The sequence below is a fragment of the Zootoca vivipara genome, chromosome 13, assembly GCF_963506605.1.
Source record: "Zootoca vivipara chromosome 13, rZooViv1.1, whole genome shotgun sequence".
Classification (NCBI taxonomy): domain Eukaryota; kingdom Metazoa; phylum Chordata; class Lepidosauria; order Squamata; family Lacertidae; genus Zootoca; species Zootoca vivipara.
In genome coordinates, this window is record NC_083288.1 from 43,422,800 (window position 1) to 43,566,978 (window position 144,179).

General features: G+C 41.4%; 6 protein-coding genes and 1 pseudogene across 6 annotated transcripts; 3 read left to right on the top strand and 4 right to left on the bottom strand.

Moving 5' to 3' along the window:
- Nucleotides 1-5,974: 5,974 nt before the first annotated feature.
- Nucleotides 5,975-12,712, bottom strand: LOC132592981 (vomeronasal type-2 receptor 26-like; annotated as a pseudogene).
- Nucleotides 12,713-20,160: 7,448 nt separating this feature from the next.
- Nucleotides 20,161-28,799, top strand: LOC118078237 (vomeronasal type-2 receptor 26-like). Its single transcript, XM_060281306.1, has 6 exons — nt 20,161-20,255; nt 20,547-20,838; nt 22,266-22,397; nt 26,123-26,350; nt 27,321-27,461; nt 27,900-28,799. The coding sequence occupies exons 1-6, from the start codon at nt 20,161-20,163 to the stop codon at nt 28,797-28,799; spliced, it is 1,788 nt and encodes a 595-aa protein (XP_060137289.1).
- Nucleotides 28,800-36,204: 7,405 nt separating this feature from the next.
- Nucleotides 36,205-50,785, bottom strand: LOC132592982 (vomeronasal type-2 receptor 26-like). The gene is made up of 5 exons (XM_060281307.1): nt 50,666-50,785; nt 47,411-47,638; nt 44,862-44,988; nt 43,825-44,108; nt 36,205-36,816 (listed from the first exon to the last, which is right to left on the bottom strand). The coding sequence occupies exons 1-5, from the start codon at nt 50,783-50,785 to the stop codon at nt 36,205-36,207; spliced, it is 1,371 nt and encodes a 456-aa protein (XP_060137290.1).
- A 3,570-nt stretch (nt 50,786-54,355) lies between these two features.
- LOC118078238 (vomeronasal type-2 receptor 26-like) lies at nt 54,356-62,689 on the bottom strand. Its single transcript, XM_035102011.2, has 5 exons — nt 62,610-62,689; nt 61,169-61,460; nt 58,745-58,972; nt 57,600-57,726; nt 54,356-55,257 (listed from the first exon to the last, which is right to left on the bottom strand). Exons 1-5 carry the CDS (start codon nt 62,687-62,689, stop codon nt 54,356-54,358), a joined length of 1,629 nt encoding a protein of 542 aa, XP_034957902.2.
- A 2,255-nt stretch (nt 62,690-64,944) lies between these two features.
- Nucleotides 64,945-72,479, bottom strand: LOC118078239 (vomeronasal type-2 receptor 26-like). Its single transcript, XM_060281308.1, has 5 exons — nt 72,177-72,479; nt 71,098-71,736; nt 69,204-69,431; nt 66,911-67,037; nt 64,945-65,837 (listed from the first exon to the last, which is right to left on the bottom strand). The coding sequence occupies exons 1-5, from the start codon at nt 72,477-72,479 to the stop codon at nt 64,945-64,947; spliced, it is 2,190 nt and encodes a 729-aa protein (XP_060137291.1).
- Nucleotides 72,480-83,873: 11,394 nt separating this feature from the next.
- LOC118078240 (vomeronasal type-2 receptor 26-like) lies at nt 83,874-91,209 on the top strand. Its single transcript, XM_060281309.1, has 5 exons — nt 83,874-84,035; nt 84,449-84,892; nt 85,700-85,927; nt 88,244-88,417; nt 90,337-91,209. The coding sequence occupies exons 1-5, from the start codon at nt 83,874-83,876 to the stop codon at nt 91,207-91,209; spliced, it is 1,881 nt and encodes a 626-aa protein (XP_060137292.1).
- A 3,437-nt stretch (nt 91,210-94,646) lies between these two features.
- LOC118078241 (vomeronasal type-2 receptor 26-like) lies at nt 94,647-116,494 on the top strand. The gene is made up of 7 exons (XM_060281310.1): nt 94,647-94,961; nt 96,270-96,662; nt 99,520-99,747; nt 105,289-105,415; nt 106,173-107,067; nt 115,444-115,735; nt 116,354-116,494. Exons 1-7 carry the CDS (start codon nt 94,647-94,649, stop codon nt 116,492-116,494), a joined length of 2,391 nt encoding a protein of 796 aa, XP_060137293.1.
- The last annotated feature ends 27,685 nt before the right edge of the window (nt 116,495-144,179 follow it).

Sequence of the window (144,179 nt, forward strand, 5' to 3'; positions counted from 1 at the left end):
AGAAAAGTCCTGTTTACGAAGAATTTGGTTTAAGAACTCCGCAAAACCAGAAATAGTGTTCTGGTATGCAAACGTTACCATCCGAACGGTGGATGGGCACCAGCCGCAGGAGGCCTCATTGGGGAAAGTGCGCCTCAGTTTAAGAATGGTTTCGGTTTGAGAAAGGGCTTCCAGAATGGATTAAGTTTGTAAACCGAGGTACCACTGTACTAGAAAGAAAGTAAAATGTATTGTGGCTAGCTTTTCCAGGAATGTGCTTTTAAACTTGTACATCCTAACTAAGGGAATGTTTGGATTAGGCTTCAAACCAAACCATATTCATAACAAAGATGTTGTCTATTTCTGTATTAATTAGCTGGAGCATTTCCCTAAATTCCACTTTCTTAATTATCAAAATTTCTGCTAAAGTCTGTAGAACAATTGCAACATCAAAGAAAGATAGCAAGTGTTTGTCTAATGCTTTGCTGTCCTGGTTTCTAGCTCACCTTAACAAGCTGTTTCATGACACAAATGGTCCAAGAATCTATTACCTTTTAGACCGCTTTAATGAATCTATTTCTATTTTATAGTATACCTCTTTGCCAGTCACCACTTACTGCTGAAGATATCCAATAAATATTCCATGTGAAATGAAGTCAATGTGTGATTTCTTCACAACATTTTGTTGCCTCTTAAGGTGCAAAGGCAAGTAAAAGCAGAACAACTGCTTTTTTTAAATTGCGTGCTGCTGTATTTCAGTTTTCTTTTAGAATTAAGTCATTCAAGATAAGAATGATTAAAACTCTAATTTCACCTTGAATTCGTTTTCATCATGGAATGATTTAATCACACACAAACACACTTTGCATACATCCCTTTGCCAGTGGCCATCTGTGGTGAGTATATATATATATATATATATATATATATATATAATGTGAGAAACCAAAGGAGATGAGGCCTGCCTTTTTCAGTACAAAGTATATTTTCATGCTGTTGAGGATGGAGAAGCTCCATTTGCTGGATTTCTGTCCATATTTCCCCTCTTAGCTGATATTGTTGACTGTGAGATGTCATTTTCAATAAACAAAGGGCTCTGATCCAATCATTACTACGTGCCTTTGTCACCTGCCTTTAGAAAGTGTTCTGGAGTGCATGCTTTTGCATGCAGAAGCTCCCAAGTTCAATTCCTGGCTTTTCTGATACGCTGGAGAATGACTGGTGGTCAGTCTTGGCAATTCTAAACTAGATGGTTCAATGATCTCACTCAGCATAAGGCAGCTTGCTATATACAAATATTATTTAGCATGATCTTTAGTTACGATTATTTATTCCCTACGCTATGAACACAACTTTTCATTCAAGGAACTTTTCATTCAAGGACAGGATGCATGGTTCTCCCCTTGTGGGAATTTGAACTCAAGTCTCCACAATCAGGAGTGAAGAAACTAATGAAAATCAAACCAATGCACAACAGCAAAGAGAGGCACGCATGTTCATTCCCAAAGCAACTCAAAATAGCTCCTACAGAAAATCAATAAAAAAGACTAAGTCAGCCCTAAGCACCTTTCTGTAGAGGCAGTTTTTATCCCTGGCACCTAACAGTCTCCAGAGTTTGATGGCTCTCCATACAGCAGACAGCAGACAGAGTTGGTGTCAGCAATGAAAAACGTTATCTATAAGGATTACACTGCCAATCTTCATGAAGACCTGAATAATATTAGTGATTTGAGGAGCACATATCAGGCAAGGGACATACAGAAGGAACAAATAAAGAAGTGTGGAAGGAATTCTATACCACAAGAAGATAATGAAACGAAGTGGATAATGAACATTCCAATAGTGTTCCCTGCTAAAGAATCACTAAATTAAACTAAAGACTTACAGTGGGATTTCAGTCAAGACCAGAGAAGGGTGTTGTTTGAAGAGGACTGGTTGGGAAAGGTAATGGATATGAGACACCATCCCACCGATGAGGAGATCACCTGGCTCATACCACTCGTGTGGAATATGTACAGGATCATTTCTGGTGCATTTCAAAGCGTGCATTTTGCACTCTATGTTTGAAAGCAGCAGGAGAAGCAGAAAAAACATCCCGATGGCAAATTTCCCTCCACAAATAGATTCACCAGCCTATTGTTAACATCAGCCTCATTTGAATAAGATGACTTTGGTGGCAGCTGACTTTGACAAATGAGCTCTTTAAAAAGGCAACTATCTACTTTATAGAATCATAGAATCATAGAGTTGGAAGAGACCACAAGGGCCATCCAGTCCAACCCCCTGCCAAGCAGGAAACACCATCAAAGCATTCTTGACATATGCCTGTCAAGCCTCTGCTTAAAGACCTCCAAAGAAGGAGTCTCCACCACACTCCTTGGTAGCAAATTCCACTGACGAACCTGACCTCAGCACAGTTATAAAAGCATGCTATGAATGCCAGTATATAAGCACCAACATAGAGAAAGAAAATAAGGTGATCAAAATGGCAGGGCCCTGTCCCTTTTCTGACCCTAATCTTAGAGGTCTATGGAATATTGCAGTATTTATAATCATGTTAGACCTGGGATTTTCCTGCTGCCTTCAGGAGAGTCAGTGGTGCTTTGAGCATGTGAATTGATTGTAGTGTTTTTGATAATTACAGGTCAAATAATGGCAGAGAAAGGAATAGTAGTGAAAGTCAATTTCAAATTGACTCATAGTGACTGTAGGGATTAAATGAACATGGAGCCAAGAGTGTGTTTAGATGTATATGCTACAATTAACCTTTCCATCTCCTAGGACAAACCTGAAATTGTGTTTTGTGTTTTGTTTTAATCCACTTGGTGAGCAGACCCAAATTCACCCTGCACTAGAATGTAAACTAACATTTAAAACAAAATAATAAATTTGTAAGACACCTGAATTTGGGCATAAAAGTATTCATCCCCTCTGCCCCTGGATATCTGATTCGGAGCTGTTGAAATATTCTCTGGGATATCTAAAACTGAAGGTACCCTATTTGCTATCTTGTGGAAGAGACCACAAGGGTCATCCAGTCCAACCCCCTGCCAAGCAGGAAACACCATCAAAGCATTCTTTTCATATGGCTGTCAAGCCTCTGCTTAAAGACCTCCAAAGAAGGAGACTCCACCACACTTCTTGGCAGCAAATTCCACTGTCGAACAGCTCTTACTGTCAGGAAGTTCTTCCTAATGTTTAGGTGGAATCTTCTTTCTTGTAGTTTGAATCCATTGCTCTGTGTCCACTTCTCTGGAGCAGCAGAAAACAACCTTTCACCCTCCTCTATATGACATCCTTTTATATATTTGAACATGGCAATCATATCTCCCCTTAACCTTCTCTTCTCCAGGCTAAACATACCCAGCTCCCTAAGCCATTCCTCATAAGGCATTGTTTCCAGGCCTTTGACCATTTTGGTTGCCCTCCTCTGGACACGTTCCAGCTTTTCAGTATCCTTCTTGAGCTGTGGTGCCCAGAACTGGACACAGTACTCCAGGTGAGGTCTGACCAGAGCAGAATACAGTGGTACTATCACTTCCCTTGATCTAGAGATGCTATACTCCTATTGATGCAGCCCAGAATTGCATTGGCTTTTTTAGCTGCTGCATCACACTGTTGACTCATGTCAAGTTTGTGATCTACCAGGACTCCTAGATCCTTTTCACATGTACTGCACTCAAGCCAGGTGTCTCCCATCCTGTATTTGTGTCTTTCATTTTTTTTGCCCAAGTGTAGATACCAGCCAGATGGGCGGGGTATAAATTATTATTATTATTTATTAATATTATATTCTAGTTAATTTGAAGAGAGGAAGTGACATGCATGTTTGCTGCATGCTAACTATTCTATAGATATTGGCACAGATATATCTCCACGTAGGCCCATATCCAAAATAAAGAGTATGTGTTTCAAAGGATTATCTCATTATGTGATTACCACAACAAATCAAATCAAACTTTATTTGCGTAGCCAACAGGCCATAGCATCAAAAGGACAAACACCAACAAAAATACATTACAAATATGGTTACCAATAAAACCTATTAAACCTAATAAAACCCATGGTAAAAGCTAGGTTACGATTACCAAAACATATTATATCTCATTGTTTTTCTCCAAGGGGCTCAAGGTTGTGTACATGGTTCTCTTCTTTGCCATTAATCCCTACAACAATCCTGTGAGTTAGGTTAGACCAGGCAACCCCAAACTGCGACCCTCCAGATGTTTTGGCCTACAACTCCCATGATCCCTAGCTAAGAGGACCAGTGATCAGAGATGATGGGAATTGTAGTCCAAAACATCTGGAGGGCTGAAGTTTGGGGATGCCTGAGAGGCAGTGACTAGCCCAAGGTCACCCAGTGAGCTTCATGGTCTAGTTGGGATTCAAGCCCTGGTCTCTTAAGTCCAATCTGATACTCCAACCACTATACCACACTGGTTCTCAGTGGATTTAGACTTGTACTTCATAAGAATGGACAAATTTGGATCTTGAGCTCAAACCATAATGTTATGATCTGATCACATACTGTACAATATTGTCAGGGTTGGAGTCAGATGCAGGTAATCAGGGAGAAGCAGAGCCAGTTGTCAGTGAAGTTAACTTTTTATTCAAGGAAACAACTCAGCAACATTGCCCAGCAGGTCTTGCCCCTATGAAGCAGTTGCCAGGACAGATGGTGCCGTCTTCCATGCTTTCTAAGTTGTCTCCTTGCCTGGCTGTTTCCCACACATCAAACTGTGTCTGCATACTTCTCTGATCTCCTCATTACTCTGTGCATTCTTGGAAAGCAGGGGGAAGGGAGCTTGTCACAGCAAGAGGGGGAGACTCGCTGGATTCTTCAGCAGTCACTAGACCCCCACTCCTTCATTTTAGATTAATTTCTATATACCACCCACCTTCAAAGTAGCTGAGTTTGGGTTGCATCACTTTCCCATGCTCCTTCCATCTTCACTATAATTTCATTATCCCAGCAACCTGAAAAGTCTATTCCAGATTTGTCCAGTCCCAGCTTTCCATGCTGATGTTGGGATTCCTATACACTGGCCAGCTACGCAGCTTGAGCCAGGCTAGTGATGTTATTGGGTCTGTTCCCAGGAGAAAGGAAGTCCTTATCTCCTGGTGCTCACATGATGTTTTTCACTGTACTGTGTACACTTTCTCTTTCGGCTATGCAAGATGCCAGACGCTACGCTGCATCTCTCTCTCTCTATAATAAAGTAGTTAGACACTACTTATTGATTCCTGTGTGTTGTTCTTCAAACTGAAGGCACTCGCTATTTGCTGCACTCACGGACTCACATTAGCCGGGTGTGCTCTGGCTTCTGTTAGCTGCGTGGGGCAGACTCACGTCTGGGCCCCGGCTATGAAATGCTAACAGCTGATACATTGCACTAGCTCTCCCATTAAAACACAGACTAATTGAAACAGTCACATATTAGCTAGATGCCATTGTTAATAGAAGAACAAATGACAGCTTTGCAATATAAACCTGTTAATGTCATTCAAAATAATCCTTGTGACATAAGAGCAAAATAATATCTTGCGTAGTATAATTTATATGATGGAAAGTGCAGTTCTTGGTGGCATCTAAAGGTACTGAGTGTTGTAGAGAGGGAGACTTGCTGGATTCTACAGAAGTCACTAGACCCCACCGCTTCATTTTAGACATGATTAATTTATATAACGTTATACCACCCAACTTCAAAGTAGCTAAGTTTGGGTTGCATCACTTTCCCATTAATAAATTATTATTGTTATTATTATTATTATTATTATTATTATTATTATTATTATTATTATTAAGTAATTTTGATAACTACATTGTAGAGAATGATTTCTACAGATGATTAAAGGCACATTTTGTTGTTCAACTCAGGCTTTGCAACAATCAGGTTGAATTTAAGGGGAAAGAACAATTTCTGTCATGGAACAATTTGTCTCTACAATAATTGAATGAAATCGTTTTATTTTTTTCATAAATTGAAAGAGAATTTCATCTGCTGTTTATACATTTTTTTTGTATTAGCTGCTCTCTGGTGTTCATCTCAGGTCTCACCAGAATGATGTAGCATTTGGGAGAAAAGATGCAGCCCAGTAATCCAGCACTGGAAGCCAAGATGGAGAAGATCTCCACAGCTACCATGTACTTTCCTTGTGTGCTCAGGTAAGTAGGAAGAAAGGAGACCCAAACACTGCAAAATAACAGCATGCTGAAGGTGATGAACTTGGCTTCATTAAAAGCATCAGGTAATTTCCGGGCTAGGAAGGCCACAATGAAGCTGACAGTGGCCAGGAAGCCCATGTAGCCCAAAACACAATAGAACAGGAGGGCAGACCCTTCATTACAGAACACAACTATTTCATCAGTCATTGAGCTCATGTCCAAATCTGGAAATGGAGAAGAAGTTGCAAGCCATAAAACACAGATGCCCACTTGAATATTGGAGAAAAAAAGGACAATGGAATAAGCCAGTCTTTTCCCCACCCAGTTCCTCATCCTGGATCCTGGTTTGGTAGCCATGAATGCCAAAACAACAGAAATGGTTTTGGCCAAGATGCTAGACAGGGACACAGAGAAGATGATACCAAAAGCAGTTTGTCGGAGAAGGCAGGTTGCCTCAATAGGCTTTCAAAGGAACAGCAAGGAGCAGAGGAAACACAGGAGGAGGGAAGTGAGGAGAATATAGGTGAGGCTTCTGTTGTTGGCTTTGACTATGGCAGTATCCCGGTGCTTAATGAAGATGACCAGCACCAGAACTGTGACTATAGACAACAAAAGTGCAGAGATAGTTGAAATGATGGATAATGTGTCATCAAAAGCAAGGAAGTTTGGAATCTTAGGGATGCATTGATTCTGTCCTCTGTTTGGGTAATAATCCTCTTGGCAACTGACACAAGTTTCTTCATCTGAAAAAGTAAATTAATTATGGCAAGCTAAGAACAATCAAGACTGTTTTCAGGATTCAGAACTGTCTTATCAGAAAATGATCCATCCTCATTTATTTTAAGCAATGAAAGTTTTAAAATGTTTATGTCCAAGAGCTTTAAAATAACTGCCAAGCATTGTATATGGATATACATTAAATATATCATTAAATATTAATGATATTTTCTTTTGGTGTGCTTTTTATACCACTTCCACCAAATTTTGTGATATATCTTTATTAAATTTCTATACCACCCTTCATCTCATTCAACATTCACATGGTGGTTTAGAATTTTAAAATAATAACTAGTCCTAAGAACTGAAATTTTGGTACTTCAAAAGTCTGGGAGAAACGCTGGTTGATTTGTTGACATTCTTCTCTAGCTCCCCAAACAACCTCCTTCTTAAAGAAGATAACTCTATTTCTTATCACGAAATGATTTTTTTAAGAAATGAATTTTTTAGAAAGGAAAGCTTGAAAAAATTTCTGACCAAATTCCTTAAACTTACTGCCAAGTGTTGGAGCTGGACATTTCTATATTAATGACATTATATTTTGGAGGAGTTTTAGGATCCACCTCATTTTGTAAAGGTTTGTATTCATGTATTTATTGAATTTCGATACCACCCTAACATACAAAGATCACAATTTAAAAATAATTCCTAATCCTAAACATTGAAATGTGGGAATCATTCCAGCAGTCATCCAAATCTTTGGAGCAACTCTAGTTCATTTGTTGGTACCCTTCATCATCTCTCCAAAAAACCTCTTTCTTAAAAAGAAAAAAAAACTTCAATTTCTGTTCCCTCCCACTCTAGAGCTTCCCTTGTCTTTCAGTCTTTTTTTAATCCCTTGTTATACCTTCCTTGTGTCATATAATGGTTCACAGACTTCCAGCTCCCCTTTCATGTTGATTTTTAGTCGTTTAGTCATATCCAACTCTTCGTCACCCAATGGACCACATCACACCAGGCACTCCTGTCTTACACTGCCTCCTGCAGCTTGGTCAAACTGCTTTCATACCACTAATCTAATACATGAAAAATACTTCACTTTAAACATCTCTGGAAACTATCATTTTCCCAACTATTGTTTAAAGGTTGCATGTGGAATAACACTACTGCTGTACTCTGATATTGCCATGGGTGCATTAAATTTTTGGCAGCATTTGTGGAGGTTTTGATAGGAAAGATCAGCCAAGGGACACATGAGCCATATTATTCTGTATCAAAAAAAGAAGAAGAGGCCACATAAATATATTAAATAGCTGACATATCTGCTAAACAAAAGAAAATTGATATTTGGCTCACATAACATCATGTGTTTTGAGGGGAATGTCAATATTGCAACGTTTTGCAGTGAGTGAGAAGAAAGTATGGTCATGTTAACCGGCTGAGGAACTGGATGAATACACGGCTTAAAACTTTGATTGTCCCCAACTCCTCAGTATGATTGTAACTATGAAAACACTGAGAACAATACATTAATCCATATATTTTTCTTAAAAAAAGAAACCAACAAGATTAATGACAACAAACTTTGGAAAAGCTGCTCACATTTAATTGTGTTAAAATGGATCATTTAGTATATTTTAAGATATTTTAAGATAACATGCCCTACCCTTCTCATTTGAGATCATTCCTTCTGGACATCGAACACAATCATAGCAGCAAAATTTCTTTCCCTCCTTCTTTTTCTTCCCGTAACCAGGATGGCAGATGTCATTACATACTGAAAAGGGTGGCACCTACCCAAAGATATAGGAACAGTTTAGTATTTAGAAAGTGTTTGCAAAATTCATTTAATACCAGAAGATGTGCTATTAAAAAGAGAAGTCAGATGGAATGGAATACAAGATCCTTACATTTAAAGGTGACACATAAAGTGGAAGCAAATGTTAATGTAGAAATGGCTTCCTGATGATGATGATTTGTTATTGCCCACCTGATGATGATTATTTGCTATTGCCCACCTGAGTGAATCCTCTGTGCCATTTTATTCCATCTTCCTTAATGATTATCTTTTGGCTAGGATGAGCCTGATGTTCCAGCCTTCCCACTTTTTTCCTGACATAGGAGTTATTTTGGAAAGTGACCAGATTTGCAATATCAAATCCAGCTACTAATTCTCCATGTTCATTAAATGTAATTTCATCTCCAGCACTGTTGTTGAATGAGATCCTCTGAAGAACTGAGTGCAGCTATGCAGAGAGATAGACAGAACCAAAGTCTTGTTAAGGTGTTGAAATATTCAACCTGAATTTTTCATATACAGTGGTGCCTCGGTTTACAAACTTAATCCATTCCAGAAGTCTGTTATTAAACTGAAACCATTTTTAAACCTAGGCACGCTTTCCCTAATGAGGCCTCGTGCCACCGGTGCCATTCCACCATTCAGATTTCGTTCTTAGAAAGAAGTAAAGTTCACAAACTGGGACACTATTTCCGGTTTTGTGGAGTTTGTAAACCAAATCTTTCATAAACAGGACTGTTCTTAAACTGAGGTGTGGCTGTAATTTTCTTTCATGAATTTATATTTGTTTTTTGTACGAGACAAAGTATTCATGAATTCCAGACTTATGCCATTATGATAGATCACAGTGTGGCAAAACATTAAGAACTGCGCTCAATGTAGACATGATGGTTGATAGTTTTGTTTTCTATGAAAAACTTGAATAACTTCCTGTTGGATTTAAAACAAGAACAGTAACATTTATCCATGGTGGTAATGCTCAGAGTACATTGAACAAGAACTCATGGAAGAGAAATTGGTCATTGGCATTTGGCTACTGCATGCCAAACCATTGCCCTGTGGTTGGGTATTAACAATTGAGTTGGGCTTGTGAGGAAACATTACCTGCCAGGGTTCTACATTCCAATGAGACAATGTGTCCATGAACTCCATCGATCTGTGGTTGGATCTAGAGGACTGCAAGGTATGTAAGGAATGTGCCACAGCATGGACAGCATTATAGACACTGTAGCTGTGGCCGGTCATGCTCATTTCAAAAAATGGTGCAGGAAGGCTCTCCAGCCTCTCTTCTCCGGTACATGTGTTAGGGATGGATGGGGAGCTTGAAAATGAACAACCAAATGCTTGTCTCCAGAAAGTTTTGATAAAACCATCTTCCTCTGACCAAGGGTGGATAGTGTGAAGAAATTCTTGAAAGCCTTGTAGCTCCTTTGAATGAACTGAGAAGGTGATAGCACCATTGAAAGTTTGAATTTCAATATCTATTAACTTGAAAAAAATGAGTTAATGTGAAGTCAATTTGAGCTGTGGTAATCCACACTTTTGCTTCAGAGAGCCTTTTTTTATATTCAAGAAAAAGTCCTTGCATTATTCTGGCTGACCCTATAATGCAGGCCAACCACATAAATGATGAAATTTCTCCATGTACGACAACAGCACTGATATTGCTTACACCGAGGATTGGCCAAATACTCTCCCCATACTTCTTAAATTGATTTAGTGTGGCAACATGTGGATAATCTGCAGCTCTTTCTGTGAATGCTGAGCAGATTCCATTCCTGGAGAGTAATGGCTCCATTATCTTCAAAAACTGTTCCCCATTTTCATCACTATTTGTAATGAGCCCGATCCATTTCCATTTGAAATGGAGAAGCAATTGGACAATTCCCTGGTACTGAAGGCCTTCATTGGGAACCATGTGATAAAAGGAGGGACCAGTGATTAGATCATTCACTGCTGGTTGAAACGAGCCATATGAAAACTGCAACAAGAGAGGAACATCCAGACAATTGAGAATGGGAAAGGAGTATCTATTTGCTCCTTTCCTCATTCTAGTATCATTTATTTTATTTTATTTGATATTGTACTTTTTCATTTAGAATATTTACAAGGCAATTTAATCTCTTTAATTTAAACACTTTTGAACAGCTTTTCAGTAACAATAAAATACAGTGAGTTTCCTCTGGGTATTAATATTGTGAGAGGTTTCTAACTTTATTGCATCTGTAAAAGCCATGAAGTACTTGCAGTTGAACCACCTCTTATCCCTGCCATCTCCTGACTTGTACTTCTTCATAAGCGGTATCTTAACAGTTAATTCCTCCCAAAGCTGTTTTGAGAAAGTCTCTTAGGTAGTTACACATATTGTAATGAAATGCAACTCCAAATATCACAGTTCCTTTTATATTTCTTCATCAACTGGTACTCAAATTGCCCTGGAAAGAAAGGGGAGAATAATGGGACAAATTGCCCTCATATGCAGATCCTACCTGTGGAATCTTGTAAAGGCCCAAGATATCTGCCATGCTTGAAGAAGTAAAGGAACTAAGTCCTCCGATTACTCCAATTATATTTTCCTGGATGCCACATTTGTAGTTAGGGACAAACCGATCTGATTTGAAAAGCAGGTCCAGGGTGTTTCGATAGGTCATTCTTGAATCAGAGTAGCTGTCATAAATGTGGAACCCAAGGGAGACATTGGGCAAGATCTTGGGATTCTCGTTGATCTCATCAACAGCAAACACCAAGGCCAGGATGTGCTGGTAGAACTTGGTCAAAACACTGCAAAGAAAGTCACTTGCTATTTCGTGGGTGCATTAAACATGGCACAAAGTCATTTTAACACTCTATCTACTCTAGATCTCAAAAGCTCAGCTGATAAAAAGCAAGATGAGAAATAACTACAGTAAGTTATACAGTGGTACCTCGGTTTAAGAATAGTCCTGTTTATGAATGATTCAGTTTAAGAACTCCGCAAAACCGGTAATAGTGTTCCGGTTTGCAAACTTTACCTTGGTCTAAGAATGGAATCCGAACGGTGGAAGGGCACCAGCAGCGGGAGTCCCACATCATTGGGGAAAGTGCGCCTCAGTTTAAGAATTATTTCGGTTTAAGAACTGACTTCCGGAATGGATTAAGTTCATAAACCGAGGTACCACTGTACTAGAAAGAAAGTAAAATGTATTTTGGCTAGCTTTTCCAATAATGTGCTTTTAAATTTGTATATCATAACTAAGGGAATGTTTGGATTAGGCTTCAAACCAAACCATATTTGTAACATAGGACTTCTGTCTTCTGTCTTAACAGTTTGTAAACTGAGAAATACAGTGAACAGCACAAATGAAGTATATGCAGGGCTTTTTTTTTTTTAGAAATAGACGCCAGAATTCACCCTGAATGCTTGCCTCGTTCTCTTAAAATAGAAATGGCACCCACCTGAGAGGTGCCGGAACTGAGTTCCCCCAAGATCCTGCTGGGGAAAGACCTGAACATGTAGGAATTTGAACTCAAGTCTCCACAATCAGGAGTGAAGAAACTAATGAAAATCAAACCAATGCACAACAAAAAAGAGAGGCACGCATGTTCATTCCCAAAGCAACTCAAAACAGCTCCTACAGAAAATCCATAAAAAAGACTAAGTCAGTCCTAAGCACCTTTCTGTAGAGGCAGTTTTTATCCCTGGCACCTAACAGTCTCCAGAGTTTGATGGCTCGGCATATAGAAGACAGCAGACAGAGTTGGTGTCAACAATGAAAAACGTTATCTATAAGGATTACACTGCCAATCTTCATGGAGACCTGAATAATATTAGTGATTTGAGGAGCACATATCAGGCAAGGGACATACAGAAGGAACAAATAAAGAAGTGTGGAATGAATTCTATACCACAAGAAGATAATGAAACGAAGAGGACAATGAACATTCCAATAGTGTTCCTTGCTAAAGAATCACTAAATTAAACTAAAGACTTACAGTGGGGTTTCAGTCAGGACCAGAGAAGGGTGTTTTGTGAAGTCGACTGGGCGGGCTACATAATAGATATGAGACACCATCCCACCGATTAGGAGATCACCTGGCTCATACCACTCATGTGGAATATGTACAGGATCATTTCTGGTGCATTTCAAAGCGTGCATTTTGCACTCTATGTTTGAAAGCAGCAGGAGAAGCAGAAAAACCATCCCGATGGCAAATTTCCCTCCACAAATAGACTCACCAGCCTATTGTTAACATCAGCCTCATTTGAATAAGATGACTTTGGTGGCAGCTGACTTTGACAAATGAGCTCTTTAAAAAGGCAACTATCCATTGTATACTTGACCTCAGCACAGTTATAAAAGCATGCTATGAATGCCAGTATATAAACCCCAGCATAGAGAAAGAAAATAAGCTGATCAAAATGGCAGGGCCCTGTCCCTCTTCTGACCCTAATCTTAGAGGTCTATGGAATATTGCAGTATTTATAATCATGTTAGACCTGGGGTTTTCCTGCTGCCTTCAGGAGAGTCAGTGGTGCTTTGAGCATGTGAATTGATTGTAGTGATTTTGATAATTACAGGTCAAATAATGGCAGAGAAAGGAATAGTAGTGAAAGTCAATTTCAAATTGACTCATAGTGACTGTAGGGATTAAATGAACATGGAGCAAGAGTGTGTTTAGATCTGTATGCTACAATGAACCTTTCCATCTCCTAGGACAAACCTGCAATTGTGTTTTGTTTTAATCCACTTGGTGAGCAGACCCAAGTTCACCCTGCACTAGAATAATAATAATAGTAGTAATAATAATAATAATAATAATAATAATAATAATAATAATAATAATAATAATAATATACTATTTATACCCCACCAATCTCGGCGGCTCCCACCAGGATATTAGAAACACAGTAAAAGATCAAACATTAAAAACTTCCCTAAACAGGGCTGCCTTCAGATATTTTCTAAATGTCAGATAGTTGTGTATTTCCTTGACATCTGATGGGAGGGCGTTCCATTGGGGGGGGGAACGCTCCTTCAGGTATACTGGCCCGAGGCCGTTTAGGTAAATGGTATTGGTAGCAAAAAAGAGAAAATTAAACCTGAACAACAGCATAAACAAACAGGGAACAAATGAACATATAGAAAATTAATACAGAAAATAGCTGAATTACAAGCACTAGAAATTGGGAGATTATCTATCTCCATGCAATACCTAAATCAAAAATTTTATGAATTTGGTGATTAAAAAAATCAAATTATTAGTCCAGAGGGTGGCAACACAAGAACGGGCCTTTTCTGCAGTGTCCCCCCATTTGTGGAATACTTCTCCCAGGGAAGTTCGTCTGGTGCCTTCATTGTATATCCTCTTCAACCAGGCCCTTTGCTGTGTCTACAGGCTTTTAAATGTGCTTGTGGCGCACGTGGGGGGGGGGGGATTTGCTATTGTTTTATTGTTGTTGTTCATTTGTATTTTTACATTGTCTTTTTATCCTGTGTTCTGAACCACCTTAAGATCTTTTAAATTAATGATGATGATACCAACAACAACAACAACAACAACAACTTAGAGACAATTCAATGGAATTAAAGAACATGACTAAAATGGGCCCATTAATTTCATTGTATATAAACTGAGTAAAACAGTTGAGTACCATGCCAAATTCCCTGTTTTTAAAGTGCCATATGTTGCCTGGAAACTTGTGTACTACATTTACTAGCTTTTGGGGCGTCCTTTTGACATTCTCTGCATTTTTCTTCTCATTAGTCATAGTTTAGATGCTGGACATCTCCGTTAAGCATTGGGACACAGCCACAGTCAACACTAACAACAAGTCCTTCACTTATGTCCCCTCATCTCACTTTTATTGTGTTTCCTCTGTTCCTTGATGCTCATTCGAACTACAAGTAAAGCAACTTGTTCAAGTAAAGCAACAAGTTTTGGCATTGTCTTCTTCCATGGCCCTCTCCAGCATCTTAGTCAAAACAACCTGTCATTTGGGCATTCATGGCCACCAAACCAGGATCCAGGATGAGGAAATGGGGTGTGTGTGTGTGTGTGTTGACTTATTTCCTTGTTCTTCAAGTAATAATCTGTGCTCTGTGGCTGGCACACTCTCCTCCCTTCCCAGAATTGGAGGTGTATTTTTTACTGTTGTATTTTTACTCAGTGAACTGCCCAGAGATCTTGTGGTGAAGGGCAGTATATAACTCTAATTAATTAATTAATTAATTCATCATCATCATCATCATGTGCACTCAATGAATGAGGAAATGAATACTGTAATGTAATGAAGGGTCATCCAATGTTCTGTTGCATCCAGGGCTACATGGGATTCCTGGCCACTGTCAGCTTCACTGCTTTCCAATTTCAGCCCCTGGCCTCCCTTTGTGTCACATAAGCTATGAAAGCCGGGTGGATTAGGGGGATGCTATGGACTATCTTGATTTCAGTAAGGCTTTTGACAAAGTCCCCCGTGATGTTCTTGCAGAAAAGCTGGTAAAATGTGGGCTGGACGAGGTAACTGTTAGGTGGATTTATAGCTGGCTGTAGAGGGAAGCGAGAAGCAGATGGTGTTCATGAACCTGCGAAGGAGAAGGGAAAATCTTGCCCTAAACCCCTGCCACCTGGTTGGACATCTTTGGGAGAAGAAAAGGCTAATGGGTAAACTGTGCACAAATCCAGAGTGGAGTCCCTAGGCCCACAGAGGCTTTAAAACGCATATAATTAGAAAATCATTGTATAGTGTCTGGTCCAGGTACAAAGATCTGTTAGAAAGAAAAACACCTAAATGGTTATCACCATTGGAGGCCAAGGTCCGTAAAAGAGTAAACATGGAAACCAGTTGGCCGAAATATAGAGATTTGTTGATTCAAGAAGGAGACCAATTTAAGTTAAAGACCTATGAGGAGTTGAAATGTAAATTAGATGATTGGCTCCAATATCATCAGATAAATGAAGTTTTCAAAATGGATAGATTATTTGGTTTTCAATCAGAGAGGTCAAAGTTGGAAACAGAATTGTTAGAACCTAAAACGAAAATACTTTCCAGAATGTATAAATTGTTGCTTGAGTGGCATACGAAAGATGAACAAACAAAGAATGCTATGATCTTGTGGGCAAAGGATGTTGGTCATAATATTTTAATTGAGTAATGGGAGAAATTGTGGAATGTGAATATTAAGTTTACTGCGTGTAGTTTATTACAAGAAAATCTAATGAAGATGATGTACAGATGGTATCTTACACTGGTAAAATTGGCAAAGATATGTCACAACCATGATAATAAATGTTGGAGATGTAAGAAAGAAGTAGGATCCTTTTACCACATGTGGTGGACGTGTCCACTAGTAAGTGACTTCTGGAATATGATTTACAATGAACTTAAGAAAGTGTTGAAAAACACATTTGTGAAAAAACCAGAAGCATTTCTAGTGGGCATTGTAGGGAAAGAGATTCCAAAGAAAAATGTGTCTTTTTTTCTGTATGCTACGACGGCAGCGAGACTTTTGATCGCTAAAAACTGGAAATTACAAACATTACCAATGATCGATGACTGGCAGATGAAGATGATGGAGTGTATGGAACTGGCTGAGATGACCGAGAGAATCCGCAACCGGGGAGAGGAAACGATGGAGGAAGATTGGAAAGACTTCAAGCAATACTTAATAAAACATGCAAAAGTGATATACTAAGAATAGAATTAGGATGTAAATAAACTGTGGAAAAGTTGAATATGTTAAATGGAGAAGTAAAATTAGATTATACGAGGTGATTAAAATGAGTGAGAATTTGCTAAAGTAGACAAGTGATTAAGAACCACAGAGGAAGGGAACCCGAGGGGGCCCATATTTGCAATGTTAATATTTAAAGAATTTGCTGAATGTTTTTTCTTTTTATTCTGTATTTTTCTCTTTTTATTGTTTGCCTTTTTTGTGATGCTTTTTAGTGCTTTTTCTGTTGTTTTTCTATTCTGAAAACGCAATAAAAATATTTTTTTAAAAAAACAGAGTGGAGTCCCTAAGACAGTTGGATGGCATCTTGTAATCCACCTTCCAGAGACTCCTGCAGCCAAGCTGGTGCCGAACGTATTGCTCTGCTTTCCTTGGGACCATAACAGTGAGGCCAAGGCAGGGGTCTTGCCTTCTGGGCAGCCCAGGACCTCCATAGACACTACCATGCTTGTACCTCAGGGACAGGCCCGGCTCTAGGTGCAGTCCCGGTGGCGCAGGGCCGGTAGGGGGGGGCACTGCACGGCGAAGTTGCGCGGAAGCCGTGCTGCACGCTGCGAGGGCGGGGGCGCCAGAGCGATCTCTGGGCCTCAGCGCCAGGGTGCCCGACCTGCTCGAGACAGCCCTGCTCAGGGAGGTCATTTTTGGGCTGCTAACACAGTGGTTTGATTTCACCCTCAGAGGAGTACTCTAATGTCTCTCAAATGAGATGGATACAGCATTATATCTTCAACTACATGAGCCCAAACATCAGTGTGAGCTCCATTGTGGCCTTCCCATCCAGGAAATTTCTAGGTTTGTTAGACTTCTGAATTCTTACTCTTGAGTATGATACTGTCATTTGTTAAAATCTTCTTTCAGGTGTGTCCTGAAGTTGCCACAGCTTTATTATATACATCTCATTGAACTCAGTTTGCTGGTGGGTAAGGACCAAATAAGGGGTGAAATGATTTGCTTGCCTCAAATAACAGGCTACAGTCCAGGTGATCACAAACAAATTTCAACTTAAAATTGACTCTCTGGCATTTAACAGTCCATGCAAGAATATGCTTGCATATTCTAATCAATCAAAGTTATTAATGAAAGTGTCAGCTCTATGAGAACATTCTTTCTGTTAAAACATGGGTCATGTTTTGTGGAACCTAGATTGATCACCCAAAATTTATTTATGTTTTCATTTATTTCATTCAAATTGTGTGATGGCTACCTCGCTTTCAACCTCAATAGAGCTATTGTTGTGTTTCATTAAAATGTGGTCCAGAAAGCTACAGTTTCCTCATATCAGTAGGAGATATTGCCTAGATCACATCCAAGGGACTTTCCAACTCAATTATTCTAGGTTGTGACAATATGTTTACTCGTGGAGGTCTGGGGAAACATGGGTTCAGCATTCCAAAAACATTGCAGAAGTGATTATCTTCACTGTAATTATAAAAAATTGATATTTTCAGTTCACCTGGCAAAAGCTGTAGTGGCTTTTCAGGTGGCAGTTGGTGGTGGGGAAATAAAGAAGCAAGTGTGAAATGATGATAAGCAACCCAGTGTCCCCAAAGATATATAAGATTAGGGAGAGGAGAAAAGCAGTCTCTGCCATTTGAATCAGCCTCACGCTTCCATTGTCAAGCTTCAAATAGCATCCTTCAGTTTGATCGAATGTTACAAAGTGACCCAGGGAGGTCCATGCATGAAGGGAAGCTACTCATCAGGATGGCGCTTTTGCTGCTGCTCCCACGCATGGTTTGCAAAGTGCATAGTGCTCAGTGCAGAAAAAATGATGCTGTACATATTCCCCATGTGTGGCATGAACCAGGTGATCTTGTCCTTGGTGGAATAGTGTCTCTAATCCATTACTTTTTCCCCAAAGTTCTGTTCACAGAATACCCTTCTCAGAAGTTCATGGAAGTCCCAGTGTAAGGAATTATATCTATGTGACCTTGTCTTAAACTTACTAATAGTTCTTCCTTATATTTGCAAAATTGACTGCAAAAGACTTGCATTGCTTTGACAAAACAGAGGCAGCTCTTTAGAATTTAAAAGCTTTTTGGATAGAGACGGTAACTTTTGTTATGGCCACTGTTAAATGGTTTGCAGTCATAAAATCCCTTCTGATATGCTTTAATTCACTCAGATTTTTATCAGTAGATCCTGATCTGCTTCTGCCCAGCCCAGCTCTGGGCGGCAGAAATGCACTAGCTTTTCTGAAAGGCCATTGAGTTTGACTTGTTCTTTTCCCTTGCCGAGGATACCTCCCCTTTTGATATTGCTGTGTAACTGAATATACTTGGCTGCTTTTACTGCTGAGCAATATTCTTGATTTTATTAATTGGTTTAATCTTGATTGAAGTTTTCTGTTAGGTGCTCTGAAGGTGATAATAACTTAGCATTGTCTTCTTGTAAGATTGCTTCTAGCTAACATTAGTCAGTTGATTTAACAATTAATTGGTCATGAGTCAGCAAACTGTATCAATTAGCATGGAAGACTATGAGTGGTGAGATCTCAGTTCAAATCTCCATTTAGGTATTTGGCTCATTGGATGACTCTGAGATAAATCAGTGTATTTCTTACCTACACCTATTATCTTGAAGATGAGGTGGGCGTGGAAGAAAGGCGGGCGGTGTGTGTGTGTGTGTGTGTGTGTGTGAGAGAGAGAGAGAGAGAAGCCTCAGAATTGGTGTCAAGCTCTAGAAAGCAAGATATAGACACATTGCTTTCATTGCATAATATATTTTTATTTCACCTCACTAAGAGAACATCATGAAAGGATATACTGTAGAATGGAAAGAAAACATTCTTAATGGGAATGGATATTCAATCAATTCATTCATTACTAGAGTTGCCATACACCCTCTTTTTCCAGGACATGTCCTCTTTTTCAGGGGTCAAATCTCTGTCCAGGTGGATTTTTTGAATTTGCCAAAATGTCTGGGGTGCAGGAGTGGGCTATGTTTCATGTTGCATCAGCAGTACTAGACAACCAAGTGCAAAACATATACATGCTGTAAGAGTTTTGCATGATGCAGGAAAGGACCAGATCCTTGTTTTTGTATGAATGTGCCCATTCCCACAGCCCCTCCTCCCCAGGCGCTGGCAAATGTGCCCTCTCTTTTGCTCTTCAAAATAAGGCAACCCTAATTAAACCCTTAGTGTTCTCGAAGCTACCAACATGAGTCTGACCAAACTGTGGGAGGCAGTGAAAGACAGGAGGGCCTGGCGTGCTCTGGTCCATGGGGTCACGAATAGTCGGACATGACTAAACGACTAAACAACCACAAGTTAAACCATATTCCAACTATGAAAAGCAAGACTTTGTGGAGATATTAACACTTTGTTTTCATTGTATGCAATAATTTTATTTGACATCTCCCAAGGAAATACCAAAGGGCAAAGTGATGTACTAAAAGGTAGAAAATAACTGCGCAAATCAAGTAGGAATTTCAGTTCAGTGTCTACACAGCAATGGGGATCCCCCCCCCAAAAAAACAAAGGAATTCAGCTTGTCTTTTGTGCATTGAAATAGGTTTGCTTTCTTGGCATACAAAGTAAAACCAAATGAACATCAATTTGTCCCTGTAGGAAGTACAAACAAAGCTGATCATTTAACATGGAGTAGCAGGACAGACTCAGTGAGCTACATGAAGAAATCCAACACGTTTCAAGCTATAAAAACTTAGACTCTGGTATCTAAGAGATAAGCTGATATCTAGTGGTGTATGGAGTTGACACATTTCTATAGCTCTCAGAAGCACCAGTGGCTTTTTTTTTTTTTACAAAAAGAAAAGTAGCATACTGTATGCCGGAGGAAAAATGGCTGTATATAACTGAAACTGCATTAGCAATAGATAACAGACGGGATACAAATATTGATGGAGAAGAAAGTGAAATTCAGTAAAAGGTTGATCAGTTCTATATAAACAACAGCATGATGTCTATATTCTGATACACACACACACACACACACACACACACACACACACCGGGATTTAAAAGGGATCCAAGAACGGCCAATTTTATAATGCATATACAGAATGTATATATACTTTCCTCCTTTCCAATAGGACTAGCTACACTGGTTGTGCCCTCTCCTTATACTTGGGGGGGATGAATCTCTGAGAGTGATAAAATGATTTGGGGTGCTCTTTAATTCTCGAATGAAATAGCAACTCACCTTATTTACAGTGTGGTGACCAAGTTCTACCAGCACATACTTGCCATGGTGTTTGCGATTGAAGAGATCAACAAGAATCCCAAGATCTTACCCAATATCACTCTTGGGTTCCGTATCTATGACAGCTACTCCCATTCAAGGTTGACGTACCGGACAGTTCTAGATCTGCTCTTTAAATCACATCATTTCATCCCCAACTACAAATGTGGCATCCAAGAAAATGTAATAGGAGTCATTGGGGGACTCAGCTCTGATACCTCCTCATGCATGGCAGATATCTTGGGTCTCTATAAGATTCCACAGGTAGGATCAGAGTATGGGAGCAATGGGGATTTCCCTTAGCCTTTGCTATCATTCATTGCTGTCTCTTCTGAGAAAGATTTGATGATTCCGGGAAATTGAGTGGTATAGTGGCTGGTGAAAAAATAATAAAAATAGCTGTCATTGCATTGGGGTTATAAAATGGGCACAAGAGGGGGAGGGTTCCAAATAATGTGTGTTTGATATGTGTACAGAAGAATTTTTCCAAAGATGATAGCAGTTAATATCTAGGAAATTTGAACCATATGTACTTGCTTGTGAGAGAGAGAGCATGTGAAAGGTTGGAAACATTGTCCCGAAAGGAAATACACATGGGAGATATAGGACTTTATAAATGAAATCCTATATAAATGAGAATATTGAACTTTAGCGGTTATTGAATAAATGATAGCACTTTTTAAATTAAACAAGATGTATATTCCACTTCACAGCACAAAACTATTTAAGTGGTGTACACAGTAAAAGCAGCAGCAACAACAACAACAAAACCCAGCACACAGAAATACAAGCTGTAAATAAATAATATGAATAATAAACTCAATTCATCTGAAAAAACCATCCATAGAAACTCTAAAAAGAATGAAACGTTTTCATCAGCTATTAATCTTCCATAAATAGAATCATAGAGTTGGAAGGGAACCCAATAATCAACTATTATTATTATATTATTATTATAGACAAATTATTGAGTTAAACCTCCCAAAAAGCCATCCTAAGACAAAATGTACTCACAAGGTGCCTAAATGTCAGCATGTGAAGCACCAGTGTAACTTTGGCTTTTAACTGATGCCAGAGAGCTCCAACACTAAAGCTGGGTTTCTAGTATAGGTTGTGTACATCTCTGGGACATACGACCCGCTCAGAAGTGTCCCATGTGAGGGCTACAGTTTACTAGGTGGGGATCTATTGAGTGAAGCAGTCACTTAGATATGCTGGTCTTAAATTGGTTAGGGCTTTAAATGTTGAAAGCAAAAGCTTGAACTGCACCTGCACAGCCACTTGAGATCCAGATATTATGGAGAAATAGAACTATGTGTCATTTAACAACTACCACATCATTTGGGGACAAGACAACTGGGAGGGCCATGGGAATAAAGGTTCGAGCATTTTTGGATGGAAGTAATGATGAAGACTCCTTCCAATTTGAGTTCCATTCTGGGTTGGGGAAGGGACTAGATGAATTGTGTTTATTGGGACAGGGGGCGTTGTGACCCTACTGCTTCTGCTTGATCTCTCATCAACATTCAATACCTTCAAGCATGGTATCCTCCTGGACCATCTCCAGAAGATGGATCCCAGAGGCACTGTTCATCTGTGGTTCTGCCTTGAAATTTACTTAAAGGGACATACATGAATTGAGATTATCTTAATCTCCTGGCAGCACTAAAATGCATGTCTTTTTCTTTTAGATTACATATGGCTCATTTGAACTAGCAGTCAGTGATCAATTCAAATTCCCTTCCTTTTACCACATGGTTCCCAATGAAGGTCTTCAGTATGAGGGAATCATCCAGTTACTTCTTCATTTCAAATGGTCATGGGTAGGTCTCATTGCTACAGAGGATGAAGGTGGAGAACGTTTCTTGCAGACCATAGAGCCAATGCTTTTCCAGAATGGAATCTGTTCAGCGTTCACAGAAAGAATTATAACAAATATACATTTCTCCTCTAACATAAAGGAAATGCTTGATCATGCACGAATACTTTTACCATCCTTCACAGTGAGCAAAGCCAAGGCAGTTATTATACATGGAGAAAGTCAAGCTATCTCATGGTTGGGGGGAAGTTTAGCAGCAACAAAAATAATTCAACAAATATTTCCGCAATGCAAAGAAACTTTATCCACAGCAAAGGTATGGATTACAACAGCCCAAATTGATTTCACAATTCATAACTTTCATGAGATTTTTGAATTTGATATATGGAAGTTCCACGGTGCTATCTCCTTCACAATTCACTCAGCAGAGTTGCAAGACTTCCCAGACTTCCTTAACAATGTAAATCCTTCTTGGGCAAGTGGAGACGGCTTTATCAATGATTTCTGGGAACATGGATTTGGTTGTTCACTTTCAAACTCTACTGCGTCTATGGCTCGTGTACTCTATGGCTCGTGTACTGGAGATGAGATACTGGATAGTATTCACCCATCACGTTTTGAAATGAGCATGACTGGCCACAGCTACAGTATCTACAATGCTGTCTATGCTCTGGCGCATGCTTTACATATCACATACTCATATAGAGCAAACCTGAAAACATTGGCAGTTGAGGACCGACTCTCTCTTCAGTATGTGGAGCCCTGGCAGGTAATATTTGCTGTTACAAAGTATCTTCTTTCCATGGAAGCCTGCATCCTCAGATGTCACTTCCAGATGACTTCTGCATTTAGCATTCATCTAAATTTGTTTGCTCAAAGTATTTGGGGGAAAGGAAGCAGGTTTTTTGCATAAGAGTCCAAATCCACTTTAATTAGCAATAAGTGATTGTATTTCACCTGCAAACTGACAGCATTCTAGAAACACCCTCTGACAAACATTTTTAGACTCAGTATGGCAGCTCTAGAATTAATGTAATCCAGCATAACAACAGGGATGCTTAATGCAGTAAGATTTAAACATGGGTTTATCTGGAACCCCCTTTTTATGACCCAATGGGGAGGTTTGAAGAAGTGGCCTTAGTTGCTCTGAGAACGTTACTGTCAAAGGTCCATTGCACCCAGAAGCTCCCACAGCACATGGGTGGGAGGATGTGGTTGACACATCTCATAGCAGGCAGGCTAGGCAATGAATCGATCCTTGATATACGCCAAGCCAAAAGTTCTGTGCAGGTCTTACCAAAAAGTTGTGCATACCTGCCAAGTCCCGGACTGCAGAATCTGGGACCGGCAGCCGCGTGACATCGGAAGTTGCATAGACGCAACTTCAGGTGTCGCTTTGCCCATCTATGGCCGCCGGCTTTGAAAGTCACATCTACGCATGTCCAGAAGTGCATAGACGCAACTTCCGGTGTCGCTCTGCCCATCTATGGGCACAAAAATGGCCGACACCAGAAGTCGCATCTACGCACTTCCGGACATGCGTAGACGTGACTTTCGAAGCCGCCGGCGGCCATTTTTGGTGCCCATAGATGGGCAAATCAGAGGAAAAAAATGGCCGCTGGCAGGAGAATATAAGGGAGAATAATGGGAGACGAAGTGATACGGGGGACTGCCGGGGAAAGGTAAGAAAAAACAGGGGTTTCCTGGGGAAAACGGGGTACTTGGCAGCTTTGGTTGTGTCCTTGTTCATCCTAGAGAAGCCTCTTTGTCTTGTTATTCCCCCAAATATGCTTGGGGCCTCATTATACCAATACTAGCAGATAGTAACCAGTGTTGCCTGGAAATTCCAAGAAACAACAAAATAACTCGGATAATTGATATTTTAAGTTTCTTAATAAAAACCATGTATATTTATTTTAATGGTCTTGGCTCTTGTATACTAAAAACATTTTTTTTCAACTTTGAAGAAAACCAGTGCAGTCTTGAAAGGTTCAGACTCCCTTCTTCATTGAAAATTGCATTGAATGGTATCGAAACATAAAGAAAAACTAGCTTCTTGGGCACAGAAAATATCGTGCACAATAAGATTGGTGTCCTGTTTCAGAAAAACTACATTTAGCTGTTCAAAGTCTACTCAAAGGGAAAATCCATAAACATAAAGCCTGGTTGAGCAACTTATGAGGGAAGATGTAGATACAGTCCAAGGACAAAACATAAGAATACTGAAAGTCTGGAGATGACTTAGCACTGACAAAATTCAAAAGTCAATGTCAATGTGGATAATGTACCCTCACTTGCAAAGCTTGATTGTCATGACCCTTCCTAATGCTTTAACCAGATAAACACTAGTGGAGTCAGTGATTTCACATGCCCTTTGCCGGTATGTCATTGACCACTAAATCTCTACAGAATATGAGCACCCATTTCTTCTCTTGCTCATGTTCCTACTTAACCAGATTTAATTCTCCTCTCCATATCACTTTGGGAGTTCTCTTTGCAGGATCTTAATCTTTTAAATCTTGCATTGATACTTGATATTGCTCCTGTTGCTCCACCGTGACCTCCCTGCAAATTCAGATACAATAATAGAACCGGAGGCCCCTCGACTGTCTTCGGGTCCAGTGTTGGACCATTTTGATCAGATACTCCCTGCTGATGTGGATAGATTCCTCCGAGCTGGCAGGCCCACTACTTGCCTCCTTGATCCGTGCCCATCATGGCTGATTAGGGCATGTCCAGACGTCACACGGATCCCCCTGGTTGAAATTATCAATTTGTCCCTTGGCACGGGGACATTCCTGAGGGAGCTGAAGGAAGCCCCGGTGTGTCCGCTCTTAAAGAAAACTTCATTAGATCCTTCAGATCTATCCAATTACTGCCCAGTTTTGAATCTTCCGTATCTGGGTAAGGTAATTGAGAGAGCAGTTGCTGAACAGCTTGGTAAGTTTCTGGAGGAAACATCGGCTTTAGATCCATTTCAGTCCGGTTTCCGTCCTGGTTTTCTGGACAGAGACGGCTCTGGTCACCCTAACGGTCCATGAATAACCATAGTTTAAAGGTCCCGGGCCCTAAGGAAGTCAGACTATCCTCCACCAGGGCCAGGGCCTTTTCAGTGATGGCTCCAACCTCGTGGAATGCTCTGTCCCATGAGACTAGGGCCCTATAGGATTTAACCTCCTTCCGCCAGGCCTGTAAGACAGAGCTATTCCGTCTGGCCTTTAATTTGAACTCAGCCGGATCTCCCCATTCTCTTCCCCCTCCCCCCTTTTATGAAGATTACCTGCTCTGGGACCCCACAGCTAATTCTCCCCCGGCCTTCTCGCTGGCCCAAGTAGATCTAATGAAGCCAACTAGCCCTGGTGACTATCTAATGTTCATTGGATAGATTTTCCCCAGATTGATTCTTGAACTTGAATTTTATTGTTATTCATGTTTTTATACTGTATTTTATGCTGCTTTTATGTTGTATTACAATTAAGTATTTTAAATTTGTTGTTAGTCGCCTTGAGCCCTGGTTTCTGAACCGGGAAGGGTGGGGTATAAATAAAAATTTATTATTCTTTATCATGTGTCTCCAGATACCGGTATGCTACCAAACTTCATATTCTGTCCATGGAAAACTACAGTGGTTCTGTCCTACATGAAAACAATTTAAATCCAAACCATTGAACCATCTTGATAGGAATATAACAACACTTTTTGAGTCTGTTTGATTCTCTTTCCATCTAGCTTCACTCATTCCTTCGCAGAACTTCTTTCAACAACAGTGCTGGAGAAGAAATTACATTTAATGAATATGGAGAGTTAGCAGCTGGGTTTGATATTACAAACATGGTCTCTTTCCCAAATACATCCTATCTCAGGGTCAAAGTGGGAAGACTGGATCCTCAGGCTTCTCCTGGCAAAGAGCTCACCATTAATGAAGACAAAATCAAATGGCACAGAGATTTGACTCAGGTGGGAAAGTAAATGTAGAGCAGGCACCCCCAAACTTCGGCACTCCAGATGTTTTGGACTACAATTCTCATCTTTCCCGACCACTGGTCCTGTTAGCTAGGGATCATGGGAGTTGTAGGCCAAAACATTTGGAGGGCCACAGTTTGGGGATGCCTGATGTAGAGTCTCTCAAACATCAGGATCCATGTCTATTTAATGAAATGGGGAGTGGGAATAGAAGTACAGAAAGCACAGGCCAGTATTCACACAACACAATAATGTTTTAGTATTTTAATTTCTGTATGTTTTAAACGACAGTTGCAATTTTTTATTTTATTGTTTAATTTTCTTGTAAACCACTTTGAGGTTTTTTGCAATCAAGTGGCATATAAATTTTATATAATACCACAAATAAATATACAGTGGTGCCTCGCAAGACGAATTTAATTCGTTCTGTGAGTCAATTCGTTTTGTGAAAAATTCATCTTGCGAATCCCATAGGAATGCATTGAATTATTATTATTATTATTATTATTATTATTGCCCATAGGAACACATTAATTGAATTTCAATGCATTCCTATGGGGAACCGTGATTCGCTAGACAAATTTTTCACAAAACGAATTCGTCTTGCGAGGCAACCTCCGATCGCAAAACCCATTTGTCTAGCGGAAAATTCGTCTAGCAGGGCATTTGTCTAGTGAGGTACCACTGTAAAAGTATTAAATTTAAAATTCACAGCAGCATCGTGCTGTGTGGGAAAATACAGTAAATGACTTTTACAACAATATAACATTCTATTCATCTTCAGTGTGTATAATGCTCAATATAGCATGTGTTCCTCCACTGAAGGTATCAATTGTGGACTTCTGGATCTTAGATGTTATATCACTGACCATCTTGTTTACTGGTAAAAGTCTGATGCAAAATGAATTCTCCAAATATTATTTTTTTAAAAAAAAAAATTAAGAAATTCTGTCATTTTTGATAGGTGCCACCACTTTCGATGTGTAATGAAATGTGCCAACCTGGATATGGGAAGAAAAAGAAGGAGGGAGAGAAGTTTTGCTGCTATAATTGTGTTCCATGTCCTAACGGGATGTTCTCAAATGGAGAGGGTAGGACATTTTATGTTAACGTCCGGATTCTTTTTTAAAGCAAAATTATTTAGAGGAAGCATATGAGAGGAATAAATGCAGAGCTGTATATTCATGAAAAATGAAAGATGAGCTTGAAAGCTGGGGGAATGGTCATATCAGGATAGGAAGTCTCTTCATTTGGAACAGGACTATTTCAGGTGAAGATAGGAAGTTGCTAGATGGCTTCAATATAAATGGCTACGGTTGTAATCGTCTCACTTTCCACTCAAATATACATTACTATTCAGATGAGGGAGTTAAAGCCACTGCGACCCAAATATTCTTATGGAGAATTCCAGGTTTGATCTCTGCTATTACTTTTTGAAGCAACATTGTCAGCCAATTTCAAAAGTTTATGTGGTGTATTTTGCTAAGATTCCCCCCCCCCCATCTTTTTAAAGGGTCATGTCTTGCTTGTTGTTTTTTCAGAGATGGAAACGTGTGTCACTTGCCCAGGAGATCAATATCCAAACAAAGGCCAAGATCAATGCATTCCTAAGATACCAAATTTCCTAGCTTTTTATGACACTTTGGGCATTTTTTTAACTTTATCTGCACTTTTCTCCTCTCTGATCACAGTTCTGGTGCTGGGCATCTTCATTAAGCACCGGGATACAGCCATAGTCAAAGCCAACAACAGAAGCCTCACCTACATTCTCCTTATCTCCCTCCTATTCTGTTTCCTCTGCTCCTTGATGTTTATTGGAAAACCTAACGAAGTGACTTGCCTTCTCCGACAAATTGCTTTTGCCATTGTCTTCACTATGTCCCTCTCTTGCATCTTGGCCAAAACTATTTCTGTGGTTTTGGCATTCATGGCCACCAAACCAGGATCCAGAATGATAAAATGGATGGGGAAAGGATTAGGCTATTCCATTGTCCTTTCTTGCTCCAATATTCAAGCGGGGATCTGTGTTTTTTGGCTTGCAATCTCTCCTCCATTCCCAGATGTGGACATGAACTCATTTACTGATGAAATAGTTGTGCTCTGTAGTGAAGGATCACCCACCATGCTTTATTGTGTTTTGAGCTACATGGGCTTCCTGGCCACTGTCAGCTTCATTGTGGCCTTCTTAGCCAGGAGATTGCCTGACAGTTTCAATGAAGCCAAGTTCATCACCTTCAGCATGTTGGTCTTTTGCAGTGTTTGGTTGACCTTTGTTCCAACATACATGAGCACCAGAGGAAAATATGTGGTGGCTGTTGAGATCTTCTCCATCTTGACCTCCAGTGCTGGATTACTGGCTTGCATATTTTTCCCCAAATGTTACATTATTCTAATGAGGCCTGAGTTGAATACTAGAGAACAACTAATACGAAAAATTATATAAATTGCCGACGATTTTGTGATTTCATTCATCTTCTTGGGATTCTATACAGGATCACAAATGAGAGTATAATACAGCAAATTGGGGACATTGTAAAGAAACTAAATTGTTTCAGCATTTTTTGTTTGTTTTTGGTGTTATGAGACCCATTTATTGTATTTTAATTCAAGGTTATTCTGATAAGGATAAAATGTTCACCAACCTCAACTTTTCTATGTAAATAGAAACTGTTCGTCAATGGAACGGTCACCCTCGTGAGGTTGTGGACTATTTATTGGAGGTTTTTAAGCAGAGGTTTGAAGTCATGGATGCTATAGTTGAAATTCCTGCATTGCAGGGGTTGGACTAGATTACCCTTGGGGTCCCTTCCAACTCTGCAACTCTATGGTTCTATGATTATATTATCAGACAGGCTCCACACAAATAATATATTGTATGAAGAACAAGCGGGGTTTAGAGAGGGATTCAGTACCCTCAACCAATGTTTTATGCCAGAGCTTTCCAAATTGTGTGTCACGACATGTTAGTGTGTCAGCTACACTGTGTAGGTGTGTCGTGTGAACACCACTGTCACGGTCACCCTGACCTGCGCAGCACCCCCGGACGCTTTACGGTCTATTGATGACTGCGCCAACAACAAAATAAATATCTGCTGTCACTTAATAAGCACTTCAGACCAGGATAGTGTGAAAGTAAAAATATGTTGCTTTATTGTTCGTACATAAGCGTAATGGTTTCAGTATTAGTCTTAGAATGTTCCAAATTACAGATGTTTCCTATATCGGCCTATTACTTCTAATTTTTAACTATTACTGGCCTTTTACCGCTAAAGACAACTAATTCGTAAATAAGCACACAAACTCTCTATCCTGACTGATTAATAACCCACACCATCTATGTTTCACCTCAATATTTAAAACCAGCTCTCTCTCTACTAATAACCAACCGACTAACTCCAACCAACTACCTCAACTAACTGACCACCAACTCCAGGGGTGGGGTTTTTATACTCTGCCAGAGCCCACCCCCTTGGGTTCTAACAGTTCTATTTTATTTAACCCTTAGTAACCTGGCTTAACTTTTAGGCTGATCACCACGACCACACACACGCCTCCCGTGGCTGGAAAGGGGTTAGTTTAACCTCAAGTTTGGTAGTAAAATTAAACTACTGTGCCAAAAAGTGATGCATGTCTATAAAGTGTGCCACCAACATGAAAAGTTTGGAAAGCTCTGTTTTATGTTGAATCACATCATTAGAAAATTCACCAAAACAATAAGAACGATGTTTTTGCTGCCTTTATTGATCTCTCTGCTTCTTTTGATTCTATTATTCATAGCGGATTGTGGGAGAAACTTCTAAATGCTAACACTGACCACAGACCTCTCCTACTGATTCAAGAATGGTACTATGACACAGAAACGAGGGTCAGAGTTGTTCTTAATAGTGGCTTGTCTGAGGTCTTTAAAACAACCAAAGGAGTGTATTTTGGCCCCTATGTGTTCAATTATTTTTAGTAATATGATTCATCACTTAGCATATGTTTACTCCCCTTCTCCAGCAATTACAAGCAATTACAAGCAGAAGAGTGCTTTGTCTGGTGAATGCAGAGGACAAAGGGCTCCTTTTGCTCTCTCACCTTGATCTTAAAAATCTATTGACAGCTTTTAGTTTGTACTGTAAGTGGGATCATCTTAAAAGATGGTCCCGGTTGCGGGCAGGCCTTCAACCCAGTCCCCCCCCCCCGCCGTGGGCGGAGTAATACCCTCACCCCACGATCACCCCAGGCTTATTGGCCAATCATTTTGAGTGGGGTGATCATGGGGGGGGGGTATAAAAGCGGCATGCGACGTGTGCCAAGCACCTGCTTCGCGCTGCCGAATACCCACCCACCCTCCCTTTAATTTAGGTCTCCTCTGGCCTTGCTTTGGACTTCAGTGGTCATCTGTCTTGGGACGGGGACCAGGTAGGAATTTTTCCATTTGGCAGATTTGCACTAGCCTTTTGATTTTCGCCTACCTCTTATCAGTCGCCACAACTTTGTAAGGTTTGGCGGTTAGGCATTGGCTTATTGATGAGTGGGGGAGGGGAGGTCAGCCATCACCTGCCCCTCCATTGTCCAAGGGTATTCCGTTAAAGGAATCTGGGGCCTGGATCCTGTCTGAAGTCCAGTTGAGGGGCTAGGGCCATGGCAGGCCTCTGGGAACACAGGGAAAGATGCAGGAGGGTTCCCCCCCAAAAAAAGCTTCTTCTTCTTTTGGTGGTTTATCCTTACTGACTTCCTGCAAAGGGGGCAGGAGTCCAAAATAGTATTTTGCCAATGCCTAAGCCGATACCGCTCACATTTGCTTTAATCAATAAAGTTGTGGCCTAAATTTTGCCCGTTAACCTTAAACCAAAATTATGCATCAGTGTGAATTTCTTTATTCTAATGGGGGTTGGCTTAAGGGTCTTGACACGCAAACAGGAAACCTCTCAGTAAACTACCGTGTTTCCCCTTTTTTAAGACACCGTCTTATAACTTTTTTTCCTCAAAAAAACACACGGTGTCTTATTTTCAGGGGATGTCTTTTTTATTATCCTTACTGTTTTTATTACAGTACCTTACAGTTGTTCCGGGCTTTGAACTTGAACTTAGCTTGGTAATATATGGGAAGCCAGAGCAGGTGGAGAGCATGCAACACTGTCCAGGACAGGGGTCAGCAAACTTTTAATGTGGGGGGCCGGTTCACTGTCCCTCAGAACTTGTAGCAGGCTAGACCGTGCGTGCGTGCGTGCGTGCGCGCACACACACACACACACACCCATGCCTTCCTTCCCTCCCTGCGTTCAGATGGAGCAGGCTGGGCTGAGGAGGGGGCACCCCGTCGGCGCTGGGTCTCGGCTTGTGCTGAGGGGCCGCAGCCACCCTGCCAGGAAGGGCCCCTACCCCGGGGTGTCTATGACCATGCTGCTAAAGTGCCTCCGCCAAGCAGCACAGAGTCCTCCTCCTCCTCTTACTCCTCCTCCTCCCTCTTCGCAGGCTCTCTGCTTCTGCAGCGCTGCTGGGCTCTCCGAGCGCTCTGCACTGCAGCAGCCATCAGTTCTGGGCTGCGGGGTGGCAGGCCTCCTCAGCCGGGCCAGGCAGAGGCCCGGCCACTGGCTCGGGTGCTCTGCCCGGTGCAGCTGTGCGCTCTGCGCTGCAGCAGCCGCCAGTTCTGGGCTGCAGGGAGAGCAGGCAGGGCGTGTGCGTGCAACCTGCAGGAATCAATGCGCTCCCAATACGCGTGCAAATGGCCCGGGAGGGCCACCTCCGCCACCTCTGCTGCCAGGTCAGGTCCCCGCCGTAGCTGCAGACTTCCCGCGGGGGCCGCCTGTGAAGCGCCACACCGAGGCTCCCCAGGAGAAGGCGCGCGGGGGCTGAAACCAGAGGCAGCGGGGAGCAGATTCCGGCCCCGGTGATGTCAGGCGCGTGGCAGTCCCCTGAGCCGAAGCGCAGCTCGGGGGACTGGCGGCAGCAGCGGGGCTTCCTCGGGGAAGGCAGGCAGGCAGGCAACAACAGTCCCGGAGCCGAAGCTCAGAGGGCGCTGCTTGCCGCCTGCCTGCCTTCCCCGCCATTCCCCCAGCTGGAGCGCAGCTCGGGGACTGGCGGCGGCAGCGGGGCTTACTCGGATCGGCAGCTGGGCGCCGACTCGGCAGGCCGCCGGATCAAGGAAGTGGCCTGCCGGGTCGGCACTGATCAGTGCTGCGCGGAGCACCCGATCGAGGAGCCGGTCTGCAGAGTCAGTGCCCAGCAGCGCCGCACAGAGCATCGCCTCCTCAATCCAGCACGGCGTTGCTGGGCGCTGACTCTGCAGACTGGCTCCTTGATCCTGTGCTCCGCGCAGCACTGATCAGCGCCGACCCGGCAGACCGCCGGATCAAGGAAGCGGCCTGCCGGGTCGGCACCCTGCACCAGATCGAGGAAGCTTGGGGGGGGGGAGAAAGAGGAAAAAGGTGTCGGCGGGGAGGGAAAACGTGCGAGTCCTCTCCCCTTTCTTTCCTGCTTAGCCGGCTTGCGGGCATTTTACAGGAACAAACAACGTGAAAAGAAAAAAGAGGCAACGAGACCGGTCAGCGGTGTCTCCCTCCCTCCAACTCCCCCCCCCCACCAAATGGAACTTCCCGACACACACACCCCCCTAAACCTTTGGCCAGAGGCGTCCTCGGCCCCATTCCCACCTTCGCTGCTGCATGTCTTATTTTCGGGGTATGTCTTATATTTTAAAAATCTCAAAAATCCTGCCATGGCTTACTTTATGACTACGGCTTAAAAAAGGGGAAACACGGTACCTCAAGAATAAAATCATGGTTTTGGGGGAATGCAGCCGTAGATATAAATAGAATTTGGATCAACATGAATTAGAGCAAACACACTCCTTCAGATAGTCTGGAGTCCCTTGTCGTGGAAGTGGCATACTGAAATGGCAAAATCCAGAGTGCCAAAAGTCATAGCGGCACTGTTGAAGTTTATATGGAGGGTGAACAGTTGTTTGATCTTGTGCTGAACTTTTTTGTAGTATCATGATCCCACACCGTAGCTGCCAAGTCTCCCGTATTCCCCGGGAAACCCCCGTTTTTCCAGCTGTTTCCCACTGGCAGCCTGGATTCCCAAAACCCCCATAAATCCCCTGGATTCTTACCAGCCCGGGGAGGCTCCTTCTGTCTGGAGTATCTGAACATGTGCAGAAGCGATTTCTGGTGCTGCGGCCATTTTGGAAATGGGCAGAGCATGCGTAGAAGCAACTTCCGGTGCCGCTCTGCCCAGTTCCATAATGGCCACAACGCGACTTCCGCTGCCGCGCCGCTGCCGAGCCCAGATTTTTTAATCTGAGAGTTGGCACCTATGTCCCACAGATGTTGTATGGCACTGAAATATGGGCTGATTCTCCTTACCCAATGAAACATCAGCTGTACTTCTACAAATGGAAGCCGGATAAACGACTATCAAGGCAAAGGTTGACTGCACCCAATTCAACTATCTGAAAATACTTACTTCTTTACCCTTCAAGCAATTTCCAGACACGTTCTACATGGAACTGGGGAACAGTTGTTGGAAATCAAACATTCAGTGTAGCCTGGATTATTATCAGCTTTACAAGTTGAACAAGGTTTTGAAATGTCAACTAGGGGACTGGCTCTACTGGACAGAATCCAGAAGGGACCTACAAGCAATTAAATCTTCCAAATGTTCTCCATGGTTTCCACTCTTACATTTTTTTTTGCATTATAGAGTCAGTTATTTTCTAAACTCTTGCCTGTTCCATTAAGATCTACCTTTATTGAGTTGTGTTTCCAAGTAATGACCTCAGCTGTGCCGGATGGGTATTATAGCAAGGTTTCACACACAGATAGACTCTATGCATGTGGGCAACTGCAAGTAGAAGACATTCTTCATTATTTGTTATATTGTCCATTATACAGAGAGCCTAGGAAATGCTTTCCAAACTCCCTGTTTGTTCAGGAAACAGTCTCTCCTTGGCAAAGATTTTTCTGTGGTTGTTGTGCGATTCTAACACCTTAGTGACTCATAAAGTGGCCCTTTTGTGATGGTAACAAGAAAGATTAGGAAGGAGGGATTGGGGTAAAAAATAGTAAATTAAAAGGGGGATTTGGAGGTCAAAATTGAAATACAGTGGTACCTCTACTTACGAATAACTCTACTTACGAATGTTTCTACTTACGAATGGAGCTCCGTCCGCCATCTTGGATGCGGTTTTTTTTTTGTCAGAAATCAAATCAAACTTTATTTGCGTAGCCGACAGGCCATAGCATCAGAATGACAAACACTAACAAAAAGACATTACATATATGGTTACCAATAAAACCTATTAAACCTATTAAAACCCAAGGTAAAAGCTGGGTTATCATTCGTCGATGTCCCTCTGTCCCATGTGTGGCGACCTTCTCTCTGGTAGATTGTTCCGGGCCAGTTAAGTGTAGAGCCCAGCCAAATTGAAAGATTGTGAATATAGCCTCAGGGGGATGGTCAGGACAAGGAGAAAGATAATAATAATAATAACAACCAAATAAGCAGGGGGTAATAAATAAAAATAAGTTAATAATCACATTCCTTAAAGTTTAACATAAATAAAATGATAATAATAATACTTATAAAATCCTAGACGGGGAATCCGGGTCCCTACACTGCTATCATTCAAATAGCAGCTCTCAGTCTCATTGCTCTCTCGATAAATCTGGCAACCTTCTCTGTTATTGAGCTGTTCTGGTTGGCTAAGAGGGATGCGGTTTAGATAGGATTTTTTCTACTTACGAATTTTTATATAGGGTTGCTTCTACTTACAATTTTTTTCTCCCAGTGCATTCCTATGGGATTTGACTTACAATTTTTTTCGACTTACAAATGTGCATTCAGAATGCATTAAATTCGTAAGTAGAGTACACTGTGCACTGCATGTAGTCATGGAGACTCCCCATTTATATTCTTACTTGCAACACATGTTTCTGGGTGTCTAAGCAGAGGTTTTGCATTATATGAATATATTGCCTGTGTTTGTATGGTTTTTGCTAGCACAATAAACTTATTGTTGATATATTGGAAAGAGGGGTGTGTTAAGTGGTGTAGAAATTGTTCAAAGTAAAAAGTAAGCAACAATCCTACCCTCCAGTATTGATGTGCAGAATTTTACTTAGAATTTTATTTCATGCACAATGAATTTTTATTTCATACATGGCTATCCACAACAATTATAACACTCATAAATGTCCCTAATACTTATACTTAAATTATTTGTCTACTCTACCATTCAGCCTCTCACCCAGTCAGAATGGCAGTAGAGTTCTTATGTTCCTATTTCCTACTGAAACTTATATTTCTTTTGCTGAACTTTATATCCACCTGGGAACTTTTCTCTCACCAGTTCTACAACCCCTAAAACAAAAGATATCTGTTTTACAACTCATCCAAAAAACCAGACAAAATTGCTTAAACTGATTCTTTCACATGGTCTCAATTCATTTATACTTCCTTTAACAACAACAACAACAACAACAACAACAACAACAACAACAACAACAACAACAACAACAACCCATCTGGCTGGGTTTCCCAGCCACTCTGGGAGGCTTCCAATGAAATATTAAAATACAATAGTCCGTCAAACATTAAAAGCTTCCCTAAACAAGGCTGCCTTCAGATGTCTTCTAAAACTCTGGTAGTTGTTTTTCTCTGGTGGGAGGGCGTTCCACAGGGCAGGCGCCACTACCGAGAAGGCCCTCTGCCTGGTTCCCTGCAACTTGGCTTCTCACAGCGAGGGAACCGCCAGAAGGCCCTTGGTGCTGGACCTCAGTGTCCAGGCAGAACGATGGGGGTGGAGATGCTTCTATGTAGGATTTCAATAACATTAATGAGAATGCAAATACAACTATTATTTAATTCTTTCTTCGTATAAGATGTTCTCTGTTATTGAGCTCAGGCTTCACCAAAATTATGTAACATTTTGGGGAAAAGATGCAGCCCAGTAAACCAGAACTGGAAGCCAAGATTGAGAAAATCTCCACTGCCACCATGTATTTTCCTCTAGTGCTTAAGTAAGTTGGAACAAAGGAGAGCCAAACACTGCAAAAGACCAGCATGCTGAAGGTGATAAACTTGGCTTCATTGAAACTGCCGGGCAATTTTCTGGCTAGGAAGGCCACAATGAAGCTGACAGTGGCCAGGAAGCCCATGTAGCCCAGAACAGAATAGAACATGGTGACGGATCCTTCATTACATAACAGTATAATTTGCTCAGTCATTGAGTGCATGTCCAAATCTGGGAATGGGGGGGAGTTTGCCAGCCAGAGAATGCAGATCCCTACTTGAACAATGGAGCAGGAAACTACAATGGAACAAGTCAGTCTCTTCCCCATCCAATTCCTCATGCTGGATCCTGGTTTGGTAGCCATGAATGCCAAAACAACAGAAATGGTTTTGGCCAAGATGCTGGAGAGGGCCACAGAGAATATGGTGCCAAAACTTGTTTGTCGGAGAAGGCAAGTTGCCTCATTAGGCATTCCTTCTTTTTTTTTTTTTAAATACTTTATTAGGATTTAAAATTAAAATATAGTCCACACATACTCAGAGATCACAATCATACCAAACATAAGTTCAAATATACAAAATCATATAAATCATAACGTACAAAATCATACACAATCATATAAATTATAATATACAAAACCATATAAATTATGTAATAGTAAAGAAAGAAAGAAAAAGAAGAAGGGGGGAGAGGGGGGAAGGGTACATTGGGAAAAGAAAGGGAAAGGGGAAGGGGGAAAAAGAGGAGGAAAAAGATAAAGGACGACAAATGAGAAAAGAAGAAAAGAGAAAGAAAGAAGAAAGAAAAAGGGAAAACATACATTCATCTCGTCATTCTCATCCAGAAACAATCCGTAACGATGTTATCTAAACTCCCACTAAAGACTCCCACTTATCCCTATTCTCAGATTTCTCTAGATATTTTTTCCTATTACCGCATTCCCCATTAGGTATAATTCAATACACATGTCCAATTTCCATTTCATAAAGTATCAGATTCATAGCATTAATAACATTTAAATTATAAAATAATAGTACTAATAATAAGATAATAAATTTCTCCTTTCCCACATCTCCATATGTTTTATTTTCTTTTGGCTCAATACGGGGTGCTAGAAGTAGACCCAAGACTTTACCATGGGGCACTGTCCCTTCATGTACTCCCCAAATTTATCCCAATTTTGTTGAAATTTTTTTTTAGGGTGACCTCTAATTGAATTAGTCAAGTTATCTAAATCCAAGTAATTTAATAATTTCTCCTGCCATTCCTGTATGCTGGGTATTTCTTTCTGTTTCCAATAGGATGCGATCAGAGTTCTCGCCGCTGCTGTTGCGTACAAGAACAATGTCTCATCCTGTGGCTTGATTGTACTATCTATAATCCCCAGGAGAAAGGATTCAGGGCTTTTCTTTATATTATATTTTAGTATTTTTTTTATTTCTTCAAAAACTTGATTCCAAAATTTTTTAATTCCCTCACAGTGCCACCATGAATGCATGTATGTCCCCGTTTCCCCCCTGCACTTCCAACATAGATTATCTTTGGTCTTATACATCTTGTGAATTTTGACAGGGGTTAAGTGCCACCTATAGAACATTTTGACCATGTTCTCTCTTACTCCCTCTGAGGCTGTAAATTTCCATGTAGTTTCCCATAAGCGTTCCCATTGATCAACCTGTATGCTTTTCCCTATGTCAATAGCCCATTTTGTCATCACCTCCTTGCCCATTTCATCTTTAGTTTCCCATTCTAACAGCAGATTATACATCTTTGAAATGATTTTAACTTCCGGTTGTATTAAGTTCTTTTCCAATAAAGAGGGTTCTTCCAGAAAACCTAATTTTTGTTTGTGTTCTTTAAATTTACTATGAATTTGGTGATATTGATACCATCCGTTTAATTGGTGTTTTATCTCCCCATATTCTTTTAATTTAATTTCTCCTTCTCTGTCCTCTAATAGGTCCCTATAACTTCCCCTCTTTCCCCCAGAATTTAGTTTTTTAACTGTGATTATTTCTATTGGTGATGCCCACCTGGGAGTTTTAGGCTCCAACAATCTTTTATATTTAGTCCAAATTTTTAAGAGAGATCTTTTAATTACATGGTTGTTGAAGTCCTTATGCGCTCTGACCTTATCCTCTACCAGGTAGGCATGCCATCCAAATTTATTCCCCACCCCTTCCAAATCTAATAATTTGTTATTTTCCAATTTAATCCATTCTTTTAACCACACAAAACCTGCCGCATCATGGTAGAGATTGAGGTCGGGCAATGCCAGGCCTCCTCTTGCTTTAGTATCAATCAAAAGTTTATACTTTATTCTAGCAGGTTTGTGTTTCCATATAAATTTCGTCAAATCTTTCTTCCATTGTTGGAAGATATTATTTCCTGTGCCTAAAATAGGGATCATTTGAAAAAGAAAAATCATTTTAGGGAGTATATTCATCTTTACGGCCGCGATTCTACCAAGCAATGACAGATTTAATCGTTCCCAATTTCCCAAATCCTTTTTTATTTCTTTCCAAATTCTAGAATAATTATCCTTTATTAAATTATTTGTGTTGTTAGTTATCCAAATCCCAAGATATTTTGCTTTTTCCACCACCTTTAACCCCACTTTCCCTTCTAATTCGTCAATTTCTTGTTTTGTTAGATTTTTGATTAACATATTTGTCTTATTGATATTTAATTTGAAACCCGATAATTTCCCGTAATCATCTATTACTTTCAATACATGGGGAATGCTTTCTATCGGATCCTCAATTGTAATGATGATGTCATCTGCGAATGCTTTTGTTTTATAAATATTTTCTCCAATTCTGATTCCTTTGGCTTCTTCCTCCTTTCTTAAATTTTCCAATAAAAACTCAAGACTCAGTATGAACAAAAGTGGAGATAGAGGACAGCCTTGCCTAGTACCTCTTTGGATGTTTATCTCTCCCGAGATTTCACTATTTATTATTAATTTAGCTGTTTGGGTCTTATAAATTGCCTCTATTCCATTGTTTATTTTTTCTCCAAATCCGAGAAAATTCACACAATTTTTCATAAAGGTCCACGATACTCTGTCGAATGCCTTTTCGGCATCCAACAGTAGAAATGCGGCTTTTTTATCAATTTTTACACTAAGATGTTCCAATAGGTTAATAACATTTCTTAAATTTTCATGCATGTATCTTTTTGGTAAAAAGCCCGACTGATCTTTGTTTATTACATTCCCTAATTCCTGCTTCATTCTGTTCGCCAATAGGTTCGCAAATATTTTATAATCATTGTTAAGTAAAGAAATCGGTCTGAAATTTTTAATTTGGGTATTATCTGTTCCTTGCTTAGGTATTACCGCTATAAAAGCCTCTTCCCATGTTTTGGGGATTTCACCATGATCAGTGATTTTATTCACCAATAATCTCATAGGTTCTAACAAAATTTTTTCAAACTTTTTGTAGAAAAGAGCTGGGAGCCCATCTGTTCCCGGTGATTTTCCTGATTTTGCTGTCCGAATTACCTTTTGTATTTCCACTGATGAAAAGGGTTCATTCAACGAATTTAATCTTTCTTTATCTATTTTTTTTTAATTTTGATTCCTGTAGATATCTTTCTACTTCCTGTTGATCTACCTCTTCTTCCTTATATAGTTTGGTGTAAAATTGGACAAAAGAGTCCCTGATTTCCTTGGGTTCTATTATTGCCTTCCCTTCATATGTTAATTTGTCTATCACTCTTTCTTTCTGTTTTTTCTTCAGTTGCCATGCCAAGTATCGACCTGCCTTGTTCGAGAGTTCAAAATTCCTTTGTCTTAAGAATCTTATTTTATTCTCGATTTCCTTATCCAATACTTTAGAAATTTGATCTTTCAATAATTTAATAGCTCTTTTTATTTCCTCCTTCTTTTGTATCTTAGCTTTTCCTAATTCTGCTTCCTTCTTTGTTAACTCTTTTAACAAAGTATCCAATATCTTCTCTTTTTCCTTTCTTTTCCAACTACCTTGGCTAATGAGAAAGCCCCTAATCACCGCCTTTCCAGCATCCCACACTACATTTACTGATGTCCCTCGGTTTAAATTTTCTTCAAAGTACTCTTTTAATACCCTTTCCGCCTTTTTTATTATATCTTCATCTTCTAATAAAAGTTCATTTAATCTCCACCGTCTGATTATCCGGTCATTCCCTTTTAATTCCATTAAAATTGGATTGTGGTCCGATATACATTTTGGCAGAATTTCAATTTTTTTGCATCTCATTGCTAATTCTCTAGAGGTCCAGATTAAATCAATTCTGCTTTCAGTATCATTTGGGTGGGAGTAATATGTAAATTGTTTCTCAAGGGGGTGTTTATATCTCCACATGTCTCGTAGATCCAATTTTTCAATCATATTGAAAAAAGATTGGGGTAATTTCCCTTCTTTTTTGCCTACACCTTTACTCAATTTATCCATCTCTGGGGAGACCACCCCATTAAAATCTCCAAGTAGGATGATTTTTTGGTCTATAAAATCCAATAATTTTTCTTCTAATTTTTGGTAGAATTCTATTTTATTTTCATTGGGTGCGTAAAGTCCCACCACTATTATCTTTTCTGCTTTCCCTTGTATTTTCACTATAATAATTCTTCCTTCATTATCTTTATAAATTTGTTCCGGGTTTAATTTCGAATTCACATATAACACGACCCCTCTTTTTTTAACTACATCTGAAGTTATAAACTCCTCCCCCAGATTTTTCTTCACTAGTAGTCTGCGGTGTCTTTTGGTGATATGCGTTTCTTGTAGGCAAGTTACATCAGGTTTCCTTTTGCCCAGTAGGTGTTCAACTCTATTTCTTTTCGTCTTATTATTAAGGCCATTAACATTCCATGTAATAAATCTTAAATCCATTTTTGGACTAGTCAAATCTTTATTCTGTCTTTATTAAGTCTCCTCGTTTGGGAGTATGAGAGATTTTTTTTAAAAAAAAAGCGGGCAAAAACAACGAAGAGCGAGGGGGAGAGAGTTAACTAAAAAAACAGAACAATAAAGAAGAAAAAGAAAAAAATAGATATATATATATATCAATAATGGTCACACATTTCTGCATACAATTTTAAAAATCTCTTACTATACTAGAGCTAATTATGCCTTAAACAGAGTAGGTATCTTCCTTGTTAAATTCCCTTATTCTTCTTCACTTTCCGAACTATGTTTGTCCCCCTTAGCTTCTTTCTTATCTCCGGATTTCCCTCCCCCCCCCCAAGAACTTTTCATATTTCCTCCAGAACTTGTCAGCGTCTAATTCTGTAGTCAGCTTTCTCTTACTTTGCTTATAGGTGAAAGAAATTCCCTCAGGAAATTCCCATTTGAAGTAAATGTCATTCTTCTTTAGTGCCTCAGTCAGGAAGTTATATTTTGACCTTTTTTTCAAAAGTCTTGGTGGTATCTCTCTCATAATTGCTATTTCTTTATCATCTATTTTTAATTTTTGGGTTTTCTTGCGTGTCATGATTTTGTCTCTCAGAATCCTTGAGTTTAAAAAGACTAAGCAGTCGCCTGGCCAGTTGTTCTCGCGGGCTTGCTTCGACTTCAACCTGAATGCCTTATCCAGACAGATGGAAATGTCTTCCTCCTGCAGGTCCATCCACTGCGCCAGGGCTGTAATGATGACATTCTCTATATTTTCGTCTGCTTTCTCCTTCAGTCCCCTGAACCTCAGGGTCAAATCATTTTGTTTAAGTTCTTGCATCGCGAGAGCGTCCAGTAGTGCTTCCTGGCTGTTTTTTAGTCTTTGTATTTCTTCCCTCATTTTTTCTTGATTTCTCCTATGTTCTCTGCCTTCCTCTGCATGCTTTTTAGCAGCTTCTTCCTGCTTGTTTAACCTCGCTGTTAAGTTCTGGATATCCCTTTCCATTTCTTTATTTTTTTCTTGTAGATCCATAACATGTTTATCCAAGTTCTCAATCGCTTTGGTGTTCTCTTCTGTCTTTTTCCAGTTTTCTTCAATTCTGTTCCCCATCTTGTCCATTTTATCATTCAATGAGTCCATCTTTTCTGTAAGATCTGACTTTAGCCCAAGAATCAGTTCCTTTATATCCAGCGTGTCCGTGTCCATGTTTGAACCTCTTCTTTGGGTACCAGCCGGTGTAATAGCAAATTGGTTCTTGATTCTTTTATTCTCACCCATTCTTGGGTGGTATATATCCCCAAAGCTTAGAATTCCAAGTTATAAAAGTCTATTATCCTCACGTTTAATGTGGAAAGAAATTTATTATCAACCTTAACTCTTAGGGGACTTTTAGGGGGGGGGAGGTAGGTTTTTACACTGGTGTCATATCTCTACCACTTAAATCGAGAGGGAGAAAAAAAACAGGTCAGAGAAGGGTTAGAGAAGGGTTAAGTCCACTTTCCCATGTAGAGCAGGAGTCTGGAAAATATGGGCTGGTATAGGCTGTCACTAGGTCTCACTCTTTCCTTATTCTTTTCCCCTTTCTCCCAGCCTTTTTCTTATAGTCTGTCACTCCTCACTCTCTTCTTCCTGCTTCTTTTAACACCAGCTTCCGTTTCTCAGTGAATCAGCAATTTCTCGCCGCCATTAATCTCTTTTAGTCCCATTTTTTTTTTGTTTTTTTTTTTCCGGCAGCGGTACTTTCTTCAACCTCCAATCTCCCTCTCCGTGGTTCAAAATTTAACTTTCCTTCCCTCCCCTTCTATCAGTTCAGTCCTTGTTTTGTAATCCCTTTTGTTGTTCTACTCTGTCCAGCTCTTTTTCCTTCTCACTCGTTGTCTATTCTCTCCGCCCCTCGTCCTGCCTTCTTGCTTCTTTGTATCTCTCTTAGTGTCTCTTTGTATCTCTTAGTAGCAGTTCGTATAGGAAAAAAAAACCCACCCCTCGCACTCCCTTGTTATCTCAGTACTCACAGTCTTTGCGTTTGTCACCTCGTCCTTTCCCCAGAAAGTGGGTACTTCCAGACCAGGCATTCAGGGGGGGGGCGGTTCCTCTTTTCTTAGGGCTCTGTGCTGTTTTATAGTCCCGTATCGCTTTTTACAGCAGTTCACAAGTCCTCTAAGGATAGGAGTAAGCTCCGTTTGCGCTCTTCCCCAGTTCCCGCTTGCCAGTTGTTTTAAGTTCGTTCAGCAGAGGACTTGGCAAAATAAGTTTGATAAAAAAAACTATAAGAATAAAAACTGTGCTTCCTCTGCTCTTAGGTTGCTTTTCCTTGCGTTGAAATGCTGTCGCTATTCCGTGCTCCGTCCTGAGGCAGCTTTTAGAGGGGCGGACATTTTCTAAGCGCCGGGGCTTGAATTTCCTTTCAAGTTTTAAGCGTTTTCTTGCCCCTTCTTCTAGCGCCGCTTCTCGTCCCAGGACCCTGAAATTTTCCTTCAAGGGTTTTGAGGCTCCGTTGCCTTCGGAGACCCCCTAAACCCCTCTAAAATTGGATCGCCACAAGCGCCTGCAGCGATCCCGATGCAGCTCCGGCAGCGAGCAACCCGGAAGTCGCCTCATTAGGCATTCCAATGAATAGCAAAGAGCAGAGGAAACACAAGAGGAGGGAGGTGAGGAGAATGTAGGTTAGACTTCTGTTGTTGGCTTTGACTATGGCAGTGTCCCGGTGCTTAATGAAGATGCCCAGCACCAGAGCTGTGACCAGAGACAATAGAAGTGCAGAGGAAGTTGAAACAATAGCCAAAGTGTCATCAAAGGCTAGGAAATTTGAGATCTTGGGGATGCAGTGATTGTGGTCCTTGTTTGAATGCTGGTCTTCTGGGCAATGGATACAGTTTTCTGGGGAGGGAAAGAGGCACTGTATGCCAATTTTTAAAAAGCAAGGAATATCCAGTAGTTCAGTCTCACCCAGCTCTACAGACATACCAGAAATACAATGCATAAAACTGTGTCCTATCAATTTCATTGCAAAAACAAAGGATTTAAAATTAATGCATATCTGCATAAACAATGGTGCCCAGCCTATATGGAGGGGAGAAATGTAAAGCCACCAACATGCTATACAAGACAGGAGTTACAGGGTGATGAATGACGTAGCTTTCAGGCATGGCTTATTTCTTTTTGTTAGTTCTTTCATTGTTAACTGAGAGGCATTTTTAGCTGATTTGTATGCTTCTTATTGAGGGCAGTGTAAAGTGTTTTACATTAATGGCCTAGATTTGCTCAATGGCTGAAGAGCTTTTTTCCACAGTTTTTACTGTAGATGTTGATGTCTTTGGCTAGTGCAATAAACGTTTATGATGGTGGTGATATATTGATGCTAACATTTTCACCTTATTTGATAACATCCATTTTTTTTCATCACAATGATCTGAGATCTTGATGCTAAAATGTGCTGCCCATGTTTAGAAAGAAACATTCCTCGTTATAATGAATGTGATATATAAATGTGAAATAATAAACCCATGTTTTAACATACATCCCAAACAAACACACACAGGAATAGTGAATGATGGTAAACTTGGAAAAGAACTACTCAGAGTTTACTGCAATAAATCATATGATTTGGAATATCTTAATGCCTTTTCTTACCCTTCTCATTTGAGTATATCCCTTCTGGACATGGAGCACAATCATAGCAGCAAAATTTCACTCCCTCCTTCTTTTTCTTCCCATGACCAGGAGGACAGTGAGAATTACAGACCGAAAGGGGTGGCACCTATCCAAAGTTTAAGACCACGAGAAGAGCCCCGAAGTGTAGCACCCTGCTTGTGGTTGACACTTAGCTGGAATGAAATATTCAACGCAGCAATAGAGAAATTAAAATAATAATTTATTTGTCAGACAAATAAATGAGAGGCACAGTGGTATAGTTACCAAAAAGCTCTGCCTGCTCTAGCCCTGCTGGTCAGCACCTATATTCCCTCAGCCCAGCTCCCTTGCTCCTCCTTTGGCTGCCTCTGTCCAATCAGCTTGGTTGAAATTCCTATTGGCTGTGTGCTAGAGCCAATAATAAAAGATACACCCATTTCCTATTACCTTTTATGGGAGACAAAGAGCTATATTTCCTTCTATCATAAATGGCAGACAAGTAGTTATATATCTTTACATTTGCCAAAACGAGGAACCTTAATTACCAGATCACCTTTGCCCTTGCATTCCAACACAAATGGCTAAAACAAAATGATTAAAACAGATGGCTATGGTATTAAATTCTATCTAAACAAAAGCCTGGATGTGCATTCCCACACACTAGGAGTCATAAGAATCTAACATTTCTTACTTTCTAAATCCTTTGCATAACTCCATTAAGCCAACAAATCTCATAAAAGGCACATTGGTTTATAATTGTATACAATATAACAGGAACTTTCAGAAAAAGGTTTGTGTACAAAAGACCTCAAAGCAGAGGCTTGAAAAGGCTCTTTAAAAATGAGCCCCCCTTTCCTTCCCAGCTGCTTTTGTCATTAGCTCTTCCCAATTGCTCTAACATTCTCAGTAAACCTTAGACTTTAGAAAAATAATGGCTAGGACTCTCTCATGGTATCACTTTCTGTCAAACAATTAATCTTACTTATTTACCAACTCTTAATTAGTGTATTTGCAGCTGGGTTCTATTATTTAAATATGCAGGGTCATCTCCCAGCCAGTAATTTTAACCTTTTACAGCCTGAGAGGTTGTAAAGGTCTTTTGCTTGTCATAAATCAGGGGGCCCTAGCAAGGAGAGCAAGAAAATAAAAAACAACAGTTAAAATGCTTAGCCGGCTGGTACAGCATTCAAACATTTGCAAATATATCTTTTAAATTCATACAGGCCTCAATCAGGTGCCTCAGAAGCACCATACCATAGACCCATCTAGTCCAGAATGCTGTCCTCACAGATGCCAGTGGGAAGCCTACAAGCACAACCTTGCTCAGGCACTCAGAAGTATAATGCTTCTGATTGTGGAGATAGAACATAGTCATGAAGGCTAGTAGGCCATGAGAATATTGTCCTCAATTTCAAAGGCATCTGAATTGATGGCCATTATTGAGCTCCCATTCTAGATGGGGGGGGGGAGAGAAAAACTTCTCTCTAACCACATCATATCCCCTTGAAATTACTGTCTGGTTTGCTTAATGTGTGTTTTGGGAAAGCTGAGGGACAACATTGTTAATGATTGAATTACCAAGCATGGAGAAGAACATATCTCACTGAACAGGGCCGTCTTAAGCATATCTGGTGCCCTGGCGCCGTGGTGCGAAGATCCCTCCGGCGCCCCCCCCTCCCGCCCCGTTTCCCAGCGCGGCTGCCACAGGCGCAGTGGTGCAGTGCCCCCCTGGCGGCCTGGCGCCCTAGCGCCCTGCGCCACCCAGCCTTGCCGTAGGGCCGGCCCTGTTGCTGAAGCAGAACCAGCAGAGCTTCTGCAAGAATAGCGATGGAAGAGTACTTTCAATATACCAACAAGCATATAGAGAGAGGTGATGCAGATGGCAGTGTGTAAATAACATTCCCTTTCCACTCCCTGTTTGCCAATCCCTTATTATTCAGAATGTTTTTTCTTCTCAAGTTAAATAGGATCGAATTGCATTTTCTTGACCATTGTCCAGTTACGCATATGCTGAATTTGATTGCCCTAGACCTCATTCAAGCTCTGCAAGGGCCTCTTGATAGCCATATGGTTACTGATCCCAATAATAGGAACAACACTTACACCTCACATCAGGTCCTGGCCACAACATAAGCTTAAGTCCAGCATCACTGTCACTTGAGTCAATTAGGGTATCTTGACATCCTTCCATTTTGTGCCTAGATCAGTCACCAGCTGGTGAGAGAAAAATTCAATTATGCAGAGTGTTCCTTTGCAAGTGCCTCCCCTGCCAGGGATTGATTTGTGCACAACCTTACCAGGTGCCAACACTGAAAGGGCTCTGTCTGCTACTTGCCATTCTCATTTTAATTGCAGGCCAACAATGAACACAAAGTGTTGGATATGGTCATACATGTGAAGGCAGGATTAGTGGTATTAGAAGGCAACTAGTGACATTCCAGTGAATTTGGATTCATTTTTTATGAAGGAATGGTTTCTTTGTTTTCTTTACATCTATTGTCCTTCCATTTCATTTGATGACTATGAATTTTGTACTGCTATTTTCCCACCTGTGCAAGCTCTTTGTTCCATTTGATTCTGCCCCCATCAATGACGAGCTCTTTGTCAGAAGGAGCCTGTGGACCCAGACTTCCCACTTTAACCCTGATGTAAGATTTATTTGGGAAAGTGACCAAGTTTGTAATATCAAAGCCAGATGCCAGCTCTCCATGTTCATTTAATGTAATTTCATCTCCAGCAGTGTTGTTAAATGAGATCAACCGAAGGAATGAGTGAAGCTAAGTGGGCAAATAAGAAGATCAACATGGTGTTTATAAAGTGTTGTAATAGTCTCTTTAAACCTAATGGAGAGTGTTCACGTTTTGGAAACCGATACAGGAAGAGTATGGTACCTAATGGAACAATGTGCATCCAACCATTGAAAATGATGCCATGAGAACTTCCAAATAATCCATGGAAGAGAAATCAGGTTGCATATATTTATTCATAACATTTCTAAACTGCTTTTCACCAAACGTTTTTATGAAGTAGCTTCTATCACAAAAAATAAAGCAACCTAACAGTAAAATCAACAATTAAAGCAAAACCAAATCCAGCAGCAGTTTACTAAAATTGAAAGTGCACAGCAGGTGTAAATAAGCCCTTGAGAAGCCTGGGGCAAGGTTTTGTTTTGTGTTTTTTTTTTTAAAAAAAAATGCATCAACTGGAGGCCATCAATAAATAATAATAATAATAATAATAATAATAATAATAATAATAATAATAATAATAATTTCTTATTTATACCCAGCCCATCTGGCTGAGTCTCCCCAGCCACTCTGAGCAGCTCCCAATCAGATATTAAAACAATACAGCATTAAATATTAAAAGCTTTCAAAGGAGTCTTCTTCCCCACATTAAATGGGGGGAAATTGCAAGCAGGAGACCCAGCACTTCTTTGGCCTCTCTTCATCCCCTCACCAGTTTCCCTCCTTCTCAACTCTCACTTCGGGATAAGCGACTTATGTCTCTCTCCAAAAAGTTCCCCTTCCTTTCCCTGTTTTAAGGCTCTTCCTGTGAAGCCTATGGCCAGTGTCCCCACACCCTGCCTGTCCTCTGGAGGCTGAGATTGCTCAGCTGTGCGAGAGTCTCAGTCATTTAATTTCCCAGCAGTTCACAGTTGATCATGTAGGTTCAGTAGGATATAGGGGAAGTCTGCAAAGTTCCCTCAAAAATAGGACGCTTCTCTCGCTAGGACCCAGGAGTCGCGGGGCTGGGAGACTTGCAGGCTCAACTGGAGAGCTTTCCCACGCACCGAGCGCTCTCTCTCTCCCCCGTGTCCCTCTCTCTCTCTCATTCTCCAGGGGAGGCTGGGCGGGGGAAGGGGCAGGAGGGGGTAGAAAGCAGAAAAGCCTTTCCATGAGCTGCCTGGTGCAGCCAGGCTTCTGCTGCCACTCCTCCTCCTCCTGCTGCTGCTGCTGCTCACTGTAAGAGAGAGCGCGGGAGAGAGAAAGCCTCCACGGCGTTGCCAATGCAACCAGAGCACGCGAGCGCTCTGCGTCCAATCCCTGTGTCCCCAGGACACATGCGCATTAGCGCGAAAACGGGACACAGGGACTGGACGCAGGGACACTTGCATTTTATATATATAGATAGTTGTTTTTGATACAAGGGCTGTGTACACAGATGCATAATCATCAGATTAAACCAGCTAGTTTATGAGAGAGGAAACAAAAAAATAACTGTCCCCAAGCACATGATTTACCAAAACATTCTATTCCTGTTCTTCAAATCAAGCAAAGAACTTTTGACCTCAGTCTCAAATAAATAATCAGGAATAAAAATAATAATAAGACCATTGACTTCCAATGGTATATCAATAGAAGACTGGTTAGGTTTTATGTTGAACAATGGTTTTGGAGAAATGTAATGTATATGAGATGCCATCCCACCGATGAAGAGATCGCCAGGACCGTGCCACTCATGTGGAACATATACAGGTTTACTTTTCATGCACTTAATATTATGCACTTTGCACACCATGTTTGACAGCAGCAGCAAAAAAAGAAGCACAACCCTGGAAGTTAATTTCCCCCTACCCATCGTCTCTCTCAGGTCTCTTAGTCTGTACTGTCAACACTCCTATCAACTTTAATTAAACCAAATGGCTTGAGTGGTAGTTGACTTGGCCAACACTTCCTACAAGGGACATGTGTCCAGGTTGTCTTTACCCTCAGTTGTGAGACAAAATGATTGCTCGGATTCCAAATAGTAAACAGCAATATGAACACCTATATAAGGAACAAAGAAATGTGATTAAAATGACAAAGCCCTGCCTGTCTCACAGTTGTTATTAGTTTTACTTGTCTGTGGATTTACTAGACTACTTATACCCATTTCATTCTCAGTTCTTGACATAGCTGCCAAGTTTTCCCTTTTCTCGCGAGGAAGCCTATTCAGCATAAGGGAAAATCCCTTTTAAAAAGGGATAACTTGGCAGCTATGGTTCTTGAATTTCCTTCCCCATCTGCCTTCTCAAAAATCACTGGAGCTTAGAGCATATGAATGAATTACAGTGATCTAGATAATTACAGGGAAGATAATCACTTCTGAAATGCCAGAACTGCTGAAGCACACCTGTGAGTGACCTCTGTTCAAATGCTGAGGTCTTGTGCTGTGCTGCAGGCCTGTTTATCAACAGCTGCTTTGTGACAGGTTCTGATGGAGATACTGATTTATTTATTTTATTCGTTTATTGAATGTACCGGTATATACTACCCTATACCCGGGGGTCTCAGGGCAGTTCACAGGATAAAATCAAAACATAAAACCACAAAATACATAATAAAAATAAAAACAACACCCCAATAGCCCCCTCCCCAAACCCACATTTTAAGAAGAAGAAGAGTTTGGATTTGATATCCTGCTTTATCACTACTCGAAGGAGTCTCAAAGCGGCTGACAATCTCCTTTCCTCTCTTCCCCCACAACAGACACCGGTCATAGGATGTAAATCAGATCAACCAAAGGCCTGGTTAAAAAGTAATGTTTTTCACTGGTGCATAAAGGAGTATAATGAAGGTGCCAGGCGAACTTCCCTGGGGAGAGCATTCCACAGACGGGGAGCCACTGCAGGGAAGGCCCATTCTTGTCTTGCCACCCTTCAGACCTCTCAAGGAGGAGGAACATGGAGGAGAGCCTCAGAAGATGATCTCACTTCCGGTCTGCCGCGCCGGCTAAAGAAGACGCAGGGACTGCGAGCTCCGCAGTCCCCGGCATCGCGGAGGGGGGGAATTCCGCGGGGTGCGCGGATTCCCCGGAAGAACCTCGGGAAGGGCGTCCCGAGGGCTCAAGGTCTGGCAGGCTCCGCGGGGCAATTCCTCTGCTGCAGTAGAGTCTCCGAGAGCCAGCGGAGTGGAGTCGCGGGAGCCATTTTTGGATGACATCGTTACCTCCGGTTTAGCGAAGCCCCGAGTCTTCTACCGGGCAGCGGCAGATTCTCCCAAGAAAATAAAGGACTTTACAAAGTAAGTGAAATCTTCACTGGGACTTTTTGGATCTTAAAATCAACAATTTGGAAAATTGGAAGAGATTTAAAAACGGGAGTCGATCTCTTCCTAATGGCTAATTAAGAGGCGCATTAAATATTCCAAAGCCAAAGCTGAAAAAGATACTTTGTTCTTAGTACCCGAAAGAAACAAAGACCTTTTACTCCTTCTCAAACCCCGGCACCGGCACCCCCTGAGGAACAGCAAGTGCGTTAAGGGGAAAAATTTTGACAGCTGTCAAAGCTGTCAAAACTGTTAAAAGACAAGAAAAAATCATAAAAATTTGTTGAGAGTTTAACCGGCTGTAAGATCTTATTAAAAGAGAAACATTTGGACTTAAGAGATGATTTATTGTGGAAAAGTTAAAGACAATGGAAGGAATAGCCAAGATGGAGGAAAGCGTGAGTGAATGGAAATTTCCAGTGTGCTCTGTCTCCTAATCTCCTGCCTGTTTGTGGTTAGAAGGAATGAAAACAAGGTATTCACCAAGCTTCCAAGAGGCTGTTTTGAACTATTTAGAGACTCTGAAGGACATCCATAAGACATTGCAACACTCCATGTTCAGAGACTTTGGTTCAAGATCAGGACTCAGAGGATAATGTTGAAAGCCAGCTTGAGATTAATGAACAAGAAGTGGACATTGCAAAAACTGAGGTGGATTATAAAAAAGATGACTTGGAGGAAGAACAACAAAGACTTGAAAAAGAAAAAGACTGCTGCAAGGAACAACAAAATGAAATAAAGACCCAAGAAAAGAAGGCCTCTGGAGAGACTGAAATTTGGGGATGGGCAATAGAGGGAAAGGAAAGGCAGAAGGAGGGGGGGGACAAAGGCCTGGATTTGGAAGTGGGAAAGAATTGGTGTGGGGTGAGAATTTTAGTTAAAAGGTACCTTGGTGGTTGAACAACGGTTTCTGAAATCTTGGCCTGTTAAAGGAATGCTGATCCAGGGGGGGGGGGAGGTGCCGGGAGGGGGAAGGAGAGTCAATAGATATGAAATTGAAATTTCTGGAGGGAGGCTGAAGAGTGGTTTGGGGGGAAAAATTAGATTTGTATTAACATTTTTGTGTTTAGATGACTGTCTGGGTAGAGGGCCGACTTCCCTCCTCTCTTTGCTCAGAAGCACCTAGTGGCAGGGGGTGCTCTGAGGGGGGAGGAGGGGGAGGAGGGAAGCCCAGACACAAAAATGGAACCTTTGAAGTGCTGCGCCCCGCAGGTTCCTCTTGTGGCAGGAGGGGACTTGTGGAGGGGCAGTATGAAGAAGGAGGAGGACTGAGTGAATATTATAAGGATAAGATTTGGAATTGGGGTAGAAAATCCGTCATAATTAATTAGAGAAGTTAAGAAAACCAGGAAGAAGAGAATCTAGGAAGTCATAATGACAATGTTAAGAAAATAAGAAGTGGGAATTTTTAATTTTGTTTTTCTTTTATTTTTATTTTTTTTGTTTTTTTTTTTGTATGTGCTGTGTTTTAATGTTTGTGTAAGGGTTGTGTTAAAGGAGCAGCTGGGGGAAAACCAATCCTCAGAACCCCTCCACCCCTGTCCCTTCAGTGGCAGGGAGGGGATGAGGGGGGAGGGGGGAGGGGGAGGTCAAACCCAGCCTTACAATGGACCCCTCTGGTTCTCAACGGCCACGGGTACTACTGGTGGCAGAAGTGGACTTGTGGGGGGAGGGAAATTGGAGGGACAGATCATATATTGTGTGTTTTGTTTGTTTTGTTTCTATAAAAAAACCAATAAAAATTATTATTTTTTTAAAAAAGAAGATGATCTCAGGGTCCGGATACAGATACATGACTGATTTAAGTATTTATATGTGAGGACTGGATCATCAAAGGGGGAGGGAGACATAAATATTGACATTAGATGTGTGTATACGGTTGTGACCTGGAAAAACCTCCTCTGAAAAGGCTGCTTCTAGTAGCAGCTTGGAGAAAATAATCACAGAGGCTTTAAGATCTGATTTATTGGGATTATTTTAAGATCGTGGCTGCCAGCTGTGAAAAGGATTTGTGGACTTCTGGGCGGATTTGGCAAGATACCAGCGCATAGCTGCCAAGTTTTCCCTTTTCTCACGAGGAAGCCTATTCAGCATAAGGGAAAATCCCTTTAAAAAGGGGATAACTTGGCAGCTATATACCAGCATGTGAGCAGACAGTGCTAAATTTATAAAAGGGAATGATGGCAAAAATTCACACAGAATCATATATGGTTTGATTAAATTTGCTTGCCGGAAGAACTCAGTGACTTGAAAAAAGAAGAAAGATAATAGATTATGGAATAAGATCTGGACTATATTGAAAAGAACTACAGTGACTATAAGAGGACTAGGCCTTCTGAGTCTGAAGCATGGGAAGTCGATAAATTTGTATAATTTGGCAGAGGATTTGGATTAATTGTTTAATTGATATTTGCATAATTTGTATAATTAGATATTTAAATTGGAAATTTAATAAAATTTAATAAAAATGTGAGGACTGGATCAGGTGAATTCATTTTGACAGGGGAGTTAATCAGCAGTTGGGAGAAATAAGATCACTCAGGAATGTTGGTTAATGATGGATGTCTGAGGTAAATGCCCCAAGGCTGGAGTGAAAGATGATAGCTAAGGCTTGAATATTAAGATAGCCTTCCTTTGTGATAACTAGGAAGCCAATGTGATGGAGTGGTTAAAGTGTTGAACTAAGGCAAGCATCCCCAAACTGTGGCCCTCCAGATGTTTTGGCCTACAACTCCCATGATCCCTAGCTAACAGGACCAGTGGTCGGGGAAGATGGGAATTGTAGGCCAAAACATCTGGAGGGCCGAAGTTTGGGGATGCTTGAACTAAGGCCTGGGAGCCCATGGTTCAAATCTCTACTCAACCATGAAACTCACTGGCTGACCTTGGACCAGTCACTGCCTCTCAGCCTCACAAAGTTGCTGTGGGGGTTAAACGGGGGAGGGGGGACTATGAACGCCACCTTGAGCTCCTTGGAGACAAATATGAGATGAAATCTGTCTTTGAAACATACATGTAAATATCAATACCAATATATGCAGTAGAATAACCAGAAATCAATAGTTATAATATATCTAGTTAAATATTTATTTTGAGCATATGGAATTATACTACTGTCTCCACTATAAAACCAGGTGGAAGTTGCTGAAAACTTGACCTGCTCCTTTACTTTATTTCTACTGAACCTCTCAGCCTATTCCTAAATCAGAAGGACAGTGGAATTTTGTTCAGGCAGGTTCCTATTTCCTATGTATATGTTATTTGCTGAACCTCATACCTTATGGTGAACTTTTCTCCCACCAGCTCTAAAAAACCCTCTAAAATAAAATACAATCATTTTACCAAAAATATGAAACCAAAATGCCTGAAATTATTTCATTCCTTCAAATGGTTTATTTCATTTCCATCTTTTGTACCTATATAGAATATCAATAACATACTTGAAACCGCAAATTCTGCTGTTCTTTAATTTTTTCTTTGTATTAGATGCTTCCTGGTGTTCAGCTTGGGCTTCAACATGATAATGTAGCATTTGGGGGAAAATATACAGCACAGTATCCCAGCACTGGAAGCCAAGATGGAGAAAATCTCCACAGCCACCATGTATTTTCCTCTGGTGCTCAGGTAAGTTGGAATAAAGGAGAGCCAAACACTACAAAAGACCAACATGCTGAAGGTGATGAACTTGGCTTCGTTAAAAGTGTCTGGTAACTTCCGGGCTAAGAAGGCAACAGTGAAACTGATAATGGCCATGAAGCCCAAATAGCCCAAGACACAGTAGAACATGAGGACTGAGCCTTCATTGCATAACAATACAATTTTCTCAGTCATTGAGTACATGTCTAAATCTGGGAATGGAGGAGCGATTGCCAGCCACAGAGCACAGATCCCTATCTGAACACTGGAGCAGGACAAAACAATAGAATAAGCCAATCTTTTGCCCACCCATTTCCTCATTCTTGATCCTGGTTTAGTTGCCATGAATGCTAAAACAACAGAGATGGTTTTGGCCAGGATGCTGGAGAGGGCCACAGAGAAGATGATGCCAAAAGCAGTTTGTCGGAGAAGGCAGGTTGTATCATTAGGCATTCCGATGAACAGCAAAGAACAGAGAAAACACAAGAGGAGCATGATGAGGAGAATGTAGGTTAGGCTTCTGTTGTTGGCTTTGACTATGGCAGTGCCCCGGTGTTTAATGAAGATGCCCAGCACCAGAGCTGTGACCACAGAGAAGAAAAGTGCAGATACAATTAAAGCTATGCCCAAAGTGTCTTCAAAAGCTAGGAAGTCTGGAGTCTTAGGAGTACATTCATCCTTCCCTTTGTTTGGATACTGATATTCCGGGCAACTGGCACAAGTTTCCATCTCTGAAAAGGCACATAATGAATGAGAATTTGAAAGCAACCAATATTGTTCCTAACTGTTGCCTTATTACATTTCCACCCAAACTAATATATTCACTAGGGAAACTTTAAAAAAAAAAAAAAACCCCACAACCCTTTCTGCCCAATTGCTTCAAAAATATGACATGTATGATATATTTTTTTTTATAAAAAAAAAACCCAACAACACTAAATGATATTGTTTTTAGTGGAGATCCTTCAATAGCTATTAAGGAGACAATCCAATGGCAAGATATGCCTTGATGAGCAGTTTAGGATGGAGCAGATCTCTGCTTCAGCTGCCTGATTTCCATTTCAGTTGGGCTCAGTCCCCAACTCCAGTTTAGCTGAAAATACACCAGTATAACTTGCTCATCATGGGTCAGCCAGTGCTCAGCCAGCTGAAATGAAGCTGACTGAACCAAGGCTGGTGTCAATCTCAACTCCCAAATTGGTGTTTGGAGACATGGCCAGAACCAGAGGGGGTGGAACTTGGGCTGCACTCTAATACCATTCTGCTCAGTATAATGACCTGGCAACCTGGCACAGAACTCTGTTTTGAAAACTTGTTTTCCATTCAGCCAGGTTTACAGCTGCCCCACCACTGAATGGGCTTTGGGTCTTAGCGAAGGACATGTACACAATGAATATACGAACGCAAAATATCATATAAACATATACTATAATAAAAGCCTTAATCAAACTGTTTTCAGCCAACAATCACAGCAACACAATGGGGAGTGCAGCATTCCTTTCAACCCAATCTTCAACTCCCACACAGACCGAGTGCTATGAGCGCTTTCAATTGCTCACCCAATAAATGCCACACAATACCAACAATCAGTGGGGTATTCAATATCTTTGTCATATTGGATTATATTTTTCTCTACTTTAACAGCTCTGCCTTGAAATCTTGTGTCTGTCTCTTTAAGAAAGAAGTGCTGAGGATTTCACTTCTGCAGCCAGAACTCACAGAAAGGAAGAGGGCAAGGGTTAAAAGTAAGGGGGGGAAGGTGATTCTTAATCACCAGAGCATCCTTATCCACTGAAAAGCATTGGGTGTTCAGTAGGGCAGTTCATAAAAACTCTTTTTTTAAAAAATGCCTGCTCCAAAGGTCTTATATTACTATGGATTATATAGCTATATCTGCAATTTCATGCATATCAGTTAATATATTGACCCTCCTCCACGAAAATACCCATTTACTTGGCCATTTTCCTAAGTCGTGAAGACTGAAATTTCAATTCAGTGGGGCAGGGTCAAGATATTAACTGATATGCATGGAATTGCAGATATAACTACATAATCCCTAGTGTAGTAAGATAAGACCTTTGGAGCAGGCACTTTCAAAAAAGAGTTTTTTATGAACCGCCCTAGTGCACATGTATGATTGTTGTTATTTAGTTGTTTAGTCATGTCCGACTCTTCGTGACCCCATGGACCAGAGCACGCCAGGTACTCCTGTCTTCCACTGCCTCCCGCAGTTTGGTCAGACTCATGTTCGTAGATTCAAGAACACTGTCCAACCATCTTGTCCTCTGTCGTCCCCTTCTCCTAGTGCCCTCAATCTTTCCCAACATCAGGGTCTTTTCCAAGGATTCTTCTCTTCTCATGAGGTGGCCAAAGTATTGGAGCCTCAGCTTCACGATCTGTCCTTCCAGTGAGCACTCAGGGCTGATTTCCTTCAGAATGGATAGGTTTGATCTTCTTGCAGTCCATGGGACTCTCAAGAGTCTCCTCCAGCACCATAATTCAAAAGCATCAATTCTTTGGCAATCATGGTCCAGCTCTCACTTCCATACATCACTACTGGGAAAACCATAGCTTTAACTATATGGACCTTTTTCAGCAAGGTGATGTCTCTGCTTTTTAAGATCCTGTCTAGGTTTGTCATTGCTTTTCTCCCATCTCCCAAGAAGCAGGCATCTTTTAATTTCGTGACTGCTGTCACCATTTGCAGTGATCATGGAACCCAATAAAGTAAAATCGCTCACTGCCTCCATTTCTTCCCCTTCTGCACATAGTCTTCTGGTATGTGTCGCTGGAAGCATGCCGGGAAGATTTATGTACGTCCTGAGCTGTGTTTCACAAGGAAGATGCCCAGCGAGGTTTGTCTCATTCCAGGGGCTGTGTGTGCCCCCCAGGTGTGTTCCAATAAGATTAACAGAAACTCTCAAATAAAAGTATTTCTATGTGAAAATTGAGAATAATGCATAATACCACAATTTAAGAAACCCCACAAAGCTGATTATAACTAACTTGCAAAAGCACTTCTCAAATTTTACTTCAGTAATAGTTTGGTATATCATAACATAGCATATGCTACCCTTCAAATCTGATACCATCCCATCTGGACACAGAGCACAATCATAGCAGCAAAACTTCTTCCCTTCCTTCTTTTTCTTCCTGTAACCAGGATGGCAGATGTCATTACAAACTGAAAGGGGTGGCACCTATTCAAAGATACAGGAATAGTTGAAAGTTAATATTTAGTATTTAGCAAAAAAAAAATAATGGCACAAAAACAGATTGCCTGTTAGCAATGGTAACAGATAACTCCTGTTAACTTTCTTTTGCAATGTTGAAAAAAGGGTGGGGTTTGAGTTGTTGTTGGTTTTTTAAGGGGCAGCTTTTTGGTGAGAAGAGTACCCTATCAGGTAGGAGGTGACAACTTGAATAAAATATTGTGGGGGCACTGGTAAACCCTGCCTTGCATAATCAATCACATGACGCAGTCCACGCACACTATTTGAATGGGAATGCCCTTCGACTTTGGGGTTGGCTAGGAATGGGGGGCGGCCCTAGGAGTTGGTTGCTATCAGGCAATACTGTCTTTTGATGGCTCACAAACATATAAAAAATAAAAAATAACATTTAATAAACTAATACCATACAAAACACCAAGTGCAACCAGTGAGTCACAATTACAATGTTGTTGTTGTTGCTGTTGTTGTTGTTGTTGTTGTTGCTGCTGCTGCTGCTGCTGCTATTGTTTAAATAGTAGCAGCATCATTGAATTTATTTTAATTAACAGCCGACTGTAACACAGGGGGGCTTCAAACCATTATTCAGGCCAGCAATGAAAGTGGATGTCTCAAGGGAGAGAGTTCCATAATTTAGGAGTCACCACTAAAAATATATCATGTCCTTAGTGGATTTGTGTATGTAACTAATTTTAAGGGTCTGCAGGACCCACAGTGCTGATCTTAAGGGGTGTGAATGTTCACATGGGAGAAACCAGTCCTTCAAATGGTGGCTTGTCTCAAATCAAATGTTCACCCTCCACATAGCAAACCTTTAAAAAACATTTTCTGTAAGCTGCCCACACAATACGATATTCAAAATAAATACAAATACAAATGTGCATTATACTAAGGAATTATTTTGATTTCTTCACATCTATTGCCCACCCGTTTTGTAGAATGACCATGAATGTGGAGCATATGGGATACAATGGGGTTATTTTCCCACCTGAGTCAAGTCTTTGTGCCATTCAATTTGGTCCTCTTTGATAGTGAATTCTTTGCCAAGAGGAGCCTGAGGATTCAACCTCCCCACTTTCATCCTGAAATATGATCTATTTGGGAAAGTCACTAAGTTTGTAATATCAAATCCAGCAGCTAATTCTCCATGTTCACTAAATTTAATTTCATCCCCAGCACTGTTATTGAATGATATCCTCTGGAGGAATGAGTACAGCTAGATGGAAAGAGAAAGGAATCTAAAATATGTTGTCATGCTCTCATTAAAATGGTTATAATAGCTTTATGAGATAGATTTTACTTCTTTTCTTCAGTCAAAGAACATTTGCCATTCACAATGCAGGTATCTGGCTTTCAGGGGCAGAGATTCCATGGGAACTTGTGAATCAGTGAAAACTCAACAACTGAAAGCGCTGCAAATAGAACTTAAAAAATGTCCTCTATAGGAGGAATAAGGTTATAACCATTATGGTTGTGTGACATAAGCCTCTGGCAAGGAAGAGAGAAATTTGAGAAGATAAGCAAGACAAGAACTGGGTGCTCATGATATCTAAAGATTTTGTGGTCGATCACATGATAGATAAGATATTTCTCACCACTGTTCTTTATGATATGACAATTGAATTTTGTCATTGAGGAAGCATTACCTGCCATGGTTCCGTGGCCTGAGAAAACCATCTACCTCCATCCTCCATTCTTCTGTGGCTGGCTCTAGCTGAGTACATAGTAAGTAAGGCATGTGCCAAAGCATAGACAGCATTATAGATACTGTAGCTGTGGCCGGTCATGCTCATTTCAAAAAGAGGCGCAGGAAGATTAGCTAACATCTCCTCTCCGGTACATGTTTTATCAAAAAACGTAGACTTAGTGGAGGTTGAAATTGAACAAAGAAATACATTTTCCCATAAATCCTTAATGAAACCATCTTCTATTGCCCAAGTAGGATTTACAATCTTTATAAATTCTTGGAAGTCTTGAATCTCTTTCGAGTGAATTGTGAAGGAGATAGCGCCATGAAACATTTGTATATCATTGTCAATAATCTTTTGAATAGAGTACAGTGTGAAATCAATTTGGGCTGTTGTTATCCACACTTTTACTGTGAAGAACCTCTTCTTATATTGAGGAATTATCGAACAAATTAGCTTGACTGCCAATATAAACTTTCCAAGCCATTTAATAGATGCACTTTCTCCATATATAACAACTGCATTGGCATTGCTCTGCATAAAAATTGGCAATGCATTATGTTTGTGTTTTATCATTTCAAGTATGCTACTGGAAACCTGCTCATATTTTTGAACTCTTTCTGTGAATGCTGAACAGATTCCGTTTTTGGAAAGCATTGGCTCCAGTGTCTGCAAGAAATATTCTCCACCTTCATCATCTTCAACGATAAGCCCAACCCATTTCCATTTGAAGTACAGTAGTAACTTGATAATTCCCTCATACTGAAGGGCTTCATTGGGAATCATACGGTAAAAGGAAGGGAACATTTTTTTATTATACACAGGTGGTTCAAATGAACCGTATGAAATCTGGGTGGATGGAGAGAAATCCAGACATTTTAGAGTGGAAAGAGGAGTTCAGAATCATTACTTTTATTTGTTGCTTTTTTCTTATAGTGCAAACATGCCTTTTTTAAAGAAGAATCACCATCCTTTGAAAAACACACACTCACAATCTTAGTTGTCAAGTTGTTGTACTCTAGATATTTATTCTTATCACATTTGGAGCAAGTCTCCATTACAAGTACTAAATACACAGTCTTTGCAACCATGGTGCCTGAACGAGCAGAGGGAAGGCAGTGGGGCTCTCATCTCTGGGAAGACTATGCGGACTGCCAGAAGTTCGTAGATAGTGATGATGATGAAGAGATTTGGTTTAATATTCCTTTTACTGGCAATGTGAAACTAAAAGGGATGACTGTGATGGGAGAGCATGACAACACACACCCAAAGGAAATGAGAATCTTTATGAGTAGGGCCGGCTCTAGGTAGAATCCCGGTGGTGCGGGGTGCCAGGGCGCCGGGCCAGTGGGGGGTGCTGCACGGCGAAGCCGCACGGAAGCCATACTGCGTGCTGTGAGGGCGGGGGCACCGGAGCGATCTCCGTCCCTCAGCGCCAGGGCGCCCGACCTGCTCGAGACTGCCCTGTTTAAGAGCATTCCTCACATGTCTTTTGGTGATACTGCCAGAGAACCAGATCAGTCTTTGCAACCTCATTCACATCTCTGGATACCACATTATACCCTCCCAATCAATTCCACATGTTTCAGCTGCTTTTCATTTACCCCCATGGAACCACATCATTCTTATGAATTATCAAAGGTCTACTGGAAAGAGGAAGCAAGTGAATTAGGCAATGGGGCACTTTAGGAGAAATCTCCACTGCCCACAATCTACAATCCTACCTGTGGAATCTTGTAAAGACCTAAGATGTCTGCCATGGATCTGGAAGTTTCAGAGCTCAGGCCTCCGATGATTCCTATTACATTTTTCTGAATGCCACATTTGTAGTTAGGTATAAAGTGATAAGATTTAAAGAGCAGGTCCAGGGTGGTCCGATAAGTCATCCTTGAATCAGAGTAGCTGTCATAGATGTGGAACCCAAGAGTGACATTGGGCAACATCTTGGGATTCTCGTTGATCTCATCAACAGCAAACACCAAGGCCAGGATGTGCTGGTAGAACTTGGTCAAAACACTGCAAATAAAGTGACGTGCTATTTCATGAGTGTACAAAAATATTCTACCACAGTTTTCATCTACTCAGGATCTAAGAAATTCAACTGCTTGACCATATGGACTTTGTACAAGATGCAAATCTCATCTTTAGCTTAGTCTGTTGGATAGAAAGACATGTGTGGCCACCTTTTATCACTCTACAGTTTTAACCAAAACACAGTCTGTATTATAGGAGTGTGTTATAGATTTTTGAACTTAGCCTCTTTCTAAGTGTTCCTGAACCTGGAAAGACTTCATCTGGTGAAAGATGGCCTTCAAATGCATCAGCGTAAGTTGAACTTAATACTAAAGCAATGTTGGATATAGTCACAGTGACACAGAGTTTAGGAAAATAAGCTATGCTTATTGCACAGAAACATGCTTGGTAGAAAAGATCCTCATTCTTAGGAACTAAGGCGAAGAAAGCAACTAGCCATGCTTGCTCTTGCATCTCAGGAGGAGACACATGGAAGATGTCAAGTCAAGCATGAAGAAGAAGGAAGTAGCAAATGACATCAGCAACCCTAAGAGTATCAGTCTAGTGCTCAAAGGAAATTCAGCACAGGTTATTCTTCTCTGTATCTACTCTTTCCCATGCAGACATATCAACCTTCAGTGCAGGTTGATTTATATCCCCATCTATTCTTCATGCTCCATAAAATCTCTGTGAATCTTTAGCATCTAGCATTTTGAAACCTAGGGATAAATGAACGTAAAAGGAACAGGAGAAAAAAATATACTATGTCCATCAAGCTCAGTATTATCTGACTAGTGACAACTCTCTGCATGCAAATGTATATCTGAATGTGAGGATATGTAGATGCAGTACAAAGCTACCCCATGCACAGGAAAGACTCTGTGTCTACGTATAATAATAATAATAATAATAATAATAATAATAATAATAATAATAATGGAACAAAAAAGCTTTCTCTTTCCACATGCCCAGTTGCCAGTTTAGATACCTTCTAAGTGTTTGAGTATTTAATTTTATTACCAATAGTTAATGTCCACCCACCCACCTATCTGTTCCTTCATATTTCCTGTTTAAATTTCCTCAAAGCAATTTTCAGACAATTTTACAAATAGAAATAATCACTAAATGTAAATGTAGGTTCCGTTTCCTTACTATGGAATGTTAATGAAGTCCTGAGAAGGATGCTTGTTGAACAAAACTTTGGTGAAAACGTAATGGATATGAGATACCATCCCACCGATAAGGAGATCGCCTGGCTGATACCACTCATGTGGAATATGTACAGGGTTATTTATGTTGCATTTAACAGTATGCACTTCATGCAACATGTTTAAGAGCAGCAAAAACAGAAACAACACAAACATCCTGATTGCCACCTTCCCTCCACACATGGTACTCCTCTATTTCTCAGTTTACAACATCAACTAGTTGTCCATTTCTAGAACAGAATGCTGGAGTAGATGCTGGGCTTTTGACTTGGCCCAGCAGGGCTGTTCTTACATCACGGACATATTATTAACACCAGCCTGATTTGAATAAGATGACTTGGGTGGCATCTGACTCTGCCAACACATTCTCAAAGGGACATCCTTCCATCTTATCCATAACAGCATTTCATAAGGAAGCCCTGAATGCTAATTTGGAAATACTGATTTGAAGTTTGACCCATCTTGTGGAAAGATGCAAATAGATCAAGATGACAGAGCTCTACCTCTCTCTTGTCCCTAATCTTATCTCTCTGTGAAGCACAGGTACTTGTAATGATTTCAGAAGGGCTTGTTGTTTTTCTGTGGCCTTCTAGGAATCCATCGGAGCTTTTCCCAGATGAATTGATTATGGTGATTTTGATGATTACAAGAGGTACAATCACTTCTGCAGTGTTTCTTTATTCACGACAAATCATCCGTTACTGAACTAGTGAAGTAAACATTCTTGTCCAAGCATAGAACCCCAGAGTCCATAAGTATTTCAGAATACTTCTGAAATCTAGACCAATCCTTTATGGGATATCCACTGCTAAAATATCCCAGATAAGTGGACAACCAACACCTGTTAAAAAATGTCTAAGAAAGGCGGTATTCAGGGCAGTCTGTTACATCTTCAAACACCCCTATTCCTCTGTCTGAATTAAAATCAATCGGACGCCCAGTGTTTTGCATTAGTCATTCAACCTTGGGGGGGAAATGAGGGGGGAAATCCTGTGCATGATAGTAAGGGTGTAGGATGAAAATACTTAACATTTTTATTGTGTTAGGTTTACAGAAAATAATAGAAACATTTTAACATCAGGTGTTGTTTTTAAGTAAGCAAAATACACACGACCAACTCTTATATTGTAGAACATATAAATAACTTGTCTATGAGTTCTTTTGCTGAGGCAAGTCCTACTCCCAGCTCTTTCCTGAGGACGATGAGAGTGAATAATTTAGATAAATTAACTGTTAATTGTAAAGGGGACTCAGAGATCTAACTTACACAATCCATATGTGACTATCCTCTATTTTATCTGTCGTTGTAACAAAGATTTCTATAACATTAGGTTGTAGTTTTTGTACATTTAGTGCCTGTTGATGTTTTGGGTGGTGCCATTGGTTGGCACATTAAAAGTTTGATTGATTGATTGATTGATTGAACTTAAGGACCCTCCGCTTACTTATATAGTTGCCACATAGCTGTGATATTTGGGGAAACCCGCAGTCAGTGATCCTCCATGGCCAAGATGTAAGTAGCTGATATCATGCAGGAGACATACATTCGATATTGTGGGCCAATTCTATGGAACTTTTTCCCAGCTGAGATCAGACAGCCCCACTCTCTCTTGAAAAACCAGAGCCCAGTGATAAACCTTCTAATTTCAATAACAATTTAAGGCAACTTTTCTGGTTACTATTAACTGTTTTTATCTTTATTGTGTCTTCTTCAACTTTCCTATAAACCACTGAGAGACCATACTGTTAAGTGGCATAGATATTGTGGAAATAAAATACATAAGCAATCCTACCCTCTAAAATGGATGGGAAGGGTTACTCTGAGTTGGTTTTTTCTTGCCTTCAAATATCTATGTAAAAATCACCTATGTATTCTAGAGAATAACAAGAAATCAATAGTCAAATCTTTATTCATGCATAAGAAATGATGCACGAGCATCCACTGTAATATCAACATTAACTATCTGAAAAACTCCATCTACCACCTTTACTTAAATGCTTTAGGTCTACTCCATCAATCAGCGTCTCACTCATTTAGAAGGGTAACAGAGTTCTCAGGTTCCTATTTCTTACGTAAATTTAAATATCCTTTGTTGAACTTTACTCCTGTGAACTTTTCTCTCATAGGCACTACAGACTGTTATGTAAATCAACCCCAACCCTCCAAAGCAACAACATAACTGAAATAGTTTAATACTCCCGATTCATTTATACTTCTTTTATGGTCCTATATAGATATTAAAAATATTGTTGAAAACACAAACTCATCAATTTATTTATTACTTTCTTCGTATAAGATGTTCTCTGTTGTTGAGCTCAGGCTTCACCAAAATTATGTAACATTTTGGGAAAAAGATGCAGCCCAGTAAACCAGAACTGGAAGCCAAGATTGAGAAAATCTCCACTGCCACCATGTATTTTCCTCTAGTGCTTAAGTAAGTTGGAACAAAGGAGAGCCAAACACTGCAAAAGACCAGCATGCTGAAGGTGATAAACTTGGCTTCATTGAAACTGTCAGGCAATTTTCTGGCTAGGAAGGCCACATTGAAGCTGACAATGGCCAGGAAGCCCATGTAGCCCAGAACAGAATAGAACATGGTGACGGATCCTTCATTACATAACAGTATAATTTGCTCAGTCATTGAGTGCATGTCCAAATCTGGGAATGGGGGAGAGGTTGCCAGCCAGAGAATGCAGATCCCTACTTGAACAATGGAGCAGGAAACTACAATGGAACAAGTCAGTCTCTTCCCCATCCAATTCCTCATGCTGGATCCTGGTTTGGTAGCCATGAATGCCAAAACAACAGAAATGGTTTTGGCCAAGATGCTGGAGAGGGCCACAGAGAATATGGTGCCAAAACTTGTTTGTCGGAGAAGGCAAGTTGCCTCATTAGGCATTCCAATGAGTAGCAAAGAGCAGAGGAAACACAAGAGGAGGGAGGTGAGGAGAATGTAGGTTAGACTTCTGTTGTTGGCTTTGACTATGGCAGTGTCCCGGTGCTTAATGAAGATGCCCAGCACCAGAGCTGTGGCCAGAGACAATAGAAGTGCAGAGGAAGTTGAAACAATAGCCAAAGTGTCATCAAAGGCTAGGAAATTTGAGATTTTAGGGATGCAGTGATTGTGGTCCTTGTTTGAATGCTGGTCTTCTGGGCAATGGATACAAGTCTCTGAAAAAGGTTGCAATGTGTGACAATTTAAAAGCAAGGATTATCCTAGTGGTTCATTTTCACCCAGTTCATTTTCAGTCCTACAAACATACCAGAAATACGATGCATACAAATTCTATCATTTACACTTAATTTTAAAAGCAATGATATGAAAATGACTGCATATCTGCTTAATAAAGCATGTTCCGTTTCCCCATCATATCACAGCAGGGGGCAGAACTACTTGGTGCCCAGCCTATGTGGAAGGGATTAAAAGAAGGACCAGCCAAGTGCTGTACAAAACAGGAGTAGATTGTGACGAATAGAGTGGCTTACAAGCATGCCCCTTTTGTCCTGATCTTTCTTACATTGTTAGCTCAGTACCTGCCTACCCAGGCCACCGTATGAGCGGGTCTGATGGCTTTTTATTGAGGACAGGGTAAGATGTATTACTCCAATATTTGCTTGACAGCTTGAGAGTTTTTTCCTACCTGATTCGTACTATCTGGGAACCAAGGATTGCTACTGTATCTGCAAGTTCCTTTAATAGTTTTGAAAGAAGTTCCATTCATCTGAATGGTTTTATATCTTGATGTTAACATGGCCATCCTTTCTAAAGATGTATCTGAAGATGATGGATGATATATGCACATGTGAAATGCTATGCTTTAAAATATTTTAACAGAACAGGTCCTACCCTTCTTGTTTGGAAACATCCATTCTTTCATTGGAATGATCTTAGATCAGGCACCCCCAAACTTCGGCCCTCCAGATGTTTTGGACTACAATTCCCATCTTCCCTGACCACTGGTCCTGTTAGCTAGGGATCATGGGAGTTGTAGGCCAAAGCATCTGGAGGGCTGCAGTTTGGGGATGCCTGTCTTAGCTCTTGGTGCTAAAATGTGTTGCCCATATTTCAAAAGATAGGCTCCTCATGCATGTTATATAAATGTGAAAGAATTCTTTGTTTTAACACACACACACACACACACACACACACACACACACACACACACACACTTGATGACTTGGCCTCTTAGAGTTTACTGCGATAAAGTGTGTCATTTGGAATATCTCAGCATGGCTTGTCTTACCCTTCTCATTTGAGAACATCCCATCTGGACATGGAGCACAATCATAGCAGCAAAATTTCTTCCCCTCCTTCTTTTTCTTCCTATGACCAGGAGGACAGTAATCATTACACACCGAAAGGGGTGGCACCTTTGCAAAGATATGAGAGAAGCGTAAGAACATAAGAGCCCTGCAGGATCAGACCAGAGGCCCAGCTCGTCCAGCATGCTGTCCTCACATTGACCAACCAGATGCAAATAGGAAGCCTGTAAACAGAAACTGACTGCACACTCTCCCAACTTGTGAATTTTATGACCAACTGGGACAAAGTCATTCAGGTTATCTAGACATTTTACTTCCTTGTCGCAGCTGGGTATATGATGTTCCAATCTATGTGAGAATAATGGAAGTCACCCATTACCACAGTTTCCTTTTTTATGCATTCTGGATTTTGTTCTCCATCTCAAGTTCACCATAGGCATTTTGCTCAGGAGTAAGATAGGAGATACTACTATTAAATCACTCTTAGGTCTTTGTATAACCACCCACAACAATTCTATAAGTACACTGCTATTTTGGGGATTTGCTCTTTAAAACTTTGTCCTCTTTGACTTACAGAGTGATGTCACCCCTAGAATGCCCTTAGTCCCTAATAAAATTTTTTTATCCAGTTTCTCTCTATTCCACCAGGTTTAAATTATGTCCATTATATCCATGCTCTCATCTAAGACAAAGTAACACAGCTTACTCATCTTCTAGCTTTCCAGGGGGAGAAATGGTATTGAAAAATATATAGGGATTTCATCCTATAGCATCTTAGTAAATTAGAAGGCTAGTGATACATAATATGAGGTTCATAAGTGTAGAAGTGGCACATCCTGTGAGAGGAATAATTTCTGTACTGAGCATCACAAAAACAAAAAAGATTAGAAGGTCCATATTTAGTCCATCCAAAAGCAGAACTAGCTTAGACTTTCAAACAAATGCCACTAACTAGAGACTTGCCCCAGAGGTTTCCAAAGAAAGCTATTGCAAGCAACATCATCTGTTTTCTGACAACCACTGCTCCATCTTAGTCTGAGATGCCTTCTCTGGATGGTACAGTTTTTATCGTTCTTTCTTTCTTTCTTTCTTTCTTTCTTTCTTTCTTTCTTTCTTTCTTTCTTTCTTTCTTTCCTGCTGATAAGCAAAAATGCCTTCTTTTTGTTGTCATAGCTTTTTTACCTCTACAGTGGTACCTTTACTTACGAATAACTCTACTTACGAATGTTTCTACTTACGAACGGAGCTCCGTCCGCCATCTTGGATGTGGTTTAGATAGGATTTTTTCTACTTACGAATTTTTAGATAGGGTTGCTTCGACTTACGAATTTTTTCTCCCAATGCATTCCTATGGGATTCGACTTACAATTTTTTTCGACTTACGAATGTGCGTTCGGAACGCATTAAATTCGTAAGTAGAGGTACCACTGTATTACTTTTGGTATGCCTGAAAGGACCATGCCCTCAAGACGATTTACAGAAATTTCAGGGGGGGGAGAGAATCAGTTTCAATATCATGTGCAATGAAAGTTCAGCCACACAATAGTGAACAGCCAACTCTAATTTGTACAATAAGTGCAAATTAGAAGTCTATTGGGGGGGGGACCTCACACAGCCAATAACCTGCAGCCTAAAAATGATATTTTAAAAATGGAACAAATTGCAATAAAATAATCTTAATAAAATATCAGTTGGAACAGATGTATGTATGTGTGTGTGTGTGTGTGTGTGTGTGTGTGTGTGTGTGTGTATATATATATATATATATATATATATATATATATATATATATATATATATAAACATTTTTAAGGCTGGTATTGACGCAGGCACGAGATCCCATGTGCTTGAAACCACCTCTGTTTACCGTGTTTCTGGCGAAAATAAGCCATACCCCGAAAATAAGCCATAGTGATAGGCAGTTTAACCGTGTAGGTTAAACTGTACCATACTTAATAATAATAATAATAAAGACATCCCCTGAAAATAAGCCACCGTGTTGTTGTTTTTTTGAGGAAAAATAAATATAAGACGGTGTCTTATTTTTGGAGAAACACGGTAGTACTTGCTACTCTGAATTTAATGGCAGGCCTAAGACAAAATCACAGCTATGGTCATACATTTGAATGGAATCGTATTCCAGTGAATTTCAAATTAAATAATGTATTATGCGAAGGAATGTTCCTTTTGTTTTGTTTTTACACCTCTTGCCCTTCTGTTTCATTGAATGACTAATAATGTTGGCCTTTGGAAGACTGCACAGCTATTTTCCACCTGAGTCAGGTCTCTTATCCATTGGATTCTGCCCCCATCGATGATGAGCTCTTTTCCAGAAGGAGCCTGTGGATCCAGACTTCCCACTTTGACCCTAGCGTAGGATTGATTTGGGAACGTGACCAAGTTTCTAATATCAAAACCAGATGCCAGTTCCCCATGTTCATTTAATGTAATTTCATCTCCGGCACTGTTGTTGAATGAGATCCTCTGAAGAAAAGCATGGAGCTAGAAGGAAAACAGGGAAATAAAAAGTTCTATATAGACTTATTCTCAATTAGACTAATGGAAGGCATCCAACTTCTGGAAGCAGATGGAAGATGAGAGTGGCAAATTATGGCACAGTGTAAATTCAACAACTTTTAAATGCCTGCTGCTAGTGTAAGCGAAGTTACAGGGAACCAGGCAGAGGGCCTTCTCGGTTGTGATGCCCACCCTGTGAAATGCCCTCACATCAGATGTCAAAGAAATAAACAACTATCTGACTTTTAGAAGACATCTGAAGGCAGTCCTGTTTAGGGAAGTTTTTAATGACTGATGTTTTGATGTATTTTTAATATTTTGTTGGAAGCCGCCCAGAGAGGCTGGGGAAACCCAGCCAGATGGGTGGGATATAATAATAATAATAATAATAATAATAATAATAATAATAATAATATATGTGACAACTAATGTTGATTTAATGTCTTGTTACAAAATACTCCCCTTTTCAATAAACAGAATTACTTAAATTTTAGAAATATCAACAACCTCAGATATGCGGATGACACAACCTTGATGGCAGAAAGTGAGGAGGAATTAAAGAACCTTTTAATGAGGGTGAAAGAGGAGAGCGCAAAATATGGTCTGAAGCTCAACATCAAAAAAACCAAGATCATGGCCACTGGTCCCATCACCTCCTGGCAAATAGAAGGGGAAGAAATGGAGGCAGTGAGAGATTTTACTTTCTTGGGCTCCTTGATCACTGTAGATGGTGACAGCAGTCACGAAATTAAAAGACGCCTGCTTCTTGGGAGAAAAGCAATGACAAACCTAGACAGCATCTTAAAAAGCAGAGACATCACCTTGCCTACAAAGGTCCGTATAGTTAAAGCTATGGTTTTCCCAGTAGTGATGTATGGAAGTGAGAGCTGGACCATAAAGAAGGCTGATCGCCGAAGAATTGATGCTTTTGAATCATGGTGCTGGAGGAGACTCTTGAGAGTCCCATGGACTGCAAGAAGATCAAACCTATCCATTCTTAAGGAAATCAGCCCTGAGTGCTCACTGGAAGGACAGATCGTGAAGCTGAGGCTCCAATACTTTGGCCACCTCATGAGAAGAGAAGAATCCTTGGAAAAGACCTTGATGTTGGGAAAGATGGAGGGCACTAGGAGAAGGGGACGACAGAGGACGAGATGGTTGGACAGTGTTCTCGAAGCTACGAACATGAGTTTGACCAAACTGCGGGAGGCAGTGGAAGACAGGAGTGCCTGGCGTGCTATGGTCCATGGGGTCACGAAGATTCGAACACGACTAAACGACTAAACAACAACAACAACTTAAATTTTATTTTTGACGTAAAGGGGCTAAATTCCAGAACTTGCCCAAGCAGGGTTACATGTGACACTGGAGGATTACAGTACATGGAAACTGGAAGCAATACCTGCCAGGCTTCCACATTCTGAGGAGATACTCTGCTCTTGTACTCCATTGTCCTGTGCTTGACTCTAGCTGAGTACATGATATGTAAAGCGTGTGCTAGAGCATAGACAGCATTATAGATACTGTAGCTGTGGCCGGTCATGCTCATTTCAAAATAAGGAGACGGAATGTTCTCCAGAGCCTCCTCTCCATTACATGTTTCATCAATGCCTGGTGACTCCCTGCTGTTTGAAAGCATACAACTGAATACCTGTTCCCAGAAATCTTTGATAAAACCATCTCCATCTTCCCAGGAAGGATTTACGTTCGAAAGAAATTCTTGGAAGTTCTGCAGCTCTTTAGAATGAATTGCAAAGGAGATCGCACCATGGAAAATTTGTATATCAGTGTGCAATCGTTTTTGAAATATGTTTAATGTGAAATCAATTTGGGCTGTCGTAATCCATACTTTTGCTGTAGAGACCTCTTTGTATTGAGGAACTATCATCTGAAACATCCTGGCTATCCTTAGAGCTACTCCCAACCACATAATAGCTGCTCTTTCTCCATATATAACAACTGCATTGGCTTTGCTCTTCAGGAAAGGGGGTAATACAATCCCTGTTTCAGATGCCATATCAAGTATGCTGCCAGAGAAGTGCAGATTGTATTGAACTCTTTCAGCGTATGCTGAACATATCTGATTCTTGGAAAACATTAGCTCCATGGCCTTCAAGAATCGTTCTCCACTTTCATTATCTGGAGTGATGAGCCCAACCCATTTCCATCTGAAATGTAGCAATAACTGGACAATTCCTTGATACTGAAGGGCTTCATTGGGGACCATGCGATAAAATGAAGGGAGCTTGAGTTGATAATTCACTTCTGGTTCAAACGAACCATATGAAATCTGAAAAAGAAAAAAAGGATAAGCTGATTTATATTCTATGGACTTTTAAATGGGTTTGTTGGAAGGAAGTTATTGTTACTGTTTTGTTTTAACTATTTATTTTGTACTTTTATCTTGTATTTTTATCTTATGGACTTACCTGAGATCCTTGAAGAGTGATATTATTATTATTATTATTATTATTATTATTATTATTATTATTATTCACACATACTCTGTCTTGGTATAACTTTCCTTTAAATATTTGCTCCATTACCTTACATAAATTCTCATCATTACATGGTTTTTAGAATCTCCTCCCCCCTCCCGCCGCCTTATCCTTTTGAATACCCGAATTATATCTCATACAGTCATTTCCATTTTATACCAAATTCCTAATGGGAAGAGATTTATGGCAGAGGTAAAGAGACATTGCCATGGCGCTCATGCTCAGATCCTACCTGTGGAATCTTGTAAAGACCTAAGATGTCTGTCATGCATGAGGAGATATCAGAGCTTAATCCCTCAATGACTCCTATTGCATTTTCCTGAGTGTCACATTTGTAGTTGGGGACAAATTGATGTGCTTTGAAGAGCAGGTCCAGAGTAGTACGGTAGGCCATTTTTGGATTGGAGTAACTGTCATAGATGTGGAATCCGAGAGTGACATTGGGTAAGATCTTGGGGTTCTCATTGACCTCATCAACGGCAAACACCAGGGCCAGGATATGCTGGTAAAACTTTGTCACCACACTGCAAATCATTGGTCACTAGTACACAAAATCATTTTAGCACAATATTCACCCACTCTACTGTAAATATGATTGTTTCAACTGCCTGACTATGAGGATAAGGCACAAACAACCAAACTGATAATTAGCTGATACTTTCCTTACTGGAAAACAGAAAAAAAATCTATTGCGGTTACTATTGCCTGAATTGTGCATTTAGATTTGGGCTTCATGTAATTATGTATATTCAGAATAAGAACTGTATTCATGCCAAATCAGATTGTTAATATCTCACATAGATTGAACAGAGATTTCATTTTCAGTATTAATTATTAAGGGTCTTTGATACCAACACTTCATGACCATCTCGCATTTTTGCAACAGTGATACATGTGATGGAACTGTACTCACAGCACCATTATTTCTACCTTTTACCTCTTGAGGAGGCATGTGGCAGCAGCCAGATTCGACAGGTTGGTAGCACTAATGGGAACACTTTTGATTGCATCCCAACCTGGCCCAATCCAACAACTCATGTAAGGATCAGCTTGCGTGTGTGTGTGAAAATAACACTTTAAAAATAAATAAATAAATCATAAGTTATTGCACAATAAAAAGAGTGTTCTATTATCATTTGTGTTCCCATAAACCACTTAATTGTAGAAAACCTCAGATCAGTTGACAAGTTACTCTATTTATGTAGGTCTACTCTGGGAATGATTTGGTGGTATGCCATTCATTATTATACAAAAGTGTAACTGCTGATTAACATATGGAATAAAGAACCTATATGAGATAGAGAACCTATGGTATTCAAAAACTGGCTATGGGGAAATGTGTGTGTGTGTGTGTGTGTGTGTGTGTGTGTGTGTGTGTGTGTGTGTGTGTGTATAATGTGGGGCAGTAATAATTTATGACAATCAGTAATTAAGGAAATATAAATATCCAAGGATGAGTTCAGAGACTAGTAAAAGCATGCTGTTTCTGTTGAAAATTCCAGATTATGTGCAGGATTTGGAAGAAAACTGAGCAGAAAGTATTCAAAATTTGCAAATATAATACTTCGTGGACGACTGCTGATGCAGATTTTAATATTCAGAACAATTATGGTTCAATATTTTGATAACTTCTTTTCAGATGTAGATCTTATAAATAACCATTTTTGTCTGGCATCTAAAGGCAACAAGGTGTTAAGAGCAGGTGGGTCTTCATAGGGCAGGCATTCCAGAGATTTGGTGCCCCTACTTGAAAAGGCTTATCTAAAAATATTGGAAGAAAAAATCCCAGAGAGTAAAAGCATGAAGTTGTGTGGGGATCTGTCGAAAACAAATAAGTAAGCCATTGAAGAAGTCAGGGTGGCTGATGAAATGGCTATGAAACAACAACCACAAGAAGAAAAATAATATTTGTTCATTTTTACATTTATTTGTTTAGATGAAGGCCACAGCAAATACAATTTTGCAACACCTGAATCCACCATAGACTGCTATTTTTAAAGCACACAAATTGGTCAAGACATATCTGAAGTGTGTGGTGCAGATATTTTGGGCATCTAATCACAGAATGACTTATTTCCCCAAAGTGATTTGTTCGATAGGTCTCCCACTTCCATTTCCTCTCTTTCTGCCACCAAATTTCTTCTTCTCACTGCCTTCTCTCTTTCCCTCATTTTTTCTCTCTCCTCCATTCACACTGAATTAGACTGAGGTCAACATGTGATACACAGTCTACAGGTGGCTAAGCCCGGAAAGCAGAATTAAATGTTTGACCTATGACTAAATGTTTTTAAAAGCTATCCCTTCGTCTTCAAATGCGAAAACTTAGCAGCTATGCTTTATAACCAGAACAAAGAGAAACTGGATCACAAAAAATGTCATGTTTTGAAATGTCCAAACCCCAGTATAGTCACAGTCTATATTCACTTTTTGATCATTTCATAGTCTTATTAACAATTGTGTCCTTCCAGCCATCCATTTAAAAAAGCCTTTCTATTCTTATTGTTTGAAATATTTCACAGTCAATCTTATGAATATAAAAGAATCAGTAAGATAACATTAAAGACCATTTACTTACAATGGAGTTTTAGCAAAGGACTGATCAGGGTGTTGGATGAACAAAAGTTGGGGGAAAATGTAATGGATATGAGATGCCATTCCACCAATGAGGAGATCACCTCGCTCATGCCATTCATGTGGAATATATACAGCATTATTTCTCAAGCAAGTCACATTTTGAACTTTGCACACCATATTTGAAAGCAGCAGCAGCAGAAGAAGAAGAAGCACCATTCTGAGAGCAAAACTCCCCCTAAAATATGGACGCTCTTGAGTCTTTCAGTCTGTAACATTCATGTTAGCATTAATACTCTCATCCGCCTGATTTAATCAAGATGCCTTGGGTGGCAACAAACTCTGCTAGTGCAATACTCAAAGGGATGTGAATGCACCTTATCATAAACCTCAGCAGCATTATAGAAGCATGGCTTACAATGGCATGGCTTGAACGCCAATTGAAAAACAGCAACCTGCTTATTTGTACAAAGAAAGGGGAAAATTGACTCAGCAGTCTATGAATTACTGGAGTACTTATAATCATTTCATACTCAGGTGTTGAATTTTGTTTTCCAATCTGCCTTCTGAAAAGTCACTGGAGATTAGGCCATGCCGATTGAGTATAGTGATTTAGATAATTACAGGGAAGACATTCACTTCTGTGATGGAGTGGGAACAGGTCTCAAACCTGCCCTGTCAAAGTGGGAAATCCACAGCTGCAAAATTCTTGAATGCTGGTGATCCGATTTGAAATTCTTCTGCAAAAATCTTGCTGGTGAACAAACCAAACTCACTCTGTGAAAGAACTTTGGTTATTTTAAAAGAATGAAATGTTGTTGTTGTTTATTACCTGTGCTTCACCCTAAGGTCCCAGGGCAGGTTACGACGAATAAAACACAACATTAATATTAAAACACAATATTAAAGAGAATTTTAAACAGTTAAAAACAACATAAAGCTGTCTTTTTTGCTAGTCTAATAGGCAACCATTGAAAGTGTCACGCCATCTGACCTATGTAATATTAACCATTCCTGTTTTTCTCTGGATCTTTAGAACAGTAATAGAAAAGATCCAAACAATGTCAGTGCACAGGAAGTCTGGGAAATAAAACTCTAATAACATTGAAAGACTTAAGATGCATTTGTATTGAAATGAAAATTTTGAAATGATGGCCAAAGTTTCATCAAAAGCTAGGAAATTTGGTATCTTTCATCACAGTGATCATAGTCCTTGTTTGGATGGTAATCTTCTGGACATCTCATACAAATTTCTGGAAATATATGCATTGTGTGATAATTTAAAAACAATGAATATCCAGTGGTCTATATCACCCAGCTCCACCCACAGCCCAGGAATATAATATACTAAAATTGTGTCCTTTAAAGTTGCATCTTGAAAGCAACTGTGTAATAAAGAATATTCCCTGCTTACCCATCATATTGCAACAGGTCTCAGAACTATTTTGTCCTCTTTCTATGTGAAGAGGGTGAATAGAAGGACCAATGGAGGGTTATACAAGACAGGGTGGTGGATGGAGTGGCTAAGCAGCCTAATCTATTTCTATTTTTTCATTGTTAGCTCAGGATCCAGTGTGGGCTGTTGTTGTTGTTTTAAAAAAATAATTTTTATTAGATTTTAACAAGAAATACAGAAATACAGAAAAAAGAAAAAGAAGCACAAAAAATAAAAATACAACAATCAAAAAGACAAAAGGAAAAAGAAAAATCATTAACATCATTCTACAACTTCTAAACTAATCCCTTCAGACTTCCTCATTTCCCCTTCTTGAGTTCTTATTGTTAAAATAGTTCTTGCATTTTCCAAATCTAACTTCACATACTTTTTTCTAAATTTAAACTTCTTCATTGCTATTATCCATTCTCTTTATACTTTAACCTCTTTTTTACTAACATCCTCTCTCCAAAATTACTATTATCTAACCCCTAATCTCTTTCCCTTACCCAAAAATATATAAAGTTAACATCCAAATCTTTTACCCATTTACTTCCACCTTCACAACAAAGTTCCCACCCCCCCTTCCCTGAAGTCGATGCCTCCAGATGTGTCAGCCAGGTTCTTCATACAATCCTTAATACATTCCGAGGTCAGACCATATTATATCAATCAATACCGAATAATCCAAATCTCCTCAACCCACCCCTAGTCTGTCCCATTCCAACTTTTGCCGAACTCTTGCCCTCCTCTTCTGTAATCCCATCACTTTATGTCTTTGCACATTATCATCCTCTTTCTGCCCCCCAACTGTTTGCATCCTCCCCTCTCCCACCGGGGTGCTGATTTTTCCAGCCTCTTTTTTGGGGTGCTTTTTTTATTTTCACCCTTTCCTGTTTCACTTCTCTCACCAGTGAAACAGTGTTTTCTCCTAATTTTCCTCCCTGTTCCACCCCTCCCACCAGTAGAACAGTGTTCTTCTCAGAAATTAAATCAATTAATTCAGCATATTGTCCTTCAATATTGTCTTTCTCCTCTTCTAGGTTTTTTACATACGTCACACCAGCGCAGTCCTGATCCTCCAATCTTTTTTCTTCTCCCTTCTCCTGTTTTTTTCAATTTCAATTAGTTCCTCTGTTTTAAAATCAGAAACAAATGCATCCACAGTCTCCTCTCTCAAAAAGCTTACATCAAGCTTGGAGATACTCACTTGCTTAGTAAGTTCCAAAATTGTTACCAATATTAAGTCCCACTGTGTGGCTTCCTGTCCACTCTCTGGACCCTTCTCTCCTAGTCCTTTGTCTAAGACCTCCTCCATCTTTGTGCAGACAGACAGTGAAGTTGTTTTTTTTGTCCAATATAGATGAAGAGTAAAAAAAAAACAGAAATCTAGTCCCACTTGGTCTCTCTCTTTACTCCTTCTTTTCCTCAAAATCAATACTGAGCAGCCTTGAAGCAAAACAAATCCTCTTTCACTGTTTACAGCTCTCAGTCTCTCACATTCAGCCAAACGCATTCCATTGTATTGTGACTTCATTCAGCAGACTGACTGATCCTTCCTTTGACCCGACTCCAGGCTCGCAGGGGGCTTTTCTCATGCTAAATCTCAGTCTTTTGCAGAGATGAATACACAGCTTACTTTTTCCTTTACTCTGCCTCAGGAAAAAGTTCTTTTTGCAGTATTTCTGGGTTTTCCAGGCTTACTGCGTTCTTTAATTACTCAATCGGGGGGAGATGACTTTTTAATCTCCGCCTCCCACTACCAAATTCTTATTCCGAATTAATTAATGTCAACTTACTTCGTCCAGATCATAACTTTTTCAGGAAGAATCCACCGCTTGCAGGATGAAGGCTCGGGGCTTCGCTTCTTGGAGGTAACGATGGTGGTGCCCAAAATGGCTCCTGCGACTGCCATTCGGCTGACTCTCAGGAGCTCTTGCGGGCTTCCCGGGCAGCTGAGGAGTTGCTTCTGGAGCTCTGCCAGGCAAAATTTGCCCCCTGGACGCACAACCAGGGGTATTTACGGGGATCCGCATGCCCCCACGGATTCCCCCCCCCCCCCGCGATGCCAGAAACCTCAGAGTATGAGGTTTCTGCACCTCCATTCCAGCGCGGCAGACCGGAAGTCCCAGTGTGGGCTGTTTGACGGCTGGAGAGCTTTCCCCCCTTTTATTGGTATTAATAGAGAGCCAAAGCTAGTTTCAGTGTTTGCTGTCATAAATATATCATGGAAGGTTGTGTGAGTGTTCAAGGGGATGAAAAGTAGAAAAAATAATAATATATATATATATATATACACAATCAGGCATATTGGGCATGACGAAAGATTTCCTGTCATCTGATTCTTCAAAGTCACAAGAGTTCAGAGAAGAAGGATGACTTCAATCAAACAAAGCCATTTGGCCCAGAGGATGCTGAAGTGTACATAGCATCAGAGGTGTAAAAAGGGGAGGGGGGACGGCTCGCCCTGGGTGCCACCCTGGGGGCTGACAAGATGGCCCGCTGCCTCACCCCCAGCAACCGAGGGCGTGCAGGGTGCCAGAGAGACTTCCTCCACCACTGCACAGCATGGTCACCATAGGTTGAAGAATTGTTAGCCACAGTCCCTGTGCCATGGGAGCTTACCCAGATAAGACTGAGGAATAAACACTATGTTAGTTTGCTAGCACAACACACATTGGAGTAAGTTTCTTTGTACACTCAGGTTTAAACTGTTGCAGAACCCCACATCAATTAATACAATTGTTGCGTGTTTAGACCTTTAAACCTCCCCCTTAAATAAATTCACACAAGACTCAAATTTTTGGTTTGGTTTTTGGCAGAATTTAGGCCACAACTTTATTGATTACAGTAAGTGAGTGGTTGCATAGTCTCTGGTTCGACTAGCTCCCTGCACCGTTGCAGGTAGCACTGACTCAGATCTCTATTGTAGGTCAGCCAAGGGTGAACACCTGGAATGGCGGAAAGCCGGGGACATGCTATGTCCACCAACCAGATGTCCCCCTGGATTCTGGCACAGGCACAACCCCTCGCAGGGTTGACCAAACCATTGAGTCCCTGGAGTCCTTTAACGGAATACCCCTTCACATAGGGATGGCGAGAGCATCCTCCCCCCCATCCCTATCACCTGAACCAGAGCCTATCCACAACCTTACAAGTTGTGACGATTTGCTAGGCAGCAAGCGAAACCCAAATGGGACCACCCAATCAACCAAGTGGGGGAAATTCCTGCCATGCCCCTGTCCCAACAACAGACGACACACGACGGCATAGCAAGGTCAAGCGCACAAACCCTAAATATAGGGAGAGGTGGGTGTTAGCATAAATCCTCTACATGGCACAGGTGCTAACATGTGACTATTGTTTACTTTATGTGATTGTATTCTTTCCCACGCAGGAGCCTGGATGTAACCCGACTCCTGTCATGTGATGTTCTTTCTTCCTCACTTTGCTTTCGCTTTTGACCGAGGACAGATGGCAGCTTGCATCTGTCTCTTAATAAATTAGTTTTGCAACTAATAAAAATGTGTGCTGTCTTCTGTCACGGAGGACAGCCGCATCACAAGAATACTGGGCTTTCCACTCCAGTATTCTAACAGTGGGCGGGTGTTCCGATGCACTGACCAAGAGAGAAAGCTCAGGGTCACGTGCATTGGCATATATAGGTCCCTTGATAATTTGGCTAGCATCCCATTGGTCAGATTAAACCCAGAAACAAGGGACCTACCAATCAGGTGTTGTGGCTATCCAATCGTACCCACTCACAACACAAGGGTTTGGTTGCCAGGTCTCACCGCAACACGTGCCTTCTTTGAGGGAGGACACGATTTATTGAAAACAGAAAAAAATGAATATTTCTCCTCTCCTGCCTCTGTATGCTCCCCACACCTTCTATAACACACACACACACACACACACACACACACACACACACACACACACACACACAGTGTGCAAGGGGAGAAGAGGTGATCCCCCCCCCCTTTGGACATGCAGCAATGCTTATGGAATTATCTCCCCAATGCTACATTAAATTGTCCACTCACTCTGGGTAGGAAAACTTTCCCTACCCTTATTGTCCCAATTCCCAAGAAATAGAATCAATGGATCTGAAAGTTCCCCTTGTATCTTTGAGAGTAGCAATTATTTCATCACAATGATTTTAGATCTTGATGCTAAAATGTAATACCTACAATCTGTCAAACATATTTACTTCTAGAGTTCTGAAACTGATGGCTCACAATCTAGTAAACAAATAATAATTCAGTTGTCATTATCTCCCCAGTAATTATAAAAATCACCATAATCAACTCATCTGGCTAGTGCTTTCCAGAATACAGTGGAAAACAGTTAAACAAGCACTTCTGAAATCATTATAAGTACCTAAGTGTTCCAGGGCACCTAATATTAGGGAGAAGAGAGAGGCAAGGCTCTGTCATTTTAGTCAGTTTCCTTCTTTCATTGTTTAGGTCAAGCTTCAAATTAGTGTCTCCTAATTAGTATTCAAGGCATGCATATGGCATGCTGTTGAGGTTAAGGATAAGATTGGAAGATGGCCCTTTGAGAAGCTCATTGGCAGAGCCAGATAACTAATCTTCAAATCCAGCCAATTTGCATAGCTGCCAAGTTATCCCTTTTTTAAAGGGATTTTCCCTTATGCTGAATAGGCTTCCTCGCGAGAAAAGGGAAAACTTGGCAGCTATGAATTTGTAGTAATAAGATCACGACATAATAGCAGCTCTGCCACATCAGGTCAAAGGCCCTCCTAGTCCAGCATTCTGTTCTTGCAGTGATCAACCAGTTAATATTGTAAACAGGAATTCCCGTGTTCCAAGGGAAGTTCAACTACAGGATGTTGCTGCTGCTGCTTTTGCTGCTCCCAAATTTGGTGTGCAAAGTGCAAACAGTTAAGCTCACCAATAATAACCCTGTAGATATTCCACATGAGTGGTATGAGCTAGGCAATCTCCTCATTGGTGGGATGGTGTCTCATATGCACTATGTTTTCCCCAAAATCTTATTCAACAGACACCCTTCTCAAGTCTCCTATAAGACCCCATCGTAAGGAAATGTCCCTTGATTTCATTTTACCAATTCTTCCTATTAGTGTGGCTGTCTGCAAATTGCTTCAATTACTGTGTCAAAACAAAAGTAGACCTGCTTCTGCATGGCTGGCAGGGTGGGTGGGTGGATGGACTAGCAGTTGGAGATTTGGAAACTTAGCCTTTCGTGATCCAATTGCTCTCTGGTCTTGTTATAATAAATAGCCTACGAGAGCTTCCATGATGTAAGGGGAGTATGGGGCAGCTTTTGTACTGCACCCAAATTTCCAGACATATTCAAGCTTTATAGTTCTTTATTTCAGGAGTGGACAACTTTTACCCCATGGGACTCATGGAGCTCTCAGCTTAATAGCATATGAGTGGCACGGATGAGAAAGCATGTGGGAAAGTGAGATAGCCAAGAGGGAGAGGGAGAGAGGAATGGGAAAAAGCAGGAGGTGGGAAATAGGTCACAGGGAGACAGAGAGAAAGGTGTGCTTTTATTTAAAATGCATCTCTGGGTTATTTGGGAGGCATAGGAATTCATTCATATTTTTTTAAAAAATATAGTCCGGCCCCCCACAAGGTCTGAGGGGCAGTGGACCGGCCCCCTGCTGAAAACGTTTGCTGACCCCTGGTGTACCCCAAGTTCAACTATTGACTCTGGCCATTGCCTTTTTCCTCACTCACCAGCTTGTAACTCCCAAAATGCCTGCTGTATTTGTTAGGAGGTGCAAGGAAGGAAAGGGGAGCAAAAGAGTTTTAAAAATATATTGTGATGAGATGGGGAAAAAACTGTGGGTGACACACAAATGGCCAACATGTGGACCCCACAGGTATTTCAGATGATATCAGAGAACAAATGAGGCCAAATGTGCTGGCTGCTCTATTTAAAATTGCAATCTAAGGTGCATTCTGGTTTGACAAGATCGAACTTGCTGTGTCCTTTAAAAGTTGAATGTTTTATTATCCTCTTATGGGTTTAATTTCATACATTTTTTTCTGCGAAGTTTAATTTTGCCACTCCAACCCCTTAATTGATTCTGCATTTTGTACTCCAGAAATCCCTGATAATTTTCCTGTTTTCACTCTGTGGATATTTATGGTGTACCATTTTTAGATAACACTTTACAGTAAATGCATCAAATCTGTAGAATGCCCACCTGTCCCCAATACTTGGTGACTCCAATCTGCCTCTTCTTTTTCATGCATTGTAGTACGCGCATTTTTATTTTCAACCAAGATGTGCTGTGGATCTTTTTAAATGTACTGGAATGGTGCAATGGGTTCTTGCATAAAATGTAATAAGACTCCAAAATTGTTCATCTGCCTTATAACACATAACCTGTAATTATTAATAGCTTGTTCTCTGCCTCTTCAAAAAGGACCTTGAGGTTAAATGGTTCTTTGGTACTTTCTCTGCCTGAGATACTTGCTGTCAATCTTTTCCTGTGGAAATGTATATACTCAACTAGTTTTTTGCTGTTGTGAATTTGCTTAGTTGTACTGAATTGAAATAATAATCCTGTTTAGGTTTTGAAAAATAATAAAATAATGTTTCTGTTAGCTAGTTTGAGTTGTTCATACTAAACATTGGGCAGCGGATTTAATAATTAATTAATTAATTAATTGTCCATTTTCTCTGAGTCATACTAATATTATATCCTAATTATCAGTGACTTCCAGCGAAAATCAGGGTGGGAAGTTGATGGTTAATCATTGATGAGTCATTGAAATATATGCACCTAGAGAGACATGGCTTAAAATGCCCATTTCCTAAATGATCTTCAACCTACAGTTTATCATTAGGCTTTCAACCTATAAACAGTAAGATGTAGTGAGGAAATACCCACCCATATATTATTTCATACTATCTTTTCATTTTAAATCTCCAATGCAATGTGGTTACCAGCAAAAGGGATGCACGGTAGAACAGAATGAGAGGCTTAAAGCATCCTAGAAGGGAACACACATTTGTATAATGAAACGACTTGCTAAGGAAAAACTGGGAATGAGAGCAAAAAAATAACACTTTTCCTTTACGGAACAGAGCATAGCTCACCAGTACAGCACAGGCTGTGCATGCCAAAGGTCCCAGGTTCAGTCCCTGGTTTTTTAAATATGGAATTCGGAAATACTTTTCTCTGAAACACTGGAGAATAGCTGGCAGCTTGTAAAGAAAATACGGAGCTTGGTGTGCTGAATATGAAGCAGCTTCTCCCGTTCCTTTTATGTTCACTTACCCCGGGGTTTCAACCTATAAAAAGCTGGATTCTAAAGATACACTCAGAGGTCCAGTACTGGAGGGAGTTTTTGCAGGTTCAGGAACTCTCCAAATGTGGTAATAGTTCCAAAAAACGGTAGCATGCTACAGTAGGCATTTGTAGCTGAAGCTCAATGGTGATAAAGAGCAAAATGGACAGCACTCATGAAGTGAAATTCAAGAAAATCTATCCATTCTCTATAGATATCTCCACAGTCTGTATCTGCTGAGAGATTAAAAATCTGATTTGAGCTACAGACTGCTCAAAACGGGCCTATCCTTATCAAAGCACAATCCAGTAAAATGGAGTCACAATGCATTTTCCTCCTTTGTTATAGAGCTTCATTAATGACCAACTATGCTGGTTGTACCCTATATGTATACTCCGACAGCTTAATTGTTCAGATTAGAGTAGACCACTATTGAGACAAAACCGCTCTGTGTGCTGTTCAAAAGTCCCATGAAATAGCCAGCCACTTTATTTGCAGCGTGGTGACCAAGTTTTACCAGCACATCCTGGCCTTGGTGTTTGCTGTTGATGAGATCAATGATAATCCCAGGATCCTGCCCAATGTCACTCTTGGGTTCCACATCTACGACAGCTATACTGATTCAAGGATGACCTATCGTTCCACTCTGGACCTGCTCTTTAAATCATATCACTTTGTCCCAAACTACAAATGTGGCATTCAGAATAATGTCATAGGAGTAATCGGAGGACTTGAGCCTGATATTTCTTCACACTTGGCAGACATCTTAGGTCTTTACAAGATTCCACAGGTAGGATTTGAGTCTGGGGATAAGAGGGATTTCTTTTAATCTTTCACTACAATTCACTCTCTTTCTCTCTTTCCAGTAGGAACTTGAATGGGGAAAAGAAAAAGCTGAATTATGTGGAACTGATTGGGGGTATAACATGGATAATCAAAGATGTGAATGATAAGGGCAAGATGGCTTGCTGAATTCTATTAAATTAAGGGGAATTGCTGCACAAGTGATATGAGTGAGCAAAAGTGTGTGTGTGTCTGTCTGTCTGTCTGTCTGTCTGTCTGTCTGTCTGTCTCTATAAAATAATGCAGAGTTTTGCTTAAATTGTTGAAAATTTATAGGAGTGCACTGTAAAGGGGGAAAATAATAAATGTAAGGATTATGGACTCCTGGTTCCACGCTAAAATGTCTGGTTGTTGTTTTAGATTTCATATGGTTCATTTGAACCAGCAGCCATTGATCAGATAAAGTTCCCTTCCTTTTACCGCATGGTTCCCAACGAAGGTGTTCAGTATCAGGGAATTCTCCAGTTACTTCTGCATTTCAGATGGAAATGGATTGGGCTCATTGCTTTAAATGACAAAGGTGGAGAAACATTCTTGCAGACCATAGAGCCAATACTTTCCAAGCATGGAATATGTTCAGCATTCACAGAAAGAGTTCAAAAACATTTATATTTCTCAGGTGATGTACTTGAAATGGTTAATGACCTACTGAATAATTTGCCAACTTTCATGATGAGCAAGGCCAAAGCAGTTATTATATATGGAGAAAGTGGAACTGTTCGATGGTTGGGAGGTGTTATAGGAGCAGTCAAGATAATTCAACAAATGAATCCTCGGTATAAAAAGATGTTATCTCCAGAAAAGGTTTGGATTACGACAGCCCAAATTGATTTTACATTGTACACCTTTCAAAGGATTACAGAGATTGATAGACAAATGTTCCATGGTTCTATCTCCTTCTCAATTCATGCAAAGGAGCTTCAGAATTTCAAAGAATTTCTTAAGAATATAAATCTTTCTTGGGCAGATGGAGATGGTTTTATCAATGATTTTTGGGAACAAGCATTCAGTTGTTCACTTTCAAATGCCACTGTGTCAGCAGGCATTCGAGAATGTACTGGAGAGGAGTTGCTGGAGAGCCTTCCTGCACCATTTTTTGAAATGAGCATGACTGGCCATAGCTACAGTATCTATAATGCTGTCTATGCTTTGGCACAAGCCTTACATATGACTTCCTCAACTAAAGCCAACTTCAGAAAAATGGAGCAATTTTATCAGAAAGTGGAACCCTGGAAGGTAATGTTTCTGTACTGACATTTCTGTGATACTAGTATTCCTTTAGCAAAACAATTTACGCAGAACATGAGCACCCAGCTCTTGTCATGGTTTTCAGATTCTTACCTTCCCTTAAAATGATAGTGTTTATACCCTACCTTATCCTCCATTGTTCTTATTGAAAGTTCTTTTGACAGGAACTTCAACTGAATTTAAATTGATTCATGATTTTCCACTCTCTTCCTTTGTCGGCTACTGAAAGTCAGAAACTTTGCATTGTGAATTGTAAAGGTTCTCTGAAAGAGAAAATTAAGTAAAATCCAGCTAGGAAAACTATTTCAATAACCAATTCCTATTTTTGTTAGTCCATTTGATTCTCTTTCACTTTCCACCTAGCTCCACTCATTACTTCAAGGAATGTCATTCAACAACAGTGCTGGAGATGAAATTACATTGAATGAACATGGAGAATTGGCCACTGGATTTGATATTACAAATTTGATCACATTCCCAAATAAATCCTACGTCAGAGTCAAAGTAGGAAGACTGGACCCTCAGGCTCCTCCTGGCAAAGAATTCACCATTGATGAGGCCAGAATTGAATGGCACAGAAGTTTGACTCAGGTGGATAATAAATGCATTTTCTGTCAAATTATTACTATTACTATTATTATTATTATTATTAATACCCCACCCATCTGGCTGGGATTCCCCAGCCACTCTGGACAGTTTCCAACAGGTTATTAAAAACAGAATAAAACATCTACCATTAAAAACTTCCCTAAACAGGGCTGCCTTCAAATGTCTTCTAAAAGACTTGCACACGAAAGCTCATACCAAAATAAAAACTTAGTTGGTCTTTAAGGTGCTACTGAAGGAATTTTTTTTATTTTTCTAAAAGTCAGATAGTTGTTTATTTCATTGACATCTGATGGGAAGGTATTCCACAGAGCGGGCACCACTACCGAGAAGGCCCTCTGCCTGATTCCCTGTAACCTTACTTCTCGCATTGAGGGAACTGCCAGAAGGCCCTCGGAGCTGGACCTCAATGTCTGTGCAGAACAATGGGGGGTTGAGACGCAACTTCAGGAATTCACTGTCATCCAGAAAATGATATGAAGTATAAGCACCTCCCCACTTGTGCACGATCTACTTGCATATGACTGCATACCTGTGCAGTACGGGTGACCCAGAAATGGCAGGAAAGAGCTGGAAAGTCCTCATGGCTCACGAGGAGACCATAGCTGCCAGGTTTTCCCTTTTCTCGCGAGGAAGCCTATTCAGCATAAGGGAAAATCCCTGTAAAAAAGGGATAACTTGGCAGCTATGGGAGACTCTCCCCGAAGCCCAAAAGGACATCCTCCTGGGCAGTGTCCCCCCCCCCCGGGAAAATAGGTGCCAGTACTCATTCTGAAGTTGTTACAGTAAGTGCCACACTTTTTACAACACAAAAAGAGGTGCCGGTTCATACCCTCTTGGGGGGGGGGAGGGCAGTACTGCTCTTAAGGCTCTGGAAGGAGTCTCCTTGAAAGCCAGAGGCACAGTGGGGCTTTGTTGAGGCTTCTCAGCCTCCCCACCTAACAGCTGGTGCATTCTTCGGGCTCTGGGGAGGATTTCCTCATGACCCATGGCGACTCTCCAGGGTGCTCCCCACTTACATGCATTTCGCTTATGTAGGGGAGAGCTCAGAATGTAGCCCCCCCACACACACACACACAATTTGGAGAGTCGCCTGGAATTTTTTTAAAAAGCATTTATTAACATAATGCATGATTAAAATTGAATATCAGTGGAATGCCATATTTTATGGGCATATTGCAGACATGACTATTATATGAAAGGTGAATATTTCATTGGTGACAAGCTATCATTTGAAGAACTCTCTTTATGTATGCCCAACTCCTTAAGATCATTGTTGGCAGTTCTGCTTTTTGGGCTACTCTTTAAATGAGTTATGTACATACACAGCTACTAGGGATACACAGCTACTAGGGACAGGATATTTTCTGTGGTGGCTCTTGGTCTATGGAAATAGTTCCCCTTAGATGTTTATCTGGGTTTGTCACTTCAGAAATAGGATGAAAACCCTTCCGTTCCACCTGGCTGCTGATATAAGCTGATTTATAGGTTGTAGGTTGTGTTTTACATAATATTGTTTTATTGAGATTATATTTGCATATTTGATTGTATTTTAAGCCACCAAGAGAAGACATTGCCTGATAGAGCAGTATAAAAAGTTATAAAGAAATAAGGCATGACAACAAAATGTTGGCAGGGCCTAACATGTATTGCAGAAAACAGATGTTTCCTGTCATTACTTTATGTGATATTTACAAGTCAAGCCTTCAGTTTGTAACATTCAATGAAATACAAATCCAGTTTTAATCCATTTGTAACACTGAGTATAGAACTTTGAATCTTTCTGAGTTTGAATACAGAAGGAATGTGCCCCCTGTGTAAAGGGACCCCTGGCCATTAATCCAGTCGCGAACGACTCTGGGGTTACAGCGCCCATCTCGCTTTACTGGCCGAGGGAGCCGGCATTTGTCCGCAGACAGCTTCCGGGTCATGTAGCCAGCATGACTAAGCCGCTTCTGGCAAAACCAGAGCAGAGCATGGAAATTCCATTTACCTTCCCGCCGGAACAGTACCTATTTATCTATTTGCACTTTGATGTGCTTTTGAACTGCTATGTTGGCAGGAGCAGGGACTGAACAATGGGAGCTCACCCCGTCACGGGGATTCAAACCACCGACCTTCTGATCTGCAAGCCCTAGGCTCTGTGGTTTAACCCACAACGCCAAAAGTGTCCCTTGCCCCCTGTGTACTATTGCTTAAAGCATGATAGATATCAGATGGAAGAAGAATTCTACAAACTATTTAATACTAAACTCTTCCCTTAACTTTATTCAATGTTAAATTTCCAATATCTTTGGAAAGGTACCACCCCTTTCAGAATGTAATAGCATCTGCCAGCCTGGTTATGGGAAGAAAAAGAAAGAAGGAGAGAAATTTTGCTGCTATGATTGTGCTCCATGTCCAGATGGGATGGTCTCAAACGAGAAGGGTAGGACCAGCTATTTCATGATAGACCAGATTGCCCAAGTTACTGAAGTAAAATTTGAGAGACTGTTTTGCAAATTTGTTATAATTAACTTGGCACATTATTTAAAATTATGTTGTTGCACATTGTTCTCAGTGTTCATTTAGGTACAGTTTCTTCATGTTTGCTGTTAGTCATCTTCAGGAAAATATTGCGTTATATAATACAATATTTTAACACAAAAAATTCACAGTTAGCATAGTGTAATAATGGCTGAACCTGTGATTTAGAATCCATAAAAGGAGCTTCCATTGATGGTATATTTAATTCCTGGTATTTGAGAGAGAAGAGGAAGTTTGGATAAACCCTGAATCTCAATTCATCCCATAATGGAAAAGCTTCTAGCTGACGTATCAGACACATTGCAAAAATCAATTGCTTTGTGTATAAGAAAGTATCCTGAAAAACACTTATGATCCAGAGAAAGAAATGCATGCAGTGGAGACAGTCTTACTAGGATCAAATGTCAAAGAGGAAGGAGACCCTGAGAAGCAATTATGATACTTAAGAAGTTTCCAGCAACTGAGGAGGAACTCGGATAAAGAAGACATAAAGCAGAGAAAGTTCAAGTTTTGCTAAAGTTGTTCAGGATGATAAAAGGAGGCTTGCCCAAGACAAAATATCAAGTGCCACAGGAATGCTTGTACATTTTTTGGAACATTTCAATACACTAGAAAGTGGACTTATACTTGGAGGGTAAAGGTAAAGGGACCCCTGATCATTAAGTCCAGTTGCGGATGACTCTGGGGTTGCGGCACTCATCTCGCTTTACTGGCTGAGGGAGCCGGCATTTGTCCACAGCTTCTGGGTCATATGGAAAGCATGACTAAGCCGCTTCTGGCGAATCAGAGCAGTGCATGGAAATGCCTATTTATCTACTTGCACTTTTTGGCGTGCTTTCGAACTGCTAGGTTGGCTGGAGCAGGGACCGAACAATGGGAGCTCACCCCGTCACGGGGATTTGAACCTCCGACCTTTTGATCAGCAAGCCCTAGGCTCTGTGGTTTAGCCCACAGTGCCACCCACGTCCCTCCACTTGGAGGATAATGAATTGATATTTTTTTAAATCATTCAGCCCAAGCATGTGAGAGTAGAATCACATGGGACACAGTGTTATGCAAAACATGGGCAAGATTCAATACATATTGACAAAGGAAGAGCACCCAGACAGAAGTTATGGTAGACCATGTTGCTTGTTGTGTCCTTCCTTTCAGCTTGTGATCTTCCTTGGAACAAGAATGAGAAGTTATGAAAGTCTAAGTGGAGATAAAGTGGGAATCTACTCTATATAAAAATATATACTTATGCAGCACTGATCAGCCAAACTAGTACAACATGTAGGGATTAATATTTCAAACACAAACCAGTAATTACATAAGAATCACTATGAGCATCACATAAAGATTTTATGTCATTAACAAGGGGGCCAGTAAAAATGCCGCTATTATTCAGGATTAAAAAAAATAAGGGATCAGGATTTTCTAGTATTAAAACCTACTGGGCAATAGTAATACTGAGAATTGACCCACTGAAATCAATTTATTTCTTAAAATTTATAAACCACTTCCTAGCGGAAAACCTCGAATTAGTTAACAAGTTACTTAAGTCTATTTATTTCAGTGGGACTGCTTTGAGTGTGATTTGGTGGGATGGCACTCATTATACAAACTGTAATTGCTGATTAATATATGGAATGAAGAACATCTCGTATTTAAAAGCAGGCATCTAGTACAAACATGCTGCTTCTGTTAAAGATTCCAGACTATGTGCAGGATTTGTAGTAATCTTGGGCAGAAAGGTTTCAAAATTTGCATGATGAAATATATTTGGCGGACTGCTGCTGATACAGATTTTAATATTCGGAACTATTCTGGTTCAATATTTTGTTAACTTCTTTTCAGATGTAGAAAATTGTGCAAGTTGTGCAAAGGATCTATATCCAAACAAAGACCAGGATCTATGCATTCCTAAGATTCCAAACTTCTTAGCTTTTGATGAAACGTTGGCCATTGTTTCAGCTACCTCTGCACTTTTATTGTCTCTGATCACAGCTCTAGTGTTGGGCATCTTCATTAAGCACAGGAATACAGCCATAGTCAAAGCCAACAACAGAAGCCTCACCTATATTCTCCTCACCTCCCTCCTCTTGTGTTTCCTCTGCTCTTTGTTGTTCATTGGAAAACCTAATAAGGTGACCTGCCTTCTCCGACAAACTGCTTTTGGCATCATCTTCTCTGTGGCCCTCTCTAGCATCTTGGCCAAAACTATATCAGTGGTTTTGGCATTCATGGCTACCAAGCCAGGATCCAGGATGAGGAACTGGGTGGGGAAAAGACTGGCTTATTCCATAGTCCTTTGCTGCTCTAAAACTCAAGTAGTGATATGTGCACTCTGGCTGACAATCTCTCCTCCATTCCCAGATTTTGACATGCACTCAGTGAGGGAAGGAATTATATTTCTGTGTAATGAAGGGTCAGTCCTCATGTTCTACTGTGTATTGGGCTATATGGGTTTCCTGGCCATTGTCAGCTTCACTGTGGCATTCTTAGCCAGAAAGTTGCCTGACAGTTTCAATGAAGCCAAGTTCATCACCTTCAGCATGCTGGTCTTCTGCAGTGTTTGGCTCTCTTTCATTCCAACTTACCTGAGCACCAGAGGGAAATACATGGTGGCTGTGGAGATCTTCTCCATCTTGGCTTCCAGTGCTGGATTACTGGCTTGCATCTTTTCCCCTAAATGCTACATTATTGTGATGAGGCCTGAGTTGAACAACAGAGAGCAGTTGATACGGAGAAAGATATAAATGACAGAAGTTTTTGTTGGGTCTTAGGCTACCTGGACTTGTTGACCATTAACAGTCTCACTGTTAATGGTGAAAAAAATCAAAAAAATAAAAAACATCAAAAAAACCAAGATCATGGCCACTGGTCCCATCACCTCCTGGCAAATAGAAGGGGAAGAAATGGAGGCAGTGAGAGATTTTACTTTCTTGGGCTCCTTGATCACTGCAGATGGTGACAGCAGTCACGAAATTAAAATACGCCTGCTTCTTGGGAGAAAAGCAATGACAAACCTAGACAGCATCTTAAAAAGCAGAGACATCACCTTGCCGACAAAGGTTCGTATAGTTAAAGCTATGGTTTTCCCAGTAGTGATGTATGGAAGTGAGAGGTGGACCATAAAGAAGGCTGATCGCCGAAGAATTGATGCTTTTGAATTATGGTGCTGGAGGAGACTCTTGAGAGTCCCATGGACTGCTAGAAGATCAAAGCTATCCATTCTTAAGGAAATCAGCCCTGAGTGCTCCCTGGAAGGACAGATCGTGAAGCTGAGGCTCCAATACTTTGGCCACCTCATGAGAAGAGAAGAATCCTTGGAAAAGACCCTGATGTTGGGAAAGATTGAGGGCACTAGGAGAAGGGGACGACAGAGGACAAGATGGTTGGACAGTGTTCTCGAAGCTACGAACATGAGTTTGACCAAACTGCGGGAGGCAGTGCAAGACAGGAGTGCCTGGCGTGCTATGGTCCGTGGGGTCACGAAGAGTCGGACACGACTAAACGACTAAACAACAACAACAACAGTCTCACTGCACCTTTCCTCGTCAGGAAGTTGAAAAAAATATATATATATATAATAGAAGGAATCATCTTATCATTTATGTTCTTGTTATTTCACATAGGAACATATTTCTTTTATATGAATTGGGACTATGTGAAGGAATGAAACTATGGATAAGATCCAACATCACTTTCAATAAGTTGAAGCAGATCAGTCTAGGCACAGGAAAATTTCTGGAGAGCTTCAAAATAATCTACACATAGGGTGAACTAGTACCTCCACACTTCTTGAATCTCACACCTGGGTAGACACAGGATGAATTAAATGACTGGTTTTGCTTTAGGGAGTGCTCCAGGCACAGAAGGCTTTAAGATCTGAAGTAACTCTGAAAGATAAAAGTCACACAAAGCATGAGACCTTTCTCTACATACCACAGCTTTCTTTATGCCAGGAATAGCATTTCTAATACGCTCCAGAAATTGTTGGACTAGAACTCCCATCAGCCTACCACTGACCATTATTATCAAGGATGGGGGTATCCATAGTGCAACAATATCCAGAGGGAACCCTATTAGACGTTACTGATTTACACTAGTCGGACAAGCCTTTCAGTCTACTGAATTATATTTCTTATCTGAGTGGAACACTGGTGGCAGGGAGCATCTCAACCATGTCAGATTGCCTCAGATCAGATGTGTTGTTTCTAAAGTGGTTAGACACTATGAACCAGTGTCCCTACCTCCTGGTAACATTAGAACTTTCTCCAGTATTTGTTTCCAGTATGCAGTTAGTGTGATAGCAAACAATGTCCAATACATCTTACATAGGTGGAAGAGTGTACCAGCCCCCAGTTGTAACAAATTGGGCAAGCGGGGAAAGGATGGGGTGGGTTCAACACTAAAAATATTCTTAGGAAGGGATTTTTAGGAAGTGGATTGATTCCTGCCTATCAGTGGGTTTTATTACAGTGGTACCTTGGGTTAAGAAATTAATTCGTTCTGGAGGTCAGTTCTTGACCTGAAACTGTTCTTAACCTGAGGTACCACTTTAGCTAATGGGGCCTCCCACTGCTGCCGCGCTTCTGCCGCACGGTTTCTGTTCTCATCCTGAAGCAAAGTTCTTAACCCGAGGTACTATTTCTCGGTTGGCGGAGTCTGTAACCTGAAGCGTCTGTAACCTGAAGCGTCTGTAACCCAAGGTACCACTGTATTGTGGGTGTCAAGGATTGGCATGGAGTGGACTAAATGGTAGGTCCAATCCTAATCTTTGATTCTGTGATGTGACAAATACGATTGTCATCCCCTACTGCAGATGTGCCATAGACTCCAAAAGCACTGCACAAGTGATTTTCTTCCCTGTAATTATTAAAATCACCACAATCAATTCTGGCTGAAACTCCAGAAGTCAGAGTGGAAAAAAGAATCAACAAGCAAGTCTAACATGATTATATATTATTCAGTTCTCCATATACAGCTGCGGTAATGGGGTGGGGAGAGAGGCTGGGCTCTGTTGCTTGTCAGTTATCAGCTTCCCTCTTTCAATCTACAAATCTTGAATCAAATTATGTATTTGAGGCACCTATTTTATTTGGCATCCATGGCATTATATTGTGACAGAGTTTGAGTTAACAATAAGTTGGGTACATGTCGGTTTAAGTACCAAATTGACAGCGTCAACTGCCCCCAAATCTATCTTGTTCGAAGGAGGTGGACGATAGTAATAATTGTAGAGGGAAATAGAGAAGCCCATGTATAGAATACTGTGGCTCCTGCTGCTTCCCAATCTGGTGTCTCAAGTCCAAAGTGTTAAATGCACAACAAACCAATCTGTTCATGTTCCACACGAGTGGCATGAGCCAGGTGACCTGGTCATAGGTGCAATGGCATCTCATATCTATTACACAATCGCCAAGTTATCCTTCAAGCAACACCCTTTTCAAACCTTAATTGGCAGCCCAATGTAAGTAATTGGTACTTAATGTTATTTTATTTATTGTTTATACATTATATCTGACTGAAGAAAACTTTGATTGATTTGGCAGGGAAATAGCATTAGAACTTTAGTTTTTAAATGAATTGGGAAAAAAATTATTAGGAATCTCCATGTACATTTGCTATGCACATATGGTCTGTTAACATTAAGTGCTTTTTTAATCCAATGCTGTAAAGACAGAGTGAAAAGAGAGTAGGAGAAAGGGAAAGGGAATAGAATTTTTTTTTAAAAAAGATAGCCCTTCTACATACAGCCAAGAAGTGAGGTACTCAGTTTTGCTTATGATACCAAAATGTTCAGGACAGAAAGAACAAGCAAGGATTGTAAAGAGCTCCAAAATGATCTCTTCAAACTGGGTGCATGGGCATTGCAATGGCAAACCCAATTCACTGTAAGCGAGTGTAAAGTGATGGATCTAAAATAGTAATTTCACTTCTATGCTCATGGGGTCTCAACTGGTTGTAAGAAATCATCAATGAGATGGTGTGGTCCAATAGATAGTTTTATGAAGATGTCAAGGAAGTGTGCAGCAGCTGTAGAGAACACTGATATATATTTTTAAGAAACAGCAGTGTCTGAATATTGTCTTAAAAAAACCAAATAAACCTTGCTGGCTGTGCTGTCTCATTGTTGGCAGATTAATCTCTCATATATAGGTTATGTACACTGTTTAATTTTTACCGTGAAATGGTAACTCACTTCATTTGCAGGGTGACGACCAAGTTTTACCAGCACATGCTGGCCTTGGTATTTGCTGTTGATGAGATCAATCAGAATCCCAGGATATTGCCCAATGTCTCTCTTGGGTTCCACATCTATGATAGCTATTTGGATTCAAGAATGACATACCGAACTACTTTGGACCTGCTCTTTAAATCACATCACTCTCTTCCCAACTACAACTGTGTTATCCAGAATAATGTAATAGGAGTCATTGGGGGACTTGGCTCTGATACTACCTGGTGCATGGCAAATGTGCTAGGCCTTTACAAGATTCCACAGGTAGATTATGGGTTTTGGAAAATGGAGATTTTGTACCATAATTCACTGTTTCCTTGCAGTAGGAATCTACTAATTCATAAATATGGAGTGTTAAATTGGAAGAAGGAAAAGGGGCTGTAATATGTGGATGCATTTGGGATGGGAGCAGCATAGTATGCATATCCAACAATGTGTGTAAGAAGGGTGATGTGTATTTAATAGATTTAATGGAAGATTGTTGCAAAGGTGCCAGGTTTGTAAATGAGGCACCTAGATGGGTCCATATTACCTCAATCCTGAAAGGAGTGCACTTGCCTACCTGTGAGCTACCAATCTCAATTTATGGCATTGATGTACAAAGGCATAAATAACTCGGGACATATTAACTAAGAATGTTCCTATGAAAGTCCCTTCCTGGGGAAGTATGATGTTATTCAGCACTGTTCACTTTCAGAGGCTAATTACAAACACTGTTTTCTTGTTCTTGTTCTTGCATTTGGCATTTCAGAGAGAGAGAGATAGGGGTGCCAGTATTATGCTGTTGCTGCATTGCTGGATTTCATTACAGTTGTTTTGAGTTTTGCTGAAAATGGTTGGTATGGTATTTTTGTATTTTAGTTGTATTTTATATGACGTGGTTTATTGTGGCCAGAGAACAATAACATATATAATCTTATGGGTATCTTCAGGATTTCCGAATACAGTGGTACCTCAGGTTACAGACGCTTCAGGTTACAGACTCTGCTAGCCTGGAAATAGTACCTGGGGTTAAGAACTTTGCTTCAGGATGAGAACAGAAATTGTGCGGCAGCAGTGGAAGGCCCCATTAGCTAAAGTGGTATCTCACGTTAAGAACAGTTTCAGGTTAAGAACGGACCTCCAGAACGAATTAAGTTCTTAACCAGAGGTACCACTGTAGATCTTCCTGGATGAGCTCTTAGTAGATGGAGTATCAGCCTCTCTCTACAGTCACTATAAAGGTTACAGAGCAAAAGAACATGATCAACAGTTTCTGTTGCTCCACCTCCACCTTGGAATTTGGCTCAATCCACATAGCAGTACATTTAATTGAACAATGATGAATGCTGTTCTCTATCAATGTGTACAAGCATGAAGCTGTAGTGATGCCATAACAATATTAACAATACTAAATATCTACAGAAAGAATTGAGCCAGGTTCTCTGTGGCCTTTATATATAAATTGAGGTTGCTGCTCTCCCTAAATTAAGCACATTTCGGGTATATAGGATTTCTATTTATATTCAAAGAAATTGGAATAGCACGAGTTCTTGTTTCCATTTGGAAAGTGTTGGCTTTTCTCTTTTTCAGATTTCAAATGGCTCATTTGAACCACCCACAAATGATCAAACCAAGTTCCCTTCCTTTTACCGCATGGTCCCCAATGAAGGCCTTCAGTATCAGGGAATTATCCAGTTACTTCTGCATTTCAGGTGGAAATGGGTTGGGCTCATCACTCCAGCTAATGATGCTGGAGAGTGCTTCTTACAGACCATTGAACCAATGCTTTTCAAGAATGGAATCTGTTCAGAATTCACAGAGCGAGTTGAACCAAATATGCGTTATTCTGATAACATGGTAGAAATGATGGGTGAAAAAAGGGTTCTGTTACCAAATTTCATGAAGAGCAAAGCCAACGCAGTTCTTATATATGGAGACAGTCTATCTATTATATGGTTGTCAAGTGCTATAAAGGCAATGGAGGTAACTCAGCTACTATTTTCTCCTAAGAAGTCACGTGTAGGAAAAGTATGGATTACAACAGCCCAAATTGATTTCATATTATATGTCCTTCAAAAATATGTTGGCATTAATACACAAATGTTCCATGGTGCTATCTCCTTTGCGATTCACTCCAAGGAGATTCACGGCTTTCAAGACTTTCTTCAGGAGATACATCCTCATTGGACAGACACAGATGGTTTTATCAAAGATTTCTGGGAACATGCATTCGATTGCTTATTTTCAAACGCCAGTGTCTTAAAAGAAATACATGTTGCATGTAGTGGAGAGGAAATGCTGGAGAGCCTTCCTGCACCAGTTTTTGAAATGAGCATGACTGGTCACAGCTACAGTATCTATAATGCTGTCTATGCTTTGGCACATACCTTGAATAGCGTGCACTTGGCTGGAGCTGTCCGCAAAGAAAGAGATGCTGGGGGGAGACTTGCCCTGCAATATGTAGAACCTTGGCAGGTAGGGTTTCCTGTTACAAAGTGTTCATTTTGCAAATTGTCTAGTGTTGTGTGCTGTGCTGATTTGTTATGTGAGCTAGTGTTTAATTATAAGTAAAGAAATAAAAAAATAAAGCTAAAAATAAACCTTAAGGAATGTTATTGTCACAAATGTGGGAAGTAGGATATTTTTAAAAATACATATACCGAATGGAAAAAATTGACAAGTGGGATGCCACAGGATACTGTCCTGGGCCTGTTGTTGTTCAACATCTTTATAAATGACTTGGACAAAGGAGGATGCTCATCAAATTTGCAGATGACACCTATCTGGGAGGGTAGCTAATGCTACAGAAGACACAATCAAGAGTAAATGTGCTCTTAACAGATTGAAGAACTGGGCCCAAACTAACAAAATGAGTTTCAACAGGGGCAAATATAAGGTTATGCACTTTGGCAGGAAGAACCAGCTGCACAAATATAAGATGGGGGACACCTGTACATGTGAAAAGGATCTAGGAATATTATGGACCACAAGGATAACATGAATCAACTGTGTGGTGCAGCAAAAAAAAAAAAAACCTGACGCTATTCTAGGCTACATCAGCAGGTGTATAGGGAAGAAATGGTACCACTCTATTCTGTCTTGGTCAAACCACACCTGGAGTACTGTGTCCAGTTCAAATAAACACATTTCCAGTTCATGTCTTCCAGCCACAAGTTCAGCACCTTCTCTGCCTTCACCAAAGCCTTGTCCTGCACCTTGCTGTCATCTTTGCAGTCAGTGCTGGACTTGCTGACACACAGCCCCATGGATCTCCTTCTCATGCACCTTGATGGCATGGATACTGGATTTGCTGTGGCCAAATTTGCATACCCCCAGCACACACAGACATGCCGTCCCACAAGCAGTCAAGTGCAGCTAACATCTCTTCCAGTGTAGGAACCACCTTCCGCTTCTTTGGTTTCTCAGCAGCTAATGGTGATGACAATGATGGCTTGTGTTTGGGGACTATTCTGCAGTCTGAAGTTCTGCCAAGCACCTTCTCCATATTACAAACCCCTCAGTTGTCTCTCCAACTCCTTAGCAAGTCTCTCCTCCAATTGCCCTCACCAACTCCCTCTTGCACACTCTATACTCCTCTGTTGCCACTACACACACACACACAGACACTCAGGCCTTTCTAGCCTCTGCATATCACCCTCTTGAATTGCATCTTCAGCACTCCAACCTCCTCCATTGTCTCCAAACCCCTACGGAAGTCTCTCTGACTTCCTCCGATGACTCCCCAACCACCTCTTCTGCACCCAAACACCATTAGGAAAGCTGCTAAGGACTGCTGGCCATTTTTTCCTGCTCTCTGACTCACTCACTCACTCCCCGCTTCATTCCATTTTCTTATTTTTTTCCCATGTGCACACCATTTTAAAACAAATATTTTTTGCCAGACACATGAAGCTGCAAGTGTGTATGTTAAATAAGTGTAAGTGGGAGTTAACAGGTATTAATTCTTAAAGTACAGGTAAGTAACAGCAGCTATCCAAAGAGTTAGAGTTACCTACGACTGTCCCAAAAATTCAACTGCCAGAAGTTAGACCATTTTTTTTTTTTGGAGGGCGGTGTGCATGGCGCTATCAGAAATCCTAACCATATTTGAGTGGGGGGTGTGTGTAGAATTTTTTAAAGAAATGTGTATGCCTACTAATTTCCCCACTTGGTTTATGTCGCGGTCACTCTGACCTGCACATCACCCCCGGACGTTTGACGGTCTATTGGTGATGTGCCTACGACAAACAAATACGTTCAGTCACTCACACACCTCAGACCAGGATATCTTAAAATAAAACAAGATAGTTTATTTGAATGTTCTTATGCGTATTGGTTACTGTACAAAGCTTAAACGGTTTCAAATAACAGATGGTTCCTATACCGGCCTAATACCTCTAAATCTGAATTACCGGCCTATTACCTCTAAATATAACTACTAATATTTATCACTAATCTCATCACACTCTATCCTGTCTGTCTATCTCCCTGTTTAACAACCACCTCAATAGTAACCAGTTCTTATCTTCACACCAACTCTAACCTGACTGACTTCAACCAACAACTCCCTTCAACAACCACTGACTCCAGGGTTGGGGTTTTTATATTCCCCCAGAGCCCTCCCCCTTGGGTTCTTAGGGTTCTAACAGGGTTAACCCTCTACAGCCTGGCTAATTTTTAAACTGATCGCCACAGTTTCTCTTAACAGCATGAATTTGTCAAGTGAAGTGCTTGTCAAACTGTCTCAAATTATACCCTTGCAACATTCTGTAGTTTGTCAGTGCCTGTTGGAGTGTTCATGGAAATGCTTTATAGACCTTCCAATTCTCTTTCCACCTAGCTCCACTCATTCCTGCAGAGAATCTCATTCAACAACAGTGCTGGGGATGAAATCACATTAAATGAACACGGAGAATTAACAGCTGGCTTCGATATTACAAATTTGGTCACTTTCCGAAATGGATCATATGTCAGGGTCAAAGTGGGGAGGTTGGATCCTCAGGCCCCTCCTGGCAAAGAGCTCACCATTAATGCGGACAGAATCAAATGGCACAGGCGCTTCACTAAGGTATGGAAATAAATGCACAGTGGCTGAAATGCCATAATAAGTGGTAACCCACAAAATGGGTAGCAACAAAAGCACTTCACACGTTATTAACTTTGATATTCACTATTAAAATATAGGCATAAAAAAGAGGATTCCCTATCTAGATGGATAGTACTTGGTTGGATGGATGGTTGTATGGTTGGTTGTATGGTTGTATGGTTGGATGGATGGTTGGTTGTATGGTTGTATGGTTGTATGGATGGTTGTATGGTTGGATGGTTGGATGGATGGTTGGATGGTGGGATGGTTGGATGGTGGGATGGTGGGATGGTGGAATGGTGGGATGGTGGGATGGTGGGATGGTTGGGATGGTGGGATGGTTGGATGGCTGGGTGGCTGGATGGCTGGATGGTTGGCATCCGTCTGTCTCAGAAGACAATGGAGAAGTGCACCTTTGCGGCTGAGGTCAAACTTTTGGAAGGTTACAGCACCAGCTGTGGCTGTAGAGACCAATGTGGGTGAGATATTCTATTTGAATGACTTTTCCTGTATGTTAGCACCTTCAGCTTCTGAGGCCCTCTTTCTTGGTCTGCTGTTTTGTTGGTGGCACTTTTCTTGCACATGATATTATATTGCATGTAATACTGACATTATAAGCCATCAAGGAGAAAAGATCATCCTTTAAGAAATGCTGTAAGGTCTACCAATACATGAACAGGTGACCCACAATACCAAAAAGAGCAACATGCACAGAAAACATCTCACACAAATGAGGACCAATGACTACCAGAGAGTCTACAATTGTCCAGCATTCTTGCTTGTGAAATTCCTGAAGCAAAGGCTAAGCTAGCTGTATCATTGTTTGGGCTGAGAATGAACATTATAATCTTCTTGAGTTTGTATGATTCTAAGTTCAGGATATATACATCTTGAGACAGTTGTAGCTGGTGAATAAGCCGTCTTTGGCACCAAAAAGAAACGTAGAAACTCCTGCTTCAGAATGAGTGCAACCCCTCCCATAACAAGTTTTGCACATAAAAGTTTTGCAGCTTGGCCCCATAACCATGGGTGCCCAGGGCTGTGGGTGTTGTGCAGTGTGAATAGCCCTGGCACCAAATTTTGTGGGTGCCCAGCCCCTTCAAGGGGAATTTTGTGGGTGCTGAGGCCCCCAGGGATTTGGCACCTATGTTCCCAAGCATGGGAAACACCCACCCAAAGTACTTCTCTCTTATAAGGATTCAACCCCCATCCAATCCATCACTGTCTCCAAACACCTGGCCAGTACCTTCACCACCTCCTCTCATTTCCAATGGAGTGGAAAGAAAAAGCTGCACATCACCAGCCTACAGATGACACTGTGTTCCAGATCCTAGGATATGATTCTGAAGAGTTTCATACAGATGATAAATGGAACAAAACACAGAATGGGCCCTAAAGGGACACCAAAACCCAAAAGTCGTGGAGTGGTTCCCTAGTACTTGTTTCTCAGAGTGACCCTGCAGGTAGGAACAGAACCACTGTAACGGGGTACCTTTAATTCCCATCTCCTTGAGTCACAACAAAGAGCATATATAAAATCCTTATAAAGAAAATGCAGTTAGGTTGTGAGGTGAGACTAGACTGAATTCTGGTGCAGCTGTAAGGGTGGATGGTCTAGGTATGAATGTTACAGTTTTCTTGAGTTTGTATAATGCTTAGAGGAGCAGCTCTTTACCGCACCGTATGTGACATCTGTGCGCATATGGAAGATATATTTCACACTATTAGTCCTCGTATTTACTGTTAAATCACCTGATATTGGATACTTCCACCTGGTCTAGGGCGGGGCCTGGAAGGCCTCATAAGGAACTGCTGCCGCTGCTCTGCTGCTGGTGCTGCCCAGGACTCTCTCCTGCTGTGAGTGCCCACAGGCCCTGTCCCTGCCTCCTTCCACCTGGTCTAGGGCGGGGCCTGGAAGGCCTCATAAAGGACTGCTGCCGCTGCTCTGCTGCTGGTGCTGCCCAGGGGAACTTGAAACAGCACAGAGTTCTTTTTAAAATGCTTTTTAAAGAATTTTTTATGTTTTTATCTTCTTTGGGGTGGTAGGTGGGAGGGATTTTTAGTTGGGTGTGGGAATCTGTTAAATTTTAGTGTATTTGTAATTTTTATTGTTTTTGGTTTTATTGTTTTATTGTGTTTGGGGTGGTAGGTGGGAGGGATTTTTAGTTGGGTGTGGGAATCTGTTAAATTTTAGTGTATTTGTAATTTTTATTGTTTTTGGTTTTATTGTTTTATTGTCTTTTTTGTGTTCTTCTTTTGTTGCGTTCTTTGCTGTTTTTTACAGAGGTTTTATTTTGTTTTTAAGGGGAGGGGTCAGGGCTGCCCGGGAGGGGGTCCCAGCAAGCAAAATGGCTGGGGCAGATTCCACAGGGGGGGGGTGCACTGGAACAACCGATCTCAGTGGTCACGGGTAGGAGGAGGAGTTACGCTAAGACCAGACCATGTCATTACCGAGGAGGCAGACTTAGTCGTTGTCTGAGGACTATCCCTGCCTCCAGGTCTGGTCCTGACTGGACGGATATTGGAATAGGCAAGGGATACCCACATGACCTGAAGGTGCTGCTGTGCAATGCCAGGTCGATGATGAATAAGACCACCGCCATTCATGACCTGATTGTGGATGGAGGATTTGACCTGGCATGTGTGACAGAGACCTGGTTGGAGGAAGCCGATGGGCCCGTTCTTGGCGCTGCTTGCCCACCAGGTTTCTCTTATGCACAGCAACCCAGGCCATCTGGGCGGGGAGGGGGGGTTGCAGTGATTTTTAGGAAGTCATTAGTTTGCACCAGGCGTCCTATTGGGAAGACCCAGTTCTCTGAGTGCATGTTCTGGAAGTTGGGCAATAGAGGCAGTACAGGATTCCTTTTGGTGTACCGACCTCCCCGCTGCACCAAGGATTCCCTGCCCGAGCTGCTTCAGGTCGTGTCGGATGTGCTCCTGGAGACACCTAGCTTGGTTGTCTTAGGGGATTTTAACATCCATGCCGACACGACCTTACAAGGAGCCGCTCGGGACTTCGTGGAAAGCATGGCCACCATGGGGCTGTCCCTGAATAAGTCTGGCCCAACTCATAGCCGCGGACATGCCTTGGACTTGGTGTTTACCTCTATGGATGTTGGTGATCTGACATTAAGTAAAAGTGAAACAAAAGAAGTGCCATGGTCAGATCACTTTCTGGTGCAACTGGACTTCTCCGCAACCCTTCCCCTCTGCAGGGAGGTGGGACCGATTCGGATGGTCCGCCCCCGCTACTTAATGGATCCAATTGGCTTCCAAAGAGTGGTAGGGGATGTTTTATCCCATGTCGATAGCCTTTCAGCTGATTCCCTGGTGGCCCGCTGGAATGCGGAGTTAACCAGCGCTATTGACTGTCTGGCTCCGAAGCGCCCTCTCAGATTGCATGGAGCCCGGACAGCCCCGTGGTTTTCCCCGGCGCTGAGGGCAATGAAACAGTCGTTGAGACGGCTAGAGCGCCGGTGGCGGAAAACTCATTTTGAATCAGACCGGACACGGGCTAGAGCTCAACTTCGAGCCTACCAAGTGGCAATGGCGACGGCGAAGAGGACCTTCTTCACCGTCTCCATCGCATCTGCAGAAAACAGCAGCAGGAGACTCTTCCAGGTGGTTCGCAATTTAGCGGAACCACCTGCTCCATCCGGGCCCAGTACGGGCCACATGATCTCCTGCAATGATTTTGCAAAGTTTTTTGCAGATAAAGTCGCTCAGATTCGGGAAGAGGTAGACTCCACCGTGGGAGCAGGGCCAGGGCGGGGGAGTGCTAGAGTCCTGTCTAGTCAAGTTCTGTGGGATCAATTTCAATCTGTTACCTCCGAGGATGTGGACAGGCTGCTTAGACGAATGAAACCAACCACCTGTCTCCTTGATCCTTGCCCATCCTGGCTTATAAAAGCTAGCCAGGAAGGGCTGGGCGATGGGCTTCGCGGGTTGGTAAATGCTTCTCTCCATGAGGGAGCCTTCCCAGACCCGCTGAAAGAGGCGGTTATTAAACCGCTTCTTAAAAAACCATCTTTAGATCCGGCCATTATGGCCAACTATCGCCCAGTCTCAAATCTTCCATTCTTGGGCAAGGTGATTGAGCGGAACAACTCCAGGCACGCCTGGAAGAAGCGGACCATTTGGATCCCTTCCAGTCAGGATTCAGGCCTCATCATGGGACTGAAACTGCCTTGGTCGCACTGGTCGATGATCTCCGGCGGGCTAGGGACAAAGGTAAGAGCTGTTTCCTTGTTCTGCTGGATCTCTCAGCGGCTTTTGACACCATCGACCATAACATCCTTCTGGACCGTCTAGAGGGCTTGGGAGCTGGGGGCACTGTCATGCAGTGGTTCCGCTCCTTCCTCCTGGGCCGTGTTCAGAAAGTGGTGGTGGGGGATGAGTGTTCAGACCCCTGGGCTCTCACTTGTGGGGTGCCTCAGGGTTCTGTCCTCTCCCCCATGCTTTTTAACATCTATATGCAGCCACTGGGAGAGATCATCAGGGGGTTTGGGCTGGGTGTCCATCAGTATGCTGATGATACCCAGCTCTACCTCTCTTTTAAATCAGAACCAGTGAAGGCGGTGAAGGTCCTGTGTGAGTGCTTGGAGGCGGTTGGAGGATGGATGGCGGCTAACAGATTGAGATTGAATCCTGACAAGACAGAAGTACTGTTTGTGGGGGACAGGAGGCGGGCGGGTGTGGAGGACTCTCTGGTCCTGAATGGGGTAACTGTGCCCCTGAAAGACCAGGTGCGCAGCCTGGGAGTCATTTTAGACTCACAGCTGTCCATGGAGGCACAGGTCAACTCCGTGTCCAGGGCAGCTGTTTATCAGCTCCATCTGGTACGCAGGCTGAGTCCCTACCTGCCCACTGACTGTCTCTCCAGAGTGGTGCATGCTCTAGTTATCTCTCGCTTGGACTACTGCAATGCGCTCTACATGGGGCTACCTTTGAAGGTGACCCGGAAACTACAACTAATCCAGAATGCGGCAGCTAGACTGGTGACTGGGAGCGGCCGCCGAGATCACATAACACCGGTCCTAAAAGACCTACATTGGCTCCCAGTACGTTTCCGAGCACAATTCAAAGTGTTGGTGTTGACCTTTAAAGCCCTAAACAGCCTCGGTCCGGTATACCTGAAGGAGCGTCTCCACCCCCATCGTTCTGCCCGGACACTGAGGTCCAGCTCCGAGGGCCTTCTGGCGGTTCCCTCATTACGAGAAGCCAAGTTACAGGGAACCAGGCAGAGGGCCTTCTCGGTAGTGGCACCCACCCTGTGGAATGCCCTCCCACTAGAGGTCAAAGAGAACAATTACCAGACCTTTAGAAGGCATCTCAAGGCAGCCCTGTTTAGGGAAGCTTTTAATGTTTGATGGATTTCTGTATTTTAGAATTTCTGTTTTGTTGGAAGCCGCCCAGAGTGGCTGGGGGAACCCGGCCAGATGGGCGGGGTATAAATAATAAATTATTATTATTATTACTAGATAAATCCCCAAAACGTTTATCTCTACCTACCTCTTTGGATAGGTGCCACCCCCTTCAATATGTAATGACATCTGCCATTCTGGATACGGGAAGAAAAAGAAGGAGGGGAAGAAGTTTTGCTGCTATGATTGTGATCCATGTCCAGAAGGAATGATCTCAAATGAGAAAGGTGGACAATGTCATCTTAAGACAATACCAAACAATGCAATTTATTTTAGTAAGATCTGGGTTCTTCAGCAATTTTGTTGTCATTAATCTGCTGGAGGAGGGAAGGCTTAAAATATGGCGTTCTGTGTTTTCTCATTGTTTATAGATAACATCAATATAATTTTATCTTTAAAACATCTTGAAGAAAATATTTTAAAATGTGAGGTAATATATTTTACCTCCAACTTCTATAAAGTCTTGGGGGGATAGAAGCGGTATTTTCTCCTCTAAGAACAAGGTTGTTTGAGGAGAGGGTGAAAGTCTCATTAGACTCACTTTTCTGGGCCCCAGAGATTTCAGCTGTAATGTACTCTTCATTTTTCTATGGAGTATATGATTTTAGGAAAAGGGAGGGAGGGGTTTTCCTTCATGGGGAAAAAAAATCCAGATTGAATACATGAGCTTTATTTTTTCTTAATCTAAGGCAGTGGTTCCCAATTGGTGGTCTGTGAACCCCCATGGGGTCACATAACCAACACAGAGTATCTGTGGCACCATATGCACAATAAAAACTACTAGAGATATACCAAAAAATTCAAAAGTAGGGGGTCCATGTCTGACTTTTGAAAAACAGAGGGTCCACAGTACTTAGCTAATTAGGAACCGCTGATCTAGGGCAAAAGCATTTGGGCTGGAAGTTTTGAAACATTTTGAAATGAAAAACATAATGCTGAGGAATGGTTGCTTCAAATTGTCATGCATTGTTTGTTTGTTTTCAGAAATGGAAACATGTGTCAGTTGCCCAGCAGATCAATATCCAAACAAAGACCAGAATCTATGCATTCCTAAGATACCAAACTTCTTAGCTTTTGATGAAACGTTGGCCATTGTTTCAGCTACCTCGGCACTTTTATTCTCTCTGATCACAATTCTGGTGCTCAGCATCTTCATTAAGCATCGGGATACAGCCATCGTCAAAGCCAACAACAGAAACCTCACCTATATTCTCCTCATCTCCCTCTTCCTGTGTTTCCTCTGCTCTTTGTTGTTCATTGGAAAACCTAATAAGGTGACGTGCCTTCTCCGACAAAACACTTTTGGCATTGTCTTCTCTGTGGCCCTCTCCACCATCTTAGCCAAAACCATACTGGTGGTTTTGGCATTCATGGCTACCAAACCAGGATCCAGTATCAGGAGATGGGTAGGCAAAGAACTGACTTATTCCATAGTCTTTTCCTCCTCTATGGTTCAAGTAGGAATCTGTGCCTTCTGGCTTGGAGCCTCTCCTCCTTTCCCAGATTTGGACATGCACTCAATGAATGAAGAAATTGTAGTGTTATGTAATGAAGGATCAGTTCCCATGTTCTATTGTGTTTTGGGCTACATGGGCTTCATGGCCACTGTCAGTTTCACTGTGGCCTTCTTAGCCAGGAAGTTGCCTGGCAGTTTCAATGAAGCCAAGTTCATCACCTTCAGCATGCTAGTCTTCTGCAGTGTTTGGTTCTCTTTTATTCCCACATACTTGAGCACCAGAGGGAAATACATGGTGGCTGTGGAGATCTTCTCCATCTTGGCTTCCAGTGCTGGCCTATTGGGTTGCATCTTTTCCCCTAAATGCTACATTATTGTGGTGAGACCTGACCTGAACAACAGAGAGCAGCTGACACAAAAAAGGTATAAATGACAGAATAATTTGTGGTTCTGTTGGATCAGGCTATGTGGATTTGCTTGTGGGTATCATTTTCCCTGTATCTTTCTCAGCAGGAAATTACCAGAAATTTTTATTCCCCTCCCTACCTTCTCCTGCATCTCTATAGGTGTCCCACATTTCTGCTCAAGGGGCTCTGTCTTTCCTGGGCAAGTCTGGGGAGAACATAGGTAGTTGCAGAGAGAGGAGAGGGAGAGAAACACAGGACTATTGCCTAATACTGAGAGCAGTTGCCTATCTAGAAGGATTGTTCATTGGATTTGGCAGTCCTGAGCCAAGTTCGGTCTATTTGGAAGGAGTATGGGATCAGTCAAGACGAATTGGAGCAGCTATGGATTACCTCAGATGCCCTGGATTAAGTTAGATGTGCTGGTTAACTTAGATGCCCCAGAATTGTCTGTAGTTGTCTGCCAGTGAATCAAGCAGGAAGTGTACACAGGCATCAGGCTGGAAAACTTTGACATGGTCTAGCCCTAACTGGACTCTGGATGTGTCTTCCCAGGAAAATGTAGGAGACTCAATGCTTGATTCTGCTTCTCACCTGATGCCCCACCCCACAGCAACCCTGCCTTCATGCAACAGCTATTAAGGAGAGAGAGAGGGGTCCTGTATCGTGCTTAATCAATAACAGCTTCCCCACAAATAAGTTGTTTGCAAAGGGCCACCCTTCAGAATTGAAACACCTCCTCAGCTCTCAATCCTGAATAGGAAAGAGATGCAAACTCTCCCCCACCCATCCCCCTCCCAGCCATATGTTTAATTAAAGCTTTTCCCACAAATTAAGCATTAGGTCAGTTCTTGAACTAAATCAGGACTAGATCTGAGATAGTGCCAGAGGAGTTTCCTCAGGCCTTGCTGAGTGATCATGGTGTGTGGCTGGCAACTGGCTCAGGAGATGGGAGAGTTGAAATGTTCCCATCAATCCTCTTCGCCAGCCAGACCTCATTGGTATTGGATAATTTGTCTGAATTATTCTGATTGCAGATTCTATCTATGTCAATAAATATAACATGTTACCAGTGTTTCTTGTCTTGAGTTTTCTTGGGCAAACGACACTGTGTTAATTACTAAGCTTACCATGCCCCCTACATAATCAAATTATTTTAAGAAATGAATGACAATTTCATGGGGACAGTAGTTCTATTAAATCATGGGTCATGTTTTGTGTGGTGCATTTTGAAGCCTCTTTATGTATTCATTTATATTATTCATAACATCTTGACGATCACCGACCCCCACTGAGCCTCAATAACAAATTGAAGCAGAGCATTTAAAAATACTCCAAACTGGAAATCACATGGTCACTCCATGAGAAATTCTAGGTGCAAAAACACTCCTCTAACTCATTTTAAAACAGGGACATCAACATTTCTAGAATCTCATACCTGGATTGACAGAGGGCTGGGAAGGAGAAAGGAAATGACTCACCTTGCCATAGATACTGCTCCAGGCTCAGAGGGGTCTAATACTTGACAAAGCCTTGACAGTTAAAGATCACACCAGACACGAGGCCCAAACCTTCCTTACACCAAGGGTTTACAATCTGTGGCCCTCCAGATGTTGCAGGACCACAGGTTCCATCAGCTTGCAATTGACCTTCATGGATCAATGCCTTGTCGTGGCGAAGGGGCTTGAATAACTCAGAGAAGCTATGAGCTATGCCATGCAGGGCCACCCAAGATGGACAGGTCATAGTGGAGAGTTTTGACTAAACGTGATCCACCTGGAGAAGGAACTGGCAAGCCACTCCAGTATCCCTGCCAAGAAAACTCCATGGACAAAGACAACAGGCATATAAAAGTTATGACGCTGGAAGATGAGCCCCTCAGGTCGGAAGGCGTCCAACATGCTACTGAGGAAGAGCGGAGGACAAGTACAAGTAGATTCAGAGCTGATGAAGCGGCTGGGCCAAAGCCGAAAGGACGCTCAGTTGCGGATATGCCTGGAAGCGAAAGGAAAGTCCGATGCTGTAAAGAAAAATATTGCATAGGAACCTGGAATGTAAGAACCATGAATAGAGGTAAGCTGGATGTGGTCAAAAATGAGATGACAAGAATAAATATCGACATCCTGGGCATCAGTGAACTAAAATGGAAGGGAATGGGTGAATTCAGTTCGGGTGACTATCATATCTACTACTGTGGGCAAGAATCCTGTAGAAGAAATGGAGTGGCCCTCATAGTCAACAAAAGAGTGGCAAAAGCTGTGATGGGATGCAATCTCAAAAATGACAGAATGATCTCGATACGAATCCAAGGCAGACCTTTTAACATCACAGTAATCCAAGTTTATGCACCAACTACCGGTGCTGAAGAAAGTGAAATTGACCAATTCTATGAAGACCTACAACACCTTCTAGAAATGACACCAAAGAAGGATGTTCTTCTCATTACAGGGGATTGGAATGCTAAAGTAGGAAATCAAGAGATAAAAGGAACAACTGGCAAGTTTGGCCTTGGAGTTCAAAATGAAGCAGGGCAAAGGCTAATAGAGTTCTGTCAAGAGAACAAGCTGGTCATCACAAACACTCTCTTCCAACAACACAAGAGACGACTCTACACATGGATATCACCAAATGGGCAGCATCGAAATCAGATTGATTATATTCTCTGCAGCCAAAGATGGAGAAGCTCTATACAGTCAGCAAAAACAAGACCTGGAGCTGACTGTAACTCAGATCATCAGCTTCTTATAGCAAAATTCCAGCTTAAACTGAAGAAAGTAGGAAAAACCACTGGGCCAGTAAGATACAATCTGAATCAAATCCCTTATGAATACACAGTGGAAGTGAGGAACAGGTTTAAGGATTTAGATTTGGTGGACAGAGTGCCTGAAGAACTATGGATGGAGGCTCGTAACATTATACAGGAGGCAGCAACGAAAACCATCCCAAGGAAAAGGAAATGCAAGAAAGCAAAATGGCTGTCCAACGAGGCCTTACAAATAGCGGAGGAGAGGAGGCAAGCAAAATGCAAGGGAGATAGGGAAAGATACAGGAAACTGAATGCAGATTTCCAAAAAACAGCAAGGAGAGACAAGAGGGTCTTCTTAAATGAGCAATGCAAAGAAATAGAGGAAAACAATAGAATGGGGAAAACCAGAGATCTGTTCAAGAAAATTGGAGATATGAAAGGAACATTTCGTACAAAGATTACCATAATCAAGGACAAAAGTGGTAAGGACCTAACAGAAGCAGAAGACATCAAGAAGAGGTGGCAAGAATACACAGAGGAATTATACCAGAAAGATATGGAGGTCTCGTACACCCCAGGTAGTGTGGTTGCTGACCTTGAGCCAGACATCTTGGAGAGTGAAGTCAAATGGGCCTTAGAAAGCACTGCTAATAACAAGGCCAGTGGAAGTGATGATATTCCAGCTGAACTATTTAAAATTTTAAAAGATGATGCTGTTAAGGTGCTACACCCAATATGCCAGCAAGTTTGGAAAACTCAGCAATGGCCAGAGGATTGGAGAAGATCAGTCTACATCCCAATTCCAAAGAAGGGCAGTGCCAAAGAATGCTCCAACTACCGCACAATTGCCCTCATTTCACACGCTAGCAAGGTTATGCTTAAAATTCTACAAGGCAGGCTTAGGCAGTATGTGGACCGAGAACTCCCAGAAGTGCAAGCTGGATTTCGAAAGGGCAGAGGAACCAGAGACCAAATAGCAAACATGCGCTGGATTATGGAGAAAGCTAGAGAGTTCCAGAAAAACGTCTACTTCTGCTTCATTGACTATGCAAAAGCCTTTGACTGTGTCGACCACAGCAAACTATGGCAAGTTCTTAAAGAAATGGGAGTGCCTGATCACCTCATCTGTCTCCTGAGAAATCTCTATGTGGGACAAGAAGCTACAGTTAGAACTGGATATGGAACAACGGATTGGTTCAAAATTGGGAAAGGAGTACGACCGACAAGGTTGTATATTGTCTCCCTGCTTATTTAACTTATATGCAGAATTCATCATGCGAAAGGCTGGACTAGATGAATCCCAAGCAGGAATTAAGATTGCCGGAAGAAATATCAACAACCTCAGATATGCAGATGACACAACCTTGATGGCAGAAAGCGAGGAGGAATTAAAGAACCTTTTAATGAGGGTGAAAGAGGAGAGCGCAAAATATGGTCTGAAGCTCAACATCAAAAAAACCAAGATCATGGCCACTGGTCCCATCACCTCCTGGCAAATAGAAGGGGAAGAAATGGAGGCAGTGAGAGATTTTACTTTCTTGGGCTCCTTGATCACTGCAGATGGTGACAGCAGTCACGAAATTAAAAGACGCCTGCTTCTTGGGAGAAAAGCAATGACAAACCTAGACAGCATCTTAAAAAGCAGAGACATCACCTTGCCGACAAAGGTCCGTATAGTTAAAGCTATGGTTTTCCCAGTAGTGATGTATGGAAGTGAGAGCTGGACCATAAAGAAGGCTGATCGCCGAAGAATTGATGCTTTTGAATTATGGTGCTGGAGGAGACTCTTGAGAGTCCCATGGACTGCTAGAAGATCAAACCTATCCATTCTTAAGGAAATCAGCCCTGAGTGCTCCCTGGAAGGACAGATCGTGAAGCTGAGGCTCCAATACTTTGGCCACCTCATGAGAAGAGAAGAATCCTTGGAAAAGACCCTGATGTTGGGAAAGATTGAGGGCACTAGGAGAAGGGGATGACAGAGGACAAGATGGTTGGACAGTGTTCTCGAAGCTACGAACATGAGTTTGACCAAACTACGGGAGGCAGTGGAAGACAGGAGTGCCTGGCGTGCTATGGTCCATGGGGTCACGAAGAGTCGGACACGACTAAACGACTAAACAACAACAATCAAGGATGGTAGAAGCTATAGTCCAGAAACATCTGGGATGGTGCAACATTGCCTATCACTGCCTTACACAGGTGGGCCACCCTGACAGCCTTCAGAATTATCACTTCATTCCAGAGTAAGAGGGATGGCACAGACGTTCCCAAGCATGCCACTCTGCTTCAAACAATATATGTGTGCTCTTTCAAAAGTAGCTAGACTGTATCATCCAGGGTCCCAGGGCCGTCTTGAGCAGATCGCGCGCCCTGGTGCTGAGGGGCGGAGATCGCTCCGCCGCCCGCCCCACCCTCGCAGGGCGCAATTGGTTTCCGCGCGACTTTGCCGCGCGGCGCCCTCCTTTCCAGGCTGGCGCCCAGCTTACCAGCCACGCGCCATGGTGCGCTGCGCCACCGGGGGTCTATGAAGAGCCGGCCCTGCAGGGTCCCTATATGGTTTGAACCCTTTCCATCCTTGTTCCCAAGATCCAGTAAGTGTCACAGAGTGTAGCTTCTCTATCCGTAGGAAATTAGACAAGTGGGGAAAGGATGAGGTTGGCTTATCTCTAAAAAATATTTTGCCCAATATGGGGCTTGAACTCATGACTCTGAGGGTATGCTGTATCAACTGAGTTTTTAGATGATGCCAGAGAGGTTCCCATGCATGCCAAATTGCTTCAAACAGTACATATATGTTGTTTCTAAAGTGTCTAAACTGCATTAGTCAGGGCCCGTACATTTGGATATGGTTAGGAATCTCTCCTGCATTGTACCCAAGATCTAGTTAGTGGGGTGGATAGCAGTGTCTGATCAGGGTCACCTAGTTGAAAGAGTGTATGAGACCCCAGCAAGGTATTATAGGAAGAGGTGGTGTTTTGTTTTGTTTTGTTTTGGGTGGTTTTTTTATAGTTATGGGTGTCCTGCATTAGCAAGCAGATTGGGCAAGATGGCCTTAGAGCAGGCGTCGGCAATCTTTTTTGCCCCTGTGCCGGAGGATTCCCATGGACTATCGTCTGTGGGCTGGACATGGGCTGCACAGGCGCAGAAACGATTTCTGGTGGCGCTGCGGACATTTTGGAAATGGGCAGCCAGCACCGGAAATCGCTTCTGCGCAGCCACGGACATGCACAGAAGCGATTTCTGGCGCTGCGGACATTTTGGAAATGGGCAGCACAGCACCAGAAATCGCTTCGTAGACACGATTTTTGGCGCTGCTCAGCGAGTCCCCGTGCCGCGCTGCGCCGGTTTACCACAGTGCGTGGGGAACTTGCCGAGTGGGCAGCTCGGTTCACGGGCGGCCTGTGGGCCGGATAAACAGCCTCCATGCCATGGGCCGGAGGTTGCCGATGCCTGCCTTAGAGATGCCTTCCTAACCTTTGATTCTGTGATGTGACAGATATGTTTACTTCAGCAGTTCTCCTACTGGTGATGCAACGTAAAGTCCAACAACATTGCATAAGTGATTATCTCCCCTGTAATTAATAAAATTATTATAATCAATTCACCTGGGAAAGCTCCAGAAGGCAAAATGGGGGGGGGGGATAAATGAAAACTTAAATATGAAATGATTTAAAGTACCCTGGTGTTCCATAGAGAGCTAAGGTAAGGGAGGAGAGGTGAGGCCAGGCTCTGTTATTTCAAAGAGTTTTGCTTTTCATTGCATTGATTAGATCTCAAATCATGATATTTTATATAGCATTTTATCAAATTTTTGACATTATTGAAGTTAATGAAAAGGTTGATACAGGTCTGTTTAAGTACTGAATTGCCAGAGTTGGCTGCCATCAAATCCATCCTGTTCAAGTCAGGCTGATGATAGTAACAATATTGTAGAGAAGCAAAGGAGAGTCTATGTGTAGAAGGATATTTGTTATCAGGATGTTGTTGCTGCTGCTTCTCCTGCTGCTTCCCAATATGGTGCCCAAAGTGCACATTGTTGTTTGCCTCAGAAATAATCCTGTGCATATTCCACATGAGTGGTATGAACAAGGTGACCTTATCATTGGTGGGATAGCATCTCATATCTTTTACATGTATCCCAAGCTTTCCTTCAATAGGCACCCTTCTCAGGTCTTTATTGATCTCCCAATGTAAGTAAAACGCCCTTAACATTATTTTATGTGTTCTTTATACATTGATATCTGACAGAAAAGTACTTTGACTGCTTTGGGGAAAAGTTTTAGATTTTAAAAAACCAAAAACAAATGGAAATTTTATATAAGAAATATCCATGCACATACCGTAGGCCAGGGGTGGCCACCTCCCAAGAGACTCTGATCTACTCACAGAGTTAAAAACTGGGAGTGATCTACCCCCTTTTGGGGGATTCAGGTCAAAGCTGTTGAGTTTTTTTAAGGAAGGGAAGCCCTGTTTTTTGGGGTTTAGGCCAAACTTGTTGAGCTTCTTTTAGGAGGGAGGGAGGCCCATTTTTGTTTAGGGCTTCAGGTCATAGTTCAGCTTTTTTTAGGGAGGAGGAAAATTTTGGGTGAGCTTTTTTTAGGGGTGCCAGTGATCTACCACAGACATCCAGTGATCTACTGGTAGATCACAATCTACCTGTTGGACGTGCCTGCCGTAGGCTATGCCTAAACTGTTAATTAGACATCAGAAAACATTCACCTTCACCAATTCTGGAAAGAGAAAGAGAAAGGAGAGTAGGTGGGTAAGATAATATAAGAACTGCTCTCCAACATACAGCCAAGCAGTTAGCCAGTCGTGTTTGCTGATGATTCTAAAATGTTTAGTTATTAAAAAAATAACACAGATTGCAAAGCACTCCAGAATAATCTCTGCATACTGGTTGCATGAGCAGTAAAATGGCAAAGGTAATTCAATTTAAGCAAGTGTAAAGTGAGGCTTATTCCGGGCGAAAAATATATTATTTTACTTATATACCTGAACTAGTGGTGAATGACCAGGAATGACTCCTTGGGTCATAGCAAATAACACAGTGAAAATGTGGACACAGTGTGCAGCTGTGCTACAATTCCATTCTAGCAAACATCACTTAAGGAACTGCCAATATCATAATGCAGTTAAACTAATCTATGGCGTGAGCACACTATGTACGGTTCTGGTTAATTCACCTAAGAAGGGATGGTGTAGAGCTGGAAAAAGCTTAATAATGAGGACCTTCTTCATGTGCCTCCTCCATGAGAGGTCTGGAGGGTGCCAAAAGAACAATGGGGTTTTTTTGCAGTAGCTCCCCACTTATGGAATTCTCTCCTCAGCTGCCACCTTCGTTACATATCTTTAGGCACAAGGCAAAAACTCTTCTCCCAGGCCGTTGGCTAATTGAACAATCTATGCCATTTTAAACTGGGGGGCATTGTTTTTAGCTGGTACTATGCTATATACTTTGTGTGGTTTTTTTATCCATGTGATCCTCAGATGAAGGGTGATTAATAAATTATTATTATTATTATTATTATTATTATTATTATTATTATTATTAATGACTAAACTGATGGGCTGTACCCTCTCCTTTCAGTTCAATATTTTATGCTCTGTTTAATTCTCCCATAAAACAGTAACTCACTTCATTTGCAGGGTGATGACAAAGTTGTACCAACACATTCTGGCCTTGGTGTTTGCCATTGATGAGATCAACGAGAATCCCAAGGTGTTGCCCAATGTCACTCTTGGGTTCCACATCTATGATAGCTATTATGATTCAAAGATGACCTACCGAACAACTCTGGACCTGCTCTTTAAATCGCGTTACTTTCTCCCCAACTACATATGTAGCATCCAGAAAAATGTAGTAGGAGTCATTGGGGGACTTGGCTCTGAGACTTCTTTGTGCATAGCAGACATCTTAGGTCTTTACAAGATTCCACAGGTAGAATATGGGAATAAAAATAATAAAAATAATGAAATTTCACACAATAATAAACTCTCCCCCTCTCCTTCCACTAGAAACCTGTTGATGCATGAATATGGACTGGTAAAATGGGAAGAATAAAAGAGACTGCAATATATAAATATATTAGGGAGGTATAATGTGGGTGTCAAGCAATGTGTGTGAGAAGGGCAATGTTCCAAAGAATGTGTGTTCAATGCATGTAATGTAAGATTGCTTGAAAATTTCCAAGTATTGGTGGCAATGGAAAGATGAAATATAGAAAACAGACTTCCCTGGGTGGCAAGATCCAGGTTTGGGGTAAGTACATAGCTGCCAAGTTTTCGCTTTTCTCGCGAGGAAGCCTATTCAGCATAAGGGAAAATCCCTGTAAAAAAGGGATAACTTGGCAGCTATGGGTAAGTACTCTTTGATGAGAGAATCCCAGTAGACATTTAAAACCACAAAACATGCTGTCCAGTAAAGCACAGAAATATAAGCTGTTAGACCTTTAAAATATGTCATTGTGAGTTCCAGAATTTCCCCCTTTCCCCCCTGCATAGAAAAAGACCTCACATTTGTTAAATTAAACATGGTTTACTTATAAACTCTCTGAAGGTCAGGTTTGTGTTCTTTTCCATACAACAGTCAGAAAACACAGGCTTAGTTACAGTTGTGAAAGTTTGTAACTTGGTATGGCCTGTTAGAGTCACCTGGTGTGAGCTTGGAGTCACCAGCTCAGACCTCTCTACATGCTAAGCTTCTCTGGTAGACTGAAGGACAACAATAGGCTTGATTACTATCCTCCCAAGATGAGGGAGTGACCCAGCTAAGCCTGGCAGCACAGCTTACTCTATGATATTAACTCCTCCATGCACAGTATGCATTTGTGGGTAATTGTCTATTTGTTTGGTTGTGAGTCGTTTGGGGTTGCCCCGGGCAAGGAAAAGCAACTGACAAATTTAATAAATAATAATAAAACTAAGGATGTCTCTCCCTGAGAATAATGAAATTCACTTCCTGGGGCAAGTATGACGTTATTCAGAATTGTTGGCTTTCTGAGGTTAATTGAAAACACTGTTTTGTGCCGTTCTGCTGCATTATTTGATTTCGTCTTAGTTGCTTTTAATTTTTGCGGGGAATGATGGTGATGCTTTTTTGGTAGTTTACTAATAATTTATATGTTGCTATGGCCAGTGGCTAATGTGAATAAAGATGATTATTATTATTATTATTATTATATGCTTTATTGTGGTCACAGACCAAAACCATACATACTCTTCTAGAGATCTTCCAGACTTCCCAGAAGATCTTCCCAGGAGAGTTCATAGTAGATGGAGTATCAACTTCTCTCTACAATCACTATGAGGGTTACAGAATAGAAGAAGAGGATCAGTGGTTTCTATTGCTCCAGCTCCACACGAAAGTTTTGTTGAATCCTACGCTTAGCAGTGCCAAAAGCAGTACATTACAGTGAGCAATGATAAATACTCCAAATACTTGGAGACAATCAATGTGCACAAAAGTGATGACTCAATAATATTAAGAAAGAATAGCTACAGAAATTATTGAGCACAATTATTTGTCTGCATTTTTCTATGCCCCTAAAATGAGTACATTTGAGTATATAAGTTTTGTTGTTGTTGTTGTTGTTGTTGTTGTTGTTGTTTGTTATTTATATACCACCCTATACCCGGAGCACACAGGGCAGTTCACAGAAAAGATCAACATAAAAACCACCATATAGAGTGGCAGGTGAAATATCTAGCAAGGAATGATTGTTAATAGCTTGCCTTGAATTGTGGGGAATAATAGCGAAAGCACATTCTGACAATCTTCTCAATAAACAGATCCTTATCTGGAAGTAACTGGAGTGTTTACAACACTTACAACACTTATATTCAGATAAACGTGTTGTGAGTTCTTGTTTCCACTTGGACAGCTTGGCTTTCCTTTTTTCAGATTTCATATGGTTCATTTGAATCAGTCATGAATGAACAAATCAAATTCCCTTCCTTTTACCGCATGGTCCCCAATGAAGGACTTCAGTATCAAGGAATTATCCAGTTACTTTTGTATTTTGGATGGAAATGGGTCGGGCTCCTCACTCCAGCTAATGAAGCTGGAGAACATTTCTTGCGGGCCATTGAACCAATGCTTTACAAGAATCGGATCTGTTCAGCATTCACAGAAAAGATTTGGTACGATCTGCATGCCACTGGTAACATGATTGATACAGTAGATGATGTAGTGCGTGGATCAAAGCTCTTCACACGAGCTTTCATAATGAGCAAAGCCAATGCTGTTATTATATATGGAGAAAGTCAATCTATTGCATGGCTGTTAAATGCTGCAAAGACAGTGAAGATAACTCAACTAATACTATATCATCCACATATGAAGTTACCTGAAGGAAAAGTGTGGATTACAACAGCTCAAATCGATTTCATATTACATACACTTCAAAAAAATACTGGTATTAACATACAAATGTTCCATGGTGCTATCTCCTTTGCTATCCACTCCAAGGAGGCTCACAGCTTCCAAAACTTTCTTCAGCATGTAAACCCTTATTGGGAAGATGGAGATGGCTTTATCAAAGATTTATGGGAACAAGCATTTGGTTGTTCACTTTCAAACTCCACTGCGTCAAAATACTTTTATGTCACATGTACTGGAGAGGAGTTGCTGGAGAGCCTTCCTGCATCATTTTTTGAAATGAGCATGACCGGCCACAGCTACAGTATCTATAATGCTGTCTATGCTTTGGCACATGCCTTACAGATCATGTTTCCAGCTAGAGGCAGCCACAAAGGAACAGAGGGTGGAGAAAGACTCTCTCATCAGAATTTGGAACCTTGGCAGGTAGGGTTTCTTGTTACAAAGTGTTCAGTTTACAAAATGTTCAGTGTTGTGCACTACCTTGATATATTATGTGAATTGGCAATGCACTATAAGTAAAGAAAGAAACCTGGAGAACTAAAAATAATTTTAGTATATCAGAGATTGGAATTAGAAAAGACTTTAGATTACATAGGCATTCCTCTTACCTATGGTTAACAGCGCAAGTTAGCCAAGTGGAGTGCAAATCAAACTGCCTGAAATGACCCTTTGTAGCTTTCTGAAGTTTCTCAAAATCTGGTGGAGTGTCCATGAAAATTTCTGGTTTCCTTGGTAATTCCAGCACACATGATACAGAGATCTAACAAAATTCAGGGATGCCAGAAAGTAAAGAAAATGAAAACCAAGCACACCCTCCAATGAAGAAGAAGAAGAAGAAGAAGAAGAAGAAGAAGAAGAAGAAGAAGAAGAAGAAGAAGAAGAAGAAGAAGAAGAAGAAGAAGAAGAATGTTATTATTTATACCTTGCCCATCTGGCTGGGTTTCCACAACCACTCCGGGTGGCTTACAGCATATATTGAAGCATACTAAAACATCAAACATTAATAATTTTTCAATACAGGGCTGCCTTCGGGTGTCTTCTAAAAGTCAGCTGTTTATTTCCTTGATATCTGAAGACAAGGTGTTCCACAGGGAGGGCAGCACTACTGAGAAGTCCCTCTGCCTGGTTCCATGTAACTTCCCTTCTCGCAGTGAGGGAACCAACAGAAGACCCTCAAAGGAGGAATGATGGGGGTAGAGATGCTCCTTCAGCTATACTGGGCCGAGGCCATTTACGGCTTTAAAGGTCAGCACCAACACTTTGAATTGTGCTCATAAATGCACTGGGAGCCAATAAAGATCATTTAGGACCGATGTTATATGGTCCCAGCAGCCACTCCCAATCACCAGTCTAGCTGCCGCATTCTAGATTAGTTGTAGTTTCTGAGTCACCTTCAAAGGTAGCCCCACATAGAGTGTATTGCAGTAGTCCAAGCCGGACTACTGTGCCTCTATGGATACGTAGCTGTGAGTCCAAAATGACCCCAGGCCGCACACCTGGTCCTTTACAGGCACAGTTAATACATTCAGAACCAGAGAGTCCTCCACACCTGCCCATTCCCTGCCTTTGTAGATCTTGTCGTTTTGTTTTCACCTAGGTCCACTCATTCCTGCAGAGAATCTCGTTCAACAACAGTGCTGGTGATGAAATAACATTAAATGAATATGGAGAGTTAGCAGCTGGCTTCGATATTACAAACTTGGTCACTTTCCGAAATGGATCATATGTCAGGGTCAAAGTGGGGAGGCTGGATCCTCAGGCCCCTCCTGGCAAAGAGCTCACCATTAATGAGGACAGAATCAAATGGCAAAATGGCTTCACTCAGGTGAGAAAATACCGTGTTTCCCCTTTTTTAAGACACCGTCTTATAACTTTTTTTCCTCAAAAAAACACACGGTGTCTTATTTTCAGGGGGTGTCTTTTTTTTTTTTAAACGGTGCTACGGGTTTTGTGAAGCAAGAACTGTCTATGGATAGATCTGCTCTGGGCGCCGGTGCTGGAGCCCTATCGGTTGCAAAAACTGACGCAGATTGCAACGTAAAAGAGGAGATACTCAAGCCGTTGCATTGGGACACCTTGCTGGGGAAAAAATGAATATCTCCCCGTTCGCGATGCTTTTAAAGCCTTCCCTTTGTCCCCTTCCTGAGCTGACTCTCCAAACATTAATGAACTCCCTCCCCCTTGCCCTTCTCCCCTCTAAAGTGGCTGCCTGCCTGCAGGGACGATGAGGTGGGAAACCTCTTTGCCAAGTTACCATACAGCAGTTACGAGAGGGATGCGGGCAGACGGACAGGTTGCCCTCCTCGCCACCCCTCCAGGCTCCCTGCGCTCCACCGGCAGCTCCTCTTAAGCAGTGGGCGCGGGAAGTGATCCTGCCGAGGGATCTGGCTCCGGAGACTATGCAGGGGGTGGGGTGGGGCTGCTTCATCCAGCGGCAGGCTCGTAACTCCCCCCTCGCCGTCGCTAGGGCTGCCGAGGCTGGATCACGCCCCTTGTCCTGCGCCTGCGCTGCGCGCCAGGTTTTGCCCGATCTGGTTCCGCGAGTTCCTAAAGAACTGCGAGATCCAGATCTGCGAGTTCCTAAAGAACTGCCAATGCCGCCGCCGCCGCCGCCGTGGCTTGGAGGGGCTCGGTGAAATTGCAGCCTGGCGGCCCAGAGAAACAGCTGCAGGAAAGCCTCCAGAATCGTGTGGAAGGGCTAGCGGGCCTCCGGCCGCCGCTCTGCCTCAGGCCATACCGCCCACAATGTTCCGGCGGCGCAGCTCCCGCCGCCATCAGTCGCCCCGCTGCCGCTCTGCCTCGGGCCATGCGGCCCACAATGTTCAAGCAGCAGGGCTTCTGCCGCCGCTCTGCCTCCCGCCGCCGCTCTGCTTCGGGCCATGCGGCCCATAACGTTCCGGCGGCACAGCTCCCGCCACCGTAGTCGCCCCGCTGCCGCTCTGCCTCAGGCCATGTGTCCCACAATGTTCCGGCGGCGCAGCTCCCGCCACCGTCAGTCGCCCCGCTGCCGTTCTGCCTCGGCCATGCGGCCCACAATGTTCTGGCAGCAGGGCTTCCGCTGCCACTCTGCCTCCCGCCGCCGCTCTGCTTCGGGCCATGCTGCCCACAACGTTCCGGCAGTGCGGCTCCCGCCGCCGCCAGTCGCCCCGCTACCGCTCTGCCTCGGCCCCCTCCCATCTGGTCTCAAGCCTCTCTGAGGCTCCAAAGGGAAGCAACAAGGTACGTCTTATTTTCGGGGTATGTCTTACATTTCACGAATGCATAAAAACCCTGCCATGGCTTATATTATGACTATGCCTTAAAAAAGGGGAAACACGGTAACTGCACTGGCTCTCAAATGGCAATATTTGTAGTTATCCATTAATATGGGGTGTAAGGAAGGGAAGAAAGCAGTTCTTCACTTAACGCATAATTAAATTTGTAATTCACTGGAAGAGAAAAGAAAGTTTTCATAAATAAGATGGAATTCTTAGCTATGTCAAGAATTCATAAATTGGGTCCACTTCCTGGTGTTAGGGTGGGATGGCATTCCGCATAATGCCGGGTGAGACCCCAGCCACGTCAGTTTGCCAGGAGGCCAATCAGGTCGCTTGGGGGCGTGGCCGGGGATAATTTAAGCCACAGTGCAACTCTGAGACTTCCTCTTTCAGCCTCGCGTCATGGATCTCCAGCCCTCCCACCCTTTTCCAGGTTGCGTCATTGGCCTTGCTATGGACTTCAGTTGGTCGCTGTTGAGCGGCCTGGTAGGACTTTTTCCAATTGGCAAATTGGCACCGGCCACTTGGTTTTCACCTACCTCATAGCAATTCGTCACAACTTTGTATGGTTTGGTTAGGCATTGGAATGGCATTGTGGGGGGGGGTGCGGCCATCACCTGCCCCTCCATGCTTAAGGGTATTCTGTTAGAGGAATCTAGGGGTGTGGAACTTGTCTGAAGCCCAGGGAGGGGCTAGGGCCATGCCATGACCCCAGCGGGAACCCAGGGGGGCTCGAGTCGATCCAAATCAGCAGGGCTCCCCCTGCAGGTGGTTTACCCTTCCAGACTTCCTGAAAGGCAGGCAGGAGTTAGATATAGTCTGTTGATGCCAATGCCTAAGCCAATACCGCTCACATTCTGTAACCAATAAAGTTGTGGCCTAAATTTTTCCCAGTAACATGTAATCTAGAATTTTGTGTCCTTGTGCTTTATTTTCCTGGGGTGGCTGGGGGGCCTTGACACGCACATGGATGGACAGTATTTTAGTGGTGAGAATGTCTATTTGAAAGAGTAACTTTACTTGTATGAACATGCTTGCACCTTCAGCTTCATTGGCCCTGCTTCTAATGAATACTAAATGTTCTATCAGTAAATTAACAATTAAGCCACAATACCAAAAAGAGCAACATGCACAGAAGATGCCTCACACTAAAAAGACAAATGGCTATCAGAGAGTGTTGTCAACCATTCTTGTTTGTGAAATCCCTGAGACCCATTTCTAGATGGAATGTCAAGCCATTAGATGGAATGTCAAGCTTCCTGTAGCATTTTTTGAGCTAAGGAGGTCCCTGCCTTCCCAAAGCTGCTAAAGCCTCCTCTTCTCCCAGGTCCTTACAAAGCAATCTGCAACTCCACCAGAACACCAGTGCTCCTCCTTCTCCATACCTCTTCTGGTTCTGGGAGATCAGGGGGGTGGGGAGATTGCGTGACAAAGCTCCCAGAAATCCCAAAATAACTCACAACTGACACGATATTTTAGGTTTGGGTTTTTGGCATTATTTTGGCCAAAACTTTATTCAAAATACATTTTAATTCTGAGTGTTGGCTTAGGCTTTGGTTAATCCATCTGTCCACTCTAAGGGACAGGACCATTTCCATCTGACCCACGTTGGGTCAGGACCATTCCACCTGCCCGTGTTGGGCAGGACCAATTCCACCTGACCCATTTGGGTCAGGACCATTTCCATCTGACCCCCTTTTGGGTCAGGACCAGCTCCGACTTACCTAATGGTAGGTAAGTCAAGTAAACACCCCAAGGGAGTGGAGGTACTGTTCACAGACACTCTCCTCTACCAAGGAATGTTCCCCAAGGCTTGGCTCTGTAATGGCCGCACCATCCTTGCCTATGGCAGGATGAATGGACTAGAGTCCCTGAGCCCCAGGATTCCTTTAATGGAATACTATAAGGAGCAAGTTAGGGGGGGTAGGCATTTTTATGCCATGCCCCTCCTATACCAATTTTTAACCAAAGCCTAACAGCCAACCTAACAAGTTGTGACAATTTGCTTGTCAGTAGGCAAAAACCAAATGGCAACAGCCAATCAGCCAAGTGGCAAAATTCCTACTGGGCCCCTGAATACAGGCGACCCCCGTGAACAGGCAAGCAGTGTCGACTAAAGCCTAAAGGAACGGCGGCGGGTGGGTGGGAGATTTGAAGGCTTTCCAAGAGTGAGCTAAAACGAAAGCAACTGAGCGTTAAGTAAAAGGTGCTGTCAATCAAAAACTGCAACACGCCCCATGACTCAGCCTAACTACAGCTCACCCCCTCCCAGATTTCTTTTGAGCTCTTCCACAATCCCCACTACCCTCTATGGAGTGTAATGGGCTTTGTGGTGAAAATGCTATCAAGATCTGCCAGAACATGAGAGTGGAATGGGAAAATGGGGGCAGCAGATTGTGAAATGGAGAGGACCTCCACACAGGTGCCTGGAAGAGCAAAACAGACAAGCAATGGAGTTGTGATGCTGGAGAAGTGAAATGAAACCATTGACAAAGGCATAAAGAAATATCTTGAGATGGGCTTTTCACAACCTCCCACATGGCCATCAGTCATACCGCTCATAGGTATGCACCGCTCATAGGTATGCACTGCCCCAGATTGTCAGCAGCCAAGCCAGGCCACAACCACTGCTACCAGATGAATATAGTAAGTGGACTTTTTAATTCCAGTTACAGGTAGGTAGCCGTGTTGGTCTGACGCAGCCAAAACATAATAAAAAAAGATATCTGAAGAAGTGTGCATGCACACGAAAGCTCATACCTATGGCAAACTTAGTTGGTCTCTAAGGTGCTACTGGAAGGAATTTTTTTATTTTGTTTTTAATTCCACTTCATGAGTCACCTGTGTACATATGGATTTTATATTCCACAATATTGGCCCCCCTGTTTACTGATAGATCACCTTATATTAATTTACTTTAAACATTTTCTCAATATTAACATCCTATATCTTCGGATAGGAACCACCACTTTCAATATGTAATGCCAATTGCCATCCTGGTTATGGGAAGAAAAAGAAGGAGGGGGAGAAGTTTTGCTGTTATGATTGTGATCCATGTCCACATGAGACGTTCTCAAATGAGAAAGGTGGGAGATAGCATGTTAAGATATACAAAACAATACAATTTATTTTAGTAAGCTCTGCACTCCTTGACAATTTTGTTGCCTTTGATTTCTGGAGGAGGGAAGTCTTAAATTATGGCTTGATGTGTTGTCCTTATTGTTTATAGATAAAATCAATATAATGTTATCCTTCTAGAATACATTCTTCAAGATTGTATCTTCATGTATTTTTAAAAGAACACATTTTAGAAAGGTTGGTGATGCATCTTACCACAAACATTGACTAATTTATGGTGGAATAAAAGTGGTGGCCCCTTCTCTAGAAACAAGGCTTTTTGGGAAGATGGTGAAAATATGGCAAAAGCACCTTTTTGTGGCCAATATTTCAGTGACAATATTTCTCTCGTTTAACTATGCAGTATCTGTGGTCCTGAGAAAAACAGAAAAGCACCACTGAAAGCATACTGCTTATCCACATATGCTACATGAGTTCATTTCATAAGCATCTAGGGCAAAAACATTCAGGCTAGGAGTTTTGAAACTTTCCCAAGTGGAAAACACTATGCTGAGTGGATGTCTTGTTGGGAAAGGCAATTAATCCTGAAGTCACACATGTGTGTGTGTGGGGGGGAATGACTAACTGCCTGAATTCAATAAAACGGGCAAAGCTTGACTCACTCTTTAGCCAAAACAGCAGCCAAAAGAATTTAATTATAGTGTTTGCAAAGCACAGGAAATACAGATTATTACATATTAAAATTTAGTGCTTACAATGGAATTCCCCCCTGCCTTTTCCCCTCTCGAAGTGAATAGTCAACAACCATTAGTCAGTTTAATTACAGTTTGCATGTAGTAATCACAGGTTTCACTCATGCATCATTCAGTGCTACAGCAGAAGCAAATACAGGCAAGGTATTCTTGGTTGCAAAATAGAATCAGTATCATCAGTATCTTCAAGCACTAAGACTGGGCTAAGGAGCTCCAGCATGACGCATGTGGTCAAACAGAAGGGGATGGTTCAGAAAACAAATCATACTTCCAACATGCTACAGCCCCTGGAGCGGAAAATAGGCCAGGGGGTGGCTGGCGTGCATCCTGGGGCGGGCATGGTGCATGACCCGTGAGGGCATGGCAAGTGGTGCAGGGGCGTGGCGTATCGCCCGTGGGGCACACGTCCAGGGTTGCGCAGTGTGTGGCGCGTGTCCCGGGGCGGCAGCTGCAATGGCACCCTTTCCCCAAATGATGCCCAGGGTGGTGCGCTCCCCTCCCCCCCTTCGTATTCCAGTGCATACTTTGGCCCTTCTTGGAAAAGTGATATCACAGAGTCCTTTCTATAATTTGCAGCTCTGTGATCCCCTTAGTTACTGGCAATAATGTACAGATATGTTTGGCTGCAAAAAAAAAAAAATCTCCCATGCTTAACAACACTGTTTAGCAAAATCATGGTTCTTTAAAATTATTCTACATTGTATTTTCAGAGATTGAAATATGTGCCAGATGCCCTGCGGGTCAGTATCCAAATGAAGACCAGGATCAATGCATTCCAAAGAAAGCAAACTTCCTGGGTTTTCATGAAACGTTGGCCATCGTTTCAACTTTCTGTGCACTTTTATTCTCTCTGATCACAATTCTTGTGCTTGGAATCTTCATCAAGCAAAGGGACACTGCCATAGTTAAAGCCAACAATAGAAGCCTCACTTACATTCTCCTACTCTGCCTCCTCTTGTGTTTCCTCTGCACTTTGATGTTCATTGGAAAACCTAATAAAGTGACATGCCTTCTCCGACAAACAAGTTTTGGCATCATTTTCTCTGTGGCCCTCTCCAGCATCTTGGCCAAAACCATATCGGTGGTTTTGGCATTCATGGCTACCAAGCCAGGATCCAGGATCAGGAGATGGGTAGGCAAAAAACTGGCTTATTCCATTGTCCTTTCCTGCTCTGTGATTCAACTAGGAATCTGTGTCTTCTGGCTGGCAACCTCTGCCCCATTCCCAGATGTGGACATGCACTCAATGAGTGAAGAAATTATATTACTATGTAATGAAGGGTCAGTCCTCATGTTCTATGGTGTTTTGGGCTACATGGGCTTCCTGGCCATTATCAGCTTGATAGTAGCCTTCTTAGCCAGGAAGTTGCCTGACAGTTTCAACGAAGCCAAGTTCATCACCTTCAGCATGCTGGTCTTCTGCAGTGTTTGGTTCTCCTTTATTCCCACATACTTGAGCACCAGAGGGAAATACATGGTGGCTGTGGAGATCTTCTCCATCTTGGCTTCCAGTGCTGGCCTATTGGGTTGCATCTTTTCCCCTAAATGCTACATTATTGTGGTGAGGCCTGAGCTAAATAACAGAGAGCAGTTAATACGGAAAAAAATGTAAATAAGAGTATAGTTTGTTATTTCTTTATTTAGATTCTGTAGACTTTTTAGCAGGGTAATTTCACTGAGTTTTTTCAAGAAATGATTTTACCTGAAATGATCAAAATAACAGCAGAGATTATCTTATCATTTATGTTCTTGATATCCAGCATAGTTGCATATGAGGTGTGAATGAACTGGTATTAGGTGTATGTAAAAACTATGGATGATATCCATAGCACCTCTGAGCACCAGAGGAAAATGCATGGCGGCTGTGGAGATTTTCTCCATCTTGGCTTCTAGTATTGGCTTGCTGGCTTCCCTCTTTTCCCCTAAATGTTACATTATTTTGATAAGGCCTGCACCGAATAATAGAGAACAGCTGATACGGAGCAAAATATAAATGACAGAAGAGATTGTAGTATATGTTGGGAGTTAGGCTCTATAACCTTTCTGGCCAGGGTCAGATGTGGGGGTCAAAATAACAGAAGACCTTGTCTTATCATTTATGTTCTTGGCATCCAGCATAGTTACTGTACATATGAGCTAGAAATATGTACAGTAGGACTATGTGTAGGACTATGTGTATGATTGAAACTATGGATGAAATCCAATATATTCAATAATCTAAATGCCTACACCTTCACTTACTCTACTTTTCCGGCATCCACTTTCCCAGAAACCCCTGATAAGATGTGGTGGTTCTTAGGAAACTGCAGATAGAGGAAAGGGAAAAGGGCACTTTTAGACTGCCTTATATTGAGCGAGAGCATTGCTCAATCTATCAGGGCCATGCACTAGACTCTGTTGAGTCTCTGTCCAAATTATATAAGAATTTGGGCAGTTTGGATTGTAGGACCTGTGGCTGTTGGGAGGGAATATCAGGCAAGAAGTGGAGACAGGCACTAGCCTGGGGAAATCATGTATAGTCTGAGACCTATCTGCTCATCAGGTATGTCTTCCCCAGAGAATGCCAAAGCCCTGTGCCATCTAAGATGCTAGTGAGCTATGACCCTCCCTTTCTCTGCTCATCTCAACATTTTAATTTTTGCATAATTATTATTTCTTTGAAACTCTTCCCACCGTTGGATAAAAATAAAAGAGGGTCAGCTCTAATTTGAACTAATGGGAACCGAAAAGAACTCTACCATTTGTCAAAAGGTTGGGAAATAAGGGATTTATAAGTAGCATGCTACCAACATGAGTCTGACCAAACTGCGGGAGGCAGTGGAAGACAGGAGTGCCTGGCGTGCTCTGCTCTATAGGTCACAAAGAGTCGGAACCAATTAACGACTAAACAACAACAAAAGTAGCAATGTGAGGCAGAGTCGGTTTCCTTTAAAGAACGAATCTAGTCACTTTTTAGTGGGAAGGGTTTTGCTATATTTCCTTGCTTTAACTCTTCAACTGTTTTAAAATAATATTCTTTCTGAAAAGATCTCCTCACAGTCAATGTTTCTTTAACTGCCTTATAAAAAATAATAATCTTAAAACTCTGAGAATAAACTGGGACTTCTACACTTCTGTAATCTTATACTTGCAATGACATGGGGCTGGGAAGGGAGGCAGGAACTGACTCGCATTCATATGGACACTGCTTCAGGCTCAGAGGGCTCAAATACTTGACAAAGCCCTGACAGTTCAGCAACACACCAGGCATATTTTCAACAGCCCAAACCTTCCTTACACCAAGGGTACCCAATCTGTTGCCCTCCAGATGTTGCTGGACTACAGTTCACATCAGCTTACAATAGGCTTTTATTATCATGGATGATGGAAGCTGTAATCCAAAAACAGCTGGAGGGAAAAATACTGCCTATAACCGCCTGAAAGTGATAGACCACCTAGTCTTCGGAATTACTAATTCTTACTAGAGTAAAAGACGATGGCACACTTGTTCCTAAGCATGCCACTCTGCTTCAAACTGTATATATGTGCTCTTTTCAAAAAGTAGATAGGCTGTGTTCTCCAACGCCTCTATATCTTGATATGTTTTGGACCCTTTACATCATTGTTCCAAAGATTCATTAAGTGTAATCGATGTTACATATGTCAGAGAGTGTAAGGGCCAGGAAATTAGACAAATGGGGAAAGGATGCAGTTGGCTCCCTTCTAAATACATTTTGATACGGGAAATTGGGGGGGGGGGAAGATGCCTACAGGTGGGGTGTTTTTCTTTTTGTTTGTAGTTCTGGATGTCCTGCATTAGCAAGCAGATAGGACTTGATGACCTTAGAAGTCTCTTCCTAATCTATGATTCTGTGATGTGACAGATATGTTTACATCGGAAATCTTCCCATTGCTGATGCACCATGGAGTCCAAAAACATTGTACAAAACTTTATCTGACCTATAATTATTCAAATTACTATAATCAGTTCACCTGGCAAAGCACCAGAAGGCATAATGAAAAATAAAGAATCGAAAACGAAATCTGAAATGATTAAAAGCACCCCAGGCTTCCGTTGACAGCTATGGTCAGGGAGGAGAGAGGAGGCCAGGCTCTGTTATTTCAGTCAGTTTCCCTCTTTCATTGTATAGGTCAGATTTCAAATCACTCTATATTATTTAGCATCAATGCATTTTTTGGTAACAGTGAAAGTGGATACCTGCCCCTTTAAGAACAGAATTGCCAAAGTCGGCTGTCACCAAATCCATCCTGTTCAAGTCAGGCTGATGATAGTAACAATATTGTAGAGAGGGAAAGGAGAGGATAATGATATTTGGGATCAGGATGTTGTTGTTGCTGCTTCTCCTGCTGCTTCCCAATATGGTGCCCAAAGTGCACACTGTTGTTTGCAGCAGAAATAACCCTGTGCATATTCCACATGAGTGGTATGAACCAGGTGACCTTATCATTGGTGCGATAGGGTCTCATATCCATTATGTATTCCGCAGCATTTCCTTCCATGAACACCCATCTCATGTCATTATTGAAAGTTCATGGTAAGTAAATGGACCTTAACATTATTTCCTTTATTGTGTATTCATTTATATCCATCTAGAAGGTACTTTTGCTTTGAAAAAAAAATGCTATGAGAAAATTATTTTTAATTTATTTTTAAAAAACAGTGGTAAGAATTTATAAGAATATTTTATTCTTGGTTCTCTGTCCTCCAATAAAGCATAGATAACTCACTGAACTTCCCCAGTCAATGAGGCAGAATTAAGGTTGTGAGAGCAGTGTGCACGGATCCGAGACAGAGCCATGGGAGCACTGCCTCAAAGCTGGTTAAGCCAGGCTTGGGGAGAGGGCCATGAGGATCTGACAAGGTCCTGGCGTTCTCCTGCCTCCTTCACAAAGCCTAGTTGCTAGTAATTGTTCAGTTTTGGGAACTAGGTTGAAAGACTCTAGGACTGTGCCAGAGCCTTGTGACTCCTTCCTAAGGGAAGGCAATGCAAGGTCTAGGTGGCTGCAAATTTTTGGCCTCACACATTGTGCCATAGTACCCAAGTCTTCCACTATCAGTCAATCCTATAAAGCTCCATTTAAAAAGCCAAGAGAGGCAAGGGTCGGATTGACAACTTCAATTCTTCAAGCGCATTCACTACATCCTCTGGCCACAATGATCAAAACTGATCCAGCAAAAATGGAACAGAGAGTGAACTACATACCATTTGACTGGCTCCATTGTATTATGCAATTCTGTCTGATACTGATTCTGGGTTCAGATCTCCATTTTCTTGGCCAACCTAGGGGCTTTCATGAGTATGCAAGGGGAGGGAGGAGAGCTGTGATATCCAGCTTGAGCTGCTATGTTGAAGGATATTATAAAATTGAAATCATGTCTAAAGCACATTAAAAACAATCAGGACTTTAGATGCACTTAGTAATAATTGGATGAAAGCCCTTTTAGCATCATCACTACTAGCTCATCACTGGGCATTCTTCATATTCAAAAAGGCAGATGCAAATTCCTTTATTTTTATTTCATAGCTGTTTCTATTGCTAGGGACAGCTACGTACTGACAAAGGGATATAGAACTGATTTCAATAACTGTAGCATAGTCATGTGGCACAGTTCTCGTTTCTAGTGATAAACAGGAATATGGTTAAAAAACCTGAAGCTTAGTAAGTAAAGATCTCTTCTAAATCTATAGGTTCAGATATATTTAAAAAATCTGGTTCAGGTGGAAGAGAGATCCAAACATTAACTCTAAGAGCACAAAGCAATTTCAATATTTACAATAAGATTTAACAGATGCGGTTGAATCTCTCACATCTAGATGTTGGGTACTGTTTAATTCTCTATAAAATAATAACACACTTTATTTGTAGGGTGGTTAGAAAGTTCTACCAACACATCCTCGCCTTGGTGTTTGCTGTTGATGAGATCAATGAGAATCCCAAGATCTTGCCCAATTCCACACTTGGGTTCCACATCTATGATAGCTATTTTGATTTAAGGATGACCTGCCAAAACACTCTGAATCTGCTCTTTAAATCCCATCACTTTGTCCCCAACTACATATGTGGCATTCAGAGAAAAGTAGTAGGAGTCATTGGGGGACTTAGCTCTGACACCTCCTCATCCATGGCAGACGTCTTAGGTCTCTACAAGATTCCACAGGTACAATATACTGGAGGTTTCAAAAAATAGGTATTTCATGCTGTACTTCACTCTACACTCCTACTAGGAAGCTGTTGATTCATAAATATCAAGTCAAAAAAGGGAAATTGTTGCATTGTTATTCAAATATTGTTAAATTTGAAGGGGTTAGTATGTGCATAAACCAACTATTATGAGAGTGCCAAGTTCGCAAAGATATGTGTTTAATATATTTATTGGAGGATTATTCAAAACTTTCAGTTTGATAAATGGGGCACTTTGATGGGCTCACATTACAGTGGTACCTCAGGTTACAAACGCTTTAGGTGTTAAGAACTTTGCTTCAGGATGAGAACAGAAATTGTGCTCCTGTGGCGCGGCAGCAGCAGGAGGTCCCATTAGCTAAAGTGGTGTTTCAGGTTAAGAAGAGTTTCAGGTTAAGAATGGACCTCCAGAGCGAATTAAGTTCTTAACCAGAGGTACCACTGTATTTCAATCCTGCAAGCATTATTGAAGGCAGTGCAAGGACAAACACTCTCCTGTTCTGGGAGAGAATCCACGTGTACAAGTATGCAGCTGTGATGACACCCAAAATATTAGAAATTAATATCTACAAAAACCAATGAGCAATATTGTTTCTATGTAAAAAGGGGTCGGTGCTGACAAAGATTAGTAAATATGGGATATACAGGATTTATATTCAGATAAATGAGTGTGTTGTGAATTCTTGTTTCCACTTGGAAAGGTTTGGCTATTTCCTTTTTCAGATTTCATACGGTTCATTTGAACTGGCCATAAACGATCCCATCAAATTTGCTTCCTTTTATCGCATGGTCCCCAATGAAGATCTTCAGTACAAGGGAATTATCCAGTTACTTCTGCATTTCAGATGGAAATGGGTTGGGCTCATCACTCCAGCTAATGAAGCTGGAGAACAATTCTTGCAGACCATTGAACCAATGTTTCTGAAGAATGGAATCTGTTCGGCGTTCACAGAAAGAACGGAATATAATGTGCAAATCCCCAGTAACGTGCTTGATATGGTGGATCAAACAAAGATTTTCTCACAAACTTTCATGAAAAGCAAAGCAAATGCGATTCTTATATATGGAGAAAGTACATCTATTGTGTGGCTTACAAGTGTTATAATGGCAAGGAATATGATTCAGCTAATATTTCCTCAATCTGTGAGGAAAGGACCTGAAGGAAAAGTATGGATTACAGCAGCTCAAATAGATTTCATATCAAATATTTTAGGAAAACTTATTGACCCTAATATAAAAATGCTCCAAGGTGCTATCTCCATTACGATTCACTCCAAGGAGATTCAAGACTTCTCATACTTTCTGCAGGGTGTAAAGCCTTCTGGACAAGATGCAGATGGTTTTATCAAGGTTTTTTGGGAACAAGCCTTTAGTTGTGCACTTTCAGAAGCCTCTCCAATGGCAGGCATTTTGGGTATATGTACTGGAGAGGAGTTGTTGGAGAGCCTCTCTGCACCGTTTTTTGAAATGAGCATGACCGGCCACAGCTACAGTATCTATAATGCTGTCTATGCTCTGGCACAAGCCTTACATATTAGTTGCTCATCTGAAGCCATCTGCAAAAGGATAAAGGGTGGAAACAGACTCTTTCCTCAGAATGTAGAGCCTTGGCAGGTCCGGTTTCGTCTTACAAAGTCTTTACTTTATAACCTGCTCAGTATTGCGCACTCCATTGAAATAAATGCCAATCCATATTTTATAAGTAAATACGTACAATAATAAACCTTAATGTATCAAATTAAACATTTACCAATTTTATTGTGATCCCTTCCAACACTACAGTTATATGATCCTATGATTCTGGAAAATATTTGCTTGAATTTGCCCTGCCTGACTTTCTTCAATGTAAAGATTCTTTTTCAGTGGCAGACTGTCTTTCTGATAGCAGTACATGAATTCTAGGGACATTTTGTAAGTATCTTCAACAAAGCCCCTGCCGCGAGATTCACCGGTAAAGGGCCCCCGGACGTTTAATGGTCTATTGACCCATACCTCCCTCGCCTATATTCTTCCCTTGCTGCCACCAACCAGTAAGTCTGTGTTCTGGTACACAAAAATGGAATTCCAGTCAGATGGAAATTAAAGCAAACAAATAAGTTTATTTAGGTGATGATCTTACAAGCATATAAAATTCTTATTGGTTTCTTAAGTACTTTTCCTTAGTACAGTTCCCCCCCCCCTTTCCTTCCTGACTGAAGTTCCCTTCTTATTACTCTTTCAGATTCTGCACCACAGCTCACCTCACTAGCTTCTCTAACCCTCTCTCTATCTCAAAATCCTCTCCACCTCTCTCATCAACATCCATTTTATCTCCCATCAACTCTCCATTTCTGACTGCCTGCTTCTCCGTATATACCCCTGCTTCTGCCTGGAGAGCTCCTATTGGCTATTTACCTCCCTTGCAACTTAACACTTGCTAGACCCCTAGAGGTGAAACGCCACAGCCCCTCTCAGTTCTTATGTCCTGTGGTGTGAAATGCTGTAGCCAAGAGCTGATGCCCTCCACTTGTGTTGGATATGTGATGGCTAGTGGAAGAGTCCAGTACATCTTGAGGTGTGGCAAATTTTGTAGCCAGTGCCATTGAATGCTGTGGGAGCCCCTAGATACCTAGAACATATTTCCCTTTAGAGGTGAGGACTTTTATATGACGGAACAATTGCACACTGCTCACATTTTATTGATATAATCTAAAAAAAATTCCCCTTCTTTTTGATAAGTTTTGTTGCCCTGCTGCCGTATTTTTGCACTTAAATTAGCTATTTCCATATAGTCAATGATTTTCTGCTGCCAGTCCTCGACTGTGGGTGTTTGTTTCTGTTTCCACACCCGAGCCAGTATAATTCTCGCCCCTGTTGTCCCAAAGAGGAAGATTTTTTGATTATTTTTTTCAATGTCTGCCCCAACCATTCCCAGCAAAAATGCCCCTGGTACTTATTTGAAAGTATATCTGAAGATTGTTTTGAGCTCATTGTAAATGTCTTCACAGAATCTTTTGATTTTATTGCATTTCCACCACATGTGAACAAAGGCTCCCTCCTTAACTTCACATTTCCAGCAGTTCTTATTTGCCGTTTTATGCATTATGGATAGTTTCGCTGGGGTGATGGACCATCTATACATCATTTTATATATGTTCTCTTTTCATAGCTGCCAAGTCTCCCGTTTTTCGCGGGAAACTCCCAGATTTTAATCCGTTTTCCGCTGTTATCCCGAATAGAAAAAAATCCTGGAAATTGGCCTGATTTCCTACCTGCCAGGGAGGCTCCATTTCGGGTGCTGCTCTGCCCATGTCTGGGCACCGGAAATCGGGCAGCGCCGGCACAGGAAGTTGCTTCTACGGATGTCCAGACATGCGTAGAAGTGACTTCCAGTGCCGCACCACTGCTGATCCCGCATTTTTCAGCAGGAGACTTGGCAGCTATGTCTCTTTTAGTAGTGTACATAGCTAAATGTTTCCATGTTAGCATTAATATAATATCTTGAGAAAATAAGCTCCTGGCCCTTTACTTGCCCATCATCTCAAATCCCTTCTATAGCTTGAATCTTAACAAAGGCTACTCTGAAAGGTCTACAGCATTTATGTGTGCATCTCATGACTGTTGAGTTTACACTGATTCAGGATTTCCCTGCTGAAATTTGGGTCCCCTCCACTGGGAACTGAAGTGATGAACTCCCGGAGGAAAAGAACTTATATTCTTCCCAGAAAACTATTAAATTATCTTAGACTATTACAACACTTCATAGACCTTTTGATTCTCTTTCCACCTAGCTGCACTCATTCCTGCAGAGGATCTCATTCAACAACAGTGCTGGGGATGAAGTTACATTCAATGAACACAGAGAATTAGCAGGTGGATTTGATATTACAAACTTGGTCACTTTCCCAAATACTTCCTATGTCAGGGTCAAAGTAGGAAAGCTGGATCCTCAGGCCCCTCCTGGAAAAGAGCTCACCATAAATGGGGACAGAATCCAATGGCCCAGAGTCTTCACTCAGGTAAGGAAATCACTGCACATAGGGGTGGCATTTTGGGGCATTAGCAAAATGCCACAGAGTGCGTGCAGAGTAGACCACACAGTTGGAATCACTGAAGAGATGCAAAAATATCTTTGCATGGTTTAATAACAAAACTCCTGTAACATACATCTTACATAGTGTCTATAATAGTCACGCACCCATACAGCACATCATAAACCATTCACAATTGCTGCCCACTACTAACACTGCTACTATTAATTCTTTTAGTAAATGTAAAATGAACCATTCCTTCAAAAAGAGCAAAATGCCAAAAAAGACACGTCAAACTAAGAAGGACCAATTTCTATCAGAGAGTGTCATCCAACATGCTTGTTTGTTCAAGGCAGCGATCTAGATAGAATGCTAGGCTAGCTGTATCATTGTGAATAAACACTGGAATTTACTAGAGCTTTTCAGATGCCACTTGAGACTCTAGTGTTGAATTGGAATGATAGAAGCAGGGGCGTATGGAGGTTTTTTTCAAGTTGGGCCCTGCCACGGGCCCAGGCCCAGGAGGAGCCCCTGCAAAATCATGCCTTCCTTGGAGTGGCTTGGAGCCCGGCTGCCCATCCATGTACTCCATGGGCTGCTGGGCAAGGCATGCAGGCTCCTCTCAGTGGCTCAATGGAGGAATCCAGGTGCTTGTCATAGTCCTCTGCTGCCAGCCATGGCAGAGCTCAGAGGAGGGAGAAGCAAGCCAACCAGCCAAACCTCAGGGGGGTACTTGCCTGGAGGCAGAGTCCATATACACACTCCACTTCTTTCCAGTCGTAAGGTCAGGAGTATCTCAGTTCATGTAGTCAGACAATCTGGGGGTCGAGAAAGCCAAGGGTCAAAGGTCACGAGAAACAAGAAGCATCAAGGTCTGGTCAGGAATGACAAAAGTTGTTTCCAGCAACTGACTGAGGATGGAAACCCTGCTTTGGAAAGCTGGAGCCAGCAGGTTCTCATCAGGAGCAAGAAGGCTGATCAGCAGCAGGTGGAGTCCCTTCACCTTCTCCTCCTTCAGGCTGCTCCTCACAGGAGAAGCCGACTCCTGACCCAAGACACCACTGGCATTGGCCATCAGAGGAGCTGTGCAGTTCCACATCCCTAGTTAGCGGGTGGCACTGTTGTAAGAGTCAGTAGAGCGTCAATCTTTGCTTGGAGGTAAGAAAAGAGAGGCTGGTGGATGCAGTTGCAAGAAATAGAAGGTGGGTGAGGGAGGAAGACTGGCAGGCAGGCAGACCAAGGAAGGCAGGAGGAGAAGCAGAGCAGACCCAACCCCGATTGCCAAGGGGGAGCACAAAAGGTGATGACAAGCAAAGTTTTAGAAGTTCTGTTCCATGGTCTCTTCCGACTTTGGAAGCACTGGTATCTCCTTGCCAATGGTGCAAGGGATGGTGGGGATGCCAAAATAGCACCTTGCCAAGGGCACAAGGGAGCCTAGGTACACCTCTACATAGAAGGCATCAATATACTCACAAGCAGATCTCAGTTTTACTAGAACTAAAAGTGGCAATATGATTGCTCCTGCTTTGAGGATATATATTGCAAAGAAAAAGAACACTAGGTAAAGTTCAACAACAGTTGACATCTTCAGTACTTCTGCCCAGAAAGGAATTATAATTTTACAACTTCAAAATATATGTACAGTGGAACCTCGGTTTATGAACACCTCGGTTTATGAATTTTCGGTTTATGAACGCTGCGTACCCATCTGGAATGGATTAATTCATTTTCCATTACTTTCAATGGGAAAGCTTGCTTCAGTTTATGAACGCTTCAGTTTATGAACAGACTTCCGGAACAAATTACACCCATGCTTCAGTTTATGAACGCTTCAGTTTAAGTACTCCGCGGACCCGTCTGGAACGGATTAATCCACTTTCCATTACTTTCAATGGGAAAGTTTGCTTCAGTTTATGAACGCTTACTCCGCGGACCGTCTGGAACGGATTAATTCACTTTCCATTACTTTCAATGGGAAAGTTCGCTTCAGTTTATGAACGCTTCAGTTTATGAACAGACTTCCGGAACCAATTGTGTTCATAAACCGAGGTACCACTGTATTAAAAGGTAAAGGGACCCTTGACCGTTAGGTCCAGTCGTGACCGACTCTGGGGTTGCTGCGCTCATATCGCATTATTGGCCAAGGGAGCCGGCGTACAGCTTCCAGGTCATGTGGCCAGCATGACAAAGTTGCTTCTGGTGAACCAGAGCAGCGCACAGAAACGCCGTTTACCTTCCCACTATAGCAATACCTATTTATCTACATGCACGTTAACATGCTTTCAACCTGCTAGGTTGGCAGGAGCAGGGACCAAGCAATGGGAGCTCACTCCATCGTGGGGATTCGAACCGCCGACCTTCTGATTGGCAAGCCCTAGGCTCAGTGGTTTAACCCACAGCGCCACCAGTTTCAGCCTAAACAAATGAATAAATTCTGTATGAAGTAAAGTACCATTGGAATATTGATGTAAGATAGTTCTCTTTCAGGTTCACACTAATAAACATTTTTGGAAAGTTTTAATGCCCACATCCATTTTGCTTTCAGGATTGTTAACCCAATATTGGCTAAATAACATTCCCATTTCCTTTTATATGGAAGATGAAGATATTCTTTTTGTTATATTGAGTATATGGATCCTACATTTAAGATTTTTTTGGCCCTCTTATTTACTGATAGATCACCTGATGTTAGATGAATTCCTGAACATTTTCTTAATTTTTTTAGAATAATTTTTATTGATTTTCCATAAGACTGAAATATACAAAAAGCAAAACAAAAACCAAACAACAGCAAAAATACAAAAATACAGAAAAGATTTAAAAGAAAAAAAGAAAAAAGAAAAACATCTTATTTATGACCTTTACAATATCATCTTGGACTTCCCCGACTCCCCCCACCCTGGGTCCCTTATAATAACCATATAGGCAATGTTCTCTAACTCTGCTATTTTCCTTTACACATTACAATTTTATCCTTTTTATTACTCCACTACCCATATCTAATCTTACCGAATTTCCTTTATCTTAAATTTCTTCCCTTAGCTTAATATTTTACCAGAAATGCAATTATTATTCAAATCTTAAAATTCTATTCTCCTTTCTTGATTATCTATATTTAGAACCATCCCCCCTTTTGCTGGAACCAAATTTCCCAGACATTTCAGCCAATTCCTAATATCAAGCCAGTTTCAGACCATTTAAATCCATCCAATCCAATATCCCTTTATAAATCACCCCATTCCCACCCTTTCCCACCAAACCCCTCGAATTTGTTTCCAGATCTTCAGCCGTCTCTTCCATGCTACACCTGTTGCCCAGCCCACTTCCACTGTCTTTACATTCTTTTTTGATTCTGTGGAAAGAAACCAGTCCTTTGCAATGTCCAATTCCAGAACAACTTCAATTTCTCCCCTTTTTTTATCCAGTTCCCAGTGCAGACTTTGGACTCCCTCTCTCACTAGGAGTCCAGCAGTATACACTGTTTCTTTTTTGAGGCCTCCTTGTATCAAACCAAAGTCCTGTTCCACATCTCTCACTTGTGGAACAATGTATCCTTCGTCTTTTCCCTCTTCTTCCGGTATTTGTGTTTGGGCATCTTGCAGATCCTCTTTGTTCTTTAAGTTCATGTCTTTCTCTAATCCATTTTTTGCATCACAGCAGTCATTTCTTTCTCTCCACAATTTGGTAGCCTCTCTCAGTTGCTTGTTATTCTCATCCAGTTCTTGTTTAATCTCCATCAGTAACACAGAAATCCTTTGCCAAGCCAGGTCCTGTGATGGTATTGTTATGGCTACAGCCATCTTTGACATCTCAAATTTCATATAAGTCCAGCAGATTGTGCGGCCGGAATCTTCTCTAACGCCATTTTTAAGTCCAAACTGAATATATTCTTCCTTAAACACCATTTTCCAAATAATTTCTAAAAGTCTTACTCAATCCTTTTGATATTTTTTAATCATTCTTTGTTATTGCCAAAATCTTTTTTTAAAGATTTTTATTGAAGTATGAGAATTTTTACATACATTATATTCTCTCCTTCCAATTTTTAATTTCCTGTACCATTTTTCCTTTCCCTTCCCACCCCCTCCCCCACCCATAATCCATTGGAAGGGTTCAAACAGTTGTCCTCAGCCACCGGCACAATGTCTTTAATTTCCACTGAATGTCTTCTGGTCCAGTAGTTGTTATCCATTGAAGATAGGAGTTCCATCTGGTCCTTATCATAGTAGACTTGGCCTTCCATGTTATTTCCTGTGACGTTACTGCCACGATGTCTGACTGAATGAATTCAAACAAATAATTAGTCCAGACCTCTACTGTCCATTTTTCTCTTATCTTTCCAACCTAAAGCTATTGTTGCCTTTCCTGCTAGTATCATTGCTTTGAAGGTGTGCTGGTCACCTTTCTCTATGGCCGTGTTTCCTAGTATACCCATTGTCATAAGATTGAAGTCTATAGGTAGCTTCACTTTAAAAACTTCATTAATAACCTTAAGGATTTTATTCCAAAATCCCCCTACCTCTGGGCATTCCCAATACATATGGGAGAACCATCCCTTGGCTTGTTCACAGTGCCAGCAGTTAGGGTTCAATCCTGGTATCATATTGGCTAGCTGGGCCGGAGTTCTATACCATTTTAGAAAGAATTTTAGTTCGAGCTCCCTAAATTTGCTTACTTTAATCTCATCTATTGCTTTCATTATCCTTTCGACCTTTGATTTGCTAATTTGTTCTTCTTTACTCCATATCTTTTGAATAAGTTGGGTTGTCAGTTCTTTATTTGTAATCATCCTCTTATAGATTTTTCCTATCATTCCTTGTTTATTTTTTTCCATTTGTTTATATAGTTCCTCTATTGGCTCTTCCAATCTCACATTTCCTATCTCTTGGGCTTTAAGAATTTTTTTATATAGCCCTCCAATTTTTAACCAGTATTGGTTACCTATGTTCTCTGTTACTTCCTGCAATGACTTTAAGGACTCTCCTCTATACATATCTTGGACTATGTGATATCCCTTAGCACTAAGAATTTCCCACCATTTGGGGTCGTCTATTGCCTCGTATATGCTTTCTAAGGGTGCCCACAGAGAGATCCTTTTTAACCATATAGGTTGCCATCTCCTCCATATGCCTAATGCCAATTTCCTGGGTCCTATTGCAGATTTCAGCTCTTCCTTTACATTATTTGTGAAGATTCCAAATCTTCCTGCACCGTTGTTGGCCTCATCCTCAAATCTGATCCACTTTTGTTTATTTTTTGCTCCAATTTCTAGTAAAGTTTTTAATTGGACGGTTTCATAGTAATTATAAATGTTGGGGAGGCCCCACCCTAATTCTGATTTGTGGTTATACACAAACCTCTTTTGTGTCCTTCGTTTTTTACTTCTGAATATCCATTGTCTTATCTCACCATTCCATTGTTCCAATTGCTGTTTTTTCATCTCTAGTGGGATGGCTTGGAAAAGATAACTTAGCTTGGGGACCCAGAACATTTTAGTAGCCTTGACTCTAGCTGTAATGCTTAAAGTTTTGTTTCTCCATCTTTTCATATCCTTTAGTATTTTATTCCATATCTTCTTATAGTTGAATTCTGCGGTCTTGTTAATATTCCTATAGAGTTCAATACCCAGGTATTTTATTCTTTTAGAACCCAGGCCCATACCTGTTATGCTATTTATTTCTTTTTCCCCCCAGGTAGATTCACATTAAAGTACATTATTTCTGATTTAGTTATATTTGCCCCTAATCCGGAGTATTCCTCGAAATCTTCTAATATTATCTTTATTTCTTTTATCCCTTCCTTGGGATTTGTTATGATTACAATAATATCATCTGCAAACAAGTTAATTTTCATCTCCTCTTTCCCAGTCTTATAACCCTCTATCCTTCCACAATTTCTTATTCTTTCCGCTAGTTGTTCTATAGCCATTATAAATAGGAACGGCGAGAGAGGGCACCCCTGCCGAACGCCTCTGCGTATTGGGAAGAGTTGGGAGTGTTCTGCATTGACTCTTACCACTGCTGTTCCATCTTTATATAGTTCTTGTATCGCAAACCGATAAGCCTTTCCTATTCCATATTTAGTCATTATTTCCCATAAGCATTCCTGTGAGAGTGTATCGAATGCTTTAAAGACGTCTAATTTCAATAACCCGAGCTTTTTTGATTGTCTGTGATGCAATACATTAATAATATTTCTAATCGGGTGGGCAATATTTCTACCCTTAACAAATCCATATTGGTCTTCTTTTATAATTTTGGGGGTGGCATTTTTTAACCTGTTTGCCATGATTTTGGCGAAGATTTTATAATCTTGGTTTAATAGACTAATGGGTCTATATGACCCTACTTCTTTAGGGTCTCTGTTTGGTTTTAGGATTACCGTTATTTCTGCCTTTCTCCATGTTTCTGGGGCTTTTTTCCCTTCTAGTATACTATTAAAAAGTTGTTGTAGTTCAGGGGCCAGAATTTCTACCATTTCCTTGTAGAATTCGGCCGTAAAGCCATCTAGTCCTGGTGATTTGCCATTTTTTTAATTCCTTGATTATGTCCTTTATTTCTTTTATTGTAATTTTGCTATCTAGTTTACTTTTCTCAGACTGATCCAGTGTTAAATTTATATTCTCCTGAAAATTAGCTACCTCCCTTTTTTATATAGATTTTTATAAAAGCTTGCAAAGGCCTCTTTAATTTCCTTTGGGTCTTGCATTTTAATACCGTTTATTTTTATACTTTTAACTTTTTGTTTCTCTTTCCTCATTTTAAGATAATTTGCAAGTCTTTTTACTGATTTTATATTGTTCCTCTGAAAATCATTTCTGACCATTACTTCTTTCTTCCACAGCAAAGTCAGATCTAATTCCTCTAATTGTTTTTTAATCTCCTTAATTTTGTTTTGGGTTTTGGAACAGTATCTAATAATTTGTTTGTTCTGTAATATTTCTAGTTCCTGAATTTTTAATTGTCTTTTAGAGTACCATTCTTTTTTTTATTAGTTTTTCTTTCATTATACAGTGCCCCCTCAAAACACATTTTGCTGCATCCCAGAGAATATCTGGAGTGACTGATCCTTTATTATCTTGGAAAAATAACCTGATCTGATTTTCCATATAATCTCTGTCCTGAACTTTAGCCATTATTAAATTATTATATCTCCAGGACCTCTTGTCCTTACTCATTCTTAGTTCTAACTCAATACTTAAAGGGGCATGATCTGAGATTATTATTGGGTGTGTTGTAATCCCTTTCTCTATCCAATTACTAGACTTTCCCAGAATAAAAAAGTCTATGCAGGATACTGTTTTGTGTCTGCTAGAGATATGTGTAAATTTGGGTTTAAAACCTGGGTTTCATGTGCTTCTTGCAATCCCCATTTACTCAATAGAATTGTTTTATTTTTTGTGATATCCATATTCAAATCACCTGCTATAATAATTTCACCCTCTGAGAACTGGTGGATTTTTTTTAAGTATTTTAATTAGGAATTTATTCTGCCTTTTGTTTGGAGCATATATGTTTACAATTGTTAGCACTTTGTTTTCCATTTTAGCTTTGACCAGCATAAATCTACCTTCCCTGTCTAGCACCATCTCTGTTATCTTAATGTCTATTCTCCTATTTACCAGGACTGCCACCCCTCTTGCTTTCGCTTTACTCCTTGCTTCTGCTAATACCTCCCAGGCTGGGTCATTAAATAGTGGCTTTTTGTCTTTTTTTGGTTTGTGGGTTTCTTGAAGACACATTATATCAGCTCTTTGTTCTCTGGCGAACCTAGATAACCTATAGCGTTTTAGGTTGGATGTAAGACCATTGACATTCAGTGAAATAATTTTAATTGAGTTAACCATATTCTTTGTTGTTTTGATTTTTGTGACCGTTTAGCTGAGGAATTTTTTTCTTACTACTCTTTAACCCCCCCCCGTGGAAGAGAAAATATATTGGGGAAGAAATTTCATCCCCTCTCTCCACTTCCGAGTGTGTTCTTGGTCTTTTCTCTGGTCCTGTTGGAGCTTCTCCTGAGGGTCCTTCTCCTGGGTCCACCTCTTCCATCTCCTCCTCCATTTCCTGGATCAGCAACTCATGCACTTCGATTCCCAGCTGAGTCAGCAAAGTCCCAGCCTCTGTTGGGTTCTTAGCTATAAGCCTCTTTCCATCTTTAAAAATAAGTATAGAGGCAGGGTATACCCAGGAAAACTTTATATTGTTATTATGCAGTTTTTGTGCATAAGGTTTCATTTGGCTTTTTTGCCTTAAAGTAGCCTGGCAGAAGTCTCGCTTTACCCATACTCTTTTTCCTTGGAAACTCAACTCTTTAATTTTCTTCAAGGTCTGGAAGGTCTGTTGTTGCAACTTCTCTCTTGAAAATTTGATTATTACATCTGTGGGGCCTTTTCTTCCCTTGGGCCCTTGCAAACGATGAGCTCGTTCCACATCTTCTGGCTTCAAACTAACTCCTTGGGTGCCTAACCAGGTTCTGAATGTTTCTTCCAATTCTTTAGCCAGTATTTCCCGGAGGTTATTGCCAAAATCTAAGCACCATTCACTGACACATCCGGAAACCCGGGACCAGCTTCCAGAAGTACTTTCTTTTAATAAATCATCATTTTGCAGGATCTTCCACTTAATCAATCCTCTCCCCTGTGCCTGCTACAAAGGAGGGTTTTTGAGTCCACTTTCCGGTAAATTCGATGTATCCCATTTTACCAGCTTGGGATTATTTCATT

Excerpts from the sequence above, each read along its gene's own strand:
- LOC118078238 (XM_035102011.2), bottom strand. The coding sequence starts at position 62,689 with ATGGTATCTCATATCCATTACGTTTTCACCAAAGTTTTGTTCAACAAG. Across the intron at positions 58,973-61,168 it reads GTCTTTACAAGATTCCACAG|CTGTACTCATTCCTCCAGAG; the intron begins GTAGGATTGTAG and ends CTTTCCATCTAG. Across the intron at positions 57,727-58,744 it reads GGCACAAAGACTTGACTCAG|GTGCCACCCCTTTCAGTTTG; the intron begins GTGGGAAAATAA and ends ATCTTTGAATAG.
- LOC118078239 (XM_060281308.1), bottom strand. The coding sequence starts at position 72,479 with ATGATTTGCAGTGTGGTGACAAAGTTTTACCAGCATATCCTGGCCCTG. Across the intron at positions 71,737-72,176 it reads GTCTTTACAAGATTCCACAG|ATTTCATATGGTTCGTTTGA; the intron begins GTAGGATCTGAG and ends TTTCTTTTTCAG. Across the intron at positions 67,038-69,203 it reads GGATAAGAGACCTGACTCAG|GTGCCACCCCTTTCGGTGTG; the intron begins GTGGAAAATAGC and ends ATCTTTGCAAAG.
- LOC118078240 (XM_060281309.1), top strand. The coding sequence starts at position 83,874 with ATGACCTATCGTTCCACTCTGGACCTGCTCTTTAAATCATATCACTTT. Across the intron at positions 84,036-84,448 it reads GTCTTTACAAGATTCCACAG|ATTTCATATGGTTCATTTGA; the intron begins GTAGGATTTGAG and ends TTGTTGTTTTAG. Across the intron at positions 84,893-85,699 it reads AGATGTTATCTCCAGAAAAG|CTCCACTCATTACTTCAAGG; the intron begins GTTTGGATTACG and ends CTTTCCACCTAG.
- LOC132592982 (XM_060281307.1), bottom strand. The coding sequence starts at position 50,785 with ATGTCATCCAAAAATGGCTCCCGCGACTCCACTCCGCTGGCTCTCGGA. Across the intron at positions 47,639-50,665 it reads CTCGGGACGCCCTTCCCGAG|CTTCACTCATTCCTTCGGTT; the intron begins GTTCTTCCGGGG and ends TTGCCCACTTAG. Across the intron at positions 44,109-44,861 it reads GATATACTCAAATGAGAAGG|AAAACTGTATCCATTGCCCA; the intron begins GTAAGAAAAGGC and ends TTCCCTCCCCAG.
- LOC118078237 (XM_060281306.1), top strand. The coding sequence starts at position 20,161 with ATGCCGGAGGAAAAATGGCTGTATATAACTGAAACTGCATTAGCAATA. Across the intron at positions 22,398-26,122 it reads TTCATTTCAAATGGTCATGG|CTTCACTCATTCCTTCGCAG; the intron begins GTAGGTCTCATT and ends CTTTCCATCTAG. Across the intron at positions 27,462-27,899 it reads GAGAGGGTAGGACATTTTAT|ATGGAAACGTGTGTCACTTG; the intron begins GTTAACGTCCGG and ends GTTTTTTCAGAG.
- LOC118078241 (XM_060281310.1), top strand. The coding sequence starts at position 94,647 with ATGGTAACTCACTTCATTTGCAGGGTGACGACCAAGTTTTACCAGCAC. Across the intron at positions 94,962-96,269 it reads GCCTTTACAAGATTCCACAG|ATTTCAAATGGCTCATTTGA; the intron begins GTAGATTATGGG and ends TCTCTTTTTCAG. Across the intron at positions 105,416-106,172 it reads AATGATCTCAAATGAGAAAG|AAATGGAAACATGTGTCAGT; the intron begins GTGGACAATGTC and ends GTTTGTTTTCAG.